The sequence below is a fragment of the Coregonus lavaretus genome (assembly GCF_964263955.1).
Source record: "Coregonus lavaretus genome assembly, chromosome: 33".
Taxonomy (NCBI): Eukaryota; Metazoa; Chordata; class Actinopteri; order Salmoniformes; family Salmonidae; genus Coregonus; species Coregonus lavaretus.
The window spans coordinates 25,507,487-25,609,366 of NC_140020.1; the positions used below are offsets into that span (position 1 = coordinate 25,507,487).

The 101,880-nt window shown below is 42.4% G+C and overlaps 1 protein-coding gene across 1 annotated transcript; it reads right to left on the reverse strand.

The window, feature by feature from the left end:
* Positions 1 to 3,561: 3,561 nt before the first annotated feature.
* Positions 3,562 to 64,917, reverse strand: LOC311108240 (sodium/potassium/calcium exchanger 4-like; the record flags this gene model as incomplete). The annotated part of the gene is made up of 17 exons (XM_084150857.1): positions 3,562 to 3,711; positions 8,015 to 8,080; positions 8,733 to 8,845; positions 9,059 to 9,173; positions 9,259 to 9,425; positions 14,402 to 14,546; positions 14,827 to 14,996; positions 18,050 to 18,147; positions 18,931 to 18,984; positions 19,171 to 19,196; positions 19,770 to 19,844; positions 20,522 to 20,625; positions 21,795 to 21,879; positions 22,219 to 22,293; positions 25,613 to 25,689; positions 54,249 to 54,365; positions 64,761 to 64,917. 17 exons carry the CDS (start codon positions 64,915 to 64,917, stop codon positions 3,562 to 3,564), a joined length of 1,794 nt encoding a protein of 597 aa, XP_084006983.1.
* Positions 64,918 to 101,880: the final 36,963 nt, after the last annotated feature.

The window sequence follows — 101,880 nt, forward strand, 5'->3', positions numbered from 1 at the left end:
TGAGGTTCGAAATTATTGACACCCTTGAGATGACCGAAAATGACTGTATAAAATGTATCATTCAAATACTGAGCTATATTGTGTGCAAACAAATAATTGGGAAAATATATTCTGTTAAACTAATATACTACCAATTGCTCAGAGAAAGAGATTTTGTTTAACAAGTCATTTTATTTCTGAACATAGTAGGGTTCAAAATGTACCCCCCAAAACCTGGTTCCCTCTAACAGGAGGCTGAAACTTTGCTGCAAGTGGATGATCCAGCAAGACAATAACCCCAAGCACAAAAAATCCACAAATAAAATGGTTAATTGGCCACAAAAATCAAGATTTTGCAATGGCCATCTCAGTCTCCTGACTTGAAACCCATTGAAAACGTGGTTTGAATTGAAGAGGGCAGTCCATAAGCGCAGACAAAGGATATCAAGGATCTGGAAGGATACTGTATGTAGGAACGGTCTAAGATTCCTCCCAATGTGTTCTCCAACTCATAAAACCCTTTAGAAAAAGGCTCAGTGTCGTTATCCTCACAAGGTGAAGTATTGAAAACAGGGGTGTCAATTCTGACCCCTACCTTTTTGAGGAAATAAAATATTGCTTGTTAAACAAAATCTCTTTCTCTGAGCAATTGTATTAGTAAAAAGGCATTTTTTCCCTTTTTTGTTAGCATACAATATAGCTCAGTATTTGAATTATTTATTTTTATCAAGGGTGTCAATAATTTCGGACCCCACTGTATGTACAGTTAATAACAACCACTGAAAAGATTGAGAATGCAACAATCGTTAACAAGAAGAAAGCAATGAGAAAGCAATGAGAATCAGATCCAAATGGCACTAGTAGAGAATACTTTTTCACTCTTCTATGGGGAAAAGACCCACTGGGGGGGGTATACAGTGCAGTGGGGTAACTGCTATCAGTTGATAGTCGAGCGGGGTGGGGGACACACGACACGAGTAGCATTGAGATGTGATGAGTAGGAGGGGTCGAGAGTCTTGAGGACCTGTGTGGTCACCTCCTTCCAAGAGAACGCGGCTAGTGTCAAAAACCTCCCCCGGGGGTAGCAGCTTAGGGGTCCAACTCCTAAAATGTCTGCTACTCAGGTCCGTCACACACGCACACACACAGAGGAGATCTCATCTCACAAAAGTAATCTTTCCTGGAGGAGAATTTCCAGAAAGTTCAAAGGACGCTGGACTAAACCATCTGTAGCCGGGGGGTGTTTCCCAGCTTCCCGGCTGGAGTCCTTCCCCTCTGCTCCTCAGGAAGAGTTGGTGGTTGAATAATGCCCTTGTGCCAAGAGGGTCGGACCCCCCGCACACACAGAATCCCCCATTCCAGAACGTCCCATACATGTCCTCTGGCTCGGTTCCTCAGCTGTCATTCACACAAGCAAGCTCAAACGTTCCCCTAACATTATGGCATCCTCCATATGGGCCCTTCTGATTCCAACACACAGAACACATAACATTGAGATTGCATATACAAGTACCTGCTGCCAACACAAAAAAGGAAAGACATGTTTTCATAATTAACACTCCCCTATTAAAGCAAGTCTTTCCAGCTTATTGTAGACTCAGTCCCCGCAGGCGTTTTTGCATGATGTCAAATGTCTTAGATTGCAGTAGCTTGTAGCTGCCGTTTTTTGTAAAGTGGGTGGGTGGGTGGGGGGGGGGGGGGGGCACACGCCCCTCAGCTTATCGGTGTTCGTACCGCGGAGGAGGAGCCTGCGTTTATCGTCCCAGTGAGTACAATGCACTGCAGACAGAGACAGGTGTGGGCTCATGGGTGTGAGCCCGTGAGCCCCCCCGCCCCCCACGCACACTCACACATAATGTACATACACTCAAAGGAAGCACTAGTTGATTCAGAATGAGAGGACGGCTTTGCTTGTTTTAAAGTGCAATATCTACATGTAATTAACATCGAGCGAACACCACCAATGGTGCCACCTACTGGAACTTCAGAGGCTCCAAATATTCCCTGATAACCAAACGGCTGTGGTTGCTTGTGACCCCTGGCATGCACAGATAAATCAGAGTGGGGGGCAGCATTGTCCCCTAGTGGTCAAAGGGGGGGGGGGGGGGGGGTCGAGCAGACAGGAGATGAGAAGAACAGACCGATTCCGATCATCTGTGATACAATACACATTTCTCCATGCTGCTGTCCGAAGATGTCCTAATATGGACACCATTCCAAAGATGTCTTAATATGGACACCGTATCCCCCCATTCATATGACGTATCTGTCGCATCTCCCCAAGATCTTGAGTGAGTTGTTTCTCTCTTTAGTGTTTTGCAGTCGGAGGGTGTGTGAGAGATATCAGTCTCTGATCGAGAAAAAAAAAAAAAACAGCTGAACTTTCAGCACATGGGTTATAGAGTCGCCTCCATCAGCCAGACGCCATCCCTTCAAGGGGGGCCAAATCTCCTTACAGCAAAAAACAAGAAAAGCATTTTCTCAGTGCGCAATTCCTTACTGTGAAACAGGCAATGTCCTTTATGATTGCAACAAGCTCTCCTCAACATATTTCATAGTTCTTTTGAAACTCTGAAAAACTAAAACCCACATGATACAAAAAGAAAAGAAAAAAAGATATGTTTACAAGTTTAACATTGTGCAGTGCTGCAAATATACATCATATGCACTCTTCTCACAGTCTCAGCTTTGAGTTGACCGCGGACTCATTTGACACAAAGATTCCTGACAAAATGTCCTTCTTAAGAGGTGATCGAGAAAAGTAAAAGAGTAGACTAGATAGAGGAGTGAAAGATGAGTGTCTGGTGCAGAGGGGTGGGACGTAGTGATATGGAAACAGGAAACGATCACATTTCGGACCATGTCAGAGGGGTCCAGGCCAGAAAGAGGAGTAGGAGAGCTGCCAAAAAAGGTTCCTCCTCCAAAGGGTGGGGGCACAAGCAGGATTTGGGGGAGAGGTAGAGATTTAGGGCGAGAAGGTGAGGTTGTGTTTTCTTCATAGGGTCTTTGGGTAGATCTGTGGTGTGGGGTGGGGAGGAGAAGAGAAGAGAAGAGGTTTGGATTGGGGAGAGTGGGAGAAAGGGGGAGGATCAATGTTGGGGTTTACGACTAACCCTAACCTGAGGTATGTGTGGGTTGTTGTGAGAGGGAGACTGTAAATAGTGTAGGGTCCCCTTGATTCTAAAGCCTTTGAGGGCATGCTAATGAAAGCACAGTAAGACTAGAGATAGTGGGAGGGGGTAAATGGAAAATAGACTAGTCTGACAATGGGTCCAGTCTGTTGTATGTGAGAGAGGAGGACGTTTGAGGCATGGAGAGGCGTCCATCCACTCCACAGAACAAAGCCTCATGGGAAAGCGTGTCCAAGTACAGGGAGAGAAAGATTTAAAAGACAAGGAGCAGATCAAGAGGTCAACAGGTCTGTTATGACAATGAAAGGTAAGGTCAGACAGGAGATTCAGTTACGAGGTTTAGTAATGTGGTGGATGATGGTGAAGAAGGTTGTTTGTGATTGGTTGCTGTCTGAGGTTGAGGGGATGGAGCTTCCTGGTTCAGAGGTCAGCATGGGTGGGCAGGGTCTGGCTACTCCTCCATGCACATTGGTAGGTTGACGAAGGTGAACACGTTGTACTCGATCATGATGGAAAAACACAAGAAGACAGCGTAGAGGACCAGCGTGTAGATACCCAGCTTCAGGTCCAGCTTCCAGTGGTTCACGTGGATCCCCCCCACCTGCAGAGGTGGAACACACACACAGCACACCATACTTAGGGTGTGTTCCTATGCCCAGGCATTGCTGACGCATGCCAGATCTTACAACGCCTTGATAGGTATATTACGTCTCAGCTAACCACATCATATGTTATAGCAAACTGGTGGCCGACAGTCGATGACATGGCATTGCAACATTGGTTGATTAATGTAACGTCCGAGCAGGGGAACGCGACCCTTGTCAGAGGTACATCAGACCTCTGTTTATACACCTGAATAGTGGCTGAAGGTTAAGCAAGAAATTACTGGCAACACTTTTGTTAATCTGTCTCTGGCACACACACACACACACACACGTGCAAGGCGGCGCGTGCGCACACACGGTTTAGAATGGGACAGAAATATATACATTTATAAAATGTTCTAAATTGTTCTATTTTATTTCAGCGAATGATCATTTCTGAAAGAAAAATAGGAAATGCTATTAGCTAATTGAAATTAAAAGACGCCTGTTAATCGAATAATGATTTCCATTCGTGTAATTGAGCTTATTGGACAATTTTTCCAATAACACCAATTTATCACTTGAAGCTGCAATATGTAACTTTTTGGGCGACCGACCAAATTCACATAGGAATATGAGTTATATATCTGTCATTCTCATTGAAAGCAAGTCTAAGAAGCGGTAGATCTGTACTATATTTCTATGCGTCCCGTTCTTAAGTGTTGTTTTTGTGACTCTTTACTTTCGGTTTTGTACACCAGCTTCAAACAGCTTAAAATACAATATTTGTGGCAATGGAAAATATACAGTACCAGTCAAAAGTTTGGACACACCTACTCATTCAAGGGTTTTTCCCTTTATTTTTACTATTTTCTACATTGTAGAATAATAGTGAAGACATCAAAACTATGAAATAACACATATGGAATCATGTAGTAACTAACAAATCAAAATATATTTTATATTTGAGATTCTTCAAATAGCCACCCTTTGCCTTGATGACAGCTTTGCACACTCTTGGCATTCTCTCAACCAGCTTCACCAGGAATGCTTTTCCAATAGTCTTGAAGGAGTTCCCACATATGCTGAGCACTTGTTGGCTGCTTTTCCTTCACTCTGCCATCCGACTCATCTCAATTGGGTTGAGGTCGGGGGATTGTGGAGGCCAGGTCATCTGATGCAGCACTCCATCACTTTCCTTCTTGGTAAAATAGCCCTTACACAGCCTGGAGGTGTGTTGGGTCATTGTCCTGTTGAAAAACAAATGATAGTCCCACTAAGCCCAAACCAGATGGGATGGTGTATCGCTGCAGAATGCTGTGGTGAAGTGTGCCTTGAATTCTAAATAAAATCACAGACAGTGTCACCAGCAAAGCACCCCCACACCATCACACCTCCTCCATGCTTTACGGTGGGAACTACACATGCGGAGATCATCGGTTCACCCACTCCGCCTCTCACAAAGACATGGCGGTTTGAACCAAAAATCTCAAATTTGGACTCCAGACCAAAGGACAAATTCCCACCGGTCTAATGTCCATTGCTCTTGTTTCTTGGCCCAAGCAGGTCTCTTCTTCTTATTGGTGTCCTTTAGTAGTGGTTTCTTTGCAGCAATTCGACCATGAAGGCCTGATTCACACAGTCTCCTCTGAACAGTTGATGTTGAGATGTGTCTGTTACTTGAACTCTGTGAAGCATTTATTTGGGCTGCAATTTCTGAGGCTGGTAACTCTAATGAACTTGTCCTCTGCAGTAGAGGTAACTCTGGGTCTTCCATTCCTTCCTGGCAGTCCTCATGAGAGCCAGTTTCATCATAGCACTTGATGGTTTTTGCGACTGCACTTGAAGAAACGTTCAAAGTTCTTAAAATGTTCCGTATTGACTGACCTTCATGTCCTTTTTGTCTTTGCTTATTTGAACTGTTCTTGCCATAATATGGACTTGGTCTTTTACCAAATAGGGCTATCTTCTGTATACCCCCCCCCCCTACCTTGTAACAACAGAACTGATTGGCTCAAAAGCATTAAAGGAAATAAATTCCACAAATTAACTTTTAAGGCACACCTGTTAATTGAAATGCATTCCAGGTGACTACCTCATGAAGCTGGTTGAGAGAATGCCAAGTGTGTGCAAAGCGGTCAACAAGGCAAAGGGGGGCTATTTGAAGAATCTCAAATATAAAATATATTTTGATTTGTTTAACACTTTTTTGGTTACTACATGATTCCATCTGTGTTATTTCATAGTTGATGTCTTCACTATTATTCTACAATGTAGAAAATAGTAAAAATAAAGAAAAACCCTTGAATGAGTAGGTGTCCAAACTTTTGACTGGTACTCTATTTCACAGCGGTTTAGACGGTACACTGATTATCTACACGATAGTTGCTTCTTTTGTCACATACAGTGCCGTGAAAAAGTATTTACCCCCTTTCTAATTTTCTCTACTTTTGCATATTTTTTATACTGAATGTTATCAGATCTTCAACCAAAACCTAATATTAGATCAAGGGAACCTGAGTTAACAAATAACCAAACATACTTATTACATTTATTTAATAAAACAAAGTTATACAAAACCCAATGCCCGTGTGAAAAAGTAATTGCCCCCTTACACTCAATAACTGGTTGTGCCACCTTTAGCTGCAATGACTCCAACCAAACATTTCCTGTAGTTGTTGATCAGTCTCTCATATCACTGTGGAGGAATTTTGGACCACTCTTCCATGCAGAACTGCTGTAACTCAGTGACATTTGTGGGTTTTCAAGCATGAACTGCTCGTTTCAAGTCCTGCCACAACATCCTTTACAAAAAATAACGTTTTGAAACTGCAGTCGACTGTAGTATTTTGGACGCAGTAATTGCAGAATAACTGCAGTTATACTGTAGTTGAACTGCAGTTACACTGCAAAATTACTACAGTAAAACAAACTTATTTTGGGCGCAGCATACTGCAGTTATATTGCACTCTGACTGCAATCTTTTTTCGTAAGGGATCTCAATTGGGATTAGGTCTGGACTTTGACTAGGCGATTCCAAAACTTCACATTTGCTGCTTTTTAGCCATTTTCATGTAGACTTGATTGTGTGTTTTGGATCATTGTCTTGCTGCATGACCCATCTGCGCTTTAGCTTCAGCTCAAAGATGGATGGCTGACATTTTCCTGTAGAATTCTCTGATACAAGCAGAATTCATGGTTCCTATTAAGGCAAGTTGTCCAGGTCCTGAGGCAGCAAAGCATCCCCAAACCATCACAGTCTACATGAAAATTGGTAAAAATCAACAAATTTGAAGTTTTGGAATGGCCTAGTCAAAGTTCAGACCTAATCCCATTAGAGATGTTGTGGCAGGACTTGAAACGAGCAGTTAAAGCAGTTATGCATGCAAGTGTGGGCCAAAATTCCTCCACAGCGATGTGAGAGACTGATCAACAACTACAGGAAGCATTTGGTTGCAGTCATTGCAGCTAAAGGTGGCACAACCAGTTATTGAGCGTAAGGGGCCAATTACTTTTTCACACAGGGGAATTAGGTGTTGCATAACTTTGCTAATTAAATAAATAAAATATGTATACATTTTTGTTATTTGTAAACTCAGGTTCCCTTTATCTAATATTAGGTATCAAATATACAAAAATAGAGAAAATCAGAAAGGGGGCAAATACTTTTTCACGGCACTGTATACTGAAAGTAGGTGAACTATTAGAATTTGAGCGATTTCTGCATAGTGCCTCTTGAAATCGAACGTACACACAGCAGTTTGAGACAGAACAGTAGCATTATCCATATCCACAAAACAGAACCATTCCAATAAAAAGCTAAGGCCACACAGAGGCGCAAGAACACAGATTAAATCGTATTTGCATTCATCAACTGTCCGTTTTGTTTTTTTGGTTTTTTTGCCTGTCAACTCAAATTTGCATACGTACATTAAAAAGACGCGTGTTTTTTGTTGGACAATCTTCTCCGTTGTCCGTCATCAGTCAACGGATGACTCCCTTTGAAAAACTATTGGTTCAATTCGTAATTTTAGGAAACAAAATCTGTCTGGCCACAGCCTAATACACTGGCAGTCTTACAGTGGCCGAGACATAGATACTGTAGTCTCTATACACAGTAAGACTCTGGTCAGTTGTATAATATAATACATGTATAATATAATATAATATATGCCATTAAGCAGACGTTTTTATCCAAAGCAACTTAGCCATGCGTGCATAAATGTTTTACTTATGGGTGGTCCTGGGAATCTAAAACTATCCTGGCATTACAAACGCCATGCTCTATCAACTGATTTATAGAGGATGGAATCTGCTCACCGTTAAAGCCACAGAACCCAGCAGCAGCACCACAGAGTAGACCAGTCCTCGACTGTTGATAATGACCTAGAGGGGAAGTCATAGTTAACATTACATTGGGAATATTTAAAAATACTATTAACTGAATGTATAGATTAAAGCAATATTCAAAATTATAAAAGTTGGCCCAACTCTAAATACATGGCTCTGGTCATAGTTAACTCAAGGGGTGCATCTCAATAGTCTTAATTGGCTTCCTCTCTGGCCAGGAGTATGCTTTATACTATTGAGATGCACCCCTAGTAGAAGTGTGGGAGAGGAGGAGAGAGCTGGAGACAGTAGGGTCAAGGACTCAATCACTCAGTACTGAAACACTTGTTATTTAGTCCTTAAAAAATGTGTTATTCCCTCTCCAAAACATGACTGATGAACACTTCCAACTCAAGCTCTCAGAGTCAAGATCACTTGACTTCATTTCAGTGTACATGCTTCCTGAAAGATGACTACTACAACTACAAGTATTTACAGTGCATATTGAGTTACAAAGTTGTACGTCAAGCAAAGCAGTAATCTCTTAGGATAGCTGTTCCCTATGCGCCAGAGTGAAGGTCCAGATCTAGGATCAGCTTCCCATCCCCCTATCCCAACCTTAACCATTAGTGGGGAAAATACTAAACTGATCCAAGATCAGCGACTAGGGGCAACTGAACCCTACTCCGTTACCTATAGCTGTCCTTACCTCAGAGCCGTAGTTGATCGCCATGGTCTGTAGCGCCCAGGGCAACCCCAGCCCAACCAGGATATCAAACACATTACTGCCAATGGTGTTGGACACCGCCATGTCACCCATTCCTAAACAGAAATAGTTGTCATTCAAATATAAGCATTTTACATAAAAGCAACCTCCAGAATTAACTTTGAAAAGCCTTAAGACAAGATTATTGCCAAAGATGGTACAGTCCGAAGATACCTCAGTCTAGGACCATTTGTTTTTCAATGAGTAGATGCCCTTGATTTCCATCCTCACAAACAGTTAAAGGGAAATTACAGAAAGTAGAATTGTACCTTGCCGAGCAACGATGAGACTAGCGATGCAGTCTGGCACACTGGTGCCCGCTGCCAGGAAAGTGATGCCCATAATGACGTCTGGGATGCCAAGGGTGTAGCCGATGATGGTGACCTGCGACCACACACACACGTTACAACTGATAAGTGACCAGAACAGACAGACACAACTACCCCCCAACACACACCCTGAGACTCACCATCCAGACCATGAAGTAGGAGAAGACAGCGATCCAGACAGTAGAGAGGATGAAGGAGAGCATGAAGAACTTCTCCCATCGAGGCTTGGCACAGTTGGGGATGGTGAAGAACAGGAGGAGCAGCAGGGGCCACGAAATCAGCCACTTGCACTTGCTGCTGATGCCCACTGTAGGATGGAAGGGGCAGGTAAAATCAATCACATGTATTTATAAAGCCCCTTTAATATCAAGTCAAAGTGTTTTACAGTAACCCAGTCTAGAATTCCAAAGAGCAAGCAGAAGCAGAGTGGCAAGGAATAGCACCCTAGGAGGACGTACAATTCTTTCTAAAACAGTGTTCTGGTCCGGGAAAAACTAGGTCAAATCACATTTTATTGGTCACGTACACATATTTTGCAGATGTTAATGCGGTGTAGCGAAATGCTTGTGTTTCTAGCTCCAACAGTGCAGTAATACCTAACCATACAAAACAATAATAAAATATAAATATTAGAACAAGCAATGTCAGAGTCCAGAATATAAATATATATGTATTTGATGTTGTGTATAGACATTATGGACAGTATATGAATAGAAAGGGTGTACAGCAGTAGTTATATAGGATGAGCCATGACTAGAATACAGTGCATTCGGAAAGTATTAAGATCGCTTTAATTTTTCCACATTTTGTTACGTTACAGCCTTATTCTAAAATATATTAAATGCATTTATACCCCATAATGACAAAGTGAAAACAGGTTTAGACATTTTTGCAAATTCATTAAAAATAAAAAAGGGAAATACCTTATTTACATAAGTATTCAGACCCTTTGCGATTACATTTACATCATTTAGCAGACACTTTTATCCAGAGCACTTTCAAATTGGTGCATTCAACTTATGATAGCCAGTGGGACAACCACCTTTTTTTTTAAATTTCTTTTTTTAATGGGGGGTGGGGGAAGTAGGATTACTTTATACTATTCCAGGTATTCCTTAAAGAGGTAGGGTTTCAAGTGTCTCCGGAAGGTGGTCAGTGACTCCGCTGTCCTGGCATCGTGGGGGAGCTTGTTCCACCATTGGGGTGCCAGAGCAGCGAATAGCTTTGACTGGGCTGAGTGGGAACTGTAATTCCGTAGAGGTAGGGGAGCTAGCAGGCCAGAGGTGGATGAACATAGTGCCCTCGTTTGGGTGTAGGGTCTGATCGGAGCCTGAAGGTAAGGAGGTGCCGTTCCCCTCACAGCTCCATAGGCAAGCACCATGGTCTTGTAGTAGATGCGAGCCTCAACTGGAAGCCAGTGGAGTGTGCGGAGGAGCGGTGTGACATGAGAGAACTTGGGAAGGTTGAACACCAGACGGGCTGCAGCGTTCTGGATAAATTGTAGGGGGTTAATGGCACAGGCAGGGAGCCCAGCCAACAGCGAGTTGCAGTAATCCAGACGGGAGATGACAAGTGCCTGGATTAGGACCTGTGCCGCTTTCTGTGTAAGATAGGGTCGTACTCTGCGAATGTTGTAGAGCATGAACCTGCAGGATCGGGTCACCGCTTTGATGTTAGCGGAGAATGACCGGGTGTTGTCCAGGGTCACGCCAAGGTTCTTTGCACTCTGGGAGGAGGACACAATGGAGTTGTCAACCGTGATGGCGAGATCATGGAGTGGGCAGTCCTTCTCCGGGAGGAAGAGCAGCTCCGTCTTGCCGAGGTTCAGCTTGAGGTGGTGATCCGAAATCCACGCTGATATGTCTGGCAGACATGCAGAGATGCGATTCGCCACCTGGTTATCAGAAGGGGGAAAAGAAGAAAATTGTGTGTCGTCTGCGTAGCAATGATAGGAGAGACCATGTGAGGATATGACAGAGCCAAGTCTCTTGCTATGAGACTCGAAATAGAGCTCAGGTGCATCCTGTTTCCATTGATCATCCTTGAGATGTTTCTACAACTTCATTGGAGTCCACCTGTAGTAAATTGAATGGACATGATTTGGAAAGGCACAGTTGACAGTGCATGTCAGAACAAATGAGGTCGAAGGAATTGTCCGTAGAGCTCTGAGACACGATTGTGTCGAGGAACAGATCTGGAGAAGGGTACCAAAGCATTTCTGCAGCATTGAAGGTCCAAGAACACAGCGGCCTCCATCATTCCTAAATGGAAGAAGTTTGGAACCACCAAGACTCTTCCTAGAGCTGGCCGCCCGGCCAAACTGAGCAATCGAGGGAGAAGGTCATTGGTCAAGGAGGTGACCAAGAACCGGATGGTCGCTCCGACAGAGCTCCTCTGTGGAGATGGGAGAACCTTCCAGAAGGACAACCATCTCTGCAGTACTCCATCAATCAGGCCTTTATGGTAGAGTGGCCAGACGGAAGCCACTCCTCAGTAAAAAGGCACATGACAGCCCACTTGGAGTTTGCCAAAAGGCAGCTAAAGAACTCTCAGACCATGAGAAACAAGATTCTCTGGTCTGATGAAACCAAGATTGAACTCTATGGCCTGAATGCCAAGCTTCACGTCTGGAGGAAACCTGGCACCATCCCTACGGTGAAGCATTGTGGTAGCAGTATCATGCTGTGGGGATGTTTCTCAGCGACAGTGGAGAATAGTCAGGATCGATGGAAAGCTGAACTGAGCAAAGTACAGAGAGATCCTTGATGAAAACCTGCTCCAGAGCGCTCATGACCTCAAACTGGGGCGAAGGTTCACCGTCCAACAGGAAAACGACCCTAAGCACACAGCCAAGACAGCGCAGGAGTGGCTTCAGGACAAGTCTCTGAATGTCCTTGAGTGGCCCAGCCAGAGCACGGACTTGAACCCAATCAAACATCTCTGGAGAGACCTGAAAATAGCTGTGCAGCGACACTCCCCATCCAACCTGACAGAGCTTGAGAGGATCTGCAGAGAAGAATGGGAGAAACTCCCCAAATACAGGTGTGCTAAGCTTGTAGTGTGATACCCAAGAAGACTCGAGGCTGTAATCAATGCTAAAGGTGCTTCAACAAAGTACTGAGTAAAGGGTCTGAATACTTATGTAAATGTCATATTTCAAAAAAAATATACATTTATTATATATATATATACATACACACACACACACATATACATACATACAGTACCAGTCAAAAGTTTGGACACACCTACTCATTCAAGCGATTTTCTTTATTTTTACTATTTTCTACATTGTAGAATAATAGTGAAGACATCAAAACTATGAAATAACACATATGGAATCATGTAGTAACCAAAAAAGAATTGACAGCTTTGCACACTCTTGGCATTCTCTCAACCAGCTTCATGAGGTAGTCACCTGGAATGCATTTCAATTAACAGGTGTGCCTTGTTTAAAGTTAATTTCTTCTTAATGCGTTTGAGCCAATCAGTTGTGTTGTGACAAGGTATGGGGGTATACAGAAGATAGCCCTGTTTGGTAAAAGACCAAGTCCATATTATGTCAAGAACAGCTCAAATAAGCAAAAGAGAAACGACAGAGCATCATTACTTTAAGACAGGAAGGTCACTCAATCCGGAAAATTTCAAGAACTGTGAAAGTTTCTTCAAGTGCAGTCGCAAAAATCATCAAGCGCTATGATGAAACTGGCTCTCATGAGGACCGCCACCTCTGCTGCAGAGGATAAGTTCATTAGAGTTACCAGCCTCAGAAATTGCAGCCCAAAATAAATGCTTCAGAGTTCAAGTAACAGACACATCTCAACATCAACTGTTCAGAGGAGACTGCGTGAATCAGGCCTTCATGGTCGAATTGCTGCAAAGAAACCACTACTAAAGGACACCAATAAGAAGAAGAGACTTACTTGGGCCAAAAAACATGAGCAATGGACATAGACTGGTGGAAATCTGTCCTTTGGTCTGATGAGTCCAAATTTGAGATTTTTGGTTCCAGCCGCCGTGTCTTTGTGAGATGCAGAGTAGGTGAACTGATGATCTCTGCATGTGTGGTTCCCACCGTGAAGCATGGAGGAGGTGGTGTGATGGTGTGGGGGTGCTTTGCTGGTGACACTGTCAGTGATTTATTTAGAATTCAAAGCACACTTAACCAGCATGGCTACCACAGCATTCTGCAGCGATACACCATCCCATCTGGTTTGCGCTTAGTGGGACTATCATTTGTTTTTCAACAGGACAATGACCCAACACACCTCCAGGCTGTGTAAGGGCTATTTGACCAAGAAGGAGAGTGATGGAGTGCTGAATCAGAACACCTGGCCTCCACAATCACCCGACCTCAACCCAATTGAGATGGTTTGGGATGAGTTGGATGGCAGAGTGAAGGAAAAGCAGCCAACACGTGCTCAGCATATGTGGGAACTCCTTCAAGACTATTGGAAAAGCATTCCAGGTGAAGCTGGTTGAGAGAATGCCAAGAGTGGGCAAAGCTGTCATCAAGGCAAAAGGGTGGCTACTTTGAAGAATCTCAAATATAGACATAACACTTTTTTGGTTACTACATGATTCCATATGTGTTATTTCATAGTTTTGATGTCTTCACTATTATTCTACAATGTAGAAAATAGTAAAAATAAAGAAAACCCCTTGAATGAGTAGGTGTCCAAACTTTTGACTGTACTGTATATATTTTATTTTAATTAAAACTGTTTTTGCTTTGTCATTATTGGGTATTGTGTGTAGATTGATGAGGGGAAAAAACAATGTAATCAATTTTAGAATAAGGCTGTAAAGTAACAAAATGTGGTCAAGGGGTCTGAATACCTTCCGAATGGACTGTACATATGAAGTGGTTAAAACAGTATTAAAGTGACCAGTGTTCAATGACTATGAACATAGGACAGCAGTCTAAGGTGCAGGTATTTGGTCTAGCCCAGCACTAACACAACCAATTTAACTCATCAGCTACTTCAATCATAAAGCACTTCGTAGTATGTTTCATACACACATTGGAGCAGTGTTTGCCATGCACATAACTGTCTGTCAAAGATCATTAGAATTAGTCATGATATGATATGATAAAGTCACAGGATAATTTGGGTAAGAGCAATACGTCTACTGAAGTGTAAGCAAATGTTTAAATCTGATTAGCCATATCTTAACATTAAAACATGTACTATCCACAGTAATGTTGTACTATCTACAGTAATGTCAAGCTCTGTCTGGATAAACAACTCGCTAATACATGTACACAGCACATACACACACCTGGGATATGAAAGGGGGAGATTGTCTCGTTTTCGGGCTCCTCCTCTGCAGGCTTGTCCTCGGGCACGTTGCCGTTCTCAACGTCCACCTTCCCCTCCAGCACCTGGGTCTCCACTCCGTTGGCGCCCTGGACCAGCTTCTGACGCTGTCACAGGCAAAACAGGGAGTTGTTCATTAGGGCACACATCGGAACACGTTTTTCAATGAAAAATGAAAGGGAGTGTTTGGTATTGGACCAAGACCAGATTGATTCAGTCTGTTTTTTTCTCATTTGGTGCCTAATGAACACGACCCAGGTAGTCAACTGTACAGCAATGACAGCACTATCAAATCTATACAACTGAGACCATTGCATTCTCTAATATGGAAACAAACCATCTGCTCCCCTATCCCTTTTCTGCAGTTACATCCCTCTCTATCCGTACCTCAGTGATGATGAGGCGACTGGCCATGCGCAGCCGGGTCTTGGGTCCAAAATGGCTGGTGATCATGATGCGGAGGCCGGCCTCGGGGAAGCGCATCTTGGAAGGGTTGGCATGCATCATCTCGTCGACCATGACCACAGACCCACGACTGTAAGCCTTACTGGGTTTGACTGGAGACGGACAGACACATTAGACCATCAAAACTGACACACACAGACGCTCGCTCGCTCTCTCCCACACACATAATCTCACACCAGGGTTTCCATTAGGAAAATGTGGCGCTGGACATTTGAGAACAGCATTTTAATTTACTGGACATTTGAGAAATTTACCGGACCCATATGCATTGGGTGTGTAACCAGATTAGGGCATCCACCCGGTGCTCAGAATGACAGAAATCGCATTTAGATAATGGTAATTCATATGAACAGAACACGCAAACCGAGGATGCAACGATGTCCTTCTTACCGAATTCTGATGTGCACTTTGAAGATGAAGAATAACTGTCCACATTTACTTTTCCTCAGCCAGAGAGTATAACGAACAGCAAAATCACTACCCTATTTACATTTAAGTCATTTAGCAGACGCTCTTATCCAGAGCGACTTACAGTTAGTGAGTGCAGAATTTTTTTTTTTTATACTGGCCTCCCGTGGGAATCGAACCCACAACCCTGGCGTTGCAAGCGCCATGCTCTACCAACTGAGCTACACGGGGCCTATGTCAATATACTATCCCCCATAGTAGAAACGTTTACCTATTCTATTGGTCAGCTTGCCGAGAAAGAAATAGCCTATTCCAAACAGACTATGGGACGTTTTTGGGATGATAGATCCTAAATTAATACAACTAGTAGCCTAGGCTACATTAAAGAAAGGTTAAAAAGCAATGAGTGATGCAACAGATCAGAAAGTTTAGCTTAAAATGTTGATAAACTATTATTTCTTCACATAAGGGCAGCAATGTGCACAAGGTAGTAGACTACGCGTGAATGTTTGTTCCATAATGCAGTTAATGGGAAAACATTGTTGTCAAAACACACTGCACAAGCCAGCGGTTTCATGTGACAGAAATGAAAATACCGTTAGAAATGTAGAAAGAGGGGAGATCTAATATGCAACAACTAGCGTGGGTTGTTAATAAGACTAGGATTGTGCATTTGGCTACTAGACAATGAAAGAAAGGTTATAGAAAAGAATTGCCTCCACGGATATGATCTGATTTTGGCTAGGCTACTTTGAAGCAAGGTATGTAGTAAAACGTTCAGGTTTCAAACAATTAAGTATATGTTTTCAAAATGCATACTGCCTCCAGCTCATTGCAAAGTGGTGTGTGACATCTGATGATGCCTGCCTTCAGTTGCCTATGCATTTGCTGATTGAGATGCTGTAGTAGCAGCTCTCACGCTGTCTGACAGATGTTCCTCTCAAAGGCTCTGCATCTGTATGCTGTGCGGGTGTGATAAATAAGATGCACAGCGAATATACTGTACACGCACCAATTTATTTCCACAACATTTTGAAAATGTACCTATAGACCGATAAGCATGACCAGTCAAATGTATTTCCATCGACTGGTATTTCCATCAATGAATAGGCTAAAAAGCATTATTTCGCAATGGGATGTTTTCTTCATCTTCTGGACATTTGGCCAGCAGCAATTTTATTTATCGGCTTTTCAATTAATTAATTTTATCAGCCAAATGCCAGCCATTACCAGCTAACAGAAACCCTGACTGACACACAAACATGCTAACATCAAACACCAAAAATCCATTAAAGGTGTAAAATCACCTTGCCATGAGAAGTTTCCACTTGTGTTTTACACATATTCCTGGTAAAATGGACGAATTCAGGGTCTGATAAGGGTTCTATATTACATTCTTAAATTGATTCATTATATAGAATTACTAAGAAAACAAAGCTGACACAAACATTCCATATATTTGGATAGTCATTACCACAAGGCAGTGGGTTGATACCTCAAGAGACAAGCAGAGAAACATACTGCAGAGAAACAGCAGAGAAACACTGCAATCTAGCATGCAGAAACAGTCACAACACAACAAGCAACAGTGGGTTTAGTAAGGCTAAACAGACAGGCGCTTTGACATTAGTGGAAAGAAAGTGGAAGATATGGCTGCATCGAGACAAGTTACAACCCACTTATGACATTAATACCAAAGATAAGGAGGCCAGGAAGAGCGAGAGAGCGGTAGATCTCAGAGGCGGCTGGTGGGAAGGGCCATAGGAGGACAGGGTCATTGTAATGGCTGGAATGGAATAAATGGAACGGAGTCAAACATGTGGTTTCCATATGTTTGATACCGTTCCATATTTTCTATTCCAGCCATTACAATGAGCTCGTCCTCCTATAGCTCCTCCCACCAGCCTCCTCTGGTAGAGCTAGAGAGAACCAAGTGCTGTGGTTGAGCTGAAGGTTACCTCTTACCCACTGTTAGTCAGCACAGTAGAATGGAGATTGTAGAAGTGCAACACCTTCACCACACTGACAGAGGAAGTCCTACCCAACTCCCATGAACCCACAAGTTCATATTCCTGCCCAACACATAGACCTAGACAACTATAGTGTCCAAAAGCCTGTTTTAGCATGGGCAGCAGCATTGAGGACTTAGTAGTAAACTCCAAGATGGTAGTTAATGAAGATGTTGCATAAAGGCCGCAATTTAAAAAATGGTCGCAGTTCCTGTCTGTGTAAGTGGGCGTTCCCTCTTTTGCGTGAGAATACTTTTCCACGCGAGAAAGCATGCTCAAAGATGGTCCACATTCCAACCTTGACTTTATACCGGTTCAAACAATTTCCTCCAGGTGGCAGTATGCACCCTTTCAGTTTGTTTACCAACTCATAGGAGGAGCAGAAGAAATTTGACTACTTCAAAATGGAGATTGATTCAATGGCACTGCCCGTGCTCTCAGATACCATAATGGGACAGATGCAAAGATGAGTCATCTAAGTCTATGATATTTGAACCAAAACGCCAGCCATTCCCTCGACCCTATTTGATCAGAAATGACCAATAGTTCATCTTAATCAACTTTTGGGGTTAAAAAAAGACGAGTACAGATACAGAGAATAAGCTCATGTCTTGAGAGAAGCCTTGGTGTGTACTACTGCCTGCCTGGTTAGCCTTACCTACTGCCGTGCTGAGTATAGGCAATGATGGGGTCGTCATCCCACACACTGTCATCATAACTAGCATTACCATCCTCCATCTCGCTGCTGGCCGCTGCGTTACCATTGGCCTGATTCTTGTCCTTGCCCCCTTTCCTCGTGAATAACTTCTGCAGGCTCTGGTTAAACCTGGGAGAAGAGGTGAGAGAGGGACACTGGTTAACGCCTCACTTTTTCATCAACAGCCAATAATTGAACACAATGTAGTGGTCTGTAAATTCTAGGGACCAGTTACTTGGACACTGATTAATAAACTTACTTAATCTCAATTGAAATATATTTGTATTCAAGCACTAGGTTTAATCTGTGTCTGGGAAACTGTCCCTGTGTATACAGTAAACTGCAGTAAAATGTTTGCAACTGTTCATGTGTACAATAACTGTGGCAAACTCAGTCCTGCAACTTCAGGTGAATGTGAAACCATGTTGTAGATTTTACATCCTACAGTATGCACACATAGGTTATACAGCAAACCCTATGGGCAAGATAGGATGGTATCTGAAATGGTCAGCGAGTAGGCTATTGTCTGAGTGGCATCATAATGGGTCATAGAAGGGCAGTCGGAGCACTCCCTTCCTCCAAACAAGACAGGAGACAAGTGATATCCAGTTAAGCCTGGTGCTCTTTAGCCACTGCAGAGGGGGAAGATGGCTGGGCTGGGAGTGAGCAGGCTGGGGCTGAGAGACAGATTATTACTAGGGGAGTGACCTGGATGACCCAGAGACAAACAGATTAAAAACTTTCGGCCCGCAGAAAATCAGGGCGCACTCAAATTCAATATTATTGCATTGAGTCTTTGTATATTTCTTAGAGAAAAAAAAGATGATATCTTAAAAATGAAAATCTGTCTCCCCCACCACATCAATTTCATTGGGCCTTGAGTTTTCACTGACTCAGTAGTGCAGCACTTACTTCATGATGATGATGTATCCACAGTACATGAGCACCAACACCAGGCTCTCCCACCTGAGGGACACAGGGGAGAGTCAACGACTGAAATCCCATCATATCACAGTTACCCAATAAAGACCAATTAAATCCCATCATATCACCCAATAAGGAGCCCCACAGTTCAGACACGCAACTAATGAAAATTCCATCACATTAAGGTATTATTTAAGGACCAATCGAAAAGAGGTGGGGCTCGCTTACCACACTACCTTCCCATCGTAGATGAACTGGAACAAAAAGAGCACAGGCAGAAATGAAAACAATGCCAGTTAGGAATTATTCAATATGTACTTCTGTCCTTGAGCTGTTCTAGTCTATTAATGTTCTGTATTATGTCATGTTTCATGACTTGTGTGGACCCCAGGAAGAGCAGCTGCTGCTTTCAGAATAACTAATGGGGATCCTAATAAAATATCAAAATAAATATATTACTTATGGTCACATTTTACATTTACATTTTAGTCATTTAGCAGACGCTCTTATCCAGAGCAACTTACAGTTAGTGACTACAATGTTTTATTTTTTTTATACTGGCCCCCCGTGGGAATCGAACCCACAACCCTGGCGTTGCAAACGCCATGCTCTATCAACTGAGCTACATCCCTGCCGGCCATTCCCTCCCCTACCCTGGGCCAATTGTGCGCCGCCCATGAGTCTCCCGGTCGCGGCCGGCTGCGACAGAGCCTGGATTCGAACCAGGATCTCTAGTGGCACAGTTAGCACTGCGATGCAGTGCCTTAGACCACTGCGCCACTCAGGAGACACAGTACATGTAATGTGCATTTTACTGTCAGACTTACCGCAATAAGAGCGAGGATCGACAAGACGTAGTAGAATGAATCTCGGAAAACAGACCACCAACCCAACATGACAACCTAGAAAGAGAGAGAGGAACAGTCAGTCAGGAAAGAGATCACATGCTTGTATATATAAAGTGTCTCAGCCTAGAAATGCTGATCTAGGATCAGGTGCCTCCTTTCCTGTCACGTCTACTCCCGCTCCCCCTCTCCGGTGCTCGAGGTCGCCAGTTGACTGTTCATTACGCACACCTGCCACCATCGTTACGAGCACCTGCGCGGTATTATGAGACTCACCTGGACTCCATCACCTTCCTGATTACCTCCCCTATATCTGTCACTCCCTTCGGGTTATTCCCCAGGCGTTATTGATGTCTGTACGCTACTCGTGTTTCTTGTTTTGTTTCATTTATTATTAAATTCACTCCCTGTACTTGCATCCCGACTCCCAGCGTACACGTTACATTTCCATAGAATCTTATTATGATTGAAAAGGCTAAAATGACCCTAGATCAGCACTCCTATTCTTTGTGAATACGGGCCCAGAAATATGCTTTCCAGAGACGAACGACAGCTGTGAGCAATTGCTAACTACCAGACATCTGGACATGGTTCCCCATAGGAGAACTCAATCTTTCTATTTACTTCTCAGCCCATAAGTGATCCAAATGCAAATGCTGCACTAAACGAGACCCACATGCATGCACGCACACACACAGAAACAGCCACCTGCACGCGCACACAAACACACACACCTGTCCGGCGAATATTCCGCACACGCCGATGATGCACAGAATATTGAAGACCGCTGAGCCGACGATTGTCCCCACCCCCACATCACCGTGGGTAATGAAGACACCTGTACATGGGGAAGCAACCAATTACAATCAGCCTTGACAACAACTTTCTGGGAGAGGGTGTGTGTGTGTAGCAGGGCTGTGGTCAATTTGAATTGAAAGCAGTCAATCCAGGAAGTAAACTTAAATACAAATTCAAAATAAAATTAAAAACTGCAGCTAATTTCAATAACTTCTCAATAACGTTTTTCAATTTTGTAATTTTACATTAAAATAACTTCCTAAATTGACTGCCTTCAATTTGAATTGACCCCAGCCCTGGTGTGTAGGTGTGTCTGTTTTTTGTTGTTGAATTTTGACATATTGGTGTGTGTTGGTTAATCTCTTGCGGACAGACATAGAATGCCTATGGGTACCATTGGGTGCACACTGCCTGCCCTCCAGGACACCTACAACACCAGGTGTCGCAGAAAGGCAAAGAAGATCATTAGTGACCTCAGCCACCCGAGTCACAGCCTGTTCTCCCCGCTTCCATCACTCAGATGAGGGCAGTACATGAGCATCATGGCTAAAACTATCAGCCTGGCCAATAGCTTCTACCCCCAGACCATCAGGCTGCTGAATAGCCACCACTAGACAACTACCTGCTCCCCCCTGTCCCCCGGCTGAGAGTTTCCATTTAGGGAGGTGGAGACTTCGTTAGTGTCTTTTCTCATACAACTCCCCCCAGAACCTAATCGAGCATCTGACGTAATTACACTCCCACACAAAACAAAACCCACACACACTACATACGTGCGCACACACACGCACACACAACACAAACATACACGCATACACTTTTACACTCATCATTTGCTGCTGCTACTCTGTTCTATATTTTACTGGTATTATTATCTATCCTGATGCCTAGTCACACATTGGTACTGGTACTGGTACTCCCTGTTATATATAGCTCTATTCTTGTGTATTTTATTGTATTCCTTGTGTTACCATTACATTTTTTATACTCTGCATCGTTGGTAAGGACTTATAAGCAAGCATTTCACGGTAAAGTCTACACCCGTTGTATTCGGAGCATGTGACAAATACAATTAGATTTGACAAGATTTTAGTTCTGGGTTTTTTGTGTTGTGTAAAGGAGTGTGTGAGTGTGCCGGTGTATATTGGTGTGTGTGTGGGGGTGTGTGTGTGTTTGTGGTGGTGTTTGCATGTGTGTGTCATATATTACCAATGACGGAGGCAAACAGCTCTGGAGCAGAACTCCCAGCTGCCATAAAAGTGGCTCCGGCAACATCCTCACTTAGGTCTAGTTTCTGACAGACCGAGAGAAAGAATGAAAAAGGAGACAGGAGTGGTTAGTCAGGACTGAGTTTCCCAAAAGCATTGTAGTTAATGTGGCCCTTTATTTATCATCTCGACAACCAAGACCACTCATAGAATAGCAAAGTACTTCAATAGGAAGATTTTATTCAGCTCATGCAGAACATATTGATTATCAAAAGCATTACTTGAGAGAAGTAAAGTGCCGCCCTAGCTGCTAAATTGGCAGAAAACTCACCCGTGGTAAGGACATAATGCTAGAGCCATGGTGGCCCATGCTAATATCTCAGACCAGTTTCACCAGATTGTGTGTCCTGACAAGGGTCTCTCACCTCACAGATCTTCTCCAGCGCCGGAACAAAGTAGTCGTCACAGATTATAGCCAGAGCCAGGAACATATAGAGGGCCTGTCGAGACGGGAGAGAAGAGGCAGTGTGTATGTGTGTGTGAAACGTTAACTCATCAGAAATTGGCTGAACTGATAGGAAACTTGGAAGATCTCAATGAAGGAATGAAGGAGAGCTGAAGGATAAAGCTAAAGAGCACTACATCAAAGAAGATGAGATACATCTAGGATTAGATACATCTAGTAAGAAATGTGGTGAAAATGCTAAATATCGTATCTGGAGGAAAGATGGAACAGCTACTACTGGATTAGGTAGAATAATACAGATCCGATCCTCTCAGATCTAAACAACTGACTAGTTGGGTAGGGGCTAGGGGTTGATTTGGGATTGATCCCATCACTTCGAAAACTGTATTCATTGCTTAGACAATTTTTGCAGTGCATAGTATTCCTCTAGCCTGGTGCCAGATCTCGGTTTGTGCTGTATAGCCAACTCCTATGATCATTGTCATGCTGAATAACCATAGCAGTTGGGAAGACAGCTCAAAGAGATCTGGGACCAGGCTATTGTTCTTTACCCTTGTGTGAGAGAATAAAATAATCCTATTTCAGTACAGTTGACATGATATTTATTTAAATTATAGATCAGGACTGACATCATGGGGCTCCAGAGAGGGTGCTGTGCTCTAGCCCATCCACAGGGGGCACTGTACAACCATTGTATATTGGCTCCAATTTACCATCCATCCTCTTATCTCACCCTCATAGCATTACATTACAATGAATCAAGATTCCTCATCTTAACTTCACACCTATTACATAATGTGAGCAAGTAATTGAGAAATAGCTCCTAGACCAGGGCAGAACACAGCAGGCCAGGGTTTGTGAGGATATAGGAGGGGGCATGAGCCCCTGCTTTAGTGTGAGACAATGACTGTATATATGAATGGATAAAGCCATTGATCACGTGACACCATTCATTCCTATGTGAAGACTCAATAGCGCATTGAAGCCAAATTAAATTGGTTAAAGACAGCATCTCTTGAGTCTTGGAGATATAACATGCGCAGTTTGAGTTACTCCAGGAAGTGACGTTGCTGGCTCTCTCATTGAGTAACTCAAGTTGAAGGTCGACTGGGGTACTGCAGGCTGCCATTAGCAACTAAATTATCCTTATACGGTAAAACTTCAAATAAATGCAGTCTCAAATAGCCGCCTGTCCCTTTTAATTGCCGGGCAACGGCACACATTTCAGCAAATAAACACCTTTTTCAAATAAACGCCGGGTCTAAATGAATTGTTTACAAGGTTAACATGAATTACCATGTATTGTTTACAAATAATTTATTAATGACTCGAGAAAATGATGGCAAACTGCTAGCCATTTGCTGCTAACAGCTGAGAACAGCTGGCAAGCACAAAAACAGTCAACAACTTCGGGAGTACAGGCCCCTAGAAATCGCCCGATCGCGCTCTAGTGGCGAAAGTAAGAACTGCCGAAAATGCACAGTCAAAGAGGAGAATCATTATTCTGTCAAGGAAAAGTGTTGTTAAAAAATAAATAGAGGCATACTAAGACGAAAGAAACATGACAGTGTGTAAATGATAACACATTAGTGCAGGAAATGAAGACATTTATTAAAATGCTGAAAGTGAATGCTGGAATTAAACAATTAACTATGCAAATGAGCAAAAGCTGTGTGCATTAAGGAAATAGATGCACACCTGGCTCAAATAGAAACCTGTCACTAATAAGTGCCTGTTGTGTTCAGTGATTTAAGCAAATAAACAGCTGGGCTATTAATTGAAGTTTTACCGTAACTTCATAAATCGGTTCAAGGACATACATCTGGTGTATTAGATGCAATTATTGATATTGTTTTCCCCAAAAAAAATTACACAAATATTGACCACGAAGATTGCCATTTTTCCATTCCCTCTAATGGGGGATTATGTTTTCTGCTAACAATACCTGCAGTACCGCGGTCGGCCTTGAACTTCCGTGGCTTTAATGAGAGGGGGACGTCGTTCTCCCCTGGTGTGAGATCAAGCTGAGGTGTATTGTGGGTAAAGGAGATCGAGGTATGCCAGTCCAAATTCAACCCTTGGCCCCCTACCGAGACACCTCTTGATCATACTTGTACATCTGAAAGAATGTGGGGGTCCTATGACCGTTAAATATTTAACATTTTCAGGATATTAAAAAACAAGATAAACATAATTAATGTGAAGATATTGAATGACGCCATCAGTGCCCCTTCAAACATTTGTGGTGCATGACACCACTGGTGGAAACTCCAGCCATCATTCTAAGAGCAAGGTCTAGGTGGAGTCATTCTTATATTGCCCATTCCAAGATGGCGTAGCAGTGCGGTCGTGTTTTTTTCTGTGTCCTTGTGTAAATAGCCAGTTTTTTAACAGCTCCGCTGCTTTTTTTCCTTCTCATTATTCCTCTCTAATCAGGGACTGATTTAGACCTAGGACATTTATTATCAGGTAGAACAGAAAACTAGCAGTAGTCTGACTCCGGACCTCGCTCGTAGGGTAAGATTTGAATCCCCCTGGCGTAGAATATAGTGTAGTGTGTTATAAACTGGGTGGTTCCAGCCCCGAATGCTAATTGGCTGAAAGCCATTGTATTGGCTGAAAGCCACGGGTATGCCACGTTGGCAACCAGTTTATAATAGCAATAAGGCACCTCTGGGGTTTGCGGAATATGGCCAATATACCAGGGCTAAGGGCTGTATCCAGGCACTCCGCGTTGCGTCGTGCATAAGAACAGCCCTTAGCCGTGGTATATTGGCCATATGCCGCACCCTCTCATGCCTTATTGCTTAAGTATAAGTTTGTCAGAGCAGCTTACCAATCACTGCACCTGTACACAGCTATTCTGAAATTAGCCCACCCAACTACCTCATCCCCATATTGTTATTTATTTTGTTAATTTGCACCCCAGTATCTCTATTTGCACATCATCTTTTGCACATCTATCATTCCAGTGTTAATACTAATTGTAATTATTTTGCACTATAGCCTATTTATTGCCTTACCTTCATAACTTACTACATTCGCACACACTGTATATATATTTTCTGTTTGTATTTTTGACTTTATGTTTTGTTTACCCCATATGTAACTCTGTGTTGTTGTTTTTATCGCACTGCTTTGCTTTATCTTGGCCAGGTCGCAGTTGTAAATGAGAACTTGTTCTCAACTGGCTTACCTGGTTAAATAAAGGTGAAAAATAAAAATACCTACAGTCTCAGGGACAATCAAGAAGTGTCCACTAACTAGGTGGGGGAACTACAGGTTGATTTTGGACTGGGTTAGTGATTAACGTGTCATACCTAGTGATAGAAGCATTCAAAGCGCTTTCTTACCGCCACGATGTGCAGCAGGACGGCCCCACTCTTGCGCTCGTCATTTGAAAACATGTCTTCAGGGAACTCCTTGATAGCTGAGAAGAGAAAACAACATCATCATGGTCAGTCAGGAATGTGACTGATGTCCCGGATGCCACCTTGTCCCTGCCCCAAGGATGAGTTCACCTTGTGTGGTGGCGGCACTGACAAAGAGGTTGAAAATACTTTTAAATGTTCAAGTCAACTCCGAAACCCATTACTTAATTTCTATTTGCATTATGTCACCAAATGATCCTCCTCAACCCCTAAAAAAAATACAGTGAGGTAATACTTCAAAAGCACGAACTGGGTCTTATTTTCAGTAGGGATTAAACCTTTGGAAATCTATAAAACAGGGATGTACTACCTGAACTTGTCCAACTGGCAATTCTGGCAAATGCCAGATGGGCCGGACCATTTTATTGTTGGTTGGGCTGGTCAAAATTGATACACAAATAATTAAATACAGTTGAAGTCGGAAGTTTACATATACTTAGGTTGGAGTCATTAAAACCCGTTTTTCAACCACTCCACAAATTTCTTGTTAACAAACTATAGTTTTGGCAAGTCGGTTAGGACATCTACTTTGTGCATCACACAAGTAATTTTTCCAACAATTGTTTACAGAGAGATTATTTCACTTATAATTCACTGTATCACAATTCCAGTGGGTCAGAAGTTTACATACACTAAGTTGACTGTGCCTTTAAACAGCTTGGAAAATTCCAGAAAATGATGTCATAGCTTTAGAAGCTTCTGATAGGCTAAATGACATCATTTGAGTAAATTGGAGGTGTACCTGTGGATGTATTTCAAGGCCTACCTTCAATCTCAGTGCCTCTTTGCTTGACATCATGGGAAAATCAAAAGAAATCAGCCAAGACCTCAGAAGAAAAATTGTAGACCTCCACAAGTCTGGTTCATCCTTGGGAGCAATTTCCAAACGCCTGAAGGTACCAACTTCATCTGTACAAACAATAGTATGTAAGTATAAACACCATGGGACCACGCAGCCGTCATACCGCTCAGGAAGGTGACTCGTTCTGTCTCCTAGAGATGAATGTACTGGTGCAAAAAGTGCAAATCAATCCCAGAACAACAGCAAAGGACCTTATGAAGATGCTGGAGGAAACAGGTACAAAAGTATCTATATCCACAGTAAAACGAGTCCTATATCGACATAACCTGAAAGGCCGCTCAGCAAGGAAGAAGCCACTGCTCCAAAACATCCATAAAAAAGGCAGACTACGGTTTGCAACTGCACATGGGGACAAATAACGTACTTTTTGGAGAAATGTCCTCTGGTGTGATGAAACAAAAATAGAACTGTTTGGCCATAATGACCATTGTTATGTTTGGAGGAAAAAGGGGAAGGCTTGCAAGCCGAAGAACACCATCCGAACCGTGAAGCACGGGGGTGGCAGCATCATGCTGTGGGGGTGCTTTGCTGCAGGAGGGACTGTTGCACTTCACAAAATAGATGCAATCATGAGGAAGGAAAATTATGTGGATATATTGAAGCAACATCTCAAGACATCAGTCAGGAAGTTAAAGCTTGGTCACAAATGGGTCTCCCAAATGGACAATGACCCCAAGCATACTTCCAAAGTTGTGGCAAAATGGCTTAAGGACAACAAAGTCAAGGTATTGGAGTGGCCATCACAAAGCCCTGACCTCAATCCTATAGAACATTTGTGGGCAGAACTGAAAAAGCGTGTGTGAGCAAGGAGGCCTACAAACCTGACTCAGTTACAACAGCTCTGTCAGGAGGAATGGGCCAAAATTCACCCAACTTATTGTGGGAAGCTTGTGGAAGGCTACCCGAAAAGTTTGACCCAAGTTAAACAATTTAAAGGCAATGCTACCAAATACTCACTCTTGACCCACTGGGAATGTGATGAAAGAAATAAAAGCTGAAATAAATCATTCTCTCTACTATTATTCTGACATTTCACATTCTTAAAATAAAGTGGTGATCCTAACTGACCTAAGACAGGGAATTTTTACTAAGATTAAATGTCAGGAATTGTGAAAAACTGAGTTTTAATGTATTTGGCTAAGGTGTATGTAAACTTCCGACTTCAACTGTATATATACAGTACCAGTCAAAAGTTTGGACACCTACTCATTCAAGGGTTTTTCTTTATTTTTACTATTTTCTACATTGTAGAATAATAGTGAAGACATCAAAACTATGAAATAACACATGGAATCATGTAGTAACCAAAAAAAGTGGTAAACAAATCAAAATATATTTTAGATTTTAGATTCTTCAAAGTAGCCACCCTTTGCCTTGATGACAGCGTAGGACACTATTGGCAGAAAGAAACAGACTGGCCCTCCATGGGAGCAGCTAGTGTCTGGATTTGGAATGGTGTTAAGTCCACAAGACGTCAGATGTACACCCACCTGCATGTGCCTTCTCTTCCTCTCTCTTCCATAATGTACAATAATGTGCCAGGCAGCAAGGATACTAGAGCATGAAGTTATATAATCATAGATTTTCCAACATATTTAGTAGGCTACATTTAGATCAGATAGACCGTAGGGACTTGTTTTGATGTACTGGTGCATTTGCATGTGGCTTGATAAAAATGCTTACCACAGATCATTGTAACAGAAACTGAAACAATCATGCATTACCATTCACATAGCCAGCAGAAGTACTACGCACAGTATAACACAGAACGCACCAATACATTTTGATCTTCTGTCGCATATGGACCCATGAAATGACAATGATCACCTGAGACACTGTACCTGTCCCACACACCTAATGCCATCCACCGCCTATTAACATTAGATGGCGATCATGACTGATTTACTAACCCAAGTTCTGAATCCTCCTTGGCAACACTGCTTTGGCCCAACTCTTCCAAGGGATATCATATGATATGTACAGTAGTCTATGATATCCCCTCACCCAGTAGGCATACAGGTAAAAAGAGGGACAAGGAAAGAAAAAAGGACTGTAAACTTCAGATAGGGGTCCAGGATTTCCTTGGTTGTTGTCCATGGTACTGAATCTCCGCTAGTAGCGTGATTTGTTTATATTAGCGCAGGTATCGGTCCTTTGCCACGTGACACCACACCCCCCTCTGAAATCTCTGTAAGGCAGGGAGCCTTATACAGTCTATGGAGAGTCCTCTCAAGGTCAGATGCTGCATGTCACAACAGATATACAGTGGCTTGCGAAAGTATTCACCTCCATTGGCATCTTTCCTATTTTGTTGCCTTACAACCTGGAATTAAAATGGATTTTTTGGGGGGGCTTGTATCATTTGATTTACACAACATGCCTACCACTTTGAAGATGCAAAATATTTTTTATTGTGAAACAAACAAGATATAAGACAAAAAAAACTGAAAACTTGAGCGTGTGTAATTATTCACTCCCCCAAAGTCAATACTTTGTAGAGCCACCTTTTGCAGCAATTACAATTTTTCTATTTTGTGAAGTGCACCAGTCCCTCCTGCAGCAAAGCACCCCCACAGCTTCACGGTTGGGATGGTGTTCTTTGGCTTGCAAGCATTCCCCTTTTTCCTCCAAACATAACAATGGTCATTATGGCCAAAAAGTTCTATTTTTGTTTCATCAGACCAGAGGACATTTAAAAAAAAAAAAAGTAAGATCTTTGTCCCCATGTGCAGTTGCAAACTGTAGTCTGCCTTTTTTATGGTTGTTTTGGAGCAGTGGCTTCTTCCTTGTTGAGCGGCCTTTCAGGTTATGTCGATATAGGACTTGTTTTACTGTGCATATATATACTTTTGTACTTGTTTCCTCCAGCATCTTCACAAGGTCCTTTGCTGTGTTCTGGGATTGATTTGCACTTTTTGCACCAAAGTACGTTCATCTCTAGGAGACAGAATGCGTCTCCTTCCTGAGCGGTATGACGGCTGCGTGGTCCCATGGTGTTTATACTTGCGTACTATTGTTTGTACAGATGAACGTGGTACCTTCAGGCGTTTGGAAATTGCTCCCAAGGATGAGCCAGACTTGTGGAGGTCTACAATTTTTTTTCTGAGGTCTTGGCTGATTTCTTTTGATTTTCCCATGATGTCAAGCAAAGAGGCACTGAGTTTGAAGGTAGGCCTTGTAATACATCCACAGGCACACCTCCAATTAACTCAAATGATGTCAATTAGCCTATCAGAAGCTTCTAAAGCCATGACATCATTTTCTGGAATTTTCCATGCTGTTTAAAGGCACAGTCAACTTAGTGTATGTAAACTTCTGACCCATTGGAATTGTGATACAGTGAATTATAAGTGAAATAATCTGTCTGTACACAATTGTTGGAAAAATTACTTGTGGCATGCACAAAGTAGATGTCCTAACCGACTTGCCAAAATTATAGTTTGTTAACAAGACATTTGTGGAGTGGTTGAAAAACTAGTTTTAATGACTCCAACCTAAGTGTATGTAAACTTCCAACTTCAACTGTATATACAGTGAGGGAAAAAAGTATTTGATCCTCTGCTGATTTTGTACGTTTGCCCACTGACAAAGACATGATCAGTCTATAATTTTAATGGTACGTTTATTTGAACAGTGAGAGACAGAGGAGCAGTTGAAAAAACGGGTTTTAATGACTCCAACCTAGGTATATGTAAACCTCCGACTTCAACTGTAACTTCTGAGTGATAAGAAGCAGGAGCACCACCACCAATCAGCCTACACCACTGTGCACACACTCATCGTTACTATGACAACTAGCGTAACCATGTCAGCAAATGACTGCTGTCTGAACACACACACACACATCCGATATGGTAACTTGCTGTTTGGACAGTCAGTATTCCAAAAGGCTTTAGAAGGACGCCACCGGTGTAACAGTGAACCAGACACCATCTGCACAGGGTTTGCCCATGTACCTGCCTGCAGAGGGTAGTCCGGACATGAACTTGCTTCAACAGCCATTTCCATATGGGGATAGGCAGGGTATAGCATGGCAGAAGGAGGGTGCTCCCGTGCTGCTTGATTAAATGACACGTTCCAAACCTGGCCAGTGAACAGCATCATATAGACAAGTTATTTGGTACGTTTTCCACTAGTGTAGGCTTGAGGTTTAAAAAGGTGGCACATTTGACAAGTCAGTGGATCAGAGTTGACGGTATTTTTGCACTGGAAAGTCGCTGCTGCGTTCTGCTGTGTTGCAGTTTGTCAGTGTGAAACAATGCGTCAGTGTGTGTCTGTGTAGTAACCTTGTGGGATACCTTTGAGAGTAGGCTATGTATCATTCAGTTTCAACATGATTCAACCTTGAAATAGCCTAATGTTCTTGTTGGATTGGAATCAACATTCTTGAACATGGTAAACAATAATCCAAACTCAGGCTCTCACCACCTAGCCATACATAAAAAGGAATATCTGGGTAGCACCTAAATGTCCAAAATTAGCACTGATATGAAGGTGAAGTGGCACACCATACATTTGTGTATTGCCATAATGTAACTTCAAATCACATGCAGTGAGTCAACTACAGTGGGTTGTGAAAGTATTCACCCCCCTTGGCATTTTTCTATTTTGTTGCCTTACAACCTGGAATTAAAATATATTTTTGGGGGGGTTTGTATCATTTGATTTACACAATATTGTGAAACAAACAAGAAATAAGACATAAAAACAGAAGACTTGAGCGTGCATAACTATTCACCTCCCACTAAAGTCAATACTTTGTAGAACCACCTTTTGCAGCAATTACAGCTGCAAGTCTCTTGGGGTATGTCTCTATAAGCTTGGCACATCTAGCCACTTGGATTTTTGCCAATTCTTCAAGGCAAAACTGCTCCAGCTCCTTCAAGTTGGATGGGTTCCGCTGGTGTACAGCAATCTTTAAGTCATACCACAGATTCTCAATTGGATTGAGGTCTGGGCTTTGACTAGGCCATTCCAAGACATTTAAATGTTTCCCCTTAAACCACTCGAGTGTTGCTTTAGCAGTATGCTTAGGGTCATTGTCCTGCTGGAAGGTGTACCTCCGTCCCAGTATCAAATCTCTGTAAGATTGAAACAGGTTTCCCTCAAGAATTTCCCTATATTTAGCGCCATCCATCATTCCTTCAATTCTGACCAGTTTCCCAGTCCCTGCCGATGAAAAACATCCCCACTGCATGATACTTGCTGCCACCACCATGCTTCACTGTGGGAATGGTGTTCTCGGGGTGATGAGAGGTGTTGGGTTTGCGCCACACATAGCGTTTTCCTTGATGGCCAAAAAGCTCAATTTTAGTCTCATCTGACCAGAGTACCTTCTTCCATATGTTTGGGGAGTCTCCCACATGGCTTTTGGCGAACACCAAACTTGTTTGCTTATTCTTTTCTTTAAGCAATGGCTTTTTTCTGGCCACTCTTCCGTAAAGCCCAGCTCTGTGGAGTGTACGGCTTAAAGTGGTCCTATGGACAGATACTCCAATCTCCGCTGTGGAGCTTTGCAGCTCCTTCAGGGTTATCTTTGGTCTCTTTGTTGCCTCTCTGATTAATGCCCTCCTTGCCTGGTCCGTGAGTTTTGGTGGGCGGCCCTCTCTTGGCAGGTTTGTTGTGGTGCCATATTCTTTCCATTTTTTTATAATGGATTTAATGGTGCTCTGTGGGATGTTCAACGTTTCTGATATTTATTTATAACCCAACCCTGATCTGTACTTCTCCACAACTTTGTCTCTGACCTGTTTGGAGAGCTCCTTGGTCTTCATGGTGCCACTTGCTTGGTGGCGTCCCTTGCTTAGTGGTGTTGCAGACTCTGGGGCCTTTCAGAACAGGTGTATATATACTGAGATCATGTGACAGATCATGTGACACTTAGATTGCACACAGGTGGACTTTATTTCACTAATTATGTGACTTCTGAAGGTAATTGGTTGCACCAGATCTTATTTAGGGGCTTCATAACAAAGGGAGTGAATACATATGCACGCACCACTTTTCCGTTATTTTTTTTTTGAATTTTTCTTCACCAATTTGGACTATTTTGTGTATGTCCATTACATGAAATCCAAATAAAATCCATTTCAATTACAGGTTGTAATGCAACAAAATAGGAAAAATGCCAAGGGGGATGAATACTTTTGCAAGGCACTGTACCAGACCTGGGCAGAAAACTGTTTTATTTTGTAGTTTATTTGAAAATACCAACTTTTCAAATACTCAAGGTAGTTGAATATAGTTTTTATAGAGTTTCAACTAAAAGGCAACTATTTTCTTTGATATTCAAATACAAGTCTCAGAATAAAATAGTATTTGTTTAAGTATTTTGAATATCTCTCAGAAAACCAAATTATATTTGAAGGTATGTGAATATATGCAAGTTATTTGAAAACAAACAAAATATGTATTTGATGGCTGCCAAATATTTGATGAAGAACAGTTAATTGAATTAGTCTAAATATATGATCATTAGCACATGGTTTGGAGGGCTTTCAGATATTAATCTTAATCTTAAAATTAAATACATTAGGGACATTAGAGTAGACCACTTTTGCAGCTTCAAAATGACTAACAAATATATTTTCATAATGAGGGCATAAGGTAAAACTAACACTTTACATCAAGTTCTTATACATGTGTATTAACTTTGTGATTATTAAAATAGCAACATTGTTACATTGCTTTATAATTGCATAATAATCAAGTTATTACATAAGTGGAATAAGGAACAGTGACTATTCCTCATGTACAGTAGTTACAAAAACTCAGCTCATTGCTATGCATTTAAAATGCAATTACCAAAGTATTATGTAACAACCTTCTAATAAAATGTTGCTCCAAAAGTAATTAGTTTTATTATACAGGCACAAGAACAGTTTAATGTTGTGTTACTGAGAATACTAACTGTAACAAAATATGGCTATTAAGTTTCAAAGGAAACAATATTCAAAAACTGCCATCTTAAATCAACTACAACCAAGGAAGGTAGAAAATCATGTTAGTTTGTATTCTGAGTAAACTATCCCTTTAAAGATGGTATCATGCAAGGGTATTCAACTCTTACCCTACGAGGTCCGGAGCCTGCTGGTTTTCTGTTCTACCTGATAATTGCACCCACCTGGTGTCCCAGGTCTAAATCAGTCCCTGATTAAAGGGGAACAATTAAGAAAACTTGGCGGTCCAGAGTTGAGTTTGAGGGGTATAGTGTGTTTGAAACAAGAACACTTCGAAGATGTTTTTGCTAAGCATCCAGCTTGCTGTTTGCAATTTATATCTTAACATTAATTGCAGCTTTCAACCTTTTCAGTGACATATTGAAAGAGTCAATCAGTAGTAGAGCGTCACAAGGTATTTATAATTATCTGTATAATTATATTAGTCGTCCGTCCCCCCCCCAAAAAAATAAGTACTTTCCACAAAGCATAGTTAGAACTATAGTTATCCCAGGTCTGCCCAGTAAACATTTGGACTAAAATGTTTCCTAAACCATTGTGCGGTGTCTCCACAAATCCTGTGTAACATTTATTGTACAGAAAAACTCCTTTGTGTCACAAGTCACAACTCTTGTGCCAAATGTGTTGCACATCAGTTGCACAACTTGAGTGTGTACAGGGTCCTAGACCACAAAGTCATACTAATGCGAATCAATTTCAGCTAGAAGACCTTTGTGTTGTGTTGTCATGACAACCACAAAGTTGTTGGCTAAAAGAGACACTGTCTTAGTGACATATAGCACACATGCGAGGTTAAAATAGTATGGTGCCCTTAAATAATATGTTAACTTCTATCATATTACTTTACGGGCCAAAAATAGTAGCAGTGCATGCTGTCACAGTTGCGTTACATCACTGGAGCTGAGCAGGATGTTTTTATGACCTTTTAACGCCCAATTAGTATTAAAGTAAGTCTACAAAATGTGCATTCTATTGATAGATTTTTCCAAAATGGCAGTCGGTGTACACCTGCACTAAAATGTCTGGCATAAACAAGCAAGCTACACTCTTATACCAAGTAAATACATCCTATGCTCAAAGGACCTTCTGAAAAGGACAACAGCAGAATAACTAACAAAGTTGCTCCTCCTTTGTCGCGATTGCTTGGGATTGTTTCTTTGGGAAGTCTAACCGTGAAGCCAGAGAGAGGGAGAAAACCACAACATCATCTAAAGAGGTTAAACTATCTATAAATAAACCACTGGATTCTCAATTTGGACACCTGACTAGTGGCATCTGCTTATGCAATAAATGGCAACACTTTTGTTCATCAATCTTCTCTACGCACACACACACATAATCAGCCCCTGGAGTAATCCACAGAGCCCAAGCAGAGGAAGTGTTGAAGGGTTTACAAGAAAAAGTCTCTGCCTGCTAGTGCTAAGCACGTGGGCATTAGCGTATCCCAAGTTCACGAGTCATTAGCCAACCCACTGATAGGTCAATACGGTCCTTATCCAACAATCTCCTGCCGCACACTAGATCCTATAGGCCACAACTGTCTGGGCATTAGGCCTGTGATCCTAAGTAGTGCTCTCCTCACCACATCTCTCTGTTTCTCACACACACAACATAACTACATTTGTCAAGCTTGGACTTGACATACAGATCTTCATATGCATTAGTACATCAACATGACTGAATAGGCTACAGTATGTGTTTGTATAGTAGATGTTTTGTGCATATGGTCTGCACTCTCTGCCAAATTTACGGGATCCAAAGATGTACCCCCTTGGAAACACACATGCCATGTTCTGATTCAGAATCCAATTTATGGGAGATTTGGAAACAATTATAGTAATGCATGCATTTTATGTTTTATCCTGGCGTACCTTTCATAATATTCAACTGGAAAATACAAATGATTAAACTTGCAAGTAACCGATCACGAAGCAGTGACTCATTATTTGTAAAAAAAAAAAAAAAAAAAAGTAGATAATTACTCATTTCTGTCACCAGACAGACATCATTGGGAGGCATGACGAATGACATCATACACTCCTCCATATTTATTTGGACAGTGAAACTAAAATTTTAATTAATTCAGCTCTATATAAATTGTGAATAATGATGAAAGTTAAAGAATCATACCCCCCCAAAATTGAAAACCTCCCCTATTATTGGTAAACGGTTATTTTCTTGGGGGTATGATCTTTGACCCTCTGTAACTTTCTCACTCATCATTATTCATGATTAATTCATGATTATCAGTAATCATGGTAGCATCCACATTAATGTAGAAGTATTGTGAAACATCTATTCTTATTTACAATAAAAGTGACTCTAAAATGACAATACATTATTCCCCATTCAGTTCCTATTGGGCAAAAATGAAAATACCCTCAAATAAAAGGTGACATTTTGTACGGTCGCCTCATACGAAACATTTGATCTCAAAAAAAAAAAAATGCTGGAGTATAGAGCCAAATGTAAAATGTTTAGCTACACTGTCCAAATAAATACAGAGGTGAGTGCAGGTACACAAGAATTACACGACATCAATGGAGGCCAAATCATACAGTCCACTCTCTGGAGAGTTGCTGGTCAGGGTCAGGCCTCACATTGAGTATGTTGCCGTGGCACCCAGAAACCATGTCAACACTGTAAATCCCACTGTTGGCATGTTGCAGTTGACGTACCAGTCCAAGCTGTGCCTCCCTGTCACATTCCAACCATCCCTCAACCTCCCCACCACATGGCTGGTTAAACTCGATACATAACAGACACACACACACAATACACATTGACACACACACAGCTCCTTCAGAAGGTATTCATTACATTTTACATTTTAGTCATTTAGCAGACGCTCTTATCCAGAGCGACTTACAGTTAGTGAGTGCATACATTATATTTTGAATTTTTTTCATACTGGCCCCCCGTGGGAAACGAACCCACAACCTCTACCAACTGAGCTACATTCCCTCCCCTACCCTGGACGACGCTGGGCCAATTGCGCGCCGCCCCATGGGTCTCCCGGTCGCGGCCAGCTACAACAGAGCCTGGATTCGAACCAGGATAGTGGCACAGCTAGCACTGTGATGCAGTGCCTTAGACCACTGCGCCACTCGGGAAACGCCACCCTTGACTTATTCCACATTATGTTGCGTTACAGCCTGACTTCAAAATGGATTAAATATATTTCTCACCCATCTACACACAATATCCCAAGTGAAAACATTTTTAGAAATGTTAGCAAATGTATTGAAAATGAAAAACAGACTAATCTAATTTACATACACTACCGGTAAAAAGTTTTAGAACGCCTACTCATTCAAGGGTTTTTCTTTATTCTTACTGTTTTCTACATTGTAGAATAATAGTGAAGACATCAAAACTATGAAATAACACATGGAATCATGTAGTAACCAAAAAAAGTGTTAAACAAATCAAAATTCATTTTATATTTGAGATTCTTCAAATAGACACCCTTTGCCTGGTTTTCCCCAGACATAGCGTTTTGCATTCAGGCCAAAGAGTTACATTTTTGTCTCATCAGACCACAGAATCTTTTTCCTTATGGTCTCAGAGTCTTTCACATGCCTTTTTGCAAACTCCAGGCGTGCTGTCATGTGCCTTTTTCTCAGGAGTGGCTTCCATTTGGCCACTCTCCCATAAAGCCCAGATTGGTGAAGTACTGTAGAGATGGTTGTCCTTCTGGCAGGTTCTCCCATCTCAGCCAAGGAACTATGTAGTTCTGTCAGTGGTCATTGGGTTCTTGGTCACCTCCCTGACCAAGGTCCTTCTTGCCCGGTTGCTCAGTTTGGTCGGACGGCCAGCTCTAGGCAGAGTCTGGGTAGTTCCATATTTTTTCAATTTCCCAATGATGGAGACCACTGTGCTCTTGGAAACTTCCCACACTCTAGAAATTGTTTTAAACCCTTCCCCAGATATATGCCTCATCACAATTCTATCTCGGAGATCTACAGACAGTTCCTTGGACTTGGTATAGTTTGTGCTCTGGCATGCACTGTCAACTGTGGGACCTTATATAGGCAGGTGTGTTTCTTTCTAACTCGTGTCCAAACAATTGAATTGGCCACAGGTAGACTCCAATCAAGTTGTAGTGAGATCTCAAGGATGATCAAAGGAAATTGGATTCACCTGAGCTCAATTTGGAGTGTCATAGCAAAGGGGTGTGAATACTTATGTAAATGATATTTCTGTATTTCATTTTCAATACATTTGCAAAAAAATCTAAACATGTTTTCACTTTGTCATTATGGGGTATTGTGTGTACATGGGTGAGTAAAAAAAATCTAATACATTTTGAATTCAGGCTGTAAAAACAAAATGTGGAATAAGTCAAGGGGTATGAATATATCACTTCTTACTTAGTGTAAAATGTAGATTCCAAAAGGCTTTAAATATAAAGGTCAGGTGTCCTTTAAATATATTTTTTGTGTTTTTAAGGTAAATGGAATTTTATGCATTTTGGAGAAAAAAACATTCCACAAGAAATATAAGCCATAAAATAAGAATTCTTTCTTCATTTTTTATAGTTCTAGTTAAATTCTCTCATCAATAATGTTTTTTTCATAATTATTGTATTGATTATTATACTGAAAAAATATATAAACATAACATTCAGCAATTAACAGGTTTACTGAGTTACAGTCCATTTAAAGAAATCAGTCAATTGAAATAAATTAACTAGGCCCTCATCTATGGACTTCACATGACTTGGCAGGGGCGCAGCCATGGGTGAGCCTGGGAGGGCATAGGCCCACCCACTGGGGAGCCAGGCCCAGCCAATCAGAATGAGTTTTTCCCCACAAAAGGGCTTTATTACAGACATAAATACTCCTCAGTTTCCTCAGCTATCCGGGTGGCTGGTCTCAGATGATCCCTCAGGTGAAGAAGCCGGATGTGAAGGTCCTGGGCTGGCGTGGTTACAGGTGGTCTGTGGTTGTGAGGCCAGTTGGACGTACTGCCAAATTCTCTAAAACAATTTTTGGGATCTTTTATTTCAGCTCATGGGACCAACACTTTACATTTTGTGGTCATATTTTTGTTCAGTATATTTTATTTAAGATGTTCTGTGTGTCCCTGATATCACTACCCTTACAAAAATGAATTTGTTTCTGCAAACTTCCCACAATTTGCTGCAAAGTAAATAGTGTGCCACAAAATGTTGTCAAAAGTTTGCAAATGTTTGCCACTAGTGGTGAATCTGCAGCAAACCTTTGGCAACAATAATATTTATTGCCACTTCCCTACCCGTGGTGTTGGAAGAGGCTTTATTGGGAGGAGGATGCATCAACACCTTGGAAACATGTTTGTGGTGCACTCATAACACTTTTTTTGCGTGATAAATGAGTGTATTGTCTTCAAGATTGATAAAGGTAAGTAAATGCATGTATTATTCTCATAAATGTAGCCCATACATTCATTCTTTGTAACAATTACATATTTTATTTGCTTTGAACTAGTAGCTAGCTCATCTTGATCATGTGTTGTCCCTTCTTTCTTTCTAGAAGCAATCAGTTACAAGGAAAACAATACAGATTGAGGCATTCAATCAAACTGAGGACAGAGAAATGTGTGTGCACCAGACAGGTCAAGGTTTCAGTGGGAACATCTGAGCAAGAGTGATGTCATATATTTTTGTGGATATGTACTGTATATAAATGTTAAGTTGTGTATTGTTTTTGTCAATCTATGTTGTTGTTTAAAAAATAAAATAAAGTAAAATAAAAATAAAGAATGTGTCTGCTTACTACAGATTGCTCAGGACTTCTACATTTTAAACCCAGACTGCTTGGGGAAACTCACTAATAACTGGATCGTGGTCTTCATGACAAAAAAAAAACTGCCAGCCCAGTGAGAAGCAGGCCCAAGGTCTTCTCTTCGAAGTGTAGGCATAGTTTGAAATGACCCTGCTGGTGGTGCCTCAGATGCCAATTTATTTTTAGCATGGAAAAAATGAAGTTATTCACTAAACATTTCTCTCCAGATACACAAGGTGACATCGCTTTAAGACTTCTGCCAGTGGTCCTCCCAACACCAGTCTACAAGATAGGCTGGAAGACATTCCGACCCAGCTTTAATGAGACCAGAAAGTCCTTCATTAACTTGCAGCCTGTAAGTTTAAATAGTGGATAGGCATAGGGAGATTCATGGGGAAATTAGATGATGGCATTTTGTAATCCTTGAATGAAAGGAACAGCATTCCAAAATCTGTTACGCATAACTGCACACTCCAAGACATTAGGTAGGTTTCCATCCAATTTGCGACAGATTTTCCTGCGAATATTCTAAAATCTGCATTAGACAATATTCACATTTTCCCACCGGACATGTTTCCAGGAAACATACTTTTTGCGGCTAAAAGGCTGTGCTTGATGACATAATGCACATAAAAATTACTTTTGCCGTTAAATTCCCATGTAAAAAAAAATTTATGGGTTTCCCTCGCATTTTCAACTCAAGCTCATCGCCTTGCATGTTCACCATCCTGTGAAGTTCATCATACAGTGGGGAAAAAAAGTATTTAGTCAACCACCAATTGTGCAAGTTCTCCCACTTAAAAAGATGAGAGAGGCCTGTAATTTATCATAGGTACACGTCAACTATGACAGACAAAATGAGAAAAACATTTCCAGAAAATCACATTGTAGGATTTTTAATGAATTTATTTGCAAATTATGGTGGAAAATAAGTATTTGGTCAATAACAAAAGTTTCTCAATACTTTGTTATATACCCTTTGTTGGCAATGACACAGGTCAAACGTTTTCTGTAAGTCTTCACAAGGTTTTCACACACTGTTGCTGGTATTTTGGCCCATTCCTCCATGCAGATCTCCTCTAGAGCAGTGATGTTTTGGGGCTGTCGCTGGGCAACACGGACTTTCAACTCCCTCCAAAGATTTTCTATGGGGTTGAGATCTGGAGACTGGCTAGGCCACTCCAGGACCTTGAAATGCTTCTTATGAAGCCACTCCTTCGTTGCCCGGGCAGTGTGTTTGGGATCATTGTCATGCTGAAAGACCCAGCCACGTTTCATCTTCAATGCCCTTGCTGATGGAAGGAGGTTTTCACTCAAAATCTCACGATACATGGCCCCATTCATTCTTTCCTTTACACGGATCAGTCGTCCTGGTCCCTTTGCAGAAAAACAGCCCCAAAGCATTATGTTTCCACCCCCATGCTTCACAGTAGGTATGGTGTTCTTTGGATGCAACTCAGCATTCTTTGTCCTCCAAACACGACGAGTTGAGTTTTTACCAAAAAGTTATATTTTGGTTTCATCTGACCATATGACATTCTCCCAATCCTCTTCTGGATCATCCAAATGCACTCTAGCAAACTTCAGACGGGCCTGGACATGTACTGGCTTAAGCAGGGGGACACGTCTTGCACTGCAGGATTTGAGTCCCTGGCTGCGTAGTGTGTTACTGATGGTAGGCTTTGTTACTTTGGTCCCAGCTCTCTGCAGGTCATTCACTAGGTCCCCCCGTGTGGTTCTGGGATTTTTGCTCACCGTTCTTGTGATTATTTTGACCCCACGGGGTGAGATCTTGCGTGGAGCCCCAGATCGAGGGAGATTATCAGTGGTCTTGTATGTCTTCCATTTCCTAATAATTGCTCCCACAGTTGATTTCTTCAAACCAAGCTGCTTACCTATTGCAGATTCAGTCTTTCCAGCCTGGTGCAGGTCTACAATTTTGTTTCTGGTGTCCTTTGACAGCTCTTTGGTCTTGGCCATAGTGGAGTTTGGAGTGTGACTGTTTGAGGTTGTGGACAGGTGTCTTTTATACTGATAACAAGTTCAAACAGGTGCCATTAATACAGGTAACGAGTGGAGGACAGAGGAGCCTCTTAAAGAAGAAGTTACAGGTCTGTGAGAGCCAGAAATCTTGCTTGTTTGTAGGTGACCAAATACTTATTTTCCACCATAATTTGCAAATAAATTCATTAAAAATCCTACAATGTGATTTTCTGGATTTTTTTCTCTCAATTTGTCTGTCATAGTTGACGTGTACCTATGATGAAAATTACAGGCCTCTCTCATCTTTTTAAGTGGGAGAACTTGCACAATTGGTGGCTGACTAAATACTTTTTTTCCCCACTGTAATTAATTTAATTTGTAGCCTAATAAACTGTTGAGTTTCCACTGCCATTTCTCGCGTAATTAATTTTAACGACACAAAAAAGATCCCACCATGTCGAACAAACAAGTCTCTAGGCAGTTATACAATTGTACCGTTTCCATCAGCCAGGTCATGACTTTATTAGTGTGTCAGGTCATTCATCGGCATGGAATGTTTGGATGGAAACGTGGTAAGTGTTGTGTAAATTAACCTAACCCCAAATGAATGGAAGCTGTAGGCATAAATCAGGGATTAAGTGTTGATTGATTTAAATGGCTATAAAATATACAACATAAATTGTGTGTTGGCATTGTCAGTGTGCCTCCATGCGTTGCACAAGTCCTCATATTCTAAAATCAAATTATTTCTAACAGGTTGGAACCAACATGGTTGAGTACCTGCACCAGGTGAATGTGACCAGACCTACCCATTTGTGTTGGCTCTTGGGGACTGCTCACAGGTGTTTACAGTCATTAGTGGACCGGCATTGGAGCAAGGTACACTGCTTGGGGCACTGGATGTATTTCAAGTCCTATTATGTGCTTGATAACAACTTTCCCACTGTGCCCCCGCATGGGAATTCCTACAGACCACGGTGTATCAGCTGCCAGGAACAGATTCCCCCACAGTAAGACTGTTGCGCGCATGTCTTTTTTCCACTGAACAATAGTGGATAAGCATCTGCTCTTGTATATAGTGTGAGAAGTGATAGGAATTAATAGATCAATGGCTGGAAGAGCCATGAGTGTCTCATTCCAATTCTAATATGCAATTAAGACACTATTTATAGCTCTGTTAAATTGACTTTTAGTTTTTTAATGCATTTGTGCCTGCTTTTTGCCTACTGCACGGTACAGTGCCTTGCAAAAGTATTCATCCCCCTTGGCGTTTTTCCTATTTTGTTGCATTACAACCTGTAATTTAAATTGATTTTTATTTGCATTTCATGTAATGGACATACACAAAATAGTCCAAATTGGTGAAGTGAAATAAAAAAAATTACTTGTTTAAAAAAATTAATAACGGAAAAGTGGTGCGTGCATATGTATTCACCCCCTTTGCTATGAAGCCCCTAAATAAGATCTGGTGCAACCAATTACCTTCAGAAGTCACATAATTAGTTAAATAAAGTCCACCTGTGTGCAATCTAAGTGTCACATGATCTGTCACATGATCTCAGTATATATACACACACACCTGTTCTGAAAGGCCTCAGAGTCTGCAACACCACTAAGCAAGGGGCACCACCAAGCAAGCGGCACCATGAAGACCAAGGAGCTCTGCAAACAGGTCAGGGACAAAGTTGTGGAGAAGTACAGATCAGGGTTGGGTTATACAAAAATATCAGAAACTTTGAACATCCCACGGAGCACCATTAAATTCATTATTAAAAAATGGAAAGAATATGGCACCACAACAAACCTGCCAAGAGAGGGCCGCCCACCAAAACTCACGGACCAGGCAAGGAGGGCATTAAAAAGAGACAAAGAGACCAAAGACAATCCTGAAGGAGCTGCAAAGCTTCACAGTGGAGATTGGAGTATCTGTCCATAGGACCACTTTAAGACGTACACTCCACAGAGCTGGGCTTTACGGAAGAGTGGCCAGAAAAAAGCCATTGCTTACAGAAAAAAATAAGCAAACATGTTTGGTGTTCGCCAAAAGCCATGTGGGACACTCCCCAAACATATGGAAGAAGGTACTCTGGTCAGATGAGACTAAAATTGAGCTTTTTGCCCATCAAGGAAAATGTCTGGTGCAAACCCAACACCTCTCATCACCCAGAGAACACCATCCCCACAATGAAGCATGGTGATGGCAGCATCATGCTGTGGGGATGTTTTTCCAATCGGCAGGGACTGGGAAACTGGGCAGAATTGAAGGAATGATGGATGGCGCTAAATACAGGGAAATTCTTGAGGGAAACCTGTTTCAGTCTTCCAGAGATTTGAGACTGGGACAGAGGTTCACCTTCCAGCAGGACAATGACCCTAAGCATAATGCTAAAGCAACACTCGAGTGGTTTAAGGGGAATGAGCTTGCCGCAAATTTGCGGCAAATTGGCCAAATGTTTTTTTTTTAACTCCTGTTCAAGTGTTCACCATTATACTAGCTCAATTAGGCACCTAACAGGTTGGAAAATGCACCTAAAAAATATATATGTGCTTGAGCTTGACCAATATGTTTTTCTGAAAGTCAAACGTCCCAACAATTGTTACTAACCTGTCAATAATTCCTCCCTGGCTTATTTATTTGTCGTCATGTCAGACAACAATGTATTCAAGTTGCTTCCCACTATATTCCAACTTTAGAATTAGAAAAATAATTATATTTTCATGATTCCAACAGTTCACCAATTAACTAACCCTAGATTTTTTGCCCATATCATACAGCCCTGCGTAGCACAGTGTGGAAATAATAACAAAAGTGCAGGAAATACAGAAATTGATGAAAATGCTTAAATTTATTTTGGTTTGAAGTTGGATTGAACAGTATAAAACAATCAGAATGGGGAAGACCCATTGAAATCCCTTATAATGTATGTGTTGCCACCCTAAGGTAATGAACTACTCAAAGCATATTTAGAACTTTTATTATTAATAAATATAAAATAATGTGATATTATATTTTGGCCATATCGCCCAGCCCTAGGGGCTACATAGCGAACATAACAACAATGTGCAAGAGTAGGGTACATGGCAATAGAGTGCCAGGGTAAGGTAGATGTAGCGGCGAGAAGGGAAGCAGACTTGTTGGACCAGAAGATTGCTGGTTCAATAACCTAAAGGGGGCACCGCTGTGGAATGCATGCATTCAGCGGTGTAACGGGGCAATAGGCAAAACACCTACTCCCCCTCAGGGACCACCACTGGAATATAAATATATACATGAGGCTGATACAGGCGTGTTGGACCATATACTGTAGATGAGAGAGAGAGAGACAGTCATATCAAATGTTATTTGTCACATGCTTCATAAACAACAGGTGTAGACTAACAGTGAAATACTTAAGGGTCCTTTTCCAACAATGCAGAGTTAAAGATAACCAATGTAATAGAATAGAAACACAGTGAATAACAATAATGAGTAAAAATAACATGCTATATACAGGGACTACCAGTACCGAGTTGTTGTGCAGGGGTATGAGGTACTTGTTGTGTTACAGCCTGAATTCAACATGGTAAAAATAAATAAAAATAATAATAATAATAATAATTCACACCCATCTACACACAATACCCCATAATGACAAAGTGAAAACATGTTTTTAGAAATGTTTGCAAAATTATTGACAATTAAATACAGAAATCTAATTTACGTAAGTATTCACACCCGAGTCAATACTTTGTAGAAGCATCTTTGGCAGCGATTACAGCTGAGAGTCTTTCTGGGTAAGTCTCTAAGAGCTTTCCACAGCTGGATTGTGCAACATTTGCCCATTATTCTTTTAAAAAATTCTTCAGGCTCTGTCAAATCGATTGTTGATCATTGCTAGACAACCATTTTCAGGTCTTGCTATAGGCCACTCAGGAACATTCACCGTCTTCTTGGTAAGCGACCCCAGTGTAGATTTGGCCTTGGGTTTTAGGTTGTACTGCTGAAAGGTGAATTCATCTCCCAGTGTCTGATCGAAAGCAGACTGAACCAGGTTTTCCTCTAGGATTTTGCCTGTGCTTAGCTCCATTCTGTTTATTTTTTTATCTTGAAAAACTGCCCAGTCCTTAACAATAGAAAGCATACCCATAACATGATGCAGCCTCCACTATGCTTGAAAATGTGAAGAGTGGTACTGAGTAATGTGTTGTATTGGATTTGCTCCAAAGATAACACTTTGTATTCAGGACAGAGTTTTTTGCAGTATTACTTTAGTGCCTTGTTGCAAACAGGATGTGTGTTTTGGAATATTTTTGTACAGGCTCTCTTCTTTTCACTCTGTCAATTAGGTTAGTATTGTCACAACTTCCTCCGAAGCTGCCTCCCCTCCTTGTTCGGGCAGGCTTCGGCATTCGTCGTCACTGGCCTTCTAGCCACTGCCGCTCCATATCTCATTATTCAAATTGTCTTGTCAATTACACACACCTGGTTCATATTCCCCTCATTAATACATGTATAAGTGTTCCCTCTGCCCCCTTGTCCTTGTGGGTGATTGTTTCATGTGAGATGATAATAGCTCGGTGGAGCTCCCTGTACGTTGTATTGCCGGGGTATATTTTCCCTGTGTGCCTGTATTTGTTCCAGTGCGTCTGTTTAGCGCACTGGACTGTTGACGCTATCTAGCGTAACTGTGTACGACGGAATAAACTCTGTATTCTGTGATTTACCCTCCTGCGCCTGACTCCTTCAAATCACACTCTTACAAGTATTGTGGCGTAACTACAATGTTGTTGATCCATCCTCAGCTATCTCCTATCACAGCCATTAAACTCTGTAGCTGTTTTAAAGTCACCATTGGCCTCATGGTGAAATCCCTGAGAGGTTTCCTTCCTCTCCGGCAACTGAGTTAGGAAGGACAACTGTATCCGTTGTAGTGACTGTGTGTATTAATACACCATCCAAAGTGTAATTAATGACTTCACCATGCTCAAAGGGATATTCAATATCTGCTTTTTGATTTTTACCCATCTACCAATAGGTGCCCTTCTTTGTGAGGCATTGGAAAACCTCCCTGGTCTTTGTGGTTGAATCTGTGTTTGAAATGCACTGCTCGACTGAGGGACCTTACAGATAATTGTTTGTGTGGGATACAGAGATGACTTGGTCATTCAAAAATAATGTTGAATACAATTATTGCACACAGTGAGTCCATGCAATTTATGTTACTTATTGACTCAAGACATTTCAGCTTTTCATTTTTTTTATTAATTTGTAAACATTAAAAATATATATAATTCCACTTTGACATTATGGGGTATTGTGTGTAGATCAGCGACACAAAATCTAAATGTAATCTATTTAAAAATCAGGCTGTAACACAACAAAATGTGGAGAAAGTCAAGGAGGGTGAATAATTTCTGAAGGCATGTATGTAGGGGTAAAGTGACTAGGCAAAATAATAGACAGTAGCAGCACCGTATGTGGTGAGTGTGAAAGTGTGTGGCGTCAGTATGCATGTGTGCGCATGTTATGTGAGTGTGGGCGTATGTAGTGTGTGTGTTGGGGTGTCAGTGTAAGTATGTGTGAGTGTGTGGGTAGAGTCCAGTGTGTGCACATAGAGTCAGTGCAAGAGACTTCGTGCAAAAAAGGTTCAATGCAGGTTGTCTGGGTAGCCATTTGATAAGCTATTTAGCAGTCTTAAGGCATGGGGGGTAGAAGTTGTTCAGGATCCTTTTGGTTGCAGACTTGGTGCATTTGTACGGCTTGCCATGAACTAGCAGAGAACAGTCTTGGGTGGCTGGAGTCTTTGAAAATGTTTTGGGAATTCCTCTGAGCTCTGACACCGCCTCGTATAGAGGTCCTGGATGGCATGGCGCTGGGGGCCAGTGATGTACTGGGCCGTACTCACCACTCTCTGTAGCGCCTTGCGGTCAGTTGTCTTGCTGTTGCCATACCAACAGTTGATGCAGCCAGTCAAGATGCTCTCAATGGTGTAGCTGTAGAACTTTGAGGATTAGAGGGCCCATGCCAAATCTTTTCACCCTCCTGGTACACTCACTCACCCCCCCCCCCCCCATTCTCTCTACTGGGTTCTGTTCAATAGGGCACCCAACATTTTAAAACATTTTGCAACGGAAAAAAGGAAATTAGCGTTTGCAATAGAGCAATTTCTTAACGCTGATGTCAATACCTTGACAAACTTAAGTGAGTGAGTGGCCATGAAAACGCGCAAGACTGATGGTTATAGCTATGTTCAACAAGTACTCTGAGTTTACCAAATATTAGCAACACCTTCCTAATATTGAGTTAAGCAACACCCCCCCCACAGTTTGGTGGCAAATTAACAGGGCCCTGTATTGTTTTTCCTGTTGGCTTGTGAGCAAGAAGCGGAAGCAAGGTCAGGTTCCATTATGAGGTAGCAGCATAATCCTCTGCTTGTGTAATTCCCCTTTTAAAATGCCTTCTGGTGTTTCCCCAAAATGGACTAACCTGCGTGACTCGCCACCGAGGGTGGGTAAGCAGGTTACCGTTTCTCTTCGCCACCCGGCACCGGCCCTGGCACTCGCCCCATAAATCAATTATCCCAACACTACAGCCTCTACTGCACCTCATTTTCTCCAGCCCTGTCTCTCTAACAGACACACACACGCACATATACTAATACATATACAGTGCCTTCGGGAAGTATATACAGTGCCTTCAGACCCCTTGAATTTTTCCACATTTTGTTACGTTACAGCCTTATTCTAAAATGGATTAAATAAATAAGAATCCTCAGAAATCTACACACAATACCACAGAATAACAGGTTTTTAGAACGTTTTGCAAATGTATTAAATGTAAAAAACAGAAATACCTTACTTACATAAGTCTTCAGACCCTTTGCTATGAGACTCGAAACTGAGCTCAGGTGCATCCTGTTTCCATTGATCATCTTTGAGATGTTTCTACAACTTTTTGGAGACCACCTGTGGTAAATGAAATTGATTGGACATGATTTGGAATGGCACACACCCATCTATATAAGGTTCCACAGTTGACAGTGCATGTCAGAGCAAAAACCAAGCCATGAGGTCGAAGGAATTGTCCGTAGAGCTCCGAGACAGGATTGTGTCGAGCCACAGATCTGAGGAAGGGTACCAAAACATTTCTGCAGCATTGAAGGTCCCCAAGAACAGTGGCCATCATTCTTAAATGGAAGAAGTTTGGAACCACCAAGACTCTTCCTAGAGCTTTCCACCCGGCCAAACTGAGCAATCAGGGGAGAAGGGCCTTGGTCAGGGAGGTGACCAAGAACCCAATGGTCACTGACAGAGCTCTAGAGTTCCTCTGTGGAGATGGGAGAACCTTCCAGAAGGACAACCATCTCTGCAGCACTCCACCGATCAGGCCTTTATGGTAGAGTGGCTAGACCGAAGCCACTCCTCAGTAAAATGTACATGAAAGCCTGCTTGGAGTTTCCCAAAAAGCACCTAAAGACTCTCAAACCATGAGAAATAAGATTATCTGGTCTGAAGAAACCAAGATTGAACTTTTTGGCCTGAATGCCAAGGGTCACGTCTGAAGGAAACCTGGCACCATCCCTACGGTGAAGTATGGTGGTGGCATCATCATGCTGTGGGGATGTTTTTCAGCTGTAGGGACTGGGAGACTAGTCAGGAGCGAGGGTAAAATAAATGGAGCAAAGTACAGAGAGATCCTTGATGAAAACAAGACAACAACTCTAAACGCACAGCCAAGACAACGCAGGAGTGGCTTTGGGACAAGTCTCTGAATGTCCTTGAGTACCCCAGCCAGAGCCCGGACTTGAACCCGATCTAACATCTCTGGAGAGACCTGAAAATAGCTGTGCATCCAACCTGAAAGAGCTTGAGAGGATCTGCAGAGAACAATGGGAGAAACTCCCCAGATACAGGTGTTTCAAGCTTGTAGCGTCATACCCAAGAAGACTCAATGCTGTAATTGCTGCCAAAGGTGCTTCAACAAAGTACTGAGTAAAGGGTCTGAATACTTACGTAAATGTGATCAGTTTTTTTTATAAATTAGCAAACATTTATAGAAACCTGTTTTTGCTTTGTCATTATGTGGAATTATGTGTAGATTGATGAGGGGAAAAAACTATTTAATCAATTTTAGAAAAAGGCTGTAACGTTTTTTTTTTTTGAAAAAGTCAAGGGGTCTAAATAATTTCCGAAGGCACTGAATGCATTCACTAACTGTAAGTCACTCTGGATAAGAGCGTCTGCTAAATGACTAAAATGTAAATGTAAATATATACAAATACATATACAGTACCAGTCAAAAGTTTGGACACACCTACTTATTCCAGGGTTTTTCTTTATTTTTTACAATTTTCTACATTGTATAATAATAATAATAAAAATAATAATGAAGACATCAAAATATATATTTGAGATTCTTCCAAGTAGCCACCCTTTGCCTTGATGACAGCTTTGCACACTATTGGCAATCTCTCAACCAACTTCATGAGGTAGTCACCTGGAATGCATTTCAATTAACAGGTGTGCCTTGTAAAAGTTAATTTGTGGGATTTCTTTCCTTCTTAATGCGTTTGAGCCAATCAGTTGTGTTGTGACAAGGTAGGGTTGGTATACAGAAAATAGCCCTATTTTGTATAATACCAAGTCCATATTATGGCAAAAACGGCTCAAATAAGCAAAGAAAAACAACAGTCCATCATTACTTTAAGACATGAAGGTCACTCAGTACGGAAAATTTCAAGAACTTCGAAAGTTTCTTCAAGTGCAGTCACAAAAACCATCAAGGGCTATGATGAAATTGGCTCTCATGAGGACCGCCACAGGAAAGGAAGACCCAGAGTTCCCTCTGCTGTAGAGGATAAGTTCATTAGAGTTACCAGCCTCAGAAATTGCAGCCCAAATAAATGCTTCAAAGAGTTCAAGTAAGACGCATCTCAACATCAACTGTTCAGAGGAGACTGTGTGAATCAGGCCTTCACGGTCGAATTGGTGCAAAGAAACCACTATTAAAAGGACACCAATAAGAAGAGACTTGCTTGGGCCAAGAAACACGAGCAATGGACATTAGACAGGTGGAAATCTGCCCTTTGGTCTGATGAGTCCAAATTTGAGATTTTTGGTTCCAACCGCCGTGTCTTTGTGAGACGCAGAGTAGGTGAATGGATGATCTCCGCATGTGTGGTTCCCACTGTGAAGCATGGAGGAGGTGGTGTGATGGTGTGGGGGGTGCCTTGCTGGTGACACTGTCTGTGATTTATTTACAATTCAAGGCACACTTAACCAGCAATGGATACCACAGCATTCTGCAGCGATACGCCATCCCATCTGGTTTGGGCTTAGTGGAACTAGCATTTGTTTTTCAACAGGACAATGACCCAACACACCTCCAGGTTGTGTAAAGGCTATTTGACCAAGAAGGAGAGGGATGGAGTGCTGCATCAGATGACCTGGTCTCCACAATCACCCGACCTCAACCCAATTGTGATGAGTTGGACCGCAGAGTGAAGGAAAAGCAGCCTACAAGTGCTCAGCATATGTGGGAACTCCTTCAAGACTGTTGGAAAAGCATTCCAGGTGAAGCTGGTTGAGAGAATGCCAAGAGTGTGCAAAGCTGTCATCAAGGCAAAGGGTGGCTACTTTGAAGAATCTAAAATATATTTTGATTTGTTTAACACTTTTTTGGTTACTACATGATTCCATATGTGTTATTTCATATTTTTTATTTCTTCACTATTATTCTACAATGTAGAAAAAAGTAAAAAATAAAGAAAAACCCTTGAATGAGTAGGTGTGTCCAAACTTTTGACTGTTACTGTCTATGTATATACATACACACACCAACACACAAAAAACGCAGACACAGCCGTTTGAAGGATGCCAGCGCCATGACGTTTCAGTTTTTGGGGCAGTGTGACTCACCTTCTCCTCTCACGCCACCTCTGCCAAAAAAACACAACATACACACCTCTACGCCGCCACATCCCTCCCTCCCTTGTTCCCTCTTCCAGATTAGTGTGATGCAGTATCTAAAACCACTGCAATCAAAAAATCCCCCCGGGGATTATTACATACTAGAAACCAAGCCATAATAAAACCTTTCCTTTATTGTTCAGTTCTACTTTGCTTTTTAGCATTCAAATCTATTTTTATTTAAAAAATGTTTACTCCAGATACAGACGTATACATACGAACAACAACTTAGAGACGCACACAAACAATGACTACATTTCATCTGCCCAGTCCCGCATGCTCACACCTCAATCCCTAGTGCCTGCATTATTTTTTGCCACTTAATTGTACCAATTTGTTTTTTCTCGGTCACCCATGCTATTTCAATAATACATCATTTGATGTGTTAATGATGGCGGATTGAGTTCCACGTTTTTAGTATTTGTTATTTCAAGATGAGTGATGAGAAGAGAAGTGTCCAGCCCATTGGGTATCTCACTGCACTCCCATATGCCAGGTCTTGAAATATGCAGACAGACGGAATAAAGGTTTACATTGTAATACCTCTGACAGCCAACTTTCTAGCTCCGCCCATAACTTTTGGACTTCATTGCATTCCCAGAAAGCATGGATTATTGAGTCATTATTGGTTTTACACTTAAGACATGACTCTGCCGTTGTGCTGTAAAATTTGTAAATTTTGTCTCTTGTATAATAAATTCTATACATTAGTTTATACTGGATTAAGTGTACATTTTTGTTAACTGTAATTTCGTGACATGCTTCAACATTCCCTCCATCTTGTGCAAACATCAGTTATTTTCAAGTCTTGGTTCCAATAGTAAAAAAAAAAAATCTAAGACATTGTCAGTTGGATATGCTCTCTGCAAGGTTTTGGATATCTTCCCTATCATATGATCATCCTTTTCTGACCCAAATAAGATTCCCTCAAGGTTGCTCTGATGTGCAACTTTTAAGTTGCATGTATTTGAAACTAGCATTCAGTTCTAATGCACCATAGAATATTAATTATGCTACTGGGGGAAAAAAGTACATGTTTTTGGCCAATATATTCCTCCTGCGATTTAACCTTGCGTTCCTTCTCCCCCACACCAATACAGTGTCAAGTCTGCAGCTTTAAATTAGCATTGGGGGCCTGAAAGAAATTCAATCGTTTAAAAGACCAACAGGAAAAAGGCCTAGGATAATGATCATTCTCATCCATCTATAGACTACCCTGGTGCCATCCCCAACTCTCCCTGCTCTGCCCCAGGTGTCCAAGGCAGAGGGGGAGTGCTTGGGGAGACGCTAGGATGTTAGGTGGGCGTCTCGGTCATACTGAGCCTATTCCTGGAAACAAAACCGTGGTCTCAAATGAGCGCAGCGTAGAAAATAGCCATGATTTTAGTTTATAAAAACATATTGTTTGCCAGGATAAGGGTAGTACAAAAGAGAGGAGGAATGATTGGGGCAGTCTGCCTGCAGTGGGCAAGAAGATAAATAAATAGGTAATCCCCCTCGGGATTAGAAGTAGTAACATTTCCAGCACATAATCTTGTCAACTGGCACGCGTCTCAAAAGGACCCTACTGCATTTTTTAAAAACACTTCAAAACGTCCTCTTATAAGAGGTTGCTTCAACCCTCAACACTTTCAGTGAGGCCCTCAAAAGATTCTGTTGTCTGTGGCCGGCAATGAGAAAGAGACACTCAATCTCCATTGGGCCATATGTGTCACAAAGAAACTATAAATAGCCGGCAACACTACCTTCCAAAGTGTCTGTTACCTTGCGTCACCCTCCGAGTGTTAAAAAATGTAAAGTCCTCTGTTTTAGGGATCTGCGTGGTTCTGGTACCGGTTCCGACCTACGTTTCCGCTTATAAATTGATCGGTGGACACCATAGATGGAAATAGCTTGCATTGAGCGGTAGCCCTGATTCTCACGGACACAGTAGTATGTCTCTTTTGCCTTTGTGAAGCAGGATGTGAAATCTGACACCACTTGAAGCTGGGATGTCCCTCCTACCATTTCATTCACACTTCCGACTGTTCATCAACCCCTGGCTGAACCCTACATCACAGCGACTATCATCGTAGCGCAGCAGGAGAGAGTGATTTTGTCGCTGTAGCACATTCTGGGGTTAAAGTAAGGCAGTACGGTCCGGTACGGCGTCCCGTTAAAATAAATAGTGGGGGTACGCAGTACCGGTAAAACGTGAGCCTATCACAATTAATACAACATGCTGTAAGCTATTACACCATTATTTAACATTACTGCATGTCAGCAGGGATCATCAACTAGATTCAGCCGCGGGCCGATTTTTTCGTGAGCGGATGGTCGAGGGTCCGGAACATAATTACAAATCATTTGTAGACTGCAATTTGATCACAAACAGATATAATATTTGACAAAAACATGATAATTTCAAACGTTGCTTACATTTGTATACGATCATGTGTCTCTATTATGCATGGGAATACTTGGGAACAGATTTCCAAAATTAAAATAACTGGTGTTTTTACAATCTTTTATGTCCAACAATGAAAACTCTAAAAAATGTAAATACTTAAAAACATTTTGCTCAGAAAACTTGGGGGGGGGGGGGGGGGCAAATAAAATGGGCCGCTAGTTGGGTAACCCTGATGAATACTACAGTAAAGCCTGCAAAAATACTACAGTGTTATACTATAGTATTTATATCATAGTATACTATAGTATTTTTTCATGTGGGTATGTAATCAAAACAAGAACATAAAGCATAAAGGCTTCATAATTCATAAAGGTCATGTTAACTGACTGATATTATCTCAGAACAAAACGTAAAAGATCTCCTAAGCCTGTGTTAACCTCAGACCTTATTTTCAGCATTTATCCCAAAACCTCATTCTTTCCCCATTAATCTCCCCCATAGGAATGGCTGAACAAACCAGAGGTAACTAATTTACGTTTTTTAGGACTACAAGCTGGCAAGCTCTACATAACAGTAATCAGGGTTCAAATAATAAATACAAAACTATGGCCATGGTCGGCAGTAGTTTTCCCCAGTGATGGAAGCATACCTGGCTCTGTGCAGTTCTTCGACTCTGTCTCGTTGTCGTTGTCGGGTTCATGTCCCATGAGCCTCCTTCCCCAATGTTCATACTTCTCGTGTCCATTTATTAATGTTATTCCATGCCCTGGAAGAAAAGAGGCATCCTTGCTCATAAAAAAAACCATAGCCACGTTACATAAATAAGTAGAGTAACATCAGTGGTATAAAGTACTTTAAGTAAATATACTTTAAAATTGTCACGACTTCCGCCGAGGCTGCCCCCCCTCCTGGTTCGGGCAGGCTTTGGCGTTCGTTGTCACCGGAGTACTAGCTACTGCCGATCCCATTCTCATCACTCCACTTGTTATGTCTTGTCAATCACACACACCTGGTGCTCATTCCCCTAATTAGTATGTGTATAAGTGTTCCCTCTGTTCCCCTTGTCTTTGTGAGTGATTGTTTGTTGTGAGAGCGGGTAGCTCGGTTGAGCTACATTTCACTGTGTTATTGCCAAGGTGGATGTTTTCCCTTGTATAGTTTCGTTTGACGCTTGGTGCGTTTGATTTATGTAAACGGATTAAACTCTGGACTTCGGTATTTTACCTCCTGCGCCTGACTCCTTTCACACCTCGTCACAAAAATACAAAAAAAAGTAGTATCTGTATTTTACTATTTATATTTTTGACAACTTCTACTCCACTACTTTCCTAAAGAAAATGTTATTTTTACTCCCATACATTTTCCTTGACACCCAAAAGTACTTTTTACATTTCGAATGCTCAAGCAGGACAGCAATATGGTTGAATTCACGCACCTAGCAATATAAAGCGTTGTCATCCCTACTGCCTCTGGTCTGGTCAACTCACTAAACACAAATACTGCATTTTTGTAAATAATAATAGATAAAAACAATAACATTGTGCCATCTGGTTTGCTTAATATAAGGAATTTTATGTATAGCATTTACTTTTTACTCAAGTATGATCATTTTTTTCTTTTTCCACCACTGTACCTAAGTACATTTAAAAGCAGATACTTTTAGACTTTTACTCAAGTACTATTTTACTGGGTGACTGTGTCATTTTCTATTAAGGTATCTTTACTTTTACTCATGTATGACAATTGAGTACTTTTTCCCCACCACGAAGTAACATTGAACGAGACATAACCAATGTATCTATGAAAAAGGTGCAAAAAAATACTGATGCATTCATAAATCGTGACAATGATTTGAATGCTGATCATTTGAAATGAAATTGATACGCATGGAAATTCTACCACAAACTAGATTGATAATGAATCACATTGTAGGATGGAGTAGGTTTCATTACAATTAATTTCCCCCTTCCTTTCAGGTTTAAATGTTAAGGGTTTCAAGTGGGATGAATACAAAATGAGAACTGCTTAATTCCCGATTACTGGATGCAAATCACCCATACACACGGCCAACTTGCGACGCTTGTGGCTTTTGTTAAGTCATTTCTCAAAGGTTTTCAATGAGATTGGAATGTGCAAGATGTCAGTGTTGGACCCTAGTTAGAGTATAGGCTCACTGATTTCAACCACCAACAGAAAAGGATTAGTGTCTTAACCGAATCACTGACTAACTAACCTTTACCCTAGGGTATAGATTTTTGGTCAAGTCACGGTCAAGAACTGAACAGACCAACCAGACTCAAGCTTTGAGGTAAGACATTAAGATGCGTTACGACGTCGGAATTCTATAGGAGATAGAAGCCTCGGGATGAAACCATGATAATTGCAAGGCAGAACAAGCTAGGTTACAGAGCAAGGGGCTTAAAAACCTAAACGAATTTGCTTTCCTGAGGCAGAAAACAAAGACATTAGCCTACGTAATTTCGACATGGATAATTGGGTCATATTTGGTTGACACGTTGATCAATGAGATCACAACCTATATTCACCCACTCAAAAAGACAGTCAAAAGTTAGTTGAATCTCCAATGTGTTGTCACTATGCTTTCAACCATCTCAAAGCACAACCAAATTCCAATGGAAAAACAGTCTGATTTTTGGTTTAGTTGTCACCCAAATGTCTATCACTGCACTTTCAACCATTTAAAAGCACAGCAAAGTTCAAATGAGAATACAATGTCGGATATTTTGAATATGTATACAGATTAAATGTGATATCACGGTGCTTCATCTAATAGCAGAACCAAATGACCTGGATTGCAGTTGAGATTACATTAAAAGTGCATTGTGCAAGTGATTCTGCACCGATTATTACAGCAATTGTGAAGATCTCCACAGAACTGCGATGATGACCTATGCATACTACTGTATCTTGAACATGCACATTTTAGATGATTACACTACCGGTCAAAGGTTTTAGAACACCTACTCATTCAAGGGTTTTTCTTTATTTTTACTATTTTCTACATTGTAGAATAATAGTGAAGACATCAAAACTATGAAATAACAAATATGGAATCATGTAGTAACCAAAAAAGTGTTAAAACAACAACAAAAAAAGTATATATATATATATATATACACACACATACACACACACACACACACACAGCTTTGCACACTCTTGGCATGCTCTCAACCAGCTTCATGAGGTAGTCACCTGGATTGTGTTTCAATTAAATAACTTTCAATGTTTCTTTAAGTGCAGTCACAAAATCCATCAAGCGCTATGATAAAACTGTCTCTCATGAGGACCGCCACAGGAATGGAAGACCCAGATTTACCTCTGCTGCCGAGGATAAGTTCATTAGAGTTACCAGCCTCAGAAATTGCAGGCCAAATAAATGCTTCAAAGAGTTCAAGAATCAGACATCTCAACATCAACTGTTCAGAAGAGACTGTGTGAATCAGGCCTTCATGGACGAATTGCTGCAAAGAAACCACTACTAAAGAACACCAATAAGAATAGACCGGTGGAAATGTGTAATTTGGTCTGGAGTCTAAATTAGAGATTTTTGGTTCCAACCGCTGTCTTTGTGAGACACAGTGTGGGTGAACGGATGATCTCTGCATGTGTATTTCCCACCGTAAAGCATGGAGGAGGTGTTATGGTGTGGGGGTACTTTGCTGGTGACACTGTCTGTGATTTATTTAGAATTCAAAGTACACTTAACCAGCATGGCTCCCACAGCATTCTGCAGCGATACGCCATCCCATCTGGTTTGGGCTTAGTGGGACTAGCATTTGTTTTTCAACAGGACAATGACCCAACACACCTCCAGGCTGTGTAAGGGCTATTTTACCAAGGAGAGTGATGGAGTGCTGCATCAGATGACCTGGCCTCCACAATCCCCCGACCTCAACCAAATTGAGATGGTTTGGGATGAGTCAGACCGCCGAGTGAAGGAAAAGCTATTTGAAGAATCTCAAATATATTTTGATTTGTTTAACACTTTTTTGGTTACTACATGATTCCGTATGTGTTATTTCATAGTTTTGATGTCTTCACTATTGTTCTACAATGTAAAAAATAAAGACAAACCCTTGAATGAGTAGGTGTTCTAAAACGTTTGACCGGTAGTGTACATAAGAAATGTATAGTTGCAATAACCTCAAAATGTGGCCATGAATGTGTTACTCATTTTAAGGTTGAATGTTACATTGGTTTGTAAGATGGCCTTAACTTTAAGATGAATTTACTGCATTACAAAAGTAATATTGAATTGTGTTTTGATGACAACGCAACCAAATATCAACATTTAAAAAGATATGCATCTACTGCTTGGATAGTTCCATCTGAGCCACCGGCTTAATCCCATTCTTTAACTTTTATTTTTGGTTGAGTTGGAGATATGAATCCAACATATCATTTGTTAACTTGTCGACAAGTTAAAAAAGGCTATTAGTTGTATTTCAAAAGTGATATTGAGTTGTGTTTGGTTGTCAACGCAACCAAATATCAACATTTGAAAGAGATGCATCTTCTGCTTGGATAGTTCCATCTGTGCCACTGACTTATTCTGACATTAATTCCAGTTTGTCTACAAATGAATAATTGAAATGTTGGATTCACGTCTCAACCAAAAATCTAAGTTATATAGTAGGACTAAATCACTTTGATTTGATTTATTACTATACTTTAACTTAGATTTTTGGTTGAGATGGAGACGTGAATCCAACATATACACTGAGTATACAAAACATTAAGAACACCTGCTCTTTCCATAACATAGACTGACCAGGTGAAAGCTATGATCCCTTATTGATGTCACTTGTTAAATCCACTTCAGATCAGAGTAGATGAGAGGGGATGAGACAGATTAAAGAAATATTTTTATTGAGTTGTGTATGAGTGCCATTCAGAGGGTGAATGGGCAAGACAAAAAAATGGAAGTTCCTTTGAACGGAGTATGGTAGTAGGTGCCAGGCGCAGCGGTTTGTGTCAAGAACTGCAACGCTGCTGGGTTTTTCACTCTCAACAGTTTCCCGTGTGTATCAAGAATGGTCCACCATCCAAAGGACATCCAGCCAACTTGATAACTGTGGGAAGCATTGACGTCAACATGGGCCAGCATCCCTGTGGAAAATTTTCAACACCTTGTAGAGTCCAGGCCCCGACGAATTAAGGCTGTTCTGATGGCAAAATGTTGATATTTGGTTGCGTTGACAACCAAACACAATTCAATAATATCATAAAATATCATAACATTTTAAATCAACCAGTGCTTGAAATCCTAGGCCTATTGTATTGTCAATTTTTTGTTGAATTCTGGCTTGAATTCAAACAATTGCTGTTGATGACTTTTCAAACACTATATAGGCCTAAATAGCATCATTGATGATTGATAAAGTATGGTTAAATGTACCCTTTGGAATGACTTCAATAGCAGCAGTGAATCTATTTAGTTTTTAAGTGGGGATCTCTCAACAATCACGCTCTTGGTAATAGTCAGTGACATAACATAGCTAAGCAGGACTGGGCTTGGGTAAAACCTTGGATGGGAGACCAAAGGGTAGCTGTAGATCAGGGATGGGGGTGTAATTCTGTGCCGTTTGCAATGGGGCGTAGAGAAAATGTTGCCGTTTTACAGCAAGTTTGCTGCAATTTTACATATTTTTCCATGGGGCGGAGAGAAAATGTAGCAGTTTTACAGGCAATTTCCTGCAATTCTACACATTTTGCCATAAGGTCGAGGTAAATGTTTACAGTTTATATTTTTAACTTAGTAGGAAATAAACTAAATGTATTGAAGTTATTGGAAAATGCATTAATTTGCCCAAGTTAATCACAAAAAAATAAAAAATAAAAAAAATAAGACATGAACAAAATGCATCAGTGATTCATATTTACATGCAACTTTCTGAAACGGAACAGGAATGCCCCCATCGATGTGTTGTGGGAGGTGCTTGCATGCATATGTCTAGTCTACACGTTGTGTAGCCATTAGCGTTAATGCTAATGATAACTGTCTGCTGGTAGATGGAAAGGCTTTCCCAAAAACCTTCTCAATTAAATGTTAACTACAAAGAAGCCCTTGTATACCTGGCAGAATGATATCATGATTATTTCCATCAATCCAGTGGCCATTTGTTTAACAAACTCTGCAATCACATGAGCGCTACAGAAACACTGATCTCTGGCTGGTGCTCACTTGCATTAAAGGGTAACTACACACACAATTCTAAATGTAGATCTACATTTCTTTCTTTTTTCCCAGACCTCAAAAGTGGTCTCCTGATCTGGTTTAAGCATTGTTGTGGACTTAGAACATCCAATTGTGTTGTTTTTCTCTAAAAAATTAAAAATGTGATTTTGTCAGCAAAAACCTGAAAAATACTGGGAAAACTGAAACCTGGAAAAACAAAACAGAAATTGGGAAAAAACTAAACAGAATCAGCCAAAAAAAATCAAACAGATTTTATAGGGCCCTATTAGGACTGCACACACACAGAGAGACACAGAAAGACAGAGAGAGAATAATCATATTGCAACTCGGTCCAATCAGCTGGCGAGGGAGATGAACCAATGACACCCATCAATCTCTGCCAACTTCCTGTGCCACGAGCGGCTCCCACACAAACACGGCTCCTCTCCGCCTCCCTGCCCTGACACTGCTGAGACGTCCCAGCGCCATCTCCCTCACCATCACCCTACAGCACACACACCGGTCAGACCCGGCCTGGCCCTAGCTCTGTAACCACCCGGCGTACTCTCAAACATACTCTACCTTCCCCATCATGGAGACATACCCTGCTCCAATCAGAATGGAGGGTGACAGAGAGACATAACCCTTAAGTAATCCATCGCTCAATTCCTATCCATCTGGCCTTATTCTGTTGGCACTACATTTGTCACAGACAACCAACCCCAGAGTACTCCCATCCATAAAAACAGGAGTCAGAGAAGGGACATGGGCATATTATGACATTACGAATGCCTGGTTCCTATTCTTATGGTGGTTCAGGATTGAGAGCAATATGGAGAGCAGTCGGATGAGTTCAGGGGGGAGGAATACAGGAGGATAATGTAGGGGAGGTGAGGGGTTATACCTGTATTCTCTCTGATCAAACACCTGCCTCCAACATCTGCCTCACAAAAGGTGATGGTCAAACGTGACATGTCCAATCATGGTAGGCATTCACACAGCATGCTCTCTTATCAAATACCCCAATCACAGCACACAGGTCATGCAACCTTGATTAAATGCAAAAAAAGGCAAGCCATTACTGACCATTAAGCTTTAACTTTGGTCACCGTAGAGCCCGCCTTTTGGAGATAAGAGATTTGCGGCAAGCTCGTCTGTATGATATAATTCCAGAATAATCTTTTAAGCCTCTTGTTGTTTTCCAATGTAATTAATAAAAACTCCAATATATCAGTGCGGGTGGAAATCGGCCTACAGTACATGCCATAATAAGCTGATTTGTGGTGGGTTTCTGCGCTCAGGGGCCTGAGTGGACGCAGATGGACATGTTCCACTACTGGGTTGGAGAGGTGGAGGGTCACAGCAGAGAGGAAGAGGCGAAGCGAGAGGTTTCTACACCCAAAATCTGTACACGAAAAATAAGCCCACGAAGTGAGGAATATTTGTATGGAGGTCAATGAGTGTCGAATTTGGTCAACCAAAAATGTAATCGCTAATTTGCTACGTGAGGCTTATTTGATCGAATAGAAGTTTCATAATGGTTAGGATTGTTGCCGCGTTCAAAACAACTGGGAACTAGGAACTCTGAACTAGGAAATCTCCGACATCAGAGCGTTCAAGACAGCTGGGAACTCTGTCTTTCAACTCAGAATTCCAAGTCGGAAACTCTGGCATCTTTCTAGAGCTCAGATTTCCAACCTGAACATCACTGACGTCATGATTTAACCTAGTTTTTTTTTGTTCAGAGTTGTCTTGAAAACACCATACGGCCCATGTTGTGGTGTTGTGAAGGGTAATGGCACTCTATAGGACTCCAATTGCTTCCAATTACCCTAGGCCACAGCCCTTCCGCCACAAACTCTTAACCTCCATCCAAACCCTCCCCCCATGTGCCTCTGTTCAACTGCGAATAATAAATACACCTAAACCTGGATTTCTCATCTCCCTCTCCTCATTGCATTCTGACTGATGTGCCATTGTGACAGCAGAAATCCTAAACCAGACAGTCCTATAAAAAACTTCCAGTCCTTTGTTTTAGTTGTGCTCTTCGAGCTTAGTGTCAATCCTAAACACTGCTGCCTAAAGACAGGATGACTGACATCCATTGGTCATTTAGAATTCATCTAGGGTGAAACCTCTATTCATGTCATAACAAAATGTCAGTGACAGTGCTTATAAGTGGGCCTTATCAGTCATATGTTCTGTTCAAAAGCAAACTGACAGGGCTACTTGTCTGATTACATCTTGCTAATGTGTGAGCAACTCATTCTGAATGTTCACACGTGCCTGAGGTGAGTTATGACAGGTGCGTGGGGGCCCATGTCCTTTGGTTTTTGGGCACGTCACGCACATGGTCAGCCATCAAACTTAAAGAGCGACTGAACGCACTGATTCCGCATGTTGCTCATTAAGAAAAACACGATTTCAGTCTTGGGTGTGGTTTGATGTGGCAGTTAGAGGTTTGTCTCCCGTGAGACACCATAGGAACTAATACAATAACATTGTATTTGCCACATGCGCCGAATACAACAGGTGTAGACCTTACAAAGCCAGAATTACTTCCTCAAAACAGTCAATGAATATAGGATAACTCCAGAAACTGACGTTTTTGCTGAAGTTTCATTTGCGCAATTTTACATTAAGGTGTTTGGTGCAGTATTTCTCAAGTTAAGTGCATGATGTGTTTTTATGTCTCTGCTGTGCTGATAGGCAGGTCTGTCACACACTGTTATACAGTAGGATTGGATAGAGCGCAATCATTGCAGCTGTGTATCCCATTAGTGGGCAAGTGAGCATTGTCCTACTCAATCCATCCCTCAAGTAAGTCATGACTAACTCAAACTCTTTTGGACGAGGCTGACTTTCTGAACAAAATTATCCTATTTACACTAGTCTATTTTGACAGGAGAATAAATGTTTCTAATAATCGATGCCACAGGCTTTTCTATCAAGTTTATTGCCTTAAAAGGTTTACACAGAGCACACCTGAGCAGCTGTGAATAATGTATTAGAGAGAGCCACACACCTCCCCATGTTTAGGCAATGTCCCAAATGAGTGGTGAAGACTACATGGTATATTTTTTGTACTTTTTACCCTTTCTTCTCCCCAATTTCATGATATCCAATTGGTAGTTACGGTCTTGTCCCATCGCTGCAACTCCCGTAAGAACTCGGGAGAGGCGAAGGTCGAGAGCCATGAGTCCTCCGAAACACTGCCCTGCCAAGCCGCACTGTTTCTTGGCACACTGCCCGCTTTACCCGGAAGCCAGCCGCACCAATGTGTCGGAGGAAACACCATTCAACTGGTGACCAAAGTCAGCGTGCATGCGCCCGGCACGCCACAGGAGTCGCTAGAGCACGATGGTATAAGGACATCCCAGCCAGCCAAACCCTCCCCTAACCCAGACAACGCTGGGCCAATTGTGTGCCGCCTCATGGGTCTCCCGGTCACGGCTGGCTGCGACACAGCCTGGGATCGAACCCAGATCTGTAGTGACACCTCTAGCACTGCAATGCAGTGCCTTAGACCGCTGCGCCACTCAGGAAGCCCAGCAGGTTAGAACTTACACAGCCAGTTAGGATAATGTAGCGGGTTATGAGAATTAGGTTTAAGGTTAGGACAATAGTTAGGTTTCGGGTTAGTTACAACACAAAAATTATCCCCGAAACGACTCAAGACGATTTATGATTCACTTCAGTCTGTAGATGCATAGCCTACCATCTAGCCCAGGAATGGGCAACTCAGTCAGGGTCTCAACTTACTGTAGAGTTAGAATAGTAGACTACACAAGGTGCAAGTTTAAAAATGTGGTTGTGCATCAGCAGATTCTCTTATGTCAGTCACTCAATTAGCCAATGTCAGCTAACATTTTTTAGATTGGTAAATTAGTCTAGCCAGCTATCACCGCTTAATTAACGACCAGGCATGAAGGGCAAGTGCCCAGGGGCCCAGATGCCCATTGATTTTGTTAGCCACTCTCACTCAGATAATTTTTACTTGGCATTAGTCATGGCAAAATGTGTAGAATTTCTGGAAATGTTATAAAATTGCTAAATGTTCACCGCCCCATGGCAAAATATGTAGTATTGCAGGATAGGGGGGCCCCAATAGAGCTGGCCCTGTCCAGTGTGCAATTGTGTGTGAAGCCCTGGGCGAAACACGATGATGCCAGCATTACCACATGCCTACGTTAATTCTCTCTCAAACACTGAGTGACTGATGCGCCAGGCTGGTTGCTCTCGCGCCTGGCTCAGGCATTTGCCATTGGGTGACAACCTCAAACCAAATGTCGACCAACACACGATAAAATATTGTTGAGGTTTCATGATAGCCTACATTCTTGGTGATGTATATGGATGTCGAGGTGTGAGACACCTTGCCCGCTTCTTAAATTAGAAACGTGTTGCAGCCGCGCACACTGCGGCATACGGAAAGACTAACGAATACTCGAACACGATGAGGAAAAATGATAGTGACCCATATCACAGAGATAAGGTATCCTCACAATTAACAGGTAGGCCCTACATGGGAGTTGTCATGAGAGCGTTGGGTCATAATGCCGAGGCAAACATGCTACAGCCACTGCGTCGACATTGAGACTAAATGCAGAGTTTCTCAAAACCTCACGACATTGGTATAAACCATCACATCACTAAGCATTTTGCACTGAATAATTAAGAGCAATAACCATGCACTTTATCAGTGGTTCCATCTTATCTCTCCATCGTTTTGATGCAGATGAATATCTGGAAATGCTGGGGGGAAGCGCACCATAAATGATTCGGACAATTCTTTGCTTGCATGTCCTTGAAAATCTATTTTTATGAGCCTGGTGAAAGGCAATTCTCTGTATATAATTAATGGCTAGCGGGTGCACGATTACACTGCAGAATTCTCAGCTGTTCCGCTCCGTCCTCCCTGCCCCACGTTTCTCAGCAGTTTCCCCGGCTCACACTCACCTGTCTTTGTCAGCAATACTGACATGCTCCACGTCATGCAGAGGACACTGCAGAGAAAACAGACTTGCACGAAAAGCATCTCTCTCCTCTTGCGAACTTTGAAAATATTTGTGATTATGGTCTTTTTCGAGACGCTCTTGTTCTCGTCCTGGTCCATGGCTGCAGCTTCGCCAAACGGATATGTATTGTCCTTGCCTCACTGCGGACGGGAGAGTCCGAAGGAATTAGCCGTTTTCGCCGCTTCACACAGAACAGGATCCGGACGCGGTCCTCATTTCAAGTGGTTGGGGCGCAGAAGCGAAGTAGTGGAGCGGTCAGTTTGGATGTGCCACGGAGACAATGCAGTTCAGCTGTTGGATTGCTTGAACAGCGCGTGAAAATTCCGTGCCCGCACAACAGGCAATGACAGGGCGGTCAATTCCAAAGGTCTCCAATCAATTAAGCATTTATCTCGCAAATCGCAGATTCTACCCTTTAAGTTTAAGCAAATAAGCTACCATGGCATTTGAAATTAATTGTGGGCTATTCCGGGTTGCCTTCAAAGTAGCCTTAAATGTTCTACTGAATGTACATTTAAAGCATCCTCTTCAGTTAATGATTCAACTGCATATGGCCGTAGAACTGTACGTACCCGACTGGTTTCAATTAATACGCGGCGGAAGAGCGCAATCTGATTTCATCAAGGTTAACCTCATTTTTACATTCGGGTAGCAGTCATGTCACATCGTTCGAACACCTCCCCTTAAATTCGTAGAGCAGAAGAATAAGCGCGCGGATGATAAGACTATCATCAACTTCGTCGCTCCGGGTGTTGTTTTCTTTTAGGCTACGTTCTTTGGTCCATTTAAAACACATCGACGGATTCCTCCAACTGCAACTTTTCCGAGGGTGTCATGTGCGGACACGTGATAGTTTGCAGCAATAGATAATTATCTTGTCTAGAGCTCCGTTACAACTGAACTGAAAACAACTGGACCATCCAACCTGAAATCCCAACAGCAGCTTATCGACCACTCCGAACTCGAACGTCTGTTTCTTTGACAAAAAAACAACACCTTTATTATAAAGCATTGCATACATAAAATCACATTTCATGCAATTCTATGTCATTTTGCATGACTGGAAACTTTGGCATAATCTTTTTAATAGCCTACTGCACAAATGATTGAAATGACAGGCTTTGACAAACTGAGATCAATAAAAACAACCTCCTATTGAATCCATCAACAGCCTAGGCCTAGGTGTGTGGAGACACATATTGTACAATATGAGGAGGAAATTATAGTCCTAAAAAAGTTTTCCAGTTTCACTGACTCACCCAATGATGTGCAGCTCACTGGCCGGCAATGGCCGATGCGCTTGTGCCAACATATTGTCTCTCTTGTAGCCTAAACAATGTTTGCTCAATAGGCCTATTTGGATGTTGATCAAATATTTTGGTAGTCTACAGCAGACAGATTTGTATTTTCTTTTCAGCAGGAGCCATTTGCTTTCCAACCTGTGTTTTCCCTCCATTGTATTTGAAATATTTTGTCTGCATGCTGTTCACTGACAGATTTGCGGCGCATTCACGACTGCAGGCTATGTCTTGTTCTTGGGCTACAGGCAATCCACAGCCAGGCTATTTTAAAAATAAGCTATTGATCCTCTGTGGCTAAATAATAGTCCTACTCATGGTGTAGTAGGCTTTTCTGAATTATTAATTTATTTCAGACAGAATTTATGCTATAATTTTGGCACATTTATTTCAATGTATCAGGGGTGCTGCATCACCTTCAGCACCCTTCCCGCGGCAATGATTCTATAAGGAAATAAATTATAAAATGCTGCTGAGCATAGGCTATCAGCCAACCAGACCGAATGATGTAAATCGAGTGATAATCATATCTCAGGATGTCTACAGATTCTCTCTTCTCCCTGTTTTTGTTTGCTTGGAAATGTTGATACTGGAGTATGTTTTCAGAAGAAACTGTGTAACCTAGCATTTACAGTGAGGGAAAAAAGTATTTGATCCCCTGCTGATTTTGTACGTTTGCCCACTGACAAATAAATGATCAGTGTATAATTCTAATGGTAGGTCTATTTGAACAGTGAGAGACAGAATAACAACAACAAAATCCAGAAGAACGCATGTCAAAAATGTTATAAATTGATTTGCATTTTAATGAGGGAAATAAGTATTTGACCCCCTCTCAATCAGAAAGATTTCTGGCTCCCAGGTGTCTTTTATACAGGTATCAAGCTGAGATTAGGAGCACACTCTTAAAGGGAGTGCTCCTAATCTCAGTTTGTTACCTGTATAAGAAGACACCTGTCCACAGAAGCAATCAATCAATCAGATTCCAAACTCTCCACCATGGCCAAGACCAAAGAGCTCTCCAAGGATGTCAGGGACATGATTGTAGACCTACACAAGGCTGGAATCGGCTACAAGACCATCGCCAAGCAGGTTGGTGACAACAGTTGGTGCGATTATTCGCAAATGGAAGAAACACAAAATAACTGTCAATCTCCCTCAGCCTGGGGCTCCATGCAAGATCTCACCTCGTGGAGTTGCAATGATCATGAGAACGGTGAGGAATCAGCCCAGAACTACACGGGGCGATCTTGTCAATGATCTCAAGGCAGCTGGGACCATAGTCAGCATGACAATGACCCAAAACACACGGCCAAGGCAACAAAGGAGTGGCTCAAGAAGAAGCACATTAAGGTCCTGGAGTGGCCTAGCCTGTCTCCAGACCTTAATCCCATAGAACATCTGTGGAGGGAGCTGAAGGTTCGAGTTGCCAAACGTCAGGCTTGAAACTTTAATGACTTGGAGAAGATCTGCAAAGAGGAGTGGGACAAAATCCCTCCTGAGATGTGTGCAAACCTGGTGGCCAACTACAAGAAAAGTCTGACCTCTGTGATTGCCAACAAGGGTTTTGCCGCCAAGTACTGAGTCTTGTTTTGCAGAGGGGTCAAATACTTATTTCCCTCATTAAAATGCAAATACATTTATAACATTTTTGACATGCGTTTTTTGTTGTTATTCTCTCTCTAACTGTTCAAATAAACCTACCATTAAAATTATAGACTGATCATGTCTTTGTCAGTGGGCAAACGTACAAAATCAGCAGGGGATCAAATACTTTATTCCCTCACTGTATATAGTATGTATAAGCTGGAAGTAGAAGACTACCTGTTGTTGTCCATTAGTTTACTCCAATTAGGGGAGGGATGGTAGGGTTTGGGGAAAATAATAAAGGAATATATATATATTTTGAAATATATACAGTACCAGTAAAAAGTATGGACACACCTACACATTCAAGGATTTTCTTTATTTTTAGTATTTTTTACATTGTTGAATAATAGTGAAGACATCAAAACTATGAAATAACACATATGGAATCATGTAGTAACCAAAAAAGTGTTAAACAAATCAAAATATATTTTATATTTGAGATTCTTCAAATAGCCACCCTTTGCCTTGATGACAGCTTTCCACACTCTTGGCATTCTCTCAACCAGCTTCATGAGGTAGTCACCTGGAATGCATTTCAGTTACATTTGACATTTTAGTCATTTAGCAGACGCTCTTATCCAATTAACAGGTGTGCCTTCTTAAAAGTGAATTTGTGGAATTTATTTCCTTCTTAATGCGTTTGAGCCAATCAGTTTTGTTGTGACAAGGTATACAGAAGATAGCCCTATTTGGTAAAAGACCAAGTCCATATTATGGCAAGAACAGCTCAAATAAGCAAAGAGAAATGACAGTCCATCATTACTTTAAGACATGAAGGTCAGTCAATACGGAACATTTCAAGAACTTTGAACGTTTCTTCAAGTGCAGTCGCAAACACCATCAAGCGCTATGATGAAACCGGCTCTCATGAGGACCGCCACAGGAATAGAAGACCCAGAGTTACCTCTGTTGCAGAGGAAAAGTTCATTAGAGTTACCAGCCTCAGAAATTGCAGCCCAAATAAATGCTTCACAGAGTTCAAGTAACAGACACGTCAACATCAACTATTCAGAGGGGACTGTGTGAATCAGGCCTTCATGGTCGATTGCTGCAAATAAACCACTACTAAAGGACACCAATAAGAAGAAGAGACATGCTTGGGCCAAGAAACACAAGCAATGGACATTAGACCAGTGGAAATATGTCCTTTGGTCTGGAGTCCAAATTTGAGATTTTTGGTTCCAACCGCCGTGTCTTTGTGAGACGTGGTGTGGGTGAACGTATGATCTCCGCATGTGTATTTCCCACCGTAAAGCATGGAGGAGGAAGTGTTATGGTGTGGGGGTGCTTTGCTGGTGAAACTGTCTGTAATTTTTTTAGAATTCAAGGCACACTTAACCAGCATGGCTACCACAGCATTCTGCAACGATACACCATCCCATCTAGTTTGGGCTTAGTGGGACTATCATTTGTTTTTCAACAGGACAATGACCCAACACACCCCCAGGCTGTGTAAGGGCTATTTTACCAAGAAGGAGAGTGATGGAGTGCTGCAACAGATGACCTGGCCTCCACAATCCCCCGACCTCAACCAAATTGAGATGTTTTGGGATGAGTCGGACCGCAGAGTGAAGGAAAAGCAGCCTACAAGTGCTCAGCATATGTGGGAATTCTTTCAAGACTATTGGAAAAGCATTCCAGATGAAGCTGGTTGAGAGAATGCCAAGAGTGTGCAAAGCTGTCGTCAAGGCAAAGGGTGGCTATTTGAAAGATCTGAAATATAAAATATATTTTGATTTGTTTAATACTGAATACTACATGATTCCATATGTGTTATTTCATAGTTTTGATGTCTTCACTATTATTCTACAATGTAGAAAATAGTAAAAATAAATAAAAACCCTTGAATGAGTAGGTGTGTCCAAACTTTTGACTGTTGTTGTATATATTTCCCAAAGAATATATGGGGGATTGGAAATGATACAGACAATTACATTGATGGAAGCCACGATCTATCTGCAATATTAAAGCTGATTTACCCCCTAATAAATTAATAAATAAAATTCTGTCCCCCCCAAAGTGTGTTACTATATGTAAAAGGCTGTGTCCAAGCATTTATGTTCATGTGTGTGCTTGTCATGTGCATGCACCTGTGTGTTTGCCTGATGACTCAAACTGAATTATTCCGCGACTATATGTTCGCTACATACTGTACTTCTGTACTTCTGTCTGAGTCTGCCATCGTTGAAGTCATTTGTGGTAATGTCAAAATGAGGGGTGTTGTACAAAAAGTAATCAGCGATTGGATCATCTCTAACAAGAGTATCAAATCATGAATTTTCAAAACTCCACTTTACCCACGTGTGTTCTGGCTCTGGACCAATTCGTCGGTTTCTGGAACCAATCAGAACAGTTAGAATTTCTTTGCATTCTAGAAGTCATTGGAGATCCAGAATCATTGTGGAGAAAAACGTAACGTCCGTGGGTGTGGTGTAGCGTTTGGCTAGAGCAAGGAGTTTGGGTAGCCAGGCAATGTGTGTGTGTGTGCGCATGCACCTTCACGTGTACTGCACCTTCATGTGTACTTCCTTGCACCAGGCACGTGCACAGATATGGCTCTACCTGTGCAGAGCACATGCCCCTTTGCCCTTCCAGTCTACAAAGTGCCCTTTTAAGTGATGGTATAATTTTATGTACATTTTTTGTTGTTGTTCTGAACCCACTGCCCGCAAGTAGTCGTTAAATTCTCATCTATGCTTCAGAACCAAAAAGTTGCATACATATGGGGGATTGGAAGTGATGCAGACAATTACATTGATGGAAGTTACAATCTCATCCCTTGACACACGTCAAGGGATGAGTTCCCCCCCAGGCCACGGCCACACAGCAGGCAGGCAATCGGGAAGCAGTGACAGGGCCTCCTTACAGGACTTTATCCACTGTGCTACACTCCCTGGCCTGTCCCTGGTCATTTCAAAGCTACACACATTGCCTGCTTGTCTGCCTGCTTTCTCCCTCCTACTCCTTCTGTGTATCTGACCTGCAGCAGAGAAACAGAGATAGAGAGAGAGAGAGAGCAGTGTGTGTGTGGACTGCTGTGGCCAAACAACTTATATATGATGCAAAAGCAAAAAAAACACTAACCTAATTGAACGGAAGGTTTTTAATAGGGGCGAGCAGCCTCTCAAACTAAACATTCAGTCCAAGTGTGAAGCATGTGTCATGTCCTTACCCGGCGAAGACAAGTGTTGAGGCCGTAAACAATGGACTGTGTGACACACATAACAATTGGTGTGTTCAACCATGCAGCAGTTTCTCCCGCTGTGTACCTCAGCAGTTGGGTGATTCATGCCCCACTATTCACAATTCACATGAGCAATGTCTGCATTATCATGGTACATTATTTGTTTTTATTCTGAAGTTGGTAGCAGGCTTTACGTAAACTGCATCTGCAGTGGGGGGAAAGAAAAATAATGACAGTGATATGTTCTTTTGGATGGGATCAGATGTCAAGTTGCTAGGGTGAGCTGGGATATCCCATACTGTTCATGAGTGGCAAATTCTGCTGAGGCCACCAGCAACACACAGACAGCCGAGCGAGCATACGTGTCCGTCTCTCTAGAGAGGACAGGAGAGGGGAGGGGAGGAGAGGATGGCGGAGGAGGAGAGGCTGCCTGGGCCTGGGTGACACAGAGCTGAAGGAGGAAGTCTGACACCTTGCATTAATGCCTCGCTGGCATTGTAACTAATATTTTGCTAATTGTTCGGGAGCTGGTGGAGGAGAGGGAGGGAGTCCAAGGGACGCTAGTCCACTAGTCTCTGGTTCTGTATTAATAGCATAAGACAGAGGTCAGGACTGCCCTTTTTTATTGTCAGTTTCCCATGTGCTAACGCCGCCCCATACCGTTCCCCTACTTCCCCCACCCGATCGGATGCCACAAACAGCACACTACAGCGTCGTCGTGTACAAGGAGCGTCCCTGTGGAACAAACAGCACACTACAGCGTCGTCGTGTACAAGGAGCGTCCCTGTGGAACAAACAGCACACTACAGCGTCGTCGTGTACAAGGAGCGTCCCTGTGGAACAAACAGCACACTACAGCGTCGTCGTGTACAAGGAGCGTCCCTGTGGAACAAACAGCACACTACAGCGTCGTCGTGTACAAGGAGCGTCCCTGTGGAACAAACAGCACACTACAGCGTCGTCGTGTACAAGGAGCGTCCCTGTGGAACAAACAGCACACTACAGCGTCGTCGTGTACAAGGAGCGTCCCTGTGGAACAAACAGCACACTACAGCGTCGTCGTGTACAAGGAGCGTCCCTGTGGAACAAACAGCACACTACAGCCTCGTCGTGTACAAGGAGCGTCCCTGTGGAACAAACAGCACACTACAGCGTCGTCGTGTACAAGGAGCGTCCCTGTGGAACAAACAGCACACTACAGCGTCGTCGTGTACAAGGAGCGTCCCTGTGGAACAAACAGCACACTACAGCGTCGTCGTGTACAAGGAGCGTCCCTGTGGAACAAACAGCACACTACAGCGTCGTCGTGTACAAGGAGCGTCCCTGTGGAACAAACAGCACACTACAGCGTCGTCGTGTACAAGGAGCGTCCCTGTGGAACAAACAGCACACTACAGCGTCGTCGTGTACAAGGAGCGTCCCTGTGGAACAAACAGCACACTACAGCGTCGTCGTGTACAAGGAGCGTCCCTGTGGAACAAACAGCACACTACAGCGTCGTCGTGTACAAGGAGCGTCCCTGTGGAACAAACAGCACACTACAGCGTCGTCGTGTACAAGGAGCGTCCCTGTGGAACAAACAGCACACTACAGCGTCGTCGTGTACAAGGAGCGTCCCTGTGGAACAAACAGCACACTACAGCGTCGTCGTGTACAAGGAGCGTCCCTGTGGAACAAACAGCACACTACAGCGTCGTCGTGTACAAGGAGCGTCCCTGTGGAACAAACAGCACACTACAGCGTCGTCGTGTACAAGGAGCGTCCCTGTGGAACAAACAGCACACTACAGCCTCGTCGTGTACAAGGAGCGTCCCTGTGGAACAAACAGCACACTACAGCGTCGTCGTGTACAAGGAGCGTCCCTGTGGAACAAACAGCACACTACAGCGTCGTCGTGTACAAGGAGCGTCCCTGTGGAACAAACAGCACACTACAGCGTCGTCGTGTACAAGGAGCGTCCCTGTGGAACAAACAGCACACTACAGCGTCGTCGTGTACAAGGAGCGTCCCTGTGGAACAAACAGCACACTACAGCGTCGTCGTGTACAAGGAGCGTCCCTGTGGAACAAACAGCACACTACAGCGTCGTCGTGTACAAGGAGCGTCCCTGTGAAACAAACAGCACACTACAGCGTCGTCGTGTACAAGGAGCGTCCCTGTGGAACAAACAGCACACTACAGCGTCGTCGTGTACAAGGAGCGTCCCTGTGGAACAAACAGCACACTACAGCGTCGTCGTGTACAAGGAGCGTCCCTGTGGAACAAACAGCACACTACAGCGTCGTCGTGTACAAGGTGCGTCCCTGTGGAACAAACAGCACACTACAGCGTCGTCGTGTACAAGGAGCGTCCCTGTGGAACAAACAGCACACTACAGCGTCGTCGTGTACAAGGAGCGTCCCTGTGGAACAAACAGCACACTACAGCGTCGTCGTGTACAAGGAGCGTCCCTGTGGAACAAACAGCACACTACAGCGTCGTCGTGTACAAGGAGCGTCCCTGTGGAACAAACAGCACACTACAGCGTCGTCGTGTACAAGGAGCGTCCCTGTGGAACAAACAGCACACTACAGCGTCGTCGTGTACAAGGAGCGTCCCTGTGGAACAAACAGCACACTACAGCGTCGTCGTGTACAAGGAGCGTCCCTGTGGAACAAACAGAACACTACAGCGTCGTCGTGTACAAGGAGCGTCCCTGTGGAACAAACAGCACACTACAGCGTCGTCGTGTACAAGGAGCGTCCCTGTGGAACAAACAGCACACTACAGCGTCGTCGTGTACAAGGAGCGTCCCTGTGGAACAAACAGCACACTACAGCGTCGTCGTGTACAAGGAGCGTCCCTGTGGAACAAACAGCACACTACAGCCTCGTCGTGTACAAGGAGCGTCCCTGTGGAACAAACAGCACACTACAGCGTCGTCGTGTACAAGGAGCGTCCCTGTGGAACAAACAGCACACTACAGCCTCGTCGTGTACAAGGAGCGTCCCTGTGGAACAAACAGCACACTACAGCGTCGTCGTGTACAAGGAGCGTCCCTGTGGAAGGGCTGAATTTACTTCTCGCAAAAACCTCTTCAGTCAGCTGCAGGAAAAATGGCATATTCATCATCAACGTAGAGCGTTGGTTCTGTGGCAGTGCCGCAGGTTTGTTTGTATGCCTGGTCGGGTGTGAAGAGTAAACAGCACAGCGAGAGAAGCGGCAAAGAGATGTATGCATTCTGGATCCAACAGTCATCTCCAGCACTATGACTGACTGATATCAGCTCCATAACAAGTGGACTCAATCACCCATTGAGTGTCACCTCCAATACAGCCAGGCCAGGCAAACACAATTTGCCCATAAGAGGTTTATTTCTCAAACGCAGGTAGACATAATGTGCCAGAATGATAAAGATCACCTGTATTGACTACGAAGCATATACCTGAAATGGACTGAAAAGATAATCACTGTATAATTCCCCGATTTCCGGTTCCCATCTTTTACATTTATTTGAGGTTGAAGCATAGGCTAAAGCTGGATCTAGTCAACCGATGTCGTGGAATGTGGAATGTGGATTGACAGTAGGGTCGTTCTTGAATTGCAGTGGCAGTTGCAACCCTTGCCTTTGCAACCATGAAAAACACTTTAAAAATGACAAATAGCTACACATCATACATGTTTTTGTTTATATTGAACTGTTTGTCAGTAATGAAACAAGAAGCATTGTTTAACGTACTTAGGGTAAGAAAATTGGCTTGTCCCAGCATTGCTGTGTAGAGTTAAAGTGACATGTTTTGGGGATTTAGAGAGATCTATTATTTTGAATGCTAGAAAGTGAAAAGTATTTAATATATTGTATAGATCAATGAAAACTTTTAATATATATATATATTTTTACTAGTATAATGTCTGTCCCTCAGTGTTATGTCATTGGTGTAACTGTCTTTAAAATCACTCATTACAAAGATATACAAGGACCTTGAGCATTCCCTTCAGTGGCAAACTGTTTACATTTTAGGATTCCATTGATAATTTGTTGTGACTAAGTCCAAAGGGTCACTTGGTGTTCCTCGATTTAAATAAAAGGGGAGAATGTTTCCACGATTCACATTCAAGTTTTGTCCTTAGGTCTGAGAGGATTCAGACGATGGATGGAGGACAGGAGCACAGAGTGGGCCATCACGGCGAGGACACAGGGCATTTGTAATGAGCCTCACATAAGTAACTTCATTATCTAAACGTATTCAACCCCCTTGGCGTTTTTTCCTATTTTGTTGCATTACAACCTGTCATTTAAATGGATTTTTATTTGGATTTAATGTAATGGACATACACAAAATAGTCCAAATTGGTGAAGTGAAATGAAAAAAATAACTTGTTTCAAAGAATTCAAAAAATTAAATAACGCAAAAGTGGTGTGTGCATATGTATTCACCCCCTTTGCTATGAAGCACTAAATAAGATCTGGTGCAACCAATTACCTTCAGAAGTCACATAATTAGTTAAATAAAGTCCACCTGTGTGCAATCTAAGTGTCACATGATCTGTCACATGATCTCAGTATATATACACCTGTTCTGAAAGGCCCCAGGGTCTGCAACAACACTAAGCAAGGGGCACCACCAAGCAAGCAGCACCATGAAGACGAAGGAGCTCTCCAAACAGGTCAGGGCAGGGGCGGTGTGTTCAATAGGGCGATATGGGCGACGCACTGCCAAACGGGAAAAGGAAGGGATTTTTTTTCTAATCAATTATATCACGGCAACAGTAGTTATCAGTGTTGTAATCTAGACGTCTGATCTGCCACAGTGCCACACTGCCACTAAATGTCCAATCAGGCTAAAGTCGTGCTTCAAATGGCCCCCCCCCCCCCTTTTGGGGCGATTTCAGTCAGGTTGAAAATCGCCCAGAAGTCTGTCATAGACTCCCATGTAAAATCAATTTTTTTTCAAATTTCAGAGCTTTCAATACAATCTCTATGGGCTTCTGAGGGCTTGCACTTACGCGCTTTCGTCATACGTAACGTAACCATGAACGTAACTAAGAAAAGAGCGGGTAGCCTCATCAATCAATTCACGTACTACTATCAAGATGGCTATAGCGTTCAGTGCAACTCGATTGTCTCTTTGAAATAAGTGACTTTTTGTCGGCGAACAAATCAAGATAAATTGGCAACGAAACAATTAGGACCTCCCAGACCAAATTTAATAATTCAACAGGTTTCTACTAAAGGCGGAAAGTCCTACACCCGAGGATTTTTCTGTTTGAGATTGTCTGCTTTGGGGAGTGAACATTGCCACTCAACTGGATGAGGGATACAGGCTAGCTGTCCGCCGCCACAACGATGAGGTTAGTGTTGATAATCACAAGTTTACTGGAGAACTGAGACCAAGTAGAGACTTTGGACAGGGTGGATATGGTATAATAAAGGCAGTTTATTCAGAGGTAAAGATATCTGGAATCGCGTGCACGGACCCGTTCGTCAAACTATTAGGGAGCTATACATTAAGCCCCATTACTTACCATATCAGATAAGAGAAATTGCTGCAGCTACATATATTTTACATCCTGGCCCTACATAGTTCACTATTTGCATCACTTACCAAAATATTACATGTGGTCATATATGCTTGGAAAGTGGAGATGCCATAGAACGTCAAAAAAGTAAACATTGCTGGAGACACATTGCCGTTTTGGAGAAGACATCGCGTTTGCTAGCGAAGAGATTTGTTGTGGCAAATGAACTTGGGCTGGGAATTGCCAGGAACCTCACGATAAGATATATGCATTGCGAGTCTCATGATTCTATACGTATTGCGATTCGATACTGTGATTTTATTGCGCACCATATGTCTGTTGCAGAGGGATCAGAAAGCCATGAGAACGAGTTTTGACCAGTCATGGAAATAAAAGTGCTGAAAACAAATTGGCTCCCCAATGTGAAAAGATTGAGAACAAGCTATGAAGGAACAATAATGGTGTTTTGGTGCAGGTACAGCCAACTAGCGCTAAAATATTGCGATATTGTCAATACAGTATATCGTAAAGTATCACTATGTAACTCGATTTCTTTCACCCCAATCCCTAAAATTAACGGTAAATAACTGAATTGTTTGCCCCACATTTAGCTAAGATGATTAGCTAGCCAGCTAAAATGTTTTATTTAGTTAGCAGTCGCATCTACAATAGTTTACTGTCAATAACATGTCTCCAAAAATGACGTGGTGTCTCCAATTGTGTTGACATTTTACAATTGCGATGCGCATCCATGAGTATCCACTTTCTGTAGCTCAGCTGGTAGAGCACGGCGCTTGTAACGCCAAGGTAGTGGGTTCGATCCCCGGGACCACCCATACACAAAAATGTATGCACGCATGACTGTAAGTCGCTTTGGATAAAAGCGTCTGCTAAATGGCATATTATTATTATTATTATTATTATTATTATTATTATTATTATCTGAAGAGAGCCCCGAAACATTGTGTGCAGACATTTTATGCAATAAATGAAGTAGGTTGAATCTAGTAGTTCTGATCTTCTGATTGGTCCTGATGAGTTGGGCGAGGTCCCCTCCAGGCTAGTGTCACTGTTGCATTGGCTCTGAGTCGGGTTCTCTGTCTTCAAATGTTCAGCCTAAGAGAGGGGATTTTTGTGTGTGTGTGTGTGTGTGTGTGTGTGTTTAACAGTGATGATGTGTGTGTGTGTGTGTGTGTGTGTGTGTGTGTTTAACAGTGATGATGTGTGTGTGTGTGTGTTTGTGTGTGTGTGTGTGTGTGTCCTCAGAGCAAGAACTCGTGAGTTGGAAGAACTGAGAGGCCTATGGCGTGGGTGTTGTCCTTGGCCACCTGCTGACAAGGCTGACAAGATAGGACCCTTTTGTCCATTGTTATTGGATAGGAACAGAACTTATAACCAGCTCCTGACCTAAATAGATCTTAGCACAACATTTTACTCAACATATCATATTCCATATTCACTATAACAAATATATTTACTACGACATTAGCAAGAACCGCCACATCCTCAGCCGGCTAATCCAGTGTGTGAAGTTTTGCGGAGTGTTTGAGTTAGCTTTGCGAGGCAAAGATGAAACTGAGGGCTCCACCAACCCTGGTAAGCCAACACTTTTGAGATCAGTCAATAAATGCTTCTGGTATTGACTTATATGCTGCCCCTGTCTTCATGTTGTTGCTGGACATATCTTTTTTTAAATGTGTGTAGGTCACCTAAATCATCAGAAAAATTGCCCCCCCTGAGAATTTTTTCAGGAGCCGCCACTGGGTCAGGGACAAAGTTGTGGAGAAGTTCAGATCAGGGTTGGGTTATAAAAAAATATCAAAAACGTTGAACATCCCACAGAGCACAATTAAACCCATTATTAAAAAATGGAAAGAATATGGCACCACAACAAAACTGCCAAGAGAGGGCTGCCCACCAAAACTCACAGACCAGGCAAGGAGGGCATTAATCAGAGAGGCAACAAAGAGACCAAAGATAACCCTGAAGGAGCTGCAAAGCTCCACAGCGGAGATTGGAGTATCTGTCCATAGGACCACTTTAAGCCTTACACTCCACAGAGCTGGGCTTTACAGAAGAGTGGCCAGAAAAAAAAACATTGCTTACAGAAAAAAATAAGCAAACATGTTTGGTGTTCACCAAAAGGCATGTGGGACACTCCCCAAACATATGGAAGAAGGTACTCTGGTCAGATGAGACTAAAATTGAGCTTTTTTGGCCAGCAAGGAAAACGCTATGTCTGACACAAAACCAACACCTCTCATCACCCTGAGAACACCATCCCCACAGTGAAGCATGGTGGTGGCAGCATCATGCTATGGGGATGTTTTTCCCATCGGCAGGGACTGGGAAACTGGTCAGAATTGAAGGAATGATGGATGGCGCTAAATACAGGGAAATTCTTGAGGGAAACCTGTTTCATTCTTCCAGAGATTTGAGACTGGGACAGAGGTTCACCTTCCAGCAGGACAATGACCCTAAGCATACTGCTAAAGCAACACTCGAGTGGTTTAAGGGGAAACATTTAAATGTCTTGGAATGGCCTAGTCAAAGCACAGACCTCAACCCAATTGAGAATCTGTGGTATGACTTAAAGATTGCTGTACTCCAGTGGAACCCCTCCAACTTCAAGGAGCTGGAGCAGTTTTGCCTTGAAGAATGGGCAAAAATCCCAGTGGCTAGATGTGCCAAGCTTATAGAGACATACCCCAAGAGACTTGCAGCTGTAATTGCTGCAAAAGGTGGCGCTACAAAGTATTGACTTTGGGAGGGTGAATAGCTACAGTGAGGGAAAAAGTATTTGATCCCCTGCTGATTTTGTACGTTTGCCCACTGACAAAGAAATGATCAGTCTATAATTTTAATGGTAGGTTTATTTGAACAGTGAGAGACAGAATAACAACAACAAAATCCAGAAAAACGCATGTCAAAAATGTTATAAATTGATTTGCATTTTAATGAGGGAAATAAGTATTTGACCCCCTCTCAATCAGAAAGATTTCTGGCCCCCAGGTGTCTTTTATACAGGTAACGAGCTGAGATTAGGAGCACACTCTTAAAGGGAGTGCTCCTAATCTCAGTTTATTACCTGTATAAAAGACACCTGTCCACAGAAGCAATCAATCAATCAGATTCCAAACTCTCCACCATTGCCATGACCAAAGAGCTCTCCAATGATGTCAGGGACAAGATTGTAGACCTACACAAGGCTGGAATGGGCTACAAGACCATCGCCAAGCAGCTTGGTGAGAAGGTGACAACAGTTGGTGCGATTATTCGCAAATGGAAGAAACACAAAAGAACTGTCAATCTCCCTTGGCCTGAGGCTCCATGCAAGATCTCACCTCGTGGAGTTGAAATGATCATGAGAACGGTGAGGAATCAGCCCAGAACTACACGGGAGGATCTTGTCAATGATCTCAAGGCAGCTGGGACCATAGTCACCAAGAAAACAATTAGTAACACACTATGCCGTGAAGGACTGAAATCCTGCAGCGCCCGCAAGGTCCCTCTGCTCAAGAAAGCACATATACAGGGCCGTCTGAAGTTTGCCAATGAACATCTGAATGATTCCGAGGAGAACTGGGTGAAAGTGTTGTGGTCAGATGAGACCAAAATCGAGCTCTTTAGCATCAACTCAACTCGTCGTGTTTGGAGGAGGAGGAATGCTGCCTATGACCCCAAGAACACCATCCCCACCGTCAAACATGGAGGTGGAAACATTATGCTTTGGGGGTCTTTTTCTGCTAAGGGGACAGGACAACTTCACCGCATCAAAGGGACGATGAACGGGGCCATGTACCGTCAAATCTTGGGTGAGAACCTCCTTCCCTCAGCCAGAGCATTGAAAATGGCTTGTGGATGGGTATTCCAGCATGACAATTAACCAAAACTCACGGCCAAGACAACAAAGGAGTGGCTCAAAAAAAAGCACATTAAGGTCCTGGAGTGACCTAGCCAGTCTCCAGACCTTAATCCCATAGAAAATCTGTGGAGGAAACTGAAGGTTCGAGTTGCCAAACGTCAGCCTCGAAACCTTAATGACTTGGAGAAGATCTGCAAAGAGGAGTGGAACAAAATCCCTCCTGAGATGTGTGCAAACCTGGTGGCCAACTACAAGAAACGTCTGACCTCTGTGATTGCCAACAAGGGTTTTGCCACCAAGTACTAAGTCATGTTTTGCAGAGGGGTCAAATATTTATATCCCTCATTAAAATGCAAATCAATTTATAACATTTTTTACATGCGTTTTTCTGGATTTTGTTGTTGTTATTCTGTCTCTCACTGTTCAAATAAACCTACCATTAAAATTATAGACTGATCATGTCTTTGTCAGTGGGCAAACGTACAAAATCAGCAGGGGATCAAATACTTTTTTCCCTCACTGTATGCATGCTCAAGTTCTGTTTTTTTGCTTATTTCTTGTTTGTTTAACAAACAATATTTTGCATCTTCAAAGTGGTTGGCATGATGTGTAAATCAAATGATACAAACCCACCAAAAATAAATTTTAATTCCAGGTTGTAAGGCAACAAAATAGGAAAAATGCCAAGGGGGGTGTCACGATCGTGTGAAGGAGGAGACCAAAGCGCAGCGTGTTGAGTGAACATAGTATATTTATTAAATGCTCACACGAGCAAAACAAACAACGAAACCGTGACGTCTGTGGTACAACACGCACACACACGAACAAAATCCCACAACCCGAAAGGAAAACAGATAGATTAAATATGGCTCCCAATCAGAGACAAACAGCCGACAGCTGACACTCGTTTGCCTCTGATTGGGAGTCACACCGGCAAACATAGAAAATAAACCACCTAGAACACCCACCAGAGAAACCGACAACATAGAATGAACACACCCTGGTTCAACATAATGAGTCCCCGAACCAGGGTGTGACAGTACCCCCCCCTAAAGGCGCGGACTGTGACCGCGCCTAAATACGAGCAAAACAGGGGAGGGCTGGGTGGGCATTCTTCCTCGGCGGCGGCTCCGGCTCCGGGCCTGATCCCCACTTCCTCTCCAACCCCCCAAAGTACTCCTGGTCCTGTCTAGCCCCGCTGGCCGGAGCCGGACTGACGACACGCGCCCCTGGCTTGGTGCGTGGAGCAGGAATGGACCGGAATGGGCTGGCGACGCACACCACTGACTTGGTGCGGAGAGCAGGGACGAGCCGGACAGGGCTGACGAGACGCACCACAGACTTGGTGCGGGAAGCTTGGATGGGCCGGAATGGGCTGGCGACGCGCACCGTATCCCTGGTGCGAGTGGCCGGAACAGGCCGGGTCGGGCTGGCGACGCGCACCGTATCCCTGGTGCGAGTGGCCGGAACAGGCCGGGTCGGGCTGGCGACGCGCACCGTATCCCTGGTGCGAGTGGCCGGAACAGGCCGGGTCGGGCTGGCGACGCGCACCGTATCCCTGGTGCGAGTGGCCGGAACAGGCCGGGTCGGGCTGGCGACGCGCACCGTATCCCTGGTGCGAGTGACCGGAACAGGCCGGGTCGGGCTGGCGACGCGCACCGTATCCCTGGTGCGAGTGGCCGGAACAGGCCGGGTCGGGCTGGCGACGCGCACCGTATCCCTGGTGCGAGTGGCCGGAACAGGCCGGGTCGGGCTGGCGACGCGCACCGTATCCTTGGTGCGAGTGGCCGGAACAGGCCGGGCTGGGCTGGGGACGCCCACCACAGGCTCCATGCGAGGAACAGGAACAGACAGGACCGCACTGAGGACACACACCCCTGGCCCTACACGGGGATCAGGAACGGGCCGGACCGGACTGGTAACACACCCCAGTACCCTTGGCCGTGCCTCTACACCTTCCTTCCCCTTCGTGACCAGTGGCCCCCTTAACCTGGCGGCCCTATCTGCCAACCTCCTGCACTCCTCCAACCCGTACACCTGCTGCCCCGACGTCGTGAGCCCCCCCCTAAAAATCTCCTGGGGGTCTCTCCCCCCCGTGGACCAGGCCTCCATCATTCTCGCCCACTTCTCGCTCCTCTGTTTCCAATTATCGCCCTTCAGCTCCTGTACACGCTGCTTGGTCTGGTCTTGGTGGGATTTTCTGTCACGATCGTGTGAAGGAGGAGACCAAAGCGCAGCGTGTTGAGTGAACATAGTATATTTATTAAATGCTCACACGAGCAAAACAAACAACGAAACCGTGACGTCTGTGGTACAACACGCACACACACGAACAAAATCCCACAACCCGAAAGGAAAACAGATAGATTAAATATGGCTCCCAATCAGAGACAAACAGCCGACAGCTGACACTCGTTTGCCTCTGATTGGGAGTCACACCGGCAAACATAGAAAATAAACCACCTAGAACACCCACCAGAGAAACCGACAACATAGAATGAACACACCCTGGTTCAACATAATGAGTCCCCGAACCAGGGTGTGACAGGGGGTGAATACTTTCACAAGCCACTGTACTTCTGTCTGCCGAGCAGAAAGGAAGTGCAGGGAAAGGAAAGAGCAAAGCACTGCAAAGAATCCCACTGAGGCAGATCAAAGGTTATTCCCGCAGTCCGCCTAGCCCATTTATTCTGGGAAGACAACAAAGTTGCATAAACAGGATCCAAAATATGATGCGGCTCGACTGGGAAACTTATAGGACAAATGCGGGAGTGGAGAGGTTCTCTGAAGAAGGACCACTCTATATGGCCTGGCTGGAGTGATACAATAAAGCCAATGAGCCACAGGCTTTTTTAATATGATTTCAGCCGCTGCTTACTGTAGTATATGGGCCAGCGGAGAAATGTGTCCACTTTGGGGTGGCAAAGGTTTGATGGTATTAAATTGTTCCCCACAAGCCCCTTATCAAATTGATATATGATAACCTCGCAAAAAAATGTAGCTTTCTATGTTTTTCACACCTTTATATATATCTTGTTTTATGGGAGTCTATACAATAGAATGTTCGTAGGCTGATAAAAAGAATGTTGACAAGTTGGAATGCTGACATGCTTATTGAAAATGACTGTATCAGTGGAGGCTCTTCAGAGGAGGAAGGGGAGGACCATACTCCTCAGTGAATTTCATAAAAATAAAAATAGTGAAACATTAAAGGTGATCATTTTTAGATAAAACTATACTAAATATATACGTCACCAAATAATTGATTAAAAACACATTGTTTTGCAATGAAGGTCTACAGTAGTGTCGTGACTTACTTTAATGTATTGACTGTTATTTATCGAATCAACAAACTATGTTTAATTGTCATTCGATTAAATTAATCATGTAACAATTAACTCATTAGGAATTTAGGGCACCACGGAAGAAGTTGTTTAACGAGTTACCATATCCCAAATTAAATGATATGTTATATATTGATAACAGTCACTTATTAAATAATTACCTCTTATCAGTCTCATTCTGAACGTCGCATAATCGTTGAACCTGCAAGAACCCTAACCTTATTGATGAATCAGCAATACACAAATTGGCTTAATTATGTTTTTACTAGCTAACTAAATAATAACACAGAATACAAACACACACACACACACACACACACATAGGTTATTGATTACTAACATAATACAATGAAAACAGGTCGTTAGTGGATTGGACTAACAATAGCATGAATGTTTGGGTAGAAGGAGGGGTCTGTTTGTGAAAGGGAGAGACAGAGATTCAAACTATCGTTGTTACTTTGGAAACTACGCTCACTGTAATCATAATACTTAGCACCCTAACCACCGCTCATTCGGATAAGAAATGTAATGTACAGTGGGGAGAACAAGTATTTGATACACTGCCGATTTTGCAGGTTTTCCTACTCACAAAGCATGTAGAGGTCTGTAATTTTTATCATAGGTACACTTCACCTGTGAGAGACGGAATCTAAAACAAAAATCCAGAAAATCACATTGTATGATTATTAAGTAATTAATTTGCATTTTATTGAATGACATAAGTATTTGATCACCTACCAACCAGTAAGAATTCCGGCTCTCACAGACCTGTTAGTTTTTCTTCAAGAAGCCCTCCTGTTCTCCACTCATTATCTGTATTAACTGCACCTGTTTGAACTCGTTACCTGTATAAAAGACACCTGTCCACACACTCAATCAAACAGACTCCAACCTCTCCACAATGGCCAAGACCAGAGAGCTGTGTAAGGACATCAGGGATAAAATTGTAGACCTGCACAAGGCTGGGATGGGCTACAGGACAATAGGCAAGCAGCTTGGTGAGAAGGCAACAACTGTTGGCGCAATTATTAGAAAATGGAAGAAGTTCAAGATGACGGTCAATCACCCTCGGTCTGGGGCTCCATGCAAGATCTCACCTCATGGGGCATCAATGATCATGAGGAAGGTGAGGGATCAGCCCAGAACTACACGGCAGCACCTGGTCAATGACCTGAAGAGAGCTGGGACCACAGTCTCAAAGAAAACCATTAGTAACACACTACGCCGTCATGGATTAAAATCCTGCAGCGCACGCAAGGTCCCCCTGCTCAAGCCAGCGCATGTCCAGGCCCGTCTGAAGTTTGCCAATGACCATCTGGATGATCCAGAGGAGGAATGGGAGAAAGAACATGTGGTCTGATGAGACAAAAATATAGCTTTTTGGTCTAAACTCCACTCGCCGTGTTTGGAGGAAGAAGAAGGATGAGTACAACCCCAAGAACACCATCCCAACCATGAAGCATGGAGGTGGAAACATCATTCTTTGGGGATGCTTTTCTGCAAAGGGGACAGGACGACTGCACCGTATTGAGGGGAGGATGGATGGGGCCATTTATCGTGAGATCTTGGCCAACAACCTCCTTCCCTCAATAAGAGCATTGAAGATGGGTCGTGGCTGGGTCTTCCAGCATGACAACGACCCGAAACACACAGCCAGGGCAACTAAGGAGTGGCTCCATAAGAAGCATCTCAAGGTCCTGGAGTGGCCTAGCCAGTCTCCAGACCTAAACCCAATAGAAAATCTTTGGAGGGAGCTGAAAGTTCGTATTGCCCAGTGACAGCCCCGAAACCTGAAGGATCTGGAGAAGGTCTGTATGGAGGAGTGGGCCAAAATCCCTGCTGCAGTGTGTGCAAACCTGGTCAAGACCTACAGGAAACGTATGATCTCTGTAATTGCAAACAAAGTTTTTTGTACCAAATATTAAGTTCTGCTTTTCTGATGTATCAAATACTTATGTCATGCAATAAAATGCAAATGAATTACTTAAAAATCATACAATGTGATTTTCTGGATTTTTGTTTTAGATTCCGTCTCTTACAGTTGAAGTGTACCTATGATAAAAATGACAGACCTCTACATGCTTTGTAAGTAGGAAAACCTGCAAAATCGGCAGTGTATCAAATACTTGTTCTCCCCACTGTATATATTTACGCGTAGCTGTCCTTGATCTCTGTTGAACCACTTTCTCAAAAAGGGTTTGAGTGTCCTTATCCCACTTCGGTGAGACTTGGCGTTTCATCATGTTTGTGCTCATCTGGGCGTGGCCTCTGACTGAGAACATGGAACTATGGAAAACAATAATCTCATCTAGAATGCTAAAATCACATTGTTATCTTCACAAAAGTAGTATTATACTTAATAATTTGTTTTATACAACAATTAGATGCAATCCTCATAATTGGGAAGTGTACACCCCCAGAGATACAGTTATGTTGTTCCACCGTCTTTAATGACATCACAACATAGTAACGAATTTGACATGATTGTTCTTTAAGTCTCCACCGACCATTTCCCACATTCTTTGAAGTAGGAATATTGTTTCATTATCCACGCCCAGATGAGCACAAACATGATGAAACGCCCCCTTTTCTACTCAAGTATAAAACCCCTCGTGACGAAATTCACCTCAGACCAAGCACACTACAGTGTAAGCCGGATGTTGCAAATGGTTGAATTTCTACAAGACCAGGAAGCCCCTCGGCTTAAAATGGTTGTCACTCTACAGACCAGCAGACGTGAAGCGTTAGCTAAATGTTACAAAATGGTTTAAACTCTACTGACCAGCCGACATGCAGCGCGAGCTGAATATGGCAAAATGGTGAACTCTGAAACTCTCAAACTCTACACGAGGTGAAGAAGAAGACAACGCACTAGACCTTATCATCTCAGTCTGCAGCTGGCATGCATAGTCGTCTAGAGAACTTTCACTAAAGACACGAGTTGGGAAGGACAATCCCTCTCAGACAACCGTTTGTACATCTAAAGTATCTATTCTAACAGATCAACTCTACGAACTACAGGGTACGCTGAAGTATCCATTCTAACCACCACTATGAACTCTACTCTACCAAGGACATTGGGATCTCTGGTGGGCAAACCAGAGTCCTACATCATCAACTCAACTATCGAAGACAGCTACACATAAATACATGTTGCATTTCTAATCCGAATGAGCAGTTATTAGGGTTCTAAGCATTTGTATTTCCGTGAGTGTAGTTTCCAAAGTAACAACGATAGTTTGAATCTCTGTCTCTCTCTTCCACTCTGACCCTCCTTCTACCCAAGCTGTTACGGATACAGGTATCCTGTGTTTTTGTGTGTTTCTCTCCTTCTGCCCTAATCACAGGTGTCCTGTATGTTCCTGATTGGTGGTCGTTGAGGTGTCTGCTGATTGGACCAATCAGTGAACAGTCCTGTGCATTGCACCACCTGTTACTCGTTTGTTCAATCACACATCCCATTGTATAAAAACCAGACTTGTGTTTGTTGTGGGAGAGAGAATATTTCCGTATGTGAGTATGGACACGGTGGTGTCCTGTTTTTGGTTACTCACTAAGTTGCTGTTTATTATGATTGGTAATTCTGTTAGACTACTGTTTTGTTATGTGAGTGCGGATACTGTTGTGTCCTGTGTATTGTGTACTACTTAATTGCTGATTACCCTGTTTGGTAGCTTTGTGTGTTTCTGGGAAAAGGGGAGTTTAAGCTAGTTGCCCTTGGGCGTACATTACCCGTAGGAAGAAATCTGTCTAAAAACACTAGTTAGACCTGAGCGGACCACCCACTGTACTTTTGTATGACTAGCAGTAGCCTAGCGGTTCTTCAGGCAGGCTAGATCAGTTTAGGGGGTTTTACACTATTGTTTCATTTCTTGGGTCCTGCTCAGCCCTTTTTCCCAAACCCTTACCGTGTGTTCTGAAATAAACCATGTGTGTTTGACGGTAGTTCATGGTAGTTGTGTCCTATTTGTTCTCACTGTCCCATGTCACACTCCTAATTTGCATAATTTATGTTACGGGTCTCATGTCCATCCACCCTAGACGTTTAGAGCCACGGGGTTCGTAACACAAGCCTTCATGCTATTGTTCGTCCAGTCCACTAGGGACCTGTTCTCATTGTATTACGTTAGTAATCAATAACCTGTGTGTGTGTGTTTGTATTCCGTGTTATTATTTAGTTAGTTAGTAAATAAACAATTAAGCCAATTTGTGTATTGCTGATTCATCAATAAGGTTAGGGTTCTTGCAGGTTCAAGGATTATGCGACGTTCAGAATGAGACTGATGTAATTATTTAATAAGTGACTGTTATCGATATATAACATATATCTTCTAAGAGTTTAATTCGGGAGATGGTAACTCGTTAAACAACTTATTCCGTGGTGCCCCAAATTCCTAATGAGTTAATTGTTACATGATTAATTTAATCGAGTGACAATTAAACATAGTTAGTTGATTCAATAAATAACAGTCATCATATTAATATAAGTCACGACAGTAGCCTCAACAGCACTAGGGTAGCACCATGGTGTAGCCGGAAGACATCTAGTTTCCGTCCTCCTCTGGGTACAATGACTTCAATACAAAACCTAGGAGACTCATGGTACTCTCCCCCTTCCATAGACTTCCATAGTAATTATGACGACTTCCGGAGGACGTTCTCCAACCTATCAGAGCTCTTGCAGCATGAACTGACCACCCAATCAAAGGATCAGAATGAATCTAGTACTGAAAGCATAAGCTACAGCTAGCTAGCACTGCAGTGCATACAATGTGGTGAGTAGTTGACTCAAAGAGAGAGAAAGAGAATAGTTGAATAAATTGATTTCTTTTAAAATGAAGGAAAAGCAAGAGAGAGAACGAGAGAGAGAGAGAGCTAGCTATATTTCATAGTATTTTGTAATTTTTTCACTTTCAATGCAGCCTGCTAGTTTAGCCTACTCAAACACCTGGCTCAAACAGAGAGGGATACAATGTTAGCTAGCTGGCTATGGCTATCCAACTCTGGAACTCTTCCAAGTCAAGGTAAGCTTTTGGTTTTATTAAATTATTGCCACTGGGGCCTGCCGGTGTAACTGCTAAACTGCTTGCTGACTGTAAACTTTACTGCATGATTGTAGCGGTATTACTAACGCATTAGTTCTAGTAGCTATGTTGACTATGACGTTAGCTATTATATGGTGACAACGATGTAGGCTGTGTGTTGCGGTAGCAGTTATGATGGTATGTTTTTTCGCCTGGTCAGACAGCTGACATGTTGTGCACTGAAGTTCACCAGCGAAGAGAAAAGGTGAGGAGGAGAACGTGTAGATGCGAGATGGAATAATACAAGCAAAATGATCATGCTGTTTGCCTGTGACTATGAAAGTGAACTGTTTGCCTGTGATCAGGGGTGTATTCATTCCGCTGATTCCCTTTGAAAAACGTTTCTTAAATGTAAGTAAACGGAACGGGATAAACATACCTGAATTTGTCAAATAGAAAGGCAAGGCAAAAATATAAACGCAACATGTAAAGTGCTGGTCCCATGTTTCATGAGCTGAAATAAAAGATCCCAGAAATGTTCCATAAGCACAAATAGTTTATTTATCTCACATTTTGTGCACAAATTTGTTTATATCCCTGTTAGTGAGCATTTCTCCTTTGCCAAATAATCCATCCACTTGACAGGTGGCATATCAAGAAGGTGATTAAACAGCATGATCATTACACAGGTGCACCTTGTGCTGGGGACAATAAAAGGCCACTCTAAAATGTGCAGTTTTGTCACACAACACAATGCCACAGTCAAGTTGAGGGAGCGTGCAATTGGCATGCTGACTGCAGGAATGTCCACCAGAGCTGTTGCCAGAAAATGGAATGTTCATTTCTTTACCAAATGCTGCCTCAAAAGTCGTTTTTGAGAATTTGGCAGTACGCCCAACCGGACTAAATCGCAGACAATGTTTAACCACGTCAGCCCAGGACCTCCACATCCGGCTTCTTCACCTGCAGGATTGTCTGAGACCAGCCACCTCGACAGCTGATGAAACTGTGGGTTTTCACAACTGAATAATTTCTGCACAAAATGTCAGAAACCGTCTCAGGGAAGCTCATCTGCGTGCTCGTCATCCTCACCAGGGTCTTGACCTGACTGCAGTTCGGCTTCGTAACCGACTTCAGTGGGCAAATGCTCACATTCGATGGCCACTGGCACACTGGAGAAGTGTGTTTTTCACGGATGAATCCCGGTTTCAAATGTACTGGGCAGATGGCAGACAACTTGTATGGTGTTGTGTGAGCAAGCGGTTTACTGATGTCAACATTGTGAACAGAGTGCCCCATGATGGTGGTGATGGTGGGGTTATGGTATGGGCATAAGCTATGGACAATGAACACATTTCATCAATGGCAAATTTGAATGCACAGAGATACCGTGACGAGATCCTGAGGCCCATTGTCGTGCCATTTATCCGCAGCCATCACCTCATGTTTCAGCATGATAATGCACAGCCCCATGTCGCAAGGGTCTGTACACAATTCCTGGAAGCTGAAAATGTCCCAGTTCTTCCATGGCCTACATACTCAGACATGTCACCCATTGAGCATGTTTTGGATGCTCTGGATCGACATGTACGACAGCGTGTTCCAGTTCCCCCAATATCCAGCAACTTCTCACAGTGGGACAACATTCCACAGGCATCAACTCTATGCAAAGAAGATTTGTCACGCTGCATGAGGCAAATGGTCACAGCAGACAGATAATGACTGGTTCTGATCCATGCCCCTACCTTTTTTAAAGGTATCTGTGACTAACAGATGCACATCTGTATTCCCAGTCATGTGAAATCCATAGATTAGGGCCTAATGAATTCATTTCAATTGACTGATTTCCTTATATGAACTGTAACTCAATAAAATCTTTGAAATTGTTGTATGTTGCGTTTATATTTTTGTTCAGTATAAATTATTATACAACAGACATCATTCATACATTTTACAGCAAAACGGCAGAGACATGTCTTAAATGTAAAACAATGACACAATAATCCATGCCTTCTGGGAATGTTATGAAGTCCAAAAGTTATATAAAGTCCAAGAGTTAAAGTTGGCTGTCAGAAGTATTACAATGTAAATGTACTTTTAACCTGTCTGTCTGCATATGTCAAGACATGGCATGAGAGGGTGCAGTGAGATACCCGATGGGATGGACGATACTTTTCTCGTCAATCATCTTGAAAAAAAAACGATACTTAACTGGAAATCAACCAATCCTCCATCGTTAACACAATGGAAAGGACAAATGCTTTATTACCTACATGTTGAAAGTGAGTGGGCGACAGAAAGAAACAAAATGGTGCAGTTTGGCGCTGGAGATGGGGGTGAGAGCATGTGTCTCTGGGCAGGTGTGATGTAGTTGATGTTGTTGTTTTTTAAAATCAAATCATACAAATAAAATAGATTGTTCCCTGATAATACAAAATACAATTTCATACCTGGTGGAAAAATCTGCCGTTCTGCCCTTGAGCAAGGCAGTTAACCCCCAACAACTGCTCCCCAGGCGCCGATGACGTGGATGTCGATTAAGGCCTTACCCGCAACTCTCGGATTCAGAGGGGTTGGGCTAAATGCGGAAGACACATTTCGGTTGAATGCATTCAGTTGTGCAACGGACTAGGTATCCTCCTTTCCCTTTTCCAATCATGTTGGCCCAACTAAGCACATAGGGGTCATAATAACATATGCAGTGAATACCACATTTAGCTACCTCTTATATTTTAGACAAATACATATTTTCAATAAGTTGTGAATGGGCATTGTTAATGAGTGTATGATAATACAATGACCAAACAGAAGAGAAAATGTACTTCAAACTACTGATTACTTTACTGCAACTGTTCTTAACGAACTCAAGATGCAAACTTTTAGAAGAACACAACGTCTACCATCACCATAAAGCACAGTAGTCGATGGGCCAGAGTGCCACATTTCACATTTGTCCACTTTGGGATGGCGATGTCTAATAATGTTCATTAAGGTCCATGTCTGTGGATTATATTTTGGTATTATAACCATTTATCAAATTGTGAAAACCGTCCAAATGCTATTACAACCAGTTAAATGTAATCGAAAATGTAATCTACGTAATCCCCAAAAGTAATTATTTATCATGAAAGGGACATAAACAATAACTAGTAATGCTGCATACTCCAAGAAAGGTTCAAATCTCAACTTTCTGGTAAAAAGTTATAAATTGCTGAGGTGTAGTCACCTTTGAGGACACAAGCTCAAATATGATAAAAATGAAATATTTAATGATGTATTTCCTGTAACAAAACTGAATGAATAAGGCTTGAAATTACTTAAGCTAAAATATAATCAAATTATAAAATGACTAAGATTTCACCTTCCTTAACTGTAAAATACATATCTGTATGTTTAGTGTTAGAGAAAATGTGCATATATTCTAAAGATCCCTCTTGATCAAAACGTATGACCCTTCTTGATCAAAACGTCTGACCCCATCACTGTGAAAGTCAGAGCTCTAGCTTAGCTTCCTGAACTCATTTGGAACTCACCTTTCATCTCATATTAATCTTGTCCATCTATGACAAACAAAGTGTTTAACAAAGTGATTCCATTTATTCAGATTACCTCTCACTTTCGGTTATTTGAAAATGAAATAATCTCCAAAATATCGCTATATTTAAAACAAGCCATAGAAAGTTGGTTGCAACTTCAGTTTAATCCACCAGAAAAGACAGAACAAATATTACAACCAATATTATGGTTGAACTCAAATATACAAATTGATTTTAAAATATATATATATATATTTGGGAAAAATGTTTAAAAAAGGTAAATGATATCATAAATAGGACTGGTGGAGTTGTCACACATGCAGCTGAGAAAAATATATGGAAATGTCTGCTCTACTCAAAATTACAACCAACTAATTGCAGCATTACCGCAAAAATGGAAGAGGCAAGTGGAAGGGGGAGAAAGTAAGGAACTTGTCTGTCGGCCCTGCATTAAATACCAAAATTGGTTAAAGAAAATTGTGATAAATTAAAAAGTATAACAGTTTCATTTAAAGGACAAAATAATTGACAGCTGTGCCATATAGATTGCAAAATAGTTGGGAAGAGATTTTAGATGTACCGATTCCATGGCACATGGTTTATAAACTGATACACAAAACAACGCTGGATTCAAAACTTAGTTTTTCTATTTAAATGACTATACAAAATTCTTGCAACCAATAGAATGTTATATATACACTGCTCAAAAAAATAAAGGGAACACATCCTAGCTCTGTCGTAGCCGGCCGCGACCGGGAGACCCATGGGGCGGCGCACAATTGGCCCAGCGTCGTCCAGGGTAGGGGAGGGAATGGCCGGCAGGGATGTAGCTCAGTTGGTAGAGCATGGCATTTGCAACGCCAGGGTTGTGGGTTTGATTCCCAAGGGGGGCCAGTATGAAAAATAAACTAACTGTAAGTCGCTCTGGATAAGAGCGTCTGCTAAATGACTAAAATATAAATATAAAAATATAGATCTGAACGAATGAAATAATCTTATTAAATACTTTCTTCTTTACATAGTTGAATGTGCTGACAACAAAATCACACAAAAATTATCAATGGAAATCAAATGTATCAACCCATGGAGGTCTGGATTTGGAGTCACATTCAAAATCAAAGTGGAAAACCACACTACAGGCTAATCCAACTGATGTAATGTCCTTAAAACAAGTCAAAATGAGGCTCAGTAGTGTGTGTGGCCTCCACGTGCCTGTATGACCTCCCTACAACGCCTGGGCATGCTACTGATGAGGTGGCAGATGGTCTCCTGAGGGATCTCCTCCCAGACCTGGACTAAAGCATCTGCCAACTCCTGGACAGTCTGTGGTGCAATGTGGCGTTGGTGGATGGAGCGAGACATGATGTCCCAGATGTGCTCAATTGGATTCAGATCTGGGGAACGGGCAGGCCAGTCCATAGCATCAATGCTTTCCTCTTGCAGGAACTGCTGACACACTCCAGCCACATGAGGTCTAGCATTGTCTTGCATTAGGAGGAACCCAGGGCCAACCGCACCAGCATATGGTCTCACAAGGGGTCTGAGGATCTCATCTCTGTATCTAATGGCAGTCAGGCTACCTCTGGCGAGCACATGGAGGGCTGTGCGGCCCCCCCAAAGAAATGCCACCCCACACCATGACTGAACCACCGCCAAACCGGTCATGCTGGAGGATGTTGCAGGCAGCAGAACGTTCTCCATGGCGTCTCCAGACTCTGTCACGTCTGTCACGTGCTCAGTGTGAACCTGCTTTCATCTGTGGCGATTTTGCCAATCTAGGTGTTCTCTGGCAAATGCCAAACGTCCTGCACGGTGTTGGGCTGTAAGCACAACCCCCACCTGTGGACGTCGGGCCCTCATACCACCCTCATGGAGTCTGTTTCTGACCGTTTGAGCAGACACATGCACATTTGTGGCCTGCTGGAGGTCATTTTGCAGGGCTCTGGCAGTGCTCCTCCTGCTCCTCCTTGCACAAAGGCGGAGGTAGCAGTCCTGCTGCTGGGTTGTTGCCCTCCTACGGCCTCCTCCATGTCTCCTGATGTACTGGCCTGTCTCCTGGTAGCGCCTCCATGCTCTGGACACTACGCTGACAGACACAGCAAACCTTCTTGCCACAGCTCGCATTGATGTGCCATCCTGGATGAGCTGCACTACCTGAGCCACTTGTGTGGGTTGTAGACTCCGTCTCATGCTACCACTAGAGTGAAAGCACCGCCAGCATTCAAAAGTGACCAAAACATCAGCCAGGAAGCATAGGAGTTACATTGTGTTGTTTAAGTGTTCCCTTTATGATTTTGAGCAGTGTATATATATATATATATATATATATATATATATATATATATATATATATATATATATATATATATATATATGGGGGATACAACCATCCCAGCTCTGCAGATTTTGCTGCGAAGTGACAGAATAATTAGATTATTTGTTTTGGTACTGTCCATATGTAGCTTGTTTTTGGTCACAGGTTCAGGAATGGCTGAAGAATTGCAACATTTACCTGGAGGTAACTCTGCAAATAGCTAGGTGATTTAAAAAGTCATAGTCAATCGATGAACAATCTAATAATACTCTTAGCAAAAATGTGTATCTTTAATTTACAATATGTAGAATCTATGAGAATAGAAAGGTTCAGAAACATCACAGCACTGTTGAAAAATATATGGCAAATAGAAATCAAAACTGGATGGTGTTCAGAGATAGATGGGAGGGGTTGAGTGGAGCTGAAGGACGGGACTAAAAACAAACAAAAGAGAACTATTGTAAAGTATACTGTGTCCGTAAAAAGTATATAGTATGTATAAGTTGGAAGTAGAAGCCTAAGAGTTGTTGTCCATTAGTTTACTCCAATTAGGGGAGGGATGGTAGAGTTAGGGGGAAAAAATCTAGGAAAATACATTGAAAAATATATACACTACAAGTCAAAAGTTTGGACACACCTACTCATTCAAGGGTTTTTCTTTATTTTTTACATTGTAGAATAATAGAAGACATCAAAACTATGAAATAACATAAATGGAATCATGTAGTAACCAAAAAAGTGTTAAACAAATCAAAATATATTTTACATTTCAGAAACGACAGCCCATCATTACTTTAAGACATGAAGGTCAGTCAATACGGAGCAGTCGCAAAAACCGTCAAGCACTATGATGAAACTGGCTCTCATGAGGACCACCACAAGAATGGAAGACCCAGAGTTACATCTTCTGCAGAGGATAAGTTCATTAGAGTTACCAGACTCAGAAATTGCAGACCATAATAAATGCTTCACAGAGTTCAAGTAACAGCCACATCTCAACATCAACTGTTCAGAGGAGACTGTGTGAATCAGGCCTTCATGGTCGAATTGCTGCAAAGAAACCTCTACTAAATGACACCAATACAAAGAAGAGACTTGCTTGGGCCAACAAATACGAGCAATGGACATTAGACCGGTGGAAATCTGTCCTTTGGTCTGGAGTCCAAATTGGAGATTTTTGGTTCCAACCGCTGTGTCTTTGTGAGACGTGGTGTGGATGAACAGATGATCTCCGCATGTGTAGTTCCCACCGTAAAGCATGGAGGAGGAGGTGTTATGGTGTGGGGGTGCTTTGCTGGTGACACCGTCTGTGATTTATTTAGCATTCAAGGCACACTTAACCAGCATGGCTACCACAGCATTCTGCAGCGCTACGCCATCACATCTGGTTTGGGCTTAGTGGGACTATCATTTGTTTTTCAACAGGACAATGACCCAACACACCTCCAGGCTGTGTAAGGGCTATTTTACCAAGAAGTGAGGGAGTGCTGCATCAGATGGCCTGGCCTCCATACTCCCCCGACCTCAACCAAATTGTGATGGTTTGGGATGAGCAGAGTGAAGGAAAAGCAGCCAACAAGTGCTCAGCATATGTGGGAACTCCTTCAAGACTGTTGGAAAAGTATTCCAGGTGAAGCTGGTTGAGAGAATGCCAAGTGTGTGCAAAGCTGTCATCAAGGCAAAGGGTGGCTATTTGAAGAACCTAAAATATATTTTGATTTGTTAAACACTTTCTTGGTTACTACATGATTCCATATGTGTTATTTCATAGTTTGGATGTCTTCACTATTATTCTACAATGTAGAAAATAGTAAAAATAAAGAAAAACCCTGGAATGAGTAGGTGTGTCCAAACTTTTGACTGGTACTGTATATATTTTATATATACAGTGCCTTCGGAAAGTATTCAGACCCCTTGACTTTTTCCACATTTTGTTACGTTACAGCCTTATTCTAAAATTGATTAAATAGCGTTTTCCCCCTCATCAATCTACACACAATACCCCATAATGAAAAATAAAAATAAAATAAATAAAAAACAGAAATACCTTATTTACAAACGTTTTCAGACCCTTTGCCACGAGACTCAGGTGCATCCTGTTTCCATTGATCATCCTTGAGATGTTTCTAGAAGTTGATTGGAGTCCACCTGTGGTAAATTAAATTGATTGGACATGATTTGGAAAGGCACACACCTGTCTATATAAGATTCCACAGCTGACAGTGCATGTCAGAGCAAAAACCAAGCCATGAGGTCGAATGTATTGTCCGTAAAGCTTTGAGACAGGATTGTGTCGAGGCACAGATCTGGGGAAGGGTACCAAAAAATGTCTGCAGCATTGAAGGTCCCCAAGAACACAGTGGCCTACATCATTCTTAAATGGATGAAGTTTGGAACCACCAAGACTCTTCCTAGAGCTGGCTGCCCGGCCAAACTGAGTAATCGGGGGAGAAGGGCCTTGGTCAGGGAGGTGACCAAGAACCCAATGGTCACTCTGACAGAGCTACAGAGTTCCTCTGTGGAGATGGGAGAACCTTCCAGAAGGACAACCATCTCTGCAGCACACCACCAATCAGGCTTTTGTGGTAGAATGGCCAGACAGGAGTTTGCCATAAGGCACCTAAAGGACTCTCAGACCACAAGAAAAAATATTCTCTGGCTGATGAAACCAAGATTGAACTCTTTGGCTTGAATGCCAAGCATCATGTCTGGAGGAAACCTGGCACCATCCCTACGTTGAAGCATGGTGGTGGCAGCATCATGCTGTGGGGATGTTTTTCAGCGTCATGGACTGGGAGATTAGTCAGGATCGAGGGAAAGATGAACGGAGCAAAGTACAGAGATCCTTGATGAAAACCTGCTCCAGAGAACTCAGGACCTCAGACTGGGGCGAAGGTTCACCTTCCAACAAGACCCTAAGCAGTCTCTGAATGTCCTTGAGTGGCCCAGCAAGAGCCCAGACTTGAACCCAATCAAACATCTCTGGAGAGACCTGAAAATAGCTGTGCAGTGACGCTCCCCATCCAACCTGACAGAGCTTGAGAGGATCTGCAGAGAAGAATGGGAGAAACTCCCAAAATACAGGTGTGCCAAGCTTGTACCGTCATCCCCAAGAAGACTCAAGGGTGTAATCGCTGCCAAAGGTGCTTCAACAAAGTACTGAGTAAAGGGTCTGAATACTTATGTAAATATGATATTTAAGTTTTTTGCTAATATTTCATTATGGGTTGTTGTGTGTAGATTGATGAGGGGAAAAAACTATTTAATCAATTTTATAATAAGGCTGTAACGTAACCAAATGTGGAAAAGGTCAAGGGGTCTGAATACTTTCTGAATGCACTGTAAGACTGTAAAAACCCACAAAACCTACCACTGTAGTTATTTTATGGCTGGTTATGACACCTACATAAGAGTGTCAAAACCCACAAAACCTACCACACAAGGCAAAACATTCCATTACACCATAGCCTACTTGTCAACAGTATGTTTATGTTATATATTTGTTTATATATTGACCATATTAAATTATGCACCCACCCCAATGCTCAGTTGCTGATGACTTATGATTATTTTCTACAAGTTATTTAAAATATTATGAAAAACACATGACTGTAAATAATTCATTACAACAACAAAATATTTAAGAAACAAACTTTCAAATGAAAGGAAACTTCTTGGCAGGGAAAACATTAATTTGAATAAATGTGGGTTGACACTTATGTAGGAGTCATAACCAGCCATAAAATGAAGCCATATATTTCACAACAGGTGTAACTGTATGGGCCATGATGGTGCTATGACCATATTATGACAAGTTATGTCAGCGGTTATGACCGTGTTATGACACTGGGTGTCAAGTAAAGTGTTACCCAGGTGCCACTATTGTACACTGTTGATCAAAGCCTCGGTTAATGAACCTATGACACAATTGGCCTGAAATGCTTCAGGAAACGTCATTTCCCTATCACAAATAATAACAAATGGCACTTACATCATCATAATTTACGCACAATGGAAGGTTAGGGCCACCCGTGGCACCACCGAACATAAACTGAAATAGTATAGGTAGGAAGGAGCATGCAGCTTATATGGGGAATAAAAGGGGTGAAAAAGATAGAGGTGATTAGGGAGTGGGAACAGGTGTGGAGGGAAGGGGCATGGCCTAGGATAATTGGAAGAAGTTGTAGTCCGGTAGGGGTGCCATGACTCTTCACAACAAGTTCAACTGTCATACCCTATCAGAACCCCAAAAATAAGCGTGTTTTACTCCAATGTTTGTCAATTATGTTAATGTAAACAAACAATGTATAGCCTCAAAACATGGTTAAAACTATAATTTTGACATCATGGATTGTCAGTCCTTGCATCCAAAGCGCTGTCTATGAATTTGAGAGTGGTTACATTTCTCCAGGCCCATCCCTATGTGGCATCGATATGAGTCCGAAACATTTATTCTACAGTCTAAATTGACTACAAAGTGTAAATAGGATAATTTGGGTCATAAAGTCAATCTCGTCCAAAACAGAGTTTTATGAGACTTGTGGTTGTGACTTTATCAAAATGTAAATGAAGGTTGGGTTTGTTTCAAACCTACCCACAGCTGGCAGCACACAAGTAATCATCAATTCTGAGTGCAGTTGCACGGGACCCAATCGTAATGCCCATGGTCAATTTAGATTGACTTTGAATATCCCTATGGCGCTAGTTAGGGACCATGGGTAAATTACACGATGTACATGGGAAAATATGTTACAATTCAAATACTTTCAAATTTCAATGACTTAAAAACCTCAAACCAACTAAAGTATACATTTTAGAAATTCATATACAAATATTGAAAGCATTTAATGAGAAAACTAAAAGGTGTGCAACATGAAAATGTCTCATCTACATTGCGTAATTTATTGACGGTCCCTAACTATCCCCGGATAGGCTACTCAAAGTTAAACCACCCTTGCCACGGTCACACACTAGCTGGCAGAAGCTAATTGGTGAAATCATTTGGCTAACTCTTCCCACCTGCGAACACACACACACAAGAGACACCCACATTAAACCACACCCCGAAACAAACTCACGTTTGAATTCAGTCATGGCTGCTAGCAAATCAGGAAGTGCAGTCACCCTTTATGGTGAATTCAAGGATTTTACATCCTTTCCAGATGTACTTTTTCCATTTCCACCCCTGGCTATAGCCTACTACTGTGTTGGCCTACAGGCTTCTGTATCTGATAGCTTTCAAATGGCACCCTATTCTCTACATACCGTTAGTGCACTACTTTTGTAAAAGTAGTGAACTATATAGGGGATAGGGTGCTAGTTGGGATGCATGCACTGAACCCTTACAGCCCTACTTCTCTTGCCACTGGAGTTACATTTATCATGACTATCATCAACAGCTACATAGTTACTTTCACGCCATTGTCAGGCGTGTCAAATCAGATAACGCTCTTTCCCACTGATGTAGGCCGACTAGGCCGAGCTGGAGAGGCAGGTCCCATTCTGATGACCGCTACGGGCTAAAACGTCCCTCATCCAGGTAGCACTAGCTAGCATCGCCTCAGGTCAGACACCAACTGTTCAGGTTGGTTTTGAGTAGGAACATTTCTGTTTGTCTTTTTGACAAGATAATATCCATGCAGTCACAGACACACACGATCAGCTGTATTTACATTTACGTCATTTAGCAGACACTCTTATCCAGAGCGGCTTACAGTTAGTGAATGCATCCATGTTTTTTTGTGTGTTTTTTTTGTTCATACTGGCCCCCCGTGGGAAACAAACCCACATTCCTTCCAGCCAAACCCTCCCCTACCTTGGACAATGCTGGACCAATTGTGCGCCGCCCACAGCTCCATCATATCACCCAGCCCGATGTCCTCCATCCACAAATGCACATAAACAACAAAAAGCACCATTGTTTTATCACAAAGGCAAAATGTGGATGGATTTGAGCTCACATGGATTGTGGGCGGGTGTAAGGAGCAGGTTGCGTAAGAGGATCACCTTGGTAATGGTGTAATTCAAAGGAGAACGCTCAGCCCATCGCATCCCCAGCCCATGCAGCCCCCTGAGCCAGCCCAGCCCCCTCCATGTGTCTTACAAGTGGGTGGGCATGACTGGCTCCCCTGCTGAGGGCCATTATGGCTTGAAGACACTGGCACAGGGGGATTACCCAGCCCCATGGAGTAGAGGGAATTAGAGAGAGAGAGAGACGGAGAGAGGGTGGGGGAGGGAGAGAGGAGGGAGGGGTAGAGAAAGGGGAGAGAGGGAGGGAAGGGATAGATAGATGGGGAGGGAGGGAAGGGGGGAGGTAGAGAGAAAGAGGAAGAGAGGGAAAGAGAAAGGGAAAGCTGATCCCTACTCGTCCTACCCGCATGCATGGAATCAGGGATGTTTCACACCCACATGGAACTGCTCAAACATAGCATACCTTCGGAAGCCCAGTCAACAAAAGCTGGAATTGTGAGATTTTGCTCTGTGTGTCTGTGCCATATGTTATGTTTTGAACATTCTTGTTTCTTAGAAACCCACTCCTATTTCACATTATTCCATTGATGTCACTTGCAGCATTAAGTGGTCAGTTTAATACAGAGAGGAGAAAGAGAGAACAAGAGAGGGCGAGAGAAAGAGAGTGGCCACCAGGAATTCAGCAGATTAGATTGAATTAATTTATCCTCCACAAAGCTATGAATGGATATACATACAGTAGATGGCCAATTTGTGACTTTGCTTTTGTCCTAATATCCTTGCTTGTCCTCCTCCCATCCCATGGCACTCAGGAATCAGGGTTCACAACAACAGTGATTTACCTTCGCAAATTTAACCTGATCTCGGGACAAATTATAAGGGCACTTGTTGAGTGAGCGGGGGAGAAAGGCTGTGCGTCCCAAATGGCACCCTATTCCCTCTATAGTGTCCTACTTGTACTATTTTAATCAGGGCCCATAGAGCTCTGGTCAAAAGTAGTGCATTAGGGAATAGGGTGTCATTTGGGACGGAATCAGGGCTCAGGACCTGCAGGTCTCCTCCCTGCCTCCGGGGGGCAAAGTGGGGCCTTAGCGGACCAGGGCGCTTCATGGAGTCCCATGGCCACGCAAGGCATGCTTAGCTGCTCGTTACATTAAAACAGGGGCTTCTGTGACAGTCAACATTATGAACGCTAAGAGGATTACGCTGATGGACCTTTCTGGCGTTCCCGCCGTCAATTATCAAAATGAAAAGCAGTGACTGGGCAGGAGCCACTCTCTTTTTCCATCTCTCTCTTTTTATCTCTATCCCATTCTCTCTATCTCTCTCTTACTGTCACAGAAGGGGTTACTGAAGTTCAGAGAGAGAGAGAGGTAG